We start from the raw sequence: 144179 nt of genomic DNA on the forward strand, positions 1-144179 counted from the left end.
TATAGTTAGCAGACGTCCGCTAAGAACGGACTTTACGATATTCCACCGCTAAGGGGTTAATTGCTGTGTGGCTACGGCACTAAAGAATTTAGCCACCCCCTCTCTTCCCGTGGGTGTCGTAAGAGGCGACTAAGGGATAAAACAATTCCACTACCACCTTGGAACTTAAGAAGCCGACCGATGGCGGGATAACCATCCAACTGCTGGCTTTGAAATACACAGGCCAAAGACGGGCAGCAGCGTCTTCGGTGCGACAAAGCCAGTACTGCGGTCACCAACCCGCCTGCCCAGCGTGGTGACTATGGGCAAAACACATGAGTTCACGTTATTTTTGGCGTAAACTTGTGGAGGCCTATGTCCAGCAGTGGACTGTTTGGGCTGTAATGATGAAGGGGTTAATTGGGGTTGATAGTTTGTATGAAACATATACAGCCTGAAAATAAAACAAAAAATGTGGTGTATAGAGAGGTTTTATAAAAATAACTATTAAATTATTCTAAATTGTGCCTTTTAAAAAGTTACTCAGTTTGATAAGCATTTCAAGTGACTGAAATATTTTTATGTCACTAGGTCGGCAAACAAGCGTACGGCTCACTTGATGGTAAGCGATTACCGTAGCTTATAGACGCCTGCAACACCAGAAGCATCGGAGGCGCGTTGCCGAACCAATCCCCAACCCTCCCAGGAGCTCTGGTCACCTTACTCACCAACAGGAACACAATACTGCTTGAAAACAGTATTATTTAGCTGTGATCTTCTGTAAGGTCGAGGTACTACGCCAGTCGGGCTGCTCCGTATTTTGAGCAAGATATTCCTGCTGTGCCCTACCTCAGTTAAATAAAAAAATAATTTGCGTTAGACATCTTAATAGTAATGCATATTTTCATAAACACGCGGACGTAGTCGCGGGCAACAGTTAGTGTATTATAAAACAAAGTCCCCAAAAGTGTATGTGATCGAATCGCTCTAAATCTACTGAACGAATTTTCATGCGGTTTTACCATTGGAGAGAGGGCTCCACCATTGGCAAGAGGAAGGTTTACGGAACGGCTAAGCCGATTTTGATGAGAGTTTCACCGGAAGTTTGCCGGGAAAACGTTGTGACACACTAATTTCAACGCGGGCGAAGCCGCGGGCACAGCTAGTATACATATATTTTTGATTGATTTAAATATCATATAGGTATTGGTTAATTAAAGTAGGCCGATTTGGACAATTATTCGAATCCATTTTAGTAGACCAAAATACATTTAGACTTAATTATTTTTTTATCTTTGCCTCATATTCTAATATTCCATTTTCCAAAATACTTTATGACATTCAATTATTTATTTTATTATTTTTTATTATTTATACTTATATAGCTGAAATTTAAACTCCTTATCTATTTATAATATAATTTTAAAAGTAAGCAACTAAAAGGAAAATATTTCGTATCTTTTTATAAACTTAAGCATTAGTTATATTGAAAGTATAACAATCGTCTGTTGAATTAAAAATTCTGTCGGATATCGATCTCACGACCTCCGTTACGCGTATCACATGTCACGGAATTGTACCATCAATAACGTTCTACGTTTACCGGCTTGGATCCATGGAGGGGACTTTCTATGGAAATTTTGATGTTTGATTTTTTATGTTTTGAAATGGTTAAATAAAAATGATAAACTTTTAGTTATATCTTAATATTTTATTTTATTTTTATTTTTTATTTTACTTTATTTATTCAGAAAATCAACAGCTTATAACATACTATTCTTATCATAAAGCATATAACAAATAATATAGCCAATAACAGGTTTCCCTAAAGTTAAAAAATTGGTATTATGGAGATATCGTTAACAAAAAAGAAAACAACAGTCAAAATCAGTACATTCTGATACACAAAAATGCTTGTAAGAGAATTTTGATGTTGAATGTATATAAATTACGCGTTACGTTGTTTGTCCGCGACGGACTCCTTAACTACTAACCGATTTTAATATCAAATTTGCACACCGTGTGCAGTTTGATCCAACTTGAAAGATAGGCTATAATTTATTTCGATATATATAATTATTATATTCAAGAAAAAAAAAAATAAGACAATATGAAGTTTCCAGGTCGGGTAGTTTTTTTATTTTATATATTGTTATTTTTTTATTCCAAGAGTGGCTAAGAAGCGTACGGCTCACCTGATGGAAAGCGCGTTACCGACCTTACCCCCAACTAGGATCTCCTTAGATACCTACTTAAACAATTTATGTAAAGTAGTCTATTTATATACTAGATTTTAATAATAATGTTTATATACCTGTGATGCAAATCTTAATAGTAAAATGAGTATTTTTAAAATTCCTATTACTTGCTTGAATGTAAGTTGGTACATGAAAATATTTTATTGGTATCTTTATTTCATAAATAGGTACATGTGTTTTAGGTGTTATCTGACTTATATTCACAATGAGATGGTTTTATAGCGCATAAAAACTAGTTGATAAATATACTGGTAGTCGCAAATTCAATCCCCGCACGAGAAAAATGTTTTTATGCCATACGGATAGTTGTCGTTTTCTGGGTGTGTGTGATAGTGTGGATTTTCAGACCTCTGACATAGGGCTCTTACCCTATTGGTGGCTAGCTTGAAGCGTTCATTTGTTATTTATCTATTTTCTAATAAATAAAATGAATTTCTAGAAATTTAGTAAATACACATTTCTTGATATTGAAAACTTTAAAAACCTTCTCCATACTAACGAGCCGTAACCCTTCTTCCGAAAATGATTAAAAATAGGTTGCGGTGCGTGAGCGCGGCGTCATTAGCCCTCTTCCGAATAACTTGTTTATCGTTCGAACACCGGCCCCAGCGGCTTATTGAAACTATTACTTATTTCCTTTATTTTATTTTATACAACTTATAAAGTAATATTTAAAATCTATGTTTTAGAAAAAAAATGTATTTATTTGTAATCAAATACATGTATGTACATATTACTCGAGCCCTTACTAATTCTGGTATAATAATTCAGTGTCAAAATTAGTCCAACGCTGTTGCTATTTTCAGATAGTCACATGACATTTAACAATAGCTAATAGATAAAAGTTTCTTATGTATATTTAGTTCACTATCATACTACACTAGCTTGTTAGATATCCCCATACTGTTTTGGAATAATGCATGATGGGTGTTATTATGATAGTGTAGAGGTTGATAATCTGAGCACGGTTTTTTACTTATTTTATGAAAAAATAAAAAAAGTTTATTTCGTATTTTACAGCATTTAATTTTGTTAGGTTTGTATCTCCTTAAACTTTTAAAATTAGAATTGTGTTGATATGTAAATTGTATGTTTTTTTTGTTAATTTTTAGAGTTTATGTTACTTTTAATACCTCTAAAAATGTATATACAAAGTTTCATGATGATCGGTTAAGTAATTTTCGCGTGAAAGCGTAACAAACAAACTTACATTCACATTTATAATATTAGTAGATATTAGGGATGTACGAGATGATAAATGACATTCGGTAAAAAGCTAAATTAACATACTGTAGGTAAATACCTATTTACTAAGTATTTTTAAATATCCTTATTCCAAATCTCGTTATTTCTAAGCTTTTATTGCATTTTATTAGATTTTTAGCATTATTACAGGTAGGTGTTTAATTTTATCTGTATCAGTAATATAAAGCTGAAGGTTTGTTTTTTGAATGTACTAATAACAGGAATTACCTACTTTGGTTTGAATCGCAAAATTATTTTTGTATGGGATAGTCTATTACCAAGGAAGGCTATAGTATCTATATATGTATATTTTTTCCTCAAATTAACGCGAGTAAAACCGCGAAGCAGCGTTAATTTATTATAAAATGTTTTAAAACAAAATAATCAATTGTAATATAAAAATATACTGTTGCCATGAGAAAAATATCACTCAGGCATACAGACAGATAAACTGTAAAACTATTACGTAAAAATACAATTAATACTATTAGTTAAAGAAAACTTTTATACAATGTTTTATCTTTATCTATCTGCGGAACGTTCTCACGTTACAAACAGCAAAAACATATCAAAATTCAATCAAACAAAACATCTTTTATCAACAATCTTCGTTCTCATACCCAACAAAAAGACAATCCCATCTAAACAATACCGGTAAGAACTGGTAAGAACCAGTTTGAACCGGTGTTGAGTAGAAACAAAAAAAAATTAGCGCCCTTGTAAAGATATTTGAGACTTCATTTGCATACTGTCAAGGGTCAAACGATTATTTTATTTTTTTTTTCGAACTGATTCTGTAATGAAAACTCTTTCATGTTTTATTTTTATTGTTTTTTTTTAATCTGTGCTTTAACTCGATGATTGATATATTCTATTATGGCTGCTAGTAAAGGGACCGCTTGCATGTAAGCAGTTATAAGCCTGCATTTAATAAAGCTTGATGTTTGTGATTATATTTGATATTTAAGACTTACCTATACCTACTGCCTATTATATCCACTAATTTAAAATATGTCGAAATGAAAAAAATAATCGCTAGTTACGTTTAGTTTATTTTTACAATGGGTAACTAAATAATTAAAAACATAACTTTTTTAGTGAACTGAAAACGCTAAATAAATACCCATTTCTACTTATGATAGTTTTAACTTTATAGTCAGATGTGGAATAATGGTTTTACTAAAACATTTTGTGCAGAATTTTCAAGTACCTATTGTCCTACACAAACCCATACCTATACCGTTGTAATAGATATATACAAGAATAGCGGAGTCAGAAGTTGGATTTAAATGGCGTCTTCTTTGGCATTAAATTATAAAAATATTTAGTATATTGTACAAAAATCTCATGTTACGATGTTTATGATTGCATTTCTCCGACAAGTTACAATCGATTTTTATTATTATTTGTTTTTTTTTTTTTTTTGTGTTTCATAGGTATGAGAATAGGTCGTACAGGAAATTTTCTACTACTAGGTGATTAGGGTGTCTCTAACCAGAAATATTTTTGTTCTTTTTAAGCTTTACGCATTTGGATAGAGGTAGGACGTCTATAGGCTAACCTGTCTAATGTCTATACTTAATATTATAAATCTGAAAAGATTGTTTGTTTGTTTAAACGCACTAATTTCAGGAACTTCTGGTCTGAATAGAATTTTTTTTTGTTGTTGTTGGATAGTATATTTACTAAAGGCTATGTTTCTTTATTCGAGTAAAATCGTGTGAAACCGTCGTATGTAACTAGTTTCGATATTCGCGTAGATCACAATTTATGCATGTAATTTATTATATAACTAATATATAAAATTCTCGAATCGCGGGGTTTGTAGTTAAACTCCTTCGAAACGGCTTGACCGATTCTCATAAGATTTTGTGTGCATATCGTGTAGGTCTGAGAATCGAACAACATCTATTTTTCACCCCCCCTAAATCTTAAGGGTAGTCCGCCACTATTTTTTTTAATTTTTGTTAAATTATTTATTTTTATTTTATTATGATTTGGCGTTGAAAAATACATACGACCCTAAATTTTCACCCTTCCACCACCAACCCCTATTTTTAAATAGCGTTTAGCGGCAAGACAACGCCTGCCGAGTCAGCTAGAGGTATACAATATTTTATTTTAAAAAAGTCAATGAAGACGCGTATATTTTATATTTACATACGAAGTCATAACTTTCCACGATGACTTTATTTTATACGAGCGTACAAACAAACGTTAAAATATTATTAATGAATATAAAAGTGTAACAATGCTTAACAGCTGTCGGTCTGTTCCACAGTGGACGCGGTTTTAATCGTCCGTTACTGACCAAGACTTAAGTGTGGTAATATTTATGAAGTAAATCTTCATTACACGTGTTGGAATTGGGGAGAGATGAGTGACAAGAGCGTTACGAAAAGTATGATTAGGCGAGGCGAACGGAAATTAAGAGGGAGATATTAGTGATGATAGAAAGAGAAAGAGAGTTACGTTTTGTATATTAGTGTAATGGCAACTAAAAAAAAAATCCTTCAGTCGTTTTGTCGTAGTTTTTTTTTTAAGAATTATTTGTGTACGTATAAAAAATTAAATAAATAACTACAATAGGTAATATGGGGTTTTTCTTTTGTCGATTTTTTTTCTAAAATATAATATGTTCATGTGATCGATGAAAAATTATAGTATTCAATTACAAGTTCAGCTTTGAAAATACATTAAATGTATTCATTTTAAAAGCAAACTTGAACACATTGATACGTGTCGATAAAAAAAAACTGAATATTACTTTTTAAATGAAGCGTGAATTCGTAGTTGCACTTAATTTTTTATTTTTTATTTATTTATTTATTTATTGTCATAAATATAACTACCCTTACAGGTTTATTACCTAATGCGATAGTACATACTAAAATATTTTAACAAAACAACCACTAACCATAACATATACGTAATAATAATCTTAGTTATTGTTATGCTACGTTTTGGAATCATTGTAGCACGTCCAGTGTGTAGGGTCAAGTAAGATCCACACTTTATGTAGCCGGATATTCATTTAACATAAACGTGTGTTCCTGTTTCATATTTACGAATATCATAAACAATATGCAGATGCAATTTGATGAAAAACTATTTCTTTTTTTATTCATACAATAAATTTAAATTCATTCAAAGTAAAAGATTAAAATAGAAAAAGGATATTTACTTATTTCTTAAAATTTACAAATGTTTCTATACGAATTAAGTTATAAGCTCCTGAGGGGATTGGGGGGGGGTAGAGGCAGCAACGCGCTTGCGATGTTTCTGGTGTTGAGACGTCTATAAGCTACGGTAATCGCTTACCATCAGGTGAGCCGTGGGTTCGCTTGTTTACCTTCCTTGTTTTATTTAAAAAAATGACAGATGTATACTATATTGCTATAATCTAATAATAGAATAATTACCGATAATTAACTGTCATGTGAAAATACAACAAATACCTCTAAAAAATTTAAAAGTCCTGAATGTATTTCTATCACATAGTTATATATATCATAGTGTTAGTTACAATACGTTTTCAAAACGGCTGGGCCGATTTTTATGAAATATTTGTGCATGTAGGGTAGGTCTGAGAATCGGCCAACATCTATTTTCCATAGCCCTTAGTTATAAAGGGGGCTAATAACATATATGGCAAAAGAACATTTGCAGAGTCAGCTAGTTTGTTTATAAAATATTATAATAATAAACTTATGATGTATATATATTATCGCTTAGTCGCCTCTTACGACACCTACCAGAAGAGAGGGGGTGACTATATTCTAACTGCCGTAACAACACCAGCAAACACCTATTCTACTCTATTTCAGATATTTTTTTCTTTTCTATTGTTTAAAACAATTTAAGAAGTAGATAGAGCTGCATGAAAATATGTTAAGTAAGGATTATCATTCGTCCACACTCTCGTTCTTATGAAGTTCTTGATTTCACCTTTGATTCGGTCATTTTCATCCGGTTTAATACGTTTGTAAGCTATAAGCTGAGTCTACGACCTTTACACCAGCATTTTTTTATAAAATCTCTGTAAATTATACTAAGAAATCTTTTGTTTTTTTTTTAATGCTTGGTGAATAAACGTCTTTATATACGTATATATTATACTACTACTTTATAACGTATATATTATTATAACTATATTCTTATAACTTTTAATTATTTAAAAATATCACAATAAATTAAATCCAAATCGAACGCTTTTAATACTACAACATTTTATTAGAATAATTTTAACGTGACGTAAAATAATTTACATCAAACTTTTTTTTTTTCATTGTTGTATGTTTAAGTAGTAAAAAGTATTAGTGAAATATAATGAATATATAAGCTTGTGTACATCTGTTACGTCACACATTCTTAATGTCATCGTACGATTCTTTAAAGAAGGTGGTGCAAGGTAGCAAAGGGTTAACATGTCGTTGACAACTTGTCGGCGCCGATATCCTTGCATACTGTAGTGTATTGAAAAAAAATATCTAAATAACCATACATTTAGATATTTTACGGTATCATTGAGACTGTACTGAACACGATTTATCGTTAATTGAAAAAAACCTGTAGTAAAAATGTTTTGTCGCTATTTTTTTCGAAAACCAATTCCTATTGTATCTAAAATAAGAACAAATGATGGACATTAAATTTAATATTTATGGGAAAGAAATCATCTGACTTATACATTTGTTCATTTTAAATATCCTTTGTTTAATTAAGCCGACTTAAGAAAATGGTTGGTTTCAAAATGGGGTTCGTTTACAAATATAAAGGGGTAAATTTTTTGCTTAGATGCGAACCCTTTACTTCGATGGTTCTTTAACAAGTAAGGGTATGTTTATTTGTTGCAAAATGAAAAGTATGGAAAATTGAAAAAAAAAATTTTATTTTACATTATTATTAAACAATAGGTACACGTTAACACTTTATTTGTTTTATGGTTTTCTTTTAGTTAAGTTAGGCGTAACAAAGCTTTATTAGGATTTAAGTATATGATTTAACTTAGATAAGAACCACATTTTATGGTTCACATAAAACTTCGATATGAACCAGAGTTCAGTTTCCAAAACCATTTGTTTATTTTTCGAAATTTCGATTTACAAGAAATATTTATTCAATAATAATAATAATATTCTTTATTGGACACCATTAAAATATACAAACAAAAGTATTACAATTAAAGGAACAGGTACAAAGGTAAAAGAGCGATTAGTTCCAGAGAACCTTTGAGTATAGGACAGGGCATTCAAATATTTTTTCCGTCACTGCAGCGTGTAGGTATACCCTCATTTCATATTCCTAGACAAAAAAAATATCTTTGTAAGTTTAATTGTAAACTGTAGGTAAGCATATAAACCAAACATTATTTTTCAGGAAATATTAACAAATGAAAACTTAACTAATTTCCTAACCTGTCTTTATTTATCAAAAATAATTTAGATATAAGTACTTAATAAATTAAGATGCGATAGATTTCAAAAAGAACACGGACGCAGTCACAGTCGTTAGTATATAATTGACGAACCCAGCTCATTACAACATTAATATGCACATACAGACAATAGCTACATAATGATAGGCGTGGTCACAATGTATGGGAGTGACTTTTTTTTTCACGGTTCGTAAACACGATTGTTTTAAAACGAGTTTAACGACGTGATTGTAATGATTTTGTAACGTATGTTCATTTTTTTATTCATAACTTTTAATTAGTTACATAGTTACTGGAAATAAACTTTCAAAATTAAAGTTCTGAAGGACTTTTTATAATAAGTGCGTCGAGGTTCATTTCTAGCCTTTATACGAACCTTTGTTTAAAAAAGTTAAACGCGGCTGTATTTAAATTTTACAAAATACCACGAATAGATCAAAAAACGTATTAAATTTTAGAAAAATTAATGATGTGATTGATAAACATAATGACTAATAGGAATGTTTAAGCATATTGTGTTTGAATTCAGTTTTTATGATAAACTATTCTGAAAGGTACTGTAAAATTATTTATATTTTATATCAAGTTCAATTCTTCACGTTCTTAAAAAAATAAAGAAGACAATTCAAGTTTAATTAATAGTATTAAGTAAACCATAAAATATTTTTATATATTCAGCCTGTAATATCCTGGGCATAGGCCTCTTTTCCCATGTAGGAGAAGGATCAGAGCTTAATCCACCACGCTGCTCCAATGCGGGTTGGCGGATATATTCCTACTATGAGTAACGATCGCTATCAGGTGTATATGATAACAACCGGGACCGACGGCTTAACGTGCTCTCCGAGGCACGGTGGGGAGACCCACGAGGACTGCACAAACGCCCAGACCATGGCAAACACCTGTATTGCCAATACAAATGTTTGTCATGTGTGGGGATCGACCCCGCAACCGCCAGCGCAACAGGTACAATCCATGGCTGTGACCGTTGCGCCAACGCGGGGTCAAAAAAATATTTTTATAATTTTATTTATTTCAACATTTTTTAAACTATTATTACAATATAAACAACGTGTTAATTAGTTTATATATTACTCGTGAATTTATTTACATTGCAGTAAGTACTTATTTCTGATCAATTCGTTTATAATATGATTATACATAATTATAGATTATGCGTATAGTTATAATAATAAATTATTATTTGCATAGCATTTCTATCAATATCCATATTTTATACAAATTGATAGTTAACATCAAAACGCGTTTGATGTTCGCTATGATTGATACAAGTCGCTCCGAGTCTATGTTACGTCTTACGGCGTAGGCACTTCGTAGCGAGCTACGCCATCTCGCGAGGGGTAGCGCGGTGAAAAGTTTCCCTTTAGAAAATTCAAGATAGGTTCGTTACATCAGCAACATTTTAGATAGGAACCAGGGGTCATTAACTTAGTTTCTTTAGAAAATATTGCTTGGACATGTCAGAAACTTTGACATTATCAGCAACATTATACACGACATTGAGTTAAAGTAAAAGTTTGATTCAGTTTACTTAGTGGAGTCCAATGCCTAATCCTGATTTACTGTACATTAAGAATAAGGGTGCGAAGTATAAAAGTTCCGACTTTAGGTAAAATAAGGAAAAAATGGCATAATTAAAGGCCGTTGGCTAAAACCCCATAAGCTAAGCTCCGCCTGAATATGGAAAAAAATTCAATAGTAAAGGAGGCGGAACGGAAAGAAATACTTAAAAATTCGACCCGAGACACTGCTATACGATTTCCCCTTGAGCGAGCGAGACAGAGCAATAAGAAAAAAATCACAAAGAACCGATTCTTTTCTATTTCCTCCCTTATCCCTCGCTATTAGTATAGCGGCTTAGAAAAAAATCGTGAGCGATACCCGTCCCGTTCTAACACAGGGGTGGGAAACGGTCGGGGTCCGCCGAGCGAGAGGGGCGACCCTCGCTTCGCGCCCTTTTTAATAGTTCTTATTTCGGCCGTGGTCCGAGCGGCGGGTCTCCGTGACCGGCCGGTTCGACGTCGCTGCTCGCCGCGGCTGACCGTCTTTTCCTTGACCGGACACATTTTTCCGCGGAAAAAACGCGGGGCGCGTGCGCCCGGCCTCGGTGGGGATGTTCTTCGCGGCGTCTAAGGCGGCGGGGGCGGCGCCGCGTCTTGCTAGTTGGAGCGGCGTCTTCGGCTGGCGCGCGCGTCCGCCCCACCCCGCAAGAAAGCGTCGCGGCGCTCAAGTTTTCCACCAAGAAGTTAGTCGTCGCCCGCCCGCGCCTCGAGGAGGTCTCGCTTCCGCTTTCCCTCCGATTCCTCCGCGTAAATAGACCGCTCCTCGTGAAGTTAAAGATAACCGCGCGCGAAGACTAAACGCTACGTTCTTTGCAGATCCGTCGTGTAGCGGCGCGCGACATCGCATGAATTCGTTGTGACCATACGCCCGAAACTGGAATTAATGTTGAAGTACTTCAATGAGAACATATCCCTAGCGCTCCAGGAGAGGTACAGGGACCTCCATGAGTATCGGAAGGCGGAAGTAGAGGACTCACCGAGGGAGGCGAAAGTACCGAAAATAGCGGAGGAAGGCGAGGCGGTCGGCGGCGAGGGCGCGTTCGAGCCGGGCGCCGCGCCGCCGTTTCCCCGGCTCCTGGAGGCGCCCAAGGAGGAGGAGAGCTTTGTGGCCAGCTGGCTGCACAACTCGTTCAAGATGACGGCGGCTGAGGGTAACGAAGCGGCCGCTGGGGGTAGTGCACTAGACCTTCGCGCTGCACCTCTCTCACTGCACATACCAGCATTACAGACCGATGCTCAGCGGTTCAAGATGCAGGACTTCTGGAACAGAAGCCGACCAGGGTCCCCAACTCAGGAGTCCGTGGAGCACACCCAGCCCGGTCCAGCGCCCCCCACACCACAGCCCTCCGCCACACCTGACCACAAGATCATGACGGAGAAACTCGTTAGTGAAATTCAGGTGAGTGGAGAAAATTTTGTCTACGTTAGGTTAAGTTGATGAATGAAGTTAAGTTGAAGTTAGTTGAAAATTTAGGTAAGATGCTTTTGATTATGATTTGGAGAAGACATGCATTGTAAGCCAAAAATATATTAATGATAACAAAGTCCAGTTAAAAATTATTTTTAAAAATAAAATAATTCGTAGCAAGTTCTAACCATAAAAGTTGTGGCGGATGTTTGCTAAGTTACTGACGCATGCCGCCGGCAACCTTACAACTGATAGTATAAATAAACAAAATGATTAGTTTTCTAAAAATAAAAAAAAAAATATTGAAAAATAAATTAAATAATAATTTTTTAGCGTAAATAATTATCCATTGGTTACTTACTATTGTAGTTGATGTCCATTTTTCTCACATAGCTTTTGAATCTTAGCAAACAATCACTTCCATTTAAAAAAATTATTAGTATTTTAAAAATTCTTGAGAATTTTTATCTTTAAAGACTTAAAGTGAACGTCTATCTTCTCCAAAACATATCGATAGACTGACCTCAGAGATCACACGAAACTCGTTCCAAATTTGAATGATCCCTACTTCCTCAAAAAAAGATACAAGACGCAAGGCAACATATTGTAAAGCTTTTGTTAAGAAAGGGTTAAGGGCCGCGCGTCAAACTTATTATTAAATCGTTTTTGTCCTTATGTCGCATCCGGTCTTACAAAGGATATGTAAATTACGATAATCAGTGATAATTCTATTACTTCGATATTAGCTTCTGATCAACATGTCGACAACGGAATTTCACTTTTTTCTAAAATTTTGCTTTATCCGCCCAAACAAATGTTTGTTTTGAACACATGTCTCATAATTTCATTGGCGTTTAGGCTCCTCATTTCCTTACGTAATATTTGTTTACGGCTCTATAATTTGTGGAAAAAAAGGAATCCAAAAAAATGTCAATTTCGAAGCGTAATGAATGCTAACTGCAGTGCATGTGTTTTTAAATTAAAATTTGAAAATGGAAGACAAAAGAATATTACTTTTTAAATTAGTTTCGGATTCGCTTACCTTGCATTTGTTGGGTTCCCACGGCTCGGATTAGGGGCTCATTGTGATTTTATTTTTTTTAATTTTTTCGCGGTGCTTTGTTTCACGGAAGGGGTGTTGACAGTTATTTGTTACTGCGAATCTGTTCCCGTTTCAATTTTTTTTTGTTTTAAACATTGTTTGGATTTGGAACCGGTTTTCGATATTCATATTTCGTATTCATCGGCTTTTTTTTACGTAAATAGAGATTTAACGGTTCGACGCGGCGGAGTTGCACTTTTGTGGTTAGTTTTTTTTAATCAACGGTTAATTAAAACTTGTTTTATTAATATTTTACGGCCCTTGTTGGCGTTTGAAGTGTTTGTATTAATAAGATCTATACGAATTATTTATGTGTGAATTTAAAATAATTTTAAACAGTACAAGATATTTTTTTACGCAGTCTTAAATGCAAATTTTAGGATGTAAATCAATTACAAATACAATACAATTTTTGAATTGATGACTTTGGTCATTTAGGTCTTTAAAAATTATATTTTTGTCTCTTTCTTGCACGCTATTTTCTACTGGATGGAACAGCAACAACAGCAATCACCATCCGCAGATTCAACGATGAGCGAGCGATCCCTTGTGCCTTTCGCGCTGGTAAATTTACTATCATCACTCAATAATGTCGATGTAAATAATATTTTCTTTATAATAAGTGTGATTTTCGTTTTGAGTTATGTTATCTGTTGCCATTTTGTATTATTCGCTTGTGTCGGTTTATTTTGCATGTATGTGTGTTTGTGTCTCAATTTTGATTTTTTTTATATAGAAATGTTTATATAAAAAAAGTTTGTTTAGAAATAATATTCAATGAAATATTTATTATTTGGCCTCAAAACTTTATTTTTCTGCATATACCTATTTAGCATTTTATTAAGAATTAGGTACTTTCAAACACTATTTCTCGAAGTTTCGTCTGCTTTTTCTACATATTTTATTTCTATACTAAAAAATTAATAATTTTGTTTGTTTGAACGCTAAAAAACCAACGAATTTGTATAACTATTTCATATATGTATATACGTTGAGGCTTCAGTTTGGATTTTAAGTCTATAGTTAATATTATCATAGCGAGATACAGTGCATTTTTTCAAAACAGTATAGAATAGGTTATAATAGAAGAGTTTTATCAAAATCGATATAGTTTTATATACCTACTAGATTATTGGTAGGGTAACTGTTTACATCCGCATTTATGTTAATTATTTTAAATGAACTATCAAAAGTAAACATCAATAAGATAAAACTATAACGTTATATATCTTTATCTACATACCAAATTTCATCATAATAGCTTCAGTAGCTTTTCTTTTATAACAATAACAAGCATCTAACAACCATCATAACATCCATCCATCCATCCATACTTATTAACGCGCTTATAATTAAACAGAGTACGTAGAATAAAAGAATCGTTTTGTCAAACAGTTCTTCTAATATAATGTTTGTTTAAATTGCATCTATATTCCAATGCGTTCAAGCAATCAAACAAAATATCGCTATAAAGAAGTTATATAAATGTACAAGCAAGCTTGGTAAATGGTAACTAAAGTATTTTCCAACATTCTAGCTAAATCAACCCATATCCCTGGGTCAAATGACGTGAAATCAAAATATATACCTACAGTTTTTTCTTTCTGAACTTTTATGATAACTGTGTATCTACCGCGTTCATCTACCCACTGTCATGGTACTTGCAATAGTGCCGAAATGTTAGGAACTCAGTCAGTCAGTCAGTTCAGCCTATTGCAGTCCACTGCTGGACATAGTCCTCCTCAAGTTCATACCAGACAGCCCAGGAAGTTCAGTTCACATCTTGTGAACTCAAAAGTCTCAAAACTACTGAAAACGAAATCTGTAAAATAACGATTTAAAAATATTTTTGAAGCCTACCTGAACCCCTGTACCTTTTATTCAAATATAATACATAAGTATATAGTATGTTTGTTATAAAACCACTGTAATTTTAATTTAGTGACTTAATACCTATTTTATGTTTTAAACTGATGTAAAGCTAAACGCCAAGGTATGCATCTCTCTACTTGAGTTAATAAAAATTATTTGTGACAATTTTCTGTCAGTCTTGGCTAGTTTTGATTTGGCTAGATTTGGACAGTTTGCTGGAATATACATAAATCGAAATTTGAAAAAATTTAATATTGCATGTTAGTATAAGTGTTTTCATCCGTCCGCATGAACAGAATTATTAATTACATTTCTTAAAATAAAATATCAATATACCCTTAAAATATGTAATACATTTGTCACTTGTGTTACATTTTCCACATCCTCATTTTCAATACATGAAAACTAATAAGTAGTATATATTTTTCAAGTACATAAAAACTTCGTGCCTAGGACAAAACTGACGTATGTTTGTTTGTTGATTCTTATTACACATTTCAGGTTGATTAGAATAAATATTATTTCTCATATGCCCTTAACACTACCCAATGTATAACATATTGAATAAACGATCTTATTGACCTTTTAACATCACGCTATGACACACTATATGACTTCAAAAATTCTATTCGGCTATATTTTATTCAAGCGTTAATAATTAGCGTGATAAATATTTTTGAGATATTTTTCTTGTATAGTATTTCCTTGCCCAATTAACGTAATAAGTGATAACAAAAACTACTATATTTAATTCTAATTATCATGACATACTAAGTGATTATAATAGTTATTCTATTATATTTTTGTTAATAAGCGTGCTATAATGTAACCTCCTTGCTTCAGCCGCATCAGTCTCCGTCCGGGGACGCCCCGCTGGGCGACCGCAACGTGCTTCCCTTCGCTTTGGTAAATTTCCTGAATAGCCTGAATATCGATGTAATTATTTATATTTCTTTCTTCCTTCTCAGTGTCTGCTTAACGGAAGTTCATTCGATTTCTTTAATTTTTCTGGTATTTTATGAGGGTAGTCTAGCTTTTCAATACGTACTGAGCTCAAAGTCAATTCAATTAAGGGCATGTTTCACCAGTTGCAGATGGCACTATTTGACGGATAACTGTATCAAACAGATAAATATTTATGATATGTCATTTATAATATATTTATCACCACCGAATTCCATTACATTTATTAGACTTTTCTATTCCCAATTGTAAATATAAAATTTGTAGTTTATTAATTGAGGAGAAGGTCCCAATGATCTATTCAACCTCCTGCTGTTAAATTCTATCCGTAACTTATATGCAGGATAAGCTTCATCCACAACTGGTGGAACCGGCTCTTAAACTATTAACTAGTTTATACCGAAACAACTACTTAGAATCACCAATTAAAGAACGTCTGCATTTTTATTCATAGCAAAAAAAAATATTTTGCGGAATTTAATTTTACATTTATACGTTATAAACGTTGATGTTTTCAGATAAAAAAGATTTTGAAATTGATATCACATGAAGCCTTATAACAAAACATTATGTCTAACTTGCTTCATCTTGTGGTTGTAACTCCCGTAACTTTGGGATGCAATTTAGTGCTGTCAACATACCACATTCAGATCCATTTTAATGTACCTACTGTGATTAAGTAACTAACATCCAACGAAACATTAGCGCTTATATTAATTTTTTTTTTTCATAAAATAAACAAACAATGACAACAAGGCAAACGATAAAAAAAAATTATTAGAATTTTTGTCATATGTCAGTCTTATTATTATTACTAGCCCATTACCGCAGTTTGTAGTCACTCTGCGTTCTGTTACGCGGGTTACGGGTTCGATTCCCGCTGAGTCTGGGTGTAATATTTGTATTTATATATGTATTATTTCTGTATACTACAGTCAGCTGTTATCTATAAAACAAACGTTAAGTTACTTACCTCAGGAACAGACGACCGTGTGTGTATGTTAAAGATATTTATTATACCTACCTATATATTACATACTCGCTTATTATTAAATAATATTACATTTACTGCAATGTAACTTTAATTTTACGTTTAAAAAACAATTCATCAAGATTATTGTAATGATAGCTTTGTCCTAGAATGACACATCACGAAGTATGTATTATTATTTATATATTATAGTCACATACTTTGTTACATCTCTATTAATAATATAAAGCTGAGGTGTGTCTGTTTGTTTGGTTTGAATTAAAAAAAAAATTGTGTTGGATAGTCCGTTTACCGAGGAAATTTATAGGCTATGTAACATTTTTATGTACGCATTTTCGCATTTTCTTCAAATTAAAGCCGGTGAAATCGCGGGCACTGGGCACAGCTAGTACTGTCATATATGTTTTTTACATAGTAGGTACACTTAGGATACTAATAAATAATAATAATTCTGAAATTTTTTTTTATTACGACGATAAAATTCGGCCTATGACATGATGTAGCTTTCTACTGTTGATGTTGGTAGAATTTTCAAAATCGGTTCTGTAGTTCCGTAAATTAGTAATAAGCCTCAAATTTTTCCTTTTTCTTACATTCGTATTTTATTTACTTTTTAGTTTCAAATAGAAACAAAGGCATTTATTCAATCCCCTACTTATTTAAGTACCAAATTAGTAATCATTGTAATCACTAATTAAAACTAAAACAATTAATCGTTAAATTAGATAACTTTAATGTTAAGGCAATTACACATCGAATGAATTTCCGTTCCTTTCCTTCGCTCTGTAGCGAGCCTTATCCTATAAAGAGATTATTGTTTTCGATACTTTTATAATTTTTAACTTTTTATAAATTGATATAGCTCGCTACTAAAATGGTTTTAACGTTCCTTACGCTTATAGTATTAACTTGGAATTTGTGTTGTATGAAGCGCTTTTATTATTATTTTGTATTAATTGTAAGAGGTTAATCTTATCAAGTATCGAGTTATACGTTTAATAATATTAGCCATACGTAACAGTTGTCACTTTACCGCTATCCCTACTACTGTTTCGAAACTCACTCTTTATTATTGGCTGTTAAATTATGTTAATGTTTGTCGAAGTCAGTGTTGTATACTTTTTAAATGGTTTTTTTTTATAAACAGCAGCAAGCGAGATCCGGCCAGAGTATAAGCGAGAGAACGCTCGAAGAATGCTGGTCGACACTTCAGCGAGTGAGTTGGCACCTGTTTCAATGCGTATTGTTATCTTCCAAGAGTAGGGGACTTGCGGCGGCGGCTCTGCGCCTGACGTGTTCGATATTTCAATTAATTTAGAATTCGAATTATAAATAAACGTGTTATTTTTTCAATTCCACCATCACTGTTTATATATTGTCACGTCGACAAATAGTCGCCAAAACACAGCTCCCTCTAACATGGGGTATTGGTTTTTTAAACCAATTACTCGTATTAATTAGTTTTAAGTAATAATATTATTAGAATTATCGATCCCTGCACACATTGATAGGAAGCATAACTGCACTTTCGAATAATACAAGCCTTGAAAAGATTTATCGTTAAGATTTTATCCTTGCTAGCAGTGGGTGGCAGGGGAAGGATTTTTTCACAGGAACTATAAAATATCTAGAGCTATTTATCTTGAATATTCATTAGCAACATATTCGCATAGAATCGATCAAGATAAAAAATACTGGCCGCGATAAAACACCCCGGGCGTGTTTACAATTTATTTAAATCGAGATTCGCGCGCGATTTATTTTTTTTCTTTTTCTTACGTCGGAGGCAGCGCCATCTGCGTAAAAGGTGGTTTGTATCCCAGGAAGTACTTGAACTTACGCAACATCTGTATTATACTGAGTTATTGCGATAAAAAATAAAATTGAACGTTCGCTTCGAAACGGTGTAATAAAACTTGAAATATATCCGCTGTTTCTTACATTATACTTGTCTTGTTACGTATATAGGTCGGTCATTCTCCAATTCGGCGTTCTTTGCCTAATTACCGTGACGTTTTTTATTTTTCACTGATTTGACTTAAACACATTAAAATATGAAACAAATCAAAAATACGAATTCAATAATTAATTTGGCATGTAACAGTTAATTGTGGTTTTCTAGATAATGAGACTTAAAAAATTTATGAATACGGTAATTAGAAAATTTTTATATTTAATGTAACGGTAATTAGAAAATATGCTGTGTGGTTACGGCAATAAGAATATAGCAACTCCCTCTCTTCCCGTGAGTGTCGTAAGAGGCGACTAAGGGATTACACAGTTCCACTACCACCCTGGAACTTGAAAGTGCCGACCGATGGTGGGATAATCATCCAACTACTGCTTTTGAAATACACAGGCCGAAGACGGGCAGCAGCGTCTTAGGTGCAACAAAGCCAGCCCTGCGGTCTCCAACCCGCCTGCCCAGCGTGGTGACTATGGGCAAGACAATACAAGACACATGAGTTCACGCCACGTTTTTCTTGAAATATATTCTCTCTTGCCAGGACAAATGCGACTGATCTCATCTTGCTCTACAAAAATTTGGGCGTCTTGTTTGGTTATCTCTACAGTAGTCCCTATATTATTATTATGTAAATACTTTGGTTCTATTTCTTTATCATGACTTTGTTTTGGTTTTGGATGTAGCGTGTTTTATATTTCAGTCTTAATGCTTGCTTCCTGTACTTTTCTTTTGCTCTTCTTAGCTCTATTGTTTTGTCTCAAATATGACATTTCTTTATTTGTTTTCTATACATGCCTTCTAAATAACAATAAGAGTGAGATTTTTTTACGTATCGGTTTCTCGACAGTTATCTTTGAAGATGGTGAAGTTGGTGTTGAACACAAGGAAGACGCTCGTTCGTTTATTTTCGGTCAAATGCTCATTATTGATTAATAATAAAATAACATACTTTCAGTAGAAGATGATGACAGAGCACTAGATGGACGCGGCGTTGATGTGATTAAAGAAGGTTTAAAATTTGGTGTCTTTTTCAAGGGAACTAATTCTTTTTCAAAAGAACTCGACTGCAGAAAAATTTCGTCTTGCTGATTATCTTATTTTTTTTTGATTTGGGATTTTCGGGACAATTTTGTACTCTTTTAGTGTACTTTTTAGCGCAGCGAATATGATAAATCATTGAGATGTGGTGTGACAGAGTTTCAAGAGGATCTGTTATATTGTTATCAAGCACCTCTATATCTAAGGTCCCTTCTTCCTCGATTGTTTTCAATTTTCCCTTTTCCTTTTGTCTTTCATAGTAAGTTCTGAAATTTTCTCTACTTCTTTTTTGAGTTTTCTTCCGGCTTTTGGTGATATTTCGCAGATAGGCAGTATTTTTTTATTTTTTTATTGTACCCTTCTTTCTCCTTTATTTTTTCTTTGATTGCTAATACAAAAAGGGGCATTTTTAATTCGTTCTCGGCGTTGTCGCGCGGCAAGACTTCTATTTTCTTTAACTTCCTCTTTGGTCTTTTTGGGTTTTCCTATCCTATAAATTAAATAATTTGATGAATGGTCAGCATATAATATAGACATATTTACGGACCGCGGTAAACAAGTATTACTTTTACATACAACGGTAATTATAAACATATGGTAATTGGTATACGGTAATTAGAAAACGATACATTTTCACAAAAATGTTTAAAACCGACGCAGTATACAAATTCTAGCTTATTACAACGTACGGAGGCCAAAGTACTGTCTCCATTTACATGATCAACTTGGGTCTATCTTAAAAATCTAGTATTAAAATAAGAACAACGGTAATTAGAAAAGTTTTTAACCAAGGCTACGGTAATTATATACTCACGTGCTTCATTGGTGGTACACTAACATGAGAGTCATACAACTGCTGATGGACCTCGGCACACACTGAGGAGACGCGATGCGTACGGTAGTGATGTGCCAAATACTTTTATTTAGGGATGTGCACTCGAGAACAGCAGATGTTACGGTAATTAGAAGTTTCCATTGGACATACGATTACTTCATAATAATTATTAGTAGACTGGTTCTATTGAGTTGATATTTTGTTATGCGATACACGCTGCTTAATATCGTTTAAAACGTTGAATGGATCAAAGTAAATCTATACGCTATAAAAATTACAAGCAAGTTTTAAGATTAATTTGGTGTGCGGACACGTCACGGTAATTAGAGAACAGAGGTTTTTTGAACATAAGTTAAATTAATTTAGTCTTAATTACTTAAAACAGAAGCCAATATTTTTTTTACAGCTAGGTACGGATGCTATCTAAAATATATAAAAAAGTGCATGATTGAATATGATGATATAACGGTTTAAACAAGCCCGGACACGAAAAATTTGCTAATCGGAGAATGGCCGAGGTACAACACGCGTCCGATTTTAAGCATCATATCAATAGGTCTTTTAAAGTTTTTTTTTTAAATCAATAATGGATAAATATAGGTTATACCTACTTTTTTACTAGTTCATTAATTAGATTCTAGGTTTTCAATTAAGTTGTTAAACCTAAGCCTTTTTTGTAGTCAGATTGAAAAATAACATAAAACCTTATACTAAGTTATCGAAGTAAGCTCGTAATACCTTGTGGGGTATTAAAAAAGAAGGTAGACGTAAGCAAGGTCCCAGTACAGTACTTTACATACCAACTACGTTCCGACTTATCGGCGGAATAGATCTTATAGCGACAAAAACTATTCCGGGCCGAAATCTCCGAAATAAAACACCGAACATACATTTGCATGTTATATGCGAATAGCAGGAAAAAACGTCAAGAAGTATTTCAACTGATTTTTGGTTCCTACGTTTCGAGTCGTAACTATATTTACTTAGATATTCTTTTTTTTTATATTTCACAAGTCACTTGTTATGCAGCCTACTTTATTGCCAGATAGTTTTAATTTATTTCATTATAATAAGCAAAAATTCGTGTTTTGCGTTAAGCTTAATATTACTAGAAAATTATCTTAACACATCAAATATTCATCAAGGCTACAAATTAAATCTTTTTATAGGATACAATTTCTTTTTTTCACTAATCAATACCAAGAGTAATGCAAATAGCGAATAGTGATTGTTTCAAGTAAAAAGTATCGCCAGTAAATTAGCTATCGGCTCGACGTACCAACAAAAAGTACACATGCATTCGCGGAAAAAATCTACATTTGCATGTCGATCAATGAATTTATCGTTATTGCTTCGAGATTTATTACCGCTTAAAAAAAATTCTTAAGAAAATGACCGCGTTCCAAATTTGAAATTCAAATCCGCGATTGTTTTTCGTTCGAAATTGAGACGATTTTGACGTCCGTTCAGTCGACGAGTCGACATGTGTTTGTTACTTTTTATATCTTTTAAACACACGGATAGTTCTTTTTTATTTTATTTTTTTAAATACGTTTTTTCGAAACACCATAGTAAATCAATTTGGTTTTAGTTTTTTACTGTCGGCCAGTCTTGTGAATATTGGTTTTAAAAGTTCTTTATTGATTTGTATCGAAAGCGTAGGCTCTTTGATGGTCTGTTCTTAATGTTGCTACAATGTATCTGGTTGTTATGTATGACTTTTTTATATGAGTATACATTCTTTTTATACCCATTTCTACTTCAAAAAGTTGTCTATATTTTCTATAATGAAAACTAAAATAATATTTATACGTTGTCAAATTTTAAATTTCATAAATCTTTTTAAACAACAAAATTGTCTAATAATTATCATCAAAAATGATGAAACAAAGTCACCACAAACAAACATCTATTTTTAATATTTTTTTTTAAATTACCTTTTTAAACGTCAACGATCGTAATTTATAAAAAAGAAGCGAAATTGTATTCTCAAACGGGTTGAGTGTAACATCTTGTAACAAGAAGCGAACCGGGGTGGGTTGGTAATTATGAAAAGTGTCTGAGGGAGGAAAAATTGTCTCCGCGAACGTTTAAAAAAACCAGCTCTAATGACCGAACGGCTTTTAAACTTAATAGGGTTTGAAAGATTCTCCATGACCACTTTTTATAACTCGTCGTGTATAATGGCAGTAAGTTTTTTATTTTTATTTCACACAGATTCAACACGTGAAAGATAAAAACAAATCTATCACGAATAGAATCTTTATGTGAGTTTTATTTTTAATAATAGATTAACATTTTTGATGATAATCAGTATTAAAATTATGATAATTTGTGCGTAATTGATTAAAAAAAATTATGTTCACAAAAAAGCCTAAGTCAAAAAGATTTGAAAGCTATTGCAAATTAAAATATAGGTATAAGTAATACAATATACAGACGAAAATTTTATATTTTTAAAAGAGAAATATCTGTATATCAATCTCTATAATTAAAATAATTTTTAGTCCCGTGAAAACCGGGCAACTCATTTTCATAGAGTTTATCTTTTTTTTACGGTGTCATAACTCACGCCAAGGAAAACCGTTTTTTGACCAAACTTGAAAATTTATTTCGCAATTAGCGGTGAGACACTCTTAACTTGTCGAGACATTATTAGAAAACTTTCTTATTGCTCGTAAAAATACGTTTTTTCGGACACCTGCTTAGTAGCCATGAATTTTTAATATGTATTAATGACTGTAATTACTCAACAGAACACGCCGATGTAAATTAAAATATCTATAAAAAATAGTGTATTAAAACATATTTTTTTAATAATAGATAACGAATTGTTCTTTTTTTTTAATTCTAGTTACATTTCTGGCTGAATATAATGAAAATAAAAATAAAAATAAATACTATTCAAGTCGGCTTCAAAAACACTATTGAACCATCATAAATATAACAAAACAAAACAATAAAACAAACTACATATTAAAAAAAAAAAACAGCGGAAAAATAAAAAGTGATTTGCACTTACAAAACGTTTGACTTGTAAAAATGGCGTCGACATGACCGTTTAACGTGAAAATTTTCACAAACACTACAAATTGGCGGGAAACGTCGCCCCGGGAGCGACGAAGTAAGAGAAAAACTGAACAAAAATTAGATTTATACCTTGTATGCAACTGCGATCTTGATACTTGATCTTATTTTTTATAATGTTTTGGGAATCGCAGTAATCTTAATATTTCTCAAATATTATGTTTTAATCTATTTGTTTTATCGCTGAATAGATTTTATCAATCATATCGGCTTTAGATAAATAGACAAAAATAAACAGACATAGTTACAATAATCAACCAATTCGCGTCAATAAACATCAAAATTATTTATTTAACCAAAAACAAATACAATTCACGAAATAAAAATATATAAAAATATATATATTTAGAAATTTAAATATTTTAAAATATAAAATCAAATATCAAAACGAACTGCAGCGAAGTAGTCCGCTGCTAATGGCGCGTACTCAAGAAAAAAGACTGCGAAAGATAAAAATTAGCTGAAATTAAAAGAGGCTAACGAAGGCTATTCTGTTCCTTGCCTCTCCACCTAATTCCTGCCTCGTTTCCACCAAGTACGATGTTTTCTTAGTAAATATTTATGTAATTGGGTTAGTCTTGTTTAACTTCAATATGATTTTCTTTTATATCGAAAGTTTTACGGTAATTACGAAGAATTACAATCAGAATATACTTATGTATATACTCTTATTATAATAACAGATTTCTTTGTTATTTGTAATGGATAAACTACAAAAATATTGGACCGATTTTGAAAATTCCTTTACTTAAATACGTAATGCTACGTTATCACTGCGATATAGGCTATATTTTAATGGGAGGAAATGGGACAGTCAAAAAGTATATTATACATAAACGAAACTGCGAAAGCTAAGTTAAGCTTATCTTTTGCCAGTACTTTGGCATAATAACGTAGATATAAATCCTTTTTAAGTTATTTTCATAAATATGTCATGTCCACGACGTCGTTACGTGATATTATTTTGTATAAAAATTAGTTATTTTAAACTTGAAAGCTTATAAAAGTAAAGCGTTGAAATTTCAGCGACACGATCCTTTTGTGGCTAATATTTCTGACACAGATCTTTAAAGGTTGAGGTTAAGATAAAAATAATATGCTGGTGAGTCTAAAGTATATGTATATTATGTTTATATCATTTTTAAATAACACACAAAGTATCATTAGAATCAAACTACATACGTATTTAAATCGAAACTAGCTTTAAGGATTTTGAAGAGAAACGGGCCCAAAAATTTATCTAATTCATTTTCTTCTTCTTCTTACTCTAGCTGAACTAGGTCTTCCAATTAGTATATTTAACAGGTAAAAAAGCTTTATGTAAAGACTAAGTTGCATCAATTGTATATAAATGAACTCTGATATTAGTATTACATCGCAATATAAATATTACGCAATACGCTTCCCCAAATTTATTGTCTGTACATTCATTCAAGAGATTTATAAATTTTAAACTTTCACAATAATATGGATACTGTTAACTAAACTTATTTTGAGATTTATAAATACTACCGCACACCTCGAACCTTCTCAGTAACTATACCCACTTTAAAATTTAATTCGGAATTACTCAAAAACCTTCAAAGTAATCTCAACAAAAATCTATCCCACAACAAAGTTTGAAAGGATAACATAAATATTGACAAATCTGCTAAAGTTAAATATATAACAAATAGGTCAATTTTCGTAAATTACAACAATCCATACATCGAAGCACATATCGACAACAAAGTTTAGATTCATCGTATAATCTCGTAAGTTGTCATTACACCTAATTTCAGGTATTTACCGGTCGGTTGAGTCCTAAGTACTAAGAGTTGTGTACTAAGAACTAGGTATGGGGCTATTTTTATGGCGATACATCGACGACATCGTTAACTTTTACGGTGTTATTAAATCATTTCATGGTGTATTGTTACTAATTATATGTTGAAAATGTGCTTTATAGAAATATGGTAAAAAAGTAAAATAAATAAAAAAAATTGGCTCTCAAAAGAAAACTTTGATTTATTTATATATTATATAAGAAGTGATGCATGAAATTACGTTTTTACGCTTCAGCCTATAATATTTCACAGATGGGCATATGCCTCCTTCCCCATGTAGGAGAAGGATCAGAGCTTAATCCAATCAAGTAATATTTAATTATTATAGATTTATTGTTGACATAGTCACAGGTCGGAGGTTTTAGGGTACTGAATTTATTATTTATAATTTATCGTTTGCTAATTTTGCCAAATATTTAAGTATAAAAGTAACTATTCTTCGGCCTAGTTATTATTATTATTAATTTCTGGAACATCTGGACTGAATTGATTGATACGATAAATAACCTTCAAAATGAATCAAAACGGTATCTTTTTTATATTAAACAATTCATATTTTGATCATATTCCTTATCAACTATATAACAGTAAATAAAAATGGACCAGTGTATTTTTTCATACTTTTTTATGTATTTTATGTCATTGTCACGTCGGTTAGATCAATTTACCGTTAATTCGATTATTATTATCTAATAAAGAAAACAACTTAACGTTAAATATATATGAAAGAAGAGGATTTATATTATTTCGATCAGACCACCTAGAAGTACCATAAAAAATGTCAAAGAGTTCGAATAAGAAGTTATAAAAACGAAACGCGGGAAAAAACAAGAAGACTGAGAGAGAGCTATGAAAAACTGCACTATCGCTGTTTCGCTCTCGCGCCCCGTCGTGATGGAGTCATCTTGATACATTCGTTTTAGTTTTTGTTGCTCATTATTATCTATTTTCATTGCACAATAAGAAATTCTTTTTCGTAATTAGAGCAATTGTTGCTTACGTTCTTTTTAAAATATAAGGCTTATAAGATATAATATTAGACACGTTTATGGCTCATTAGTTTTGAATCAGAGATTTTAGGAATATTTTTATCACTAACCCATTCAAAAAAATCTCGATATTGAATACATAGGTCATACGACGTCTGTACCTGTAATTTATAATGCTTATCTATTTTGTTGTTATAGTCTATTACCATGTTATTGTAATACCATACTTATTTTGAATTAAAAAGATGAAAGTTGTACTAAATTTCTTTAAAAGAACATTAATAAACAGCTTTTCAGAGTTACGTAATAAAACGTTCAAGAAGTATCAATCCGGCAACATCGTCCAAGCCTCAAACTAAGGAACCGCGTGGATATAACTGACTATAATAAAAAACTTAGCGAGTACCTACACATAAGTGCATTACGATGCCATACTACAAGTATAGTACTTATAAACACAACGCCTACGGGCCACGAACGGAGCACAGCGATTTTTTGCCGTATACTGACATTTGAAAAATACTATTTGACGATAACAGACATATTACTGGCTGGAACGATTAAAAAAAGTTTTGCTTATAATCTATGATGATACATTCTCGCGTTTCTGAAGTGTCGTAATAGTTGACTGTTTTTTTTTTTCTATGTGCTAGTGTTGTGCTTCGCGGTTTTGTGTGCGATGCGTGACTATTGTCTCGATATATTTGTGACAGATAATCGATGCAGGTAAATTTTTATTATAATCGATGATTATTATATAAAATTATAATTGCAAAGGAAAGCTGGTTAAGTAGGACATGTTTATTTCGATGACATATTTTTCTAAGTTACAAGTTAAATTTAACCCGTCGTGTGCAAGCCGAGCTTGCGGTTAGGGAAAGTAACCTAACTTGGAAAAGTTCAACGCGGTAAATGTCAATCGACGACATTTACATTTTTTATAAAAAAAAAATATTCAAGGCTGGATAAAGATTAGCTTATAGTTAGTACTATATATTAGTTTTTTTTTTTTTAATTTTGCGAAAGCTTTTTATGAGAATAATATTGAATAACTTTTTTTTAAATATTATAATTTATTAATTGATATTTTTTATTTTTATTTTTAAAGTAACAATATGTTAACATACTACACCAGTTATCCTAATAAATGCAGTAACAATAAAATGATATAAGTTTGCTTATTCCTAAAAAAACTGAATAGTATTTGTTTTTTTTTTGTCTTTAAGAGCCAAATATAACTCAAAGAAAGGTCATAAAATTAAAACCTTGACATGCTTGCATTTTTAAAAGATTGCTTTTAAGATAAAAAAAAAATATAAAAAATTATATACTCGTATACGAAAAGTTTAGTGAGTTATTTCTAACACTTAAACTGTCTCTAAAAAGAAGATTTTTTTTTCAATACGCTCACACTCAATTTTTTTTTTATTTTTTTTTATTTATTGTACACCACAATATGAAAATATAAAATAATAATAATACAGACAACTTAAGAATGTGTAGATAGTACAAGTGGCGGTACGTATTTTTAATATACTTCTCAAATGTTACAGATTTTTTAGTGATATGGTTCTGTGTGTTATTAATTAATTTAACTCATTTATTATGATAGTTATATAGTAGCAACATACACACAAACACACACACACGCACGCACACACACACACACACACACACATGGAAATATTAGTAACCAAGGCAATTAAGCTCTTTTACAGTGAAAATAGCTAAAACGAATTTTACATTGCTATTTTTTTTTGCCATCGTAAATCCCTCTATTCTAAAATGATACTAGTAATACTCGTAATTGTTAGAGCCATTTTCATCAACCTAGTTACAATGTATGTAGGTGTACGTATAATTTTTTAATAGTATTTGATGATCTTCTTGGTACAACCATAAAACCCAAGTATTTGCTAACTTAAACTAATTAATAAAAATAGATCAAAATAGTAATTAAAACAAGGATATATGTTATCTTTGCTACGTTTCATAGAAAAATAACGGTTTATTTATCTGTTAGTTCTATTTTTGAATTATCAATTTTATAATTTTTTCGTTAATTAACGGCCTGTGGTCGGGTGCGATGTAATGTAAAATTACGTTTTCCTGTTTTGATGCTAATTGTAAAAATATAATTGATTTTTTTAATAATAATTGTGGCATATGTCCCAACTATTATCAACAGTGTAGAGGAGCTTGTTGTAACAATTTTTGGTATTTTGGCTATGAATACTGGTACATTTATCTTTTGCTACTAAAATACATTTATTAAAGAATGCCAATATCAAAAAAGGTAATGATGCTTCAAATAGAAATAGTTTACAAATGCTTATCTATACTTTAATATTATAAAGAGGAAAGATTTGATTGTTTGTTTGTTTGCATTGAATAGGCTCCGAAACTACTGACCGATTTGAAAGATTCTTTCACGGTTGGTAACCCGCGGGTGACATGGATTATATTATATTTTCATAAAAATTGGGGAAAAAATATTTTGAAATTTTTGTTAAATACCCGTGCGAAGCCGGGGCGAGATCCAAGTCTATTATATTTTAGATTACTTATTTTTGTTAAATAATATTTTGATCTTAAATTATATGCTTTGAATACTAATTTAAATGAAGAACTAAATTAAATAAAGTATTTTGGAACATTATCGATCTCTTCCAAACTAATTATCGGCCTAGTTTTTTTTATAAGTAAATAAATACAAGAGAGTATTAAAACATATTTCGAGATTATTATTTTTGCTTTGAACGTTATATCTGTAAAACAGGTAGATACTATATCTACTTATTTTAACGTTATCTGCTACTTTGATTGTTAATAACGCGTGAAGGATTCTGCCCTATAAATATAAAACATTTAAAACTAAACAAGTAATGTAGTTGTTTATTTTCTATTTTAATATTAAAAACCGAAAAAAATGCAATTTTTGTAATGTTGCAACTAATTTAATTATAACTGTCTCTGTTAGGGACATATTTTGTGGTAATTTCAATTGCACACCCATTGCAACAACCCAGTAGTAAACAGACGTACAGATACAATCCAGAGTTTTTAACATAGCTTAGAAATAAGTTTTCGTCTGTTACACTTTAAATTTGAAATTCTTATATGACAAATCAAACATTAAAGTAAAAAATTTCATTAAGCGGTACTCACTTTGAATGATTTGTTTAAAAAACTACTATTCAAGATTATTTCATCATCATCATTTCAGCCTATTGCAGTCCACTTCTGGACATAGGCTTCGCGCCAAAATGGCGTGAACTCATGTGTTTTGCCCATAGTCATCACGCTGGGCAGGCGGGTTGCTGACCGCGTTTATTTCAAACTAACAATTTTTACATGCACATGCTATATGCAAAAGTAGTTACGTCATAGGGTATAGAGGGTACGTATCTATATCTCCATACAATGTTAGAACTACGCTTGTCAGGAAGGAAAAACTGTGTTTTTTTTTCGAACAGTCATTAAAATAACAATTATTTTAATTATTAAAAAATACAACAAACTAGACACAGCCTCGGGGAAGTCAATGACAAACTAGCGTTGCAGGCAACAGAACTTAGCTGTTGCACTAACGTTCGCGGGTTCGATCCTCGCTCATGACTAGAATTTATAGCCTTACAAACGATTATCGTGTTCTCGATATTTCTGGTTGTAATGTGTATACACTCGACATACATATACACAGCATATAGTATAAAGCATGATTGTTATAATTACGGCCAGTTTCAACGATACATTTTTGACACAACTTGTATGGAACCTACACCAAAGTTCTATCTCTAGTAAGCAAATTCAGATATTGAAACAGACCTTTAGTAACTGAATAACAGCTACTGATTGATCCAGGCTGTAACATACCACTGCTGGGGTAGGCCTCTTTCCCCATTTCGGAGAAGAGTTACACTCCTAAAAGTCTGTTAAATCAAAGCGAGTGAAACCGGTAGAGTAGCTATAAAAAAAAAAACAACCAATTATAAATTTCTAAATAAATTCCCTCGTTATAAGTTCAAGTATTTATATCAAACTAACTGCGCACTTTGCTCTGATAAAAATAAATTTCTTTTGTCTGTCCGTGCGTCAAGGTTCCCTTCGCGATGTTGAGATATTTCCGAGACAGAAATAAAACATAAAACGCATTGATAATATATTTTTGTATACATTTTTTAATTTCCATTTAATAAATAGTTCGATATACATACAGACATCATACGATTACGATCACGATTCAGCCTATAACATCCCACTGCTGGGCAAAAGCCTCTTTCTCCGTGTAGGAAAAAAGGATTTGAGCTTAATCAGACATATTTGAGTTGTAATGACTAATCGTTTCCCGTAGTTTTGTATGTCTTGACAGTTTTGAATTTTAAATAATATAATATAAATAAAACAGTGTTCTGCGTATTACATTGGCTTTCCAATAAAAAAATAGCTATCACTTTAGTTGTATTAACAGTTACGCTTCTACGAGTCATTTTGTGATATTTTATATATTATGTCATTTAGTAAATAGACCTTCGAATAAAAATAAAACTTACAGTTAGATTAGATTAGCACAATATAAGTATATAAATATTTATTTATGGATTTTTTTATAAATTTAAGCATTTGTGAAGCTGTAACAATAACTAAAATGCTAATCAAGGTAATTATACTATATATAATAAATAAATAAAAAACACAAAATTCCCAAACATTTATTTTTTAAAATTTAAATAAAAATTTTCAAACTTATCTAAATTAAAAATCACGTAAGCATTCGTGAACAAAAAAATAAAAAAGTGAAAAAAAGTCTCAAAGCGCAAACGTCAAAGCTTGCAACAACAAAAAAGAAAAAAAAAGAATTACGTAAGCATCACACAGACGTTGTCGTAGGTCAAGACGCACACATACAAAGGCCGGAGCAATGCACGCAAACGGTATCGCATTTTGTAAATATAAAGATTTTTATAACACAACTGGACGCACACTGCTGACTTACTATTAAATATAGTTATCAAAACATATTAGATAAATTAAATTTAGTATTTAATGTGCGCTGTCTGTAATACGAATCTTGATTTCCTTTCTCCCTCTAAATGGATCATCGTACTGCTTAGTTAACTTACTTGGAATGTTTGGTAAAATCGTTGGCTATTTGTTTTAATAACAAATTATTATATGCCTATTTTTAATTGATATTCGACGCTTTACATTCGACTGTAATATAACACGAATCTGTTTACAATTTTATTGTTCATTTTAAAACGTTTATCAACTGTAAAATTTTCTATTGAAATATTTTAATTATTTCTAAGTTAGAAAACTAAGAATAGAGTTCGCGAAAGCCGTGCCTAAAAAGAGAAATAATATTTCTTCCGTTTGTCTAAACTCGTTCGGCGCACGCGCTGCTTTTGTATGTGTATGTGTGTGTGTCTTCCTGAGTGTGTGATACAATGCTGTGTGCGTGTTGCGTAGCTCTTGTCTTAGGTTAGGGAGGTGAGCGACCTCTCTCGTTTCGCAGACTCCCATTTATTTTTATTATGGCAACACGTGGACCACGGTACCGAGCTTTTATTACGTTATCTTCCTCTTCTCAGTGCATTATTTCTTATTTTGCCATTAAAAATTCTTTGTATAAAACCAGTATTTCGATAACAAATATACCTACACTTTATATTACGCTTTCAGTATTTATAGAATCGAAAGTATATTAAAAGGTTATAATTAATATATTAACATACAATAAACTTTACGAATACAATATGGTTTTTGAAGGAAATAAGTTTAAAAACGATCGCGTATCGCATTGTGCGGTAATCGATGTAAAAATGCGAGTCTTTGATCGTGACCTGCGCAAGCGCATGAATACTGTATGAACGTTGCCCGTTTTGAAATTGTAATCGAGTTCGGGTATTTGGTAAAAGGGATAGCCACGCTGGGTGGCAAAAGAGTTATTATATATATTTTTTCATAGTTTTTGTTAATTTAAAATACAAAAAAATTTAAATTAGAATAGCTATTATGTATAATAGGTATAGAAGCTATAGATAAAAAAATAAAACGTTGCAAGAATTATGCGTTAAAGAATACTCTGTCCAGTAACATGTAGCTTCTTAAAACGCAGGGCTAATGCACCTTCAGGGCTATTGATAAGAATAACAAAGATATCACTAGGTACTATACTGAGGTCACTGCACCGGCCATACTTGATTTTTTATGTTTATTTATTCAATATATTTAACTAAAGGGCGTTTTTTTTTAATTATTTGAATGATTTACACATTTATGGAATTGTTATATTTTATTTTTGAAATAATTTTTTTATCAATCTAGTAACTATTTGATGCAAAGTTTTAAACAAAATATTTAATTAGATTGTATAATACTTATTTGTCTAGTACTTCTGAAATTATTTCATCTTTCATTCATCTTTCATATGCTGTAATTTCACAATTAATTTAGAATATGATGGGTAGTTTATTTTCTATAATAAGAAGAATTTCCTCAATAATATTTTAATACTCATACGAATACTGTTCAAATGTTTCATTGTATTACAAGATAAAAATGCTAGACGCATCACATTTCTCCGATAAACACTGTTAGATATTGCATCATCGTTCAATACCCATCGTCGATACCCGTGGGGATAATATCTGCACTCAAATACCACCCTAATCCCATTAAAATAACGATCAAAATCACATGATATAATAAACGCAAAATGTCACATCTCCGTTGCACAACACGTTCGCGGATATTGCCAATTCTTTCGCTATTCATAAATATTTCAAGCAATTATGGCTTCAATACTACTAGGAATAGACAACATTTTGGCGTGAAATGAATTGGCCGGCTAGTTAGTGGACTGCGACGCGGGTACATTTTTATTGTGTTAGGCTTGTTAGATGGTACGGTGGCCATAAAATTTGAAAGCTTTTACTATTTTCGGTTTTAATTTTAGTATCGTTATCAATTTATTACGTTTTAATGGAATGTTTTATGCCGTGGTACAAAGCGCCACAGTATTTTACGAGTAATACTTTTTTGTTTGTATTGAAAAAAATTTAAACTTTATATTTTTCTTAGAATTTGTAATTAAAAAAAATATTTATTTAAAAAAATACTTATCCTAGAAAACATTACTTTTGTGGTGACACGATACTTTCAACAGTGTGTGTAAGTTTTTATACGATCGCGTCCGTGTGAGTGCTATCGCGGAAAGAAATGAGGTTATCTGAATGCGTTGTCATTGTTTGTACAAGTGTGATACGTTGAACACAAACAGACACACAGACGAAACGCAGTCTTAAAAATATCTAGACTACACGCGGATATCTTGGCCTCTATCGCGACAATGATTTTAACTTTCGTTCATGTCTATATATTGCTGTGTCTGCGTTTGTATGATAAATGCAATTTCGCGGCCTAGATTTACGAGAATCTTATTAATGGACCAATCAATATTCCGTCTAGTACTTAATGAACGATTCCGTGAGAACGCGAAACGTTGTAAACTATTTTAAAATCAATTTTACATGCACAAACATTTATTTTTTTATGTTTGTACATAAATAATAACTAATAAGGCTTATTCATACAATATTGAATATTGTAACTTGTAGATAAATGATGTAAAACTGATCGTAAACCGCAAATAAATAAAATAAAAATGGGCAAATCCACGAGAAAAAGTAGTCTTAAAATAAAATTCAATAAAATTCGACCTCGTGCTTACAATGAAAATAGTTTTCCACTTTCGAAAATAATAAATCCTTACATATTAACATTCACGCACACATACACAGTATTGACATAGGTCAGTGTGCAGATATACCTACTTTTACTGCTGTCATGTCACTGACTATCTATATTTAAAAATTGACGTCTGTTTGACTTTCTTTATTAATTTATCTATATGTTAAAAAAGTATGAAAACTATTTTTCCATTGTGCTATGTTTCATGGTAACGTTTCTCAAAGAATCTGATAGGAAATCCAATGATTAATGGTACGTCAAAATCAAGTCACTACGTATTAAATTTAGAACTATGTATGTACAACATTTTTATCATTAATTCATATCATTTAAGTTATGGTTTTATTGATGGAGTTCCTCCCTATTCGACCTCCGTTTTTTTTTAAGACTAGCAATATCTTTTCTCTCCTAAACTCTTCTTCAATTACTTTTTTATTAGTTGCTTGAATCTCATAAAGGGTCTAAATATCTCTCTTTTTTTCATGTTTCTGTTTTTTTTAACTTTTTTTTCCACTTGTTTTAATACTTTACTTTTTGCTCTTATTTCCGTTACTTCTAATCTTTTTTCAACTTACTTTAATATCGTATCTTACATTTCTTAAGACTTTGTTCATCTATTTGTGTTGTAGTCTATTTTCCACCTACATAATCGTATAAGGCAGTACACTAGATATTATTGGTATTTTAATTGGTTACTTTTTACCGAAGGAATTATCTTTTAAGGAATTTCAGGGGTCGGTTTTATATTCAAGATTACGCCTTAAATATTTAAGATTTTATATATATTGTGAAGATATGTCTGTAAAAATAAAAAAATTTAAAGGTTTGTCTGAATTTGATCTAAAACAAGATGACGAAGAATAGAAACACAAGTTTGTTTGAATTTACGGTTTCTGATTTAAAAATGTGATAAAACTCTATTTCATGTTTACTCTTGCTTTATACAGATTACCACCGCGAGGTTTCTCTGTATTTTTTTCAATATTTTGCATATTATAGGTACATACATCAGTTCCATTCTATTTCCATGATTCATGTAGCGAAGGATTACTGCCATAACCTTACTAATGTTATTGGAAATTTTGTAATCAAAAGTTGCGTTAGAGAGATGACTTAACATAAAATTGTACTATTTAGATTTTCCATAAAAATAACAAAAACGATAATTTAAGAATGCGACCTAGCGGTAATGCGAGAGTGCTAGAAACACACTTACGGACATGTTTAATAATACATTAAATAAAAAATATAATCAACAAAGATAGCACCTATACACACATATAATCCTGTCGGCACGCACACGATTACACTCCATCTGTTGACATAGGTCGGATGTTTTTTTTTCTTGATGTATCGTCATATTACGTTTGTAATTATTTTATAATGCACTTGAGGTGTAATTCGATCGATTTTCAAGTAATTGTCGGAAAGGATTTATATTGACGTCTTGTTGTCGCCTTTTTTGGGTCACTTCTTGGGTTCGCTTACAATTTTTTCAAATATTATTAATTAGAGTATGTAAGTACGTAATGAATTTTACAATATTTTGTATGTGGGTGACAAATCCAAACTTGAATTATGATTGTTAAGATAGTAACGTTACAATTTCAAAATGTATCTATTTTCTCAAAACAAGAAAAATTAAAAAAAAATGAAACAGAGTAACTTTACAAAATATGAATGATTTTTGGATATTTCTTGTACCTATTAAACCTATTAAATAATTTTTATTCGTATGTAATTTTGTAGATACGCATGAACTAAATATAAAAATACATCGCAATAATTAAAAATATGATTTTTACAAGACATATACAAGACATATCAAATTATGTTTACTATCGTAAAATATTTAGCTGATGATAGAATTTACTCTGTAGTATTTATATAGTAAAGTTCTATGACTAACTCATCCTCGCCGTGCAAGCTAGACACGTGAAATACACAGGAATTTGTAAAAATGTGTGTATGTAAAACTCATTAAGAACTAAATTTCGCAAAATTGAAGGTAAAAAATGACGATATAAGATTAATTGAGTTATATAATTAATAAAATTATGTTGAATGAAACACCTGAATCCTGTTGAAACTTATCTGTTCTCTTGTTTTCTTAAAATTTGAATTTTATACTATGTTTACATTATTCAACGTCATCGCAATTAAATACATAAAAAATAACTAATTGATTTTAATGCAGTACACAAATCACTTATTTCAATATAAAAATTTGGTACTAATTGTCCAAAACGACAGATCGATTGAACAGAATTGAACGGAAGGTTAAAGAAAGAATCCTAACTTTGTAAACAATATTCATTCATTCAATTCGATGATACAAAACAGCCGTATGTTTCGTAATAATCACAACCGTTTAAGACCAATGAACAAAAGCCATAACCATTCAATACTATCGACCAATTAAAAAAGATAATGCGCTCTACAACTAGCGTTATTCTTTTAACCACAAACTTTCTATGCTAAAAGGGCGTAACTCAAAAATCATTGCAAGTTAATTTCAAGTCTGTATTATTAAATGTAAGGCTTAAATTAGATTGTATAGCGTCGTTTAAGTGTGTACAACATGTGCTTGTACCACAGTAGGAAGTACGAAATATCGTGGGCGTTGAATCGAGATTGCGCTATCTTAACAGTCATCTGACCAGACTATGAGTGTCTCTCTCTAACATAGCATAGCCTACATACCAGGAATCGGGACGAATCATTTAGTAATCCTATGTCCATTCACTTGTAACTTTTCTACGTCTTAAATCAAATATAGTACACAATTATACAAATGTATATGTGACGTTATTATATGTGCAGTATCATTGACTTTTTTGTTATGACTTTTTTTTTAATTTTGTGTTACAAAAGCAAGGATATCAATTGAAGTATTTTCATTCATTTTTTTATTAAATAGTTTTAAGTTTAAGTTCTAGAAACAATAAAATCTGATAGTCTAATATAGAATAAAATATATAAAGCAGGCTGTTATTATAAAATATTCAAAGTAATCAATATTCAATGTCTCACTAATAATATTTTTATTGCTCTGTTGTTCCTTTTCATTTAATATTCGTTGTTTACACTTTCTTAAGTCAAGGCCGTGTTTTATATAAAGAGTGATACGAATGAGTAACGTCGGCGTCGCCTTGAACCGATAAGTGCTTTGTTTAAAAATGATTTCTTTTTCTCGATACGTCGTATGTCATCGCGTGACATCATAAACATATTTTTATTATCTGCAATATTTTATATGTAAGTAACAAATATTTTATCGATGTATATATAGTTCAGTAACTCACAGGTTTATTCCTAATATACCTATACGATCTCGGATGATTTTTCATAAGATTAACCTTTAAAAAAAAAAAAACAAGATCGTTCGAAATCTAAATTGCATTTCCTGTTCCTTTTTTCCGTTTATTTAATGCTAAAAAACCAAGAGCTCGTATTCACTCTTGTCCGTATACAATAATAACATCTCTATATACAACCTATAATTTAAATTTCGATCCAATAATTGAACATTAAAAAATAAAAACGACTTCAATTGAATATTAAATCAAAAATATCCGAAAAACGTTTAACAGCTAATAAAAGCATTCACCCCTTTTCTGTATCGGCGGTTTTAGTAACGACGAAATTGTATAGTTTACGGGAAGCGACAACTCGTTAATTGTAACTTTGACACCTGTTCTCTATACGTTGACAAATGAACCGCATGGGGTAAGCTCGGTTAGAAAAATTACTAGCTTTTGACGTTTTTTTTGCATGAATTCACATACCTACGTTTTTTTCCATAATTATATATGCGCGTTTCAAATGTAAATATTTGTATTCGTCTATTTTAATGTTTATTAATAATACACTCGTAGTTAAGCTGTGTGGTTACGGCAATAAAGAATATATCCACCACATCTCTTCCCGTGGGTGTCGTAAGAGGCGACTAAGGGATAACACAGTTCCACTACCACCTTAAAAATTAAAAAGCCGACCGATGGCGGGATAAACATTCAACTGCTGGCTTTGAAATACACAGGCCGAAGACGGGCAGCACCGTCTTCGGTGCGACAAAGCCAGCCCTGCGGTCACCAACCCGCCTGCCCGTGGTGACTATGGGTAACACACATGGGTTCGCGCCATTTTTGGTGCGAACTTGTGGAGGCCTATGTCCAGCAGTGGACTGCGATAGACTGAAGAATACTCGTAGTTGAAGGTTTAGTTTATTTAAATACGTCATATCGGGAAATATCTTTTTAAGTAAAAAAGCTTGAGAGTTCTTCAAGAAAGAGTTGTAAGCCAGATTAGGCAAAGATAGACTAAGAAATAAGCAGATACGTAGACTAATAATATTACTGTTACATAATAATATTAAATGCGCAAGTGGTATGTATATAATTAAAGGGATTAACTCTGCAACAACTATATCAAGTATTGTCGATACAAAACGTTAAAGCTTCTACAGTAGAGTCGGTAATCTTAGTTTTCAAAATTTTAAGCTTGATATGAGAAATACTTATCGATATCAAACTAAAGTGTATTAAGATAAGTTATGCTCGTAAAGTATTGAAATAACAAGATTATAAATAATAAATAAAATAATACTTAATTTTACTTATTGCTATTATACTGATAATACTTTATTGCAATGAAATAGGTACTAATAAATCTGTATAATAGTACTACAGATGTCTACGGTAATCACTCACTTAGGCGAACCGTACCTTCGTTTGTTGTTAAAAAAATGAAACTAACGTCTTTTTGGGTATTTCGGATACCACTTTTATTCAAGTTTTAAAAAAGGAGTACTTTCTTGATTCAGCAGTTTGTGTTTTTTTTTTTCAACTAGGTTCTTACATTATATCACACGTCCGCGTCGATGTTAATTCGCTTCAGCCTGTAATATCCCACTGCTGGGCATAGGCCTCTTTTCCCGTGTAAGAGAACGATCAAAGCTTAATCCACAACGCTGCTCTAATGCTGGTTGGCGGATATATTCCCTACTATGAGTAACAATCGCTATTAGGTGTACATGATAACAACCGGGGCCGACGGCTTAACGTGCTCTCCAAGGCACGGTTGGGAGACCCACAAGGACAACATAAACACCTAGACCACGGCAAACATCTGTATGGTCAATACAAATGTTTGTCACGTGCGGGGATCGAACCCGCAACCGCCAGCGAAACAGCCACAAACCAGTGCTGTGACCGTTGTGCCAACGCGTCGTCGATGTAAATAAAAGTTGTTTTTTTTTTCGTTTGCGAGCAATGGCAATTATTGTAAATATTCAAAATTCTTTCGCTTATTCTTTTTTTTTAATTTTTTTTTATTATTTATTATTTCTTGACTCAAAGAACTTTTTAAATTACAAATCTTGACTCACTTACAAGTCTTTCATACTATAGGTACTCGTGCGTGTTATACAAAAGCACTGCACTTTTATTTTTTTCAACGCATGCGCAAGCGAGCACATTTAGATTATATTTAGCCTGACCCGCATGCCTGACACTGAACGAATTTTTCTGAACTTGACTCAATTCTTTTCGACGTTTATTTTTAAACGCGTTTAATCTGATCGCTATCGGGTATGAGGCCTACGAATGCATTTTTCATTTTGAAATTATCTCGCCGTCTTTTTATTTATAACTTTGAGATAAAGTGGATGTCTATTTATTTTGTATTAAGTGAAATAGCAATGTATTTCGAACTTAACATGTTTAAGAATTTATATGTATGCGACTTTGATAAAAAGTATATTTTTGCGGTTTAAAATGTATTTTTATATTACTTTTGAACTGAAAGCCGAGCTATATGTAGGTATGTAGGTACACAAGTTGTGCAAACCTTTAATTTAAGTGCATATTGTATAACTTGGTGTTATTGTTTTAATGTAGAAAGCTTTTTTATGTACTTAGTAAGTATGCCTTTATTAAATAAATAAATAAATTAATTAATTAATTAAATATAAATATAGAATTAAAAACAAAGTAATTTTTTTTAGTGTTTTACGTGCTCTTATATCTAAGGGTTTAACAATTTGTTCATAATATTACATGTTTCACTTTGATGTTTAATTTTAATTTAAAATGATAGTTAATATTTTAATATCCGCCAACTTACATTGGAACTGCGTGGTGGATAAAGCTCTGATCCTTCTCCTACATGGGGAAAGAGGTCTATGCTAAATCGTATTTAATTAATATGGATTATATCGTTATAGTCGAGTGTAGGTTCACTTGTATTGCGAATTGTACCTTAATATATTGTTTTGGGCCTTTCTCAGTAAACAGTTTTTTCACTTACACAGTTCATTCAGTTACATAGATATTTTAATGTTTAAGTCGTTGCTATTTCAACAACTAAACAACAAATTCGATGTTGTTTTTGTACGGATTATCGAACAACTAATTCCTAATACAAAACACATCTGACATCTCACGGTTGATTGAACAATGTCAATGTCGTGAGCTTAGGAAGTGTAGATAGGTGTTGCCAATATGTGTAATGTTATCAAGATATTATCACAAAATTTCGAAGTATATAACATGGACTATTAATTTTGTTGCCGAATATGTATATTCTGTAATTATTGATAGACAAAAAGTAACACTATACAATAGATACATGCGAAATGAGTTTATTCTATATTTTCAGTTGCACAAATCAAGTGGCGATGTACCTAACTACTCGTATAGGTTTTACATGTATTAAAAATAAAATAAGTCGCTATTAAAACTCAATACCTAGATATCATCACCCTAAGACGAAGATGATGAGACAAACGTGAAGTCACATAAATTAAGACATGTGCGGTGTATTAAACATTTTTTGGTCCTATATAATAGTCTGTTTTGAAATAATGTAAGATTTAGCTAGATATAAGTATAGTATTATAAGGAAATAATAATAATACAAAAAAAAAAAAAAAAAAAAATTGTACCATACATTAGATTAAGAACCGGTCGGTGGACTCACGTCTCTTTTGGAGACATTAAAAACAAACATAGTCTGACTTGAACAGTGATGTTGCTGAGTACCGCCTACCTTGAAATAGAAAAAATAAAAATAAAAATTTGCATGTATTTAGAGTAAAAAAGGACATGGGTTCATAAGCCCGTGGATGTATATGACTTGTTAAAAATAAAAATAAAAAAAATAGTCTGTTTTGGCAAAAATGCATTTGTAGATCCATTGCCACTTTTTATTTGAACATGACAAATTTTTCATTCAATTTCTTTCATGGACATCATATCCTGAAAATAAATAAACAAAGAAAAACTGTAAGATTTAGTGCACTTCATCGGAAGTTACGCCCGTACATACATTTCGACAATTCATTTTATTTATAGGTATATCTAACTCGAACTTTTTCATCAACAAAGTAGGTAAAGTAAAAAAATTTAAATAAATTCAGTTATCATGGCTCGAATCTCGTTAAAAATACCATCGGAAGGGGTAGCCCTTAATAGAGACTTAATTCCGCCGCCGGAACGATTTACGGTGAAATTATGAACTTTGCATTTTTCATGGGTTTTTATGTCGATTCTTACGTCGCTAATTACCGCGGGAGGACTGAGCACGTCCGATATTACTGTGATAACTTACTTTGATGATGTATTAAAAATATAACTATTTTTATACTTTATTTTATTAAAATTTATGAAAGCATAGTACAACTACTTTACTGCGGTAGTACCTCGACCTTACAGAAGATCACAGCAAAATAATACTGTTTTCAAGCAGTATTGTGTTCCTGTTGGTGAGCAAGGTGACCAGAGCTCCTGGGGGGATTGGGGATTGGGTGGGCAACGCGCTTGCGATGCTTCTGGTGTTGCAGGCGTCTATAGGCTACGGTAATCACTTACTATCGGGTGAGCCGTACGATTGTTTGCCGACTTAGTGACATAAAAAAAAAAACTACTGGCGATCTTAAAGCGGTATAAGAAAATAGTTTTCATTTTTGTTGCTATTATTTAACACTACAGTTCTAAATACTTTTGTGTACTGCGTACTACTAAATGAGGAGAGAAGTCTTCGCCTGGATGTTCTATCATTTAATATTTATCATAGCAAAAGCAGAACGGTAAAACGTATATAAGCTTAATCACGCAGTGCATTTAAAATGACATTTTTAATTAAAATTCAACCCTGCTTTTTGCCCCGTTGGTTGTGGGTTCGATTCCCACCCCGAGTCTGGGTGTAATATAAATATTTATTTATATATGTATTATTTATCTATCTATTTCTCTATCGAAAAAAAATATATGTAGCTATATACCAGTCGGCTGTTACCTATAACACAAGCGTTAAGTTGCTTACTTTAGGAACAGACGACCGTGTGTGTACTGTGTAGATATTTATTTATTATTATTATTTATTATTTATTTATTTATTCATAACTTTAGATAATTAATTATTATTAAACTAAAAGAAGCACTGACCTCATCAAAAAAAAATATATTTATTCATATATATTAATGGAAACAAACAGTATAATATAATAATATTTTTTTTATAAATACCGTATATTTCGAAAATCATCACCAGAACAGCTTCCAACAAACTAACATTATTATTTTTATTTATTAATAATTTCCGTCCAATTAAACCACTACACATGACATAGGCATTATAGATACGATTGCCTTATAATATATATAAAAATGCTTACCAGGAAATATGTTTCAACAAATAAGTCGAACCCAAATAACAATTACAATCGAAGGAAACAAAACGCCAACCGTTAACCGTTATTATCTTTTTATTCTAAATGAGAATTTTTTTCTAAAAAGAATTATCTTTTTATTCTAAATGAGATTTTTTTTCTAAAAAGATAAACAGTAACATAAAACGGTTTTATATAAAAGGTATTATCATAAAATAATATAACAGTAAAGTCGATAGTGATATCGTTATAAATCTAAGAGTATATCTCACGTTGCGCCTTCCGGGAATAGAACCTTAGACCCCGGCATCATAGCGTATCAAAAGCATAAATTCTTTGCAATTTCTTCGTTGCGTGATCAAAACCTCTAGTTCCACTTTCTAACACGCGTGAAAGGGCTGCACTGCCGGCCAGTTTTAGTAAACGCTACATTTATTATTATTTTTCTTTTTATATTTTATAAGACTAAACAAAATATTATTAAATTATTTCTACTATTTATTGGACGAGAATAACCGCATTGTCTTTTTGAACTACCTATAATATTTCGGCAACGTTGCAGATGACATAGTAACGTTATTATTTTATTTATCTCAGTAAATTGCACCATAACTTGTTCGCCGAATATTTCAATTAAAATTATATATCGATATTTTCAAACTTCTTTTTAAATTATACACAACAAAAATAGCATATAAATTATTTGATTTCATTAATTTCTTTATAACTTACATATGGATTTAAAAATATATTAATATACATATTAATGTGTTTTGTATTTATTATTATTTGAAATAAATGTAAAAATTATAAAGCCGAAGCCGACTCATAGCTTTATACATATACAGACAAATCACTAGTCTTTTCCTGTTGTCTACTGAAAAATAGCCATTTATTACAGGAAGGAGATAAGAAATTAAAAATATTTCATGTAATATAACTTATTTAAATGTTTATAATATATTTTCCTCAATCTGGGCACGATTGTGGGAGTGTGTATAATTTTACGCTATTGCAAATGAGTATTCTTTTAGTATGCACGCGTACTATTGTGATGAAATGTCTTGTGACCTGTGGATGAACTATAAATTCGAAAATGCAGCATTTTTATCACAGGTAAAGAATATGAAATTAATATCACCTTAAGTTTTATATGAAATAAATTTTTCGAATTTTATCGCGGTTTATTAAGTCTTTTGGGTTGTCTGAAAGACATTGCTAAATAGCCATAAGTCCGCCCATTGTACTTCACAGTCTGTAAACATTTTTTAAATGTGTTTATTGCTTAAAATGTAGTTGTGGTGTACAATAAAGTATAAATAAATAAATAAATAAGTTTTTTTAGTCCTCCCGTGACCATGGTTGCTGTAAAGTAGCCGAAACGTCGGGCATCTAAAAAACTTAGTAAACTACGATAAAATCCGAAAAAGTTGTTTCATTATAATGAATGAAATTCGCGTAAACTTTAGAAAAGCTTAACGTTTACCAACTAACAAAAATCAGCTTTTATTAAGGAACGTAAACATTACAAAAATATTAATCTAGTAATAAAGTGCATCCGTACAAATATTAAAAGCATTTTAATTCATTTTTACAGCATTAATCTTTCAGATCAATTAATAGAGAAAGCTTATTGGACAGTTCACTTGAATTGTGTACAGTGTGAAGGCATAATATAAATATCTTTCATTTAAAACTTATATCAAAGGATTGAGGTGAAGATAATATATCGTGTTCTAATAGCAATAATGTTTATTCGTGTATACGTTTTCTTGGCCTACATTGTACATTTGCGTGTCTAAAGTCGTTTCTTTGCAATCGCATAGAAGTAAGGCTTCGATAAATATACCTACGTATATAACTAAGATTAAGCTGATTGCATTATTTGCAAACGACAATTGTTTATTTTAATTAATTAATTAATATTTTTGTATACTTATTTTATTTAGACTTTCAATTAAATTTAGTAAATAAATTAATACTAATATTTTTTATAAAATGTTTTTTTTTTTTAATGATAATACGCTAAACAAAAATGTTTATGATTTAAAATATTTAATGAGTCAATGTAAAGAAAAAATAATAAAAATAGTTTAAGTAAATAAAATACAATTAGATAATTATTTCGTAAATTATTTTACCATTTATTTCAATTTTATTAATTAATTATTTTTCAAACACTTTCAACACAAAATAATCAAGGTAACTTACCCAAATTCTTAAAGAAGTCACTTTCAAAAATATAACAAACAAATTCTTTAAATCATACATCCAATTTAAATTTCTAAGACAAGAAGCAAATAATTTAAATTAAATACCATCTGAATTCGATTTGAAAAAGGTCGAGCATCGCATATCAAAATACTAGCGGTCTATATCGACGCGATAAATAATTTTAAGTCCCTATAATTCCCTCTTATCTGCCTCAGTGGTAGAAAGCAATTTCTTTACCATGGCAAAATTATAGGAGCCAGCGCGAAACCTAACACCGTGCACGTAATGTGGACTGTACACGAGGATATAATACCCCTTGACTTATAACATAACACGTCATAACTTTGTGATATAGCAAAATATTATAATTTACTTAACTCGTCATAAATATCGTGGATTTATCTCGATGTCGGGTGTTTTGCGTATTTATTAAAGTTTCATAGGAGTTTATTAATCTGTGGATTTTTTTTGGTTAAGAAAATTGTTTAGATGAATAAAATTATTATTAAATAAACAAATTGAAATTGCAAAACAAAAATAATAATAATGTAATGAGTCAATTATGAATTCTTTCTGATAAAACCTCACAGAAGTTAGACAAAATGTAAGAAGGCAAACAGTCAAATCAATATTAACGAGTAACAGTACTATAAATATACAGTTACTTGAATAAAAAAATATATTTTAATATTTATTAAATGCTTTATTAAATGCTAATTTCTTTACCTTTTTTTCTTTCACACTTTACATTTAGTCTTACAGACAAACAAAGTTCGACGATCGCTAAATCACCCTATTTAGGTTGTTAACGGGTAGTCATTCCTAAATGTACGTGTAAAATATATTTGTAAAATATAAAGAATTTGTATGCTATAATTATTTCCATTTAAATATATCTGTAAATAATTTTTATTTAAATATATATGTAATCTTAATTACACAGAAATACGAAATGGCCCTTAACCGGCTTTCCTAGTTGAAGGGTCAGGAGTCCAATGAGTTTTGTTTTAAAATGATTTATAAGTTAAGATTTCTATATAATATGTTTCTTATTTCTCACAATCAAATGTAGCATTTCTTATCTGAACAAGTGTCTAAATACTATGTTTGATATGTCTTCTCGGCATCCTGTCTCGATACAAGCAACATTTATATTAACATTTCCAATAAATATTTATTTTTTATCAACAATTATACAATAATAATAAACATACAAAACCATTTAACTTCTGTATATTATATTATTGTATTCCGTTTTTCCGTTTTCTTGGTAACATATAGCCTACGCCGATCAACGTAACATTATAATCGTAAAAGAATTTTTAAAATCGATTTTGTAATTTTCGAGATTATCCATTACGAAAAATCAAATCTTTTCTGTACAAAATTAAAATATAATTATAATAAACACAAAAAATGTGTAACAAACAGACACAATCTATTAAGTATACGTACAAGTTCCATCCTAAGAGAAAGCTATACAATTATCTCCGCGCTGTCTTACCTTGTAATATATATCGCTTATCTAGATTAATTTAACAAAGAGAGACTATACTTTGCCTTATTTATATTTAATATTGATACTACTTTACTGATTTTCAAATTAAATGAATATTGACTAAAAATAGAGGAAATAGAGAAAATAGAGGAAAATATTTGCTATAACTAGTTATGAACTAATTCATGTCTAAATGTGAAAGACTTTTGGTTTCATTGAAATCAAATAAATATTGAAACTATTTTTTTTAAATAAATAATCAGTTAAACAGTTTGCATATATAAGTAACGCATAGGTATTGCCAGGATTGCCCATCTAAATTTAGAACTGTCACTAATATTAAAACCCAAATCCCTAAACATAAATTAAAAACCATCTATCAAGCCATCGAACCATTTAGTCATAAGACACCCACAAAATGACCTAATAAATCAGCCAACCACCCGTTTCCAGATCTTCATGCACAAGAACGCAATGCAGATGCACGCGAGAGAGCTCCAACGAGGGCTCGGGGGAGAGGTGAAGCCTCACCAATGCCAGCAGTGTTTGAAATCGTTTAGCTCCAATCACCAGCTCGTCCAGCATATCAGGGTCCATACGGGAGAGAAACCTTATAAGTGCTCGTATTGTGATCGACGGTTCAAGCAGCTTAGCCACGTCCAACAGCACACCAGGTTACATACAGGTCAGTTTAGTTTTTCTTCTTCACTTAGTTCAATCTTTCGCTCTATACTTGAAACGGATAGGATGTTAACTACGTAATACGACTGAGTACGTATTTTTCTTAATTCGAAGTTTCTTACCGATTCTTATTAAAAATATAAATCTGATTATTTTTTCGATAATAAATCGAAAAACAGTTAATGTAAGTTATGGGTTGAATCGATACAATCATATTATTTGTCTATTTATGATATAACTAGATGTTGACCTTTACAGCTCTGCTCTTGATCCCATTGAGGTTAATTTGTAGACTATAATAAATAATTAATCTACTTTAATAAATATATTTAAAAATGAACGACATTAAAATTATAAGAGTGGTTATCTATATTTCTAACAGATACATACCATAGCGCATTAACCAAAAGACATTTTTCTATTTTACTTTAGCATTAAAATACGCATCGAATTGACAGCCAATATTTAAAAAAAAAACCAACTATGATTTTTAAAGCATGTTATGAAAATTTAACGAATATTACATTTGATATCGGTTTCATTTAATTACGAATAACAGGATTCAAGGATTCTCGAATTGAAATTAAATGCAAACCATTAAAGGTTTCGTAACAATCTGTCGAAGCGACCACATTCAAAACGTGATCTGAAGCTAGTGTAAATAAACAAATATAATAAAACGCAAGCGCATACATCACGGCATACGGGATGTGTCTACAGAATTCCAAATTTAAACCGGTCCGCCATTATAAAACAGATCTCATCGTGAGCTATTTTGCGCTTAAAAACGTTTTCTGTAATACTAAATTACAGATTAAATAGATATTTTACTGGATATTATTTCAATCGTTAAAGCTTTAGCTAATTAATGAATTGAACGCATTCCTAATAGAAGTAATTACATCGATAAAAAATAAGTTCTTTAACATGTCGACGTCGAAAGTAACTAAAAACTAAAATCCGATTTCCGTGGTTAAAACAGTAGTGCCCCTATAAAATACCTATAGCGCTCATGCAACTCGTTATTCTGCTTCCATATACGCGCCGCAAAAACAATCCGAGACTAGAACAACTTTTATAATTAAAACTACGTTCGTTCCATTGGCCGGAGTTTCCGTGAAAAAAATATTACGAGCGCCGTATACGTGAAAAGCGGGAAAAAAATATTGTCCAATGGTCTGCTATGGCTGGCCGGCTGGCCAATCAGAAGGCGGCTACGCAACGTACATTCTACGTGGATTAGAAAAAAAAATATTCACGTGTTTTTCCATGTTCGAACTAGCCAATGGCGGCTTTTCGAGCTATGCTATGCGCGATATAATTAAATTAATTATTCGGTGGGATCTTTTTTCAATGTCGACTTTTATTGATATGTAGATTTGAACGATTATTAATCTGTTTTATGGTTTCTTGTTATTAACAATTTATAGTTTATGAATATCTAATAAAAAATTCATTAAGGTTAACTTGTATACTTAGAACTTTTTATTATTTATTTTTCTTTTATGGTATCAGAACATCTTAACATTTAAAATTCATGTTTGTTAATAATATATTTTAAACAGGTTAAAACTTAAAATAATATTGTACCAATATTTCATCTATAATTAAATTTAAAAAAATTAAGTCATAATAGCGCAAATACACACTAAGCTCAGAAACATTACTGTGGTGTAGATTAAAAAAAAAACATTTACAAAAATAGAACAAAGTATTGTCAAGGTTCCCACACTTTTTCACACAATAGTCACTAGCAGTGTTGCCAGTAGTAATTAAATATTTATTCACGGTTCACGATGATTGTTGGCTGCCAGTGCGTAATGAGTTTTTTAATTGTCGTAATTACAGCACTGTCCACACATGACGGCCAGTCAAAGTGTGACTTCGGAATTTAACATGTTGACTTTGTTCATTTAAAATAAGGAAAAAAATTGACGTTTCGATTTCTGATAATTTTGATATTTAAAAAAGTTTTTATTTATTTAAATAAAAGTCAATAAAATTGGGCGGTATAAAATTTCGTTCTTAAATTTTTCCGTTCAATTTATTCGAAGGGGAGATATTTTAAAAGTTTTTCAAGTAAACAGAACGGAACAGTAAAAACTCCGCCTTTCATGTCAATTACTTTGATTTAACATGACAATGGAACCTTGAGTCCATCTTTTTATTTAAAATACGAAGTTAAACAAGGAAACACAGCATTAGGTACATTTTTAGCAACAGATAATAAATATAATGCTGTACTGCCTTGTTTTCATAATTATCGTAAATTAATTTCATTCAATTGAATATAATCTTAATGTTAAATCTAATCAACGTTGATTAAAAATTAATTTTTAAGTACATTGCTATTAGAAATAATTAATTTTAAAAAGTTGTGATTGTAAAAATAATGGAATAAGCCGTAGAATAAGCTTAAAAAGAATTATTGATGTCAAAATCTATTCAATAATTCGTGGTCTCTTTTTATTTCATATTTGTAAACTGTATTGCAATATTATACAAATTCAATTACTTACGCCCGGTTTCCGAAAGGCTGATCAACGCAGAAATTAACAAATCATCTGTCAAATCTCTTGTTAAGCATGAAATGAGTTGCTAAAAGCATGGTTAACTACTTAATTTAATCATACTGTCACTTGACATAACTGTCAAATTTGACTCTGGAATCGTATGTTAACCGCCATTTTGGGTTTCTGAAACGCGAATTAAGCTATAATCATTGATCAAACGTCTGTCAAATACTCGGTCCACTAATCGGTGTATATCGGCGAATTAACTTAAGGAAAACAATTATTTTCTACGTGAAACTACGTTTTGGTTCTTTAAAGGTATGTAAAACATATTTATAACCAAGTTTTATATATGTAATGTATGTTTTATCTTATAATAGTCTACATTTTGGTCTTGATAAACTAAAATTTTTTGTTCTTTGTTGTAGCTTACACAGATGTCTATTATTATTACGAAGAAGATACTGGTCAAAGTTCAATAATAAATAAAAACACTTCAGTTCGGTCATCTCTATTATTGACACATTTTAATTGTTAAGTTTTAAATTTGATTACTAACAATATATAAATAATAGGGAATTTAAAAGAAAAGGTCATAAAAATATATATCTAAATATACATTTATAGGAACTATTAAAAAAATACTTATAATTACTTAATAACTAAAATTTGAAACAAGCTATTATAATTATAATTACTTTATCATATTTTCATCTTACTATTTTCTACTAATGTTTTTTTTTTAAATCAGTCTACAATATTCTGATAATTTTTTTTCTAAAGATGCTCTTTGTCTTATTTTCATGATATTGTTTTTTTTTTTTATAATAATAAATAAATAAATATCTTATATCATACATTTTTTATAAATATACAAAGAAATAATAGATATATAAATATATAAATACAAATATTACACCCAGACGGGAATCGAACCCGCAACCCGCGGAACAGAAAGCAGGGCCACTACAAACTGTGCCAACGGGCTAGTCAGTTATTGTTTTTAGGAACTATTTCCTTTTATTGTATCTTCCTTAGATGTTTATATGATGCTTTATTAGATGTTTGAGTATTATCATATGTATTAAATAACATCACAACTAACAATTTCTGTAGGTTTTGATACATCACAAATATATAAAATAATATTTAATTATGTTACATGACCACATGTTACAAACCGAATGTCAAATCAAACTAATCGAGGACTAGCTAATTTTGCTGTGAATGACGTTTCAGCAACTCCAATTGATTTGACATCCGTTTTAAATCTAACAGCCGATTAGTAGACCTATACTTTGACAAACGTTTCAGAATTATTATATGATGTATAGTCTAGTCAACAAGTTCAAAAACGTGTTAAATAGAGAGAAAGCTAAAAAATATGAGCCACAGCTCATTCGATCCGGAACGACGTCTAGAAAAATGGGTTGGAAGGATTTTCTATAATTATTTATTGATTTTAAAATATTAGACAACGCATTTCATAACGTTCATTATAGAATATTTAGAGCATTTTTTATCAGTTGCTGATAAAATATACCTAGTACATTAACTTCTGATAGACTGAAGTAAAACATACTCTTGGACTTGTTTAACCTTAACTAATAGTAATCTGCAACTTTTACTTTCATAATCTGTGAATAGATTATCTGATTGATAAAGAGGCGTTTGATAAAGAACATGTTATAATACACGTTATACACTTTTATCTGGTGGATACTGTTGTCAGATAGTTTTATCAGCAATCACCGTGTTACACCACATTAATTAGTCATTGTGTATATCCCGATTTACGTTTAAATAGTTATCAATAAGTGTTAACTATGTTTGTGAAATTAGTCACAGAAATCAACATGTATTTATCTCCAGGACCACCGTGCCTCTAAAAAAATATGAGAAAATAGTAAAAAAATTAAATTTAAAAAGTTATAAATATAAAACCTCATTAAACAGCAACTTCATCATAGGTCCAGATAAAAAAGCGCAGGTGTCCTGACAAGTTACTGAGATCTTACGCTCGAGAGCGCGAAAACTCGATATTAAACTGTAAAGACGAAGCGAGGTGAAATCGTCAAGTGCGAGCCGGTTATATAATACTTAAGTATATTTACTTTACTTTCGATTGTTATATATTAATGTAAGAAATTGTAATTCTAGTTGCTTGTAATAAAATGATAAATTATAAATTAACTTGGATTATTATAAAGCTGATAATAATGCAACAATCCAATGGATATGTTAATGTAGTAAACAGGATATCTAATAAAGGTTATTTTTAAATCGCACTACTATCTATCAGTAAATATTTTGTTTATACGTCGATAGATTCGTTTTTACTTATTACGTAGTAATTTTTCAGAAGATTAAGATTATTTTTTTTTTTACTTTTTTTAGATATTGTCATTACATTTTTTTAAACTAAATAAGTTCTAGAGCAGATATATCATTTTGATAGAAATGACTTCTTTTTGTAAAAGACATTGTATAACATTAGGTAATTGTTAGCAAAGTTTATTTATATGCAAAATTTATTTAAAATCTATAATATTATAAAGAGGTAAAGTTTGTAACTTTGTTTGTTTATAGGAGGTAATCTTCGCAAATACTGATCCGATCATGAAAATTCTTTCACTAACAGAAAGCTGCACTATTCAGGAGTGATATAGGCTATAATAATAGCATGTTCAATAGAACGAAAATTCAGTGAAAATAATAGTATATGTAAATCAAGTCGGAAAATGCGAATGAGATGAATTATTTACTGTATATTTCCATCACAAAAATAATAATTAATATAACGCCCAACGAAGTGGGCATGGGTCGGCTAGTTTTTATATAAAGAGGCATCTCTTAACACTATATATTATTATATAAAACATATGTTTCGATATATGGTCGTTACATTTCTCTGTTCCGTAAACAATAATTTAAATATAGTTAATAAACTAATTAATTTATAGATTAGGTCTGTCACATATTACAGATTATAATAAAAGTTATCTTAACCAGTATCACGTTAAAGAAAATTTCCTTACGTAACCCTAAAAATTGGACCCATCCAACAAAGACTGTCCGAGTGAAAAGTATTTTACTAATTTAAAGAGTTTTCATCCCTTTTGAAACAGTTGAGAAGTTTTTTTTTATTAACATTTTCTGATATCACTTTTGATTCTTTGCCAAAAAGGTGATTTTAAATCTCGAGTTTTATCTACAAATTTATGTTATTTTAGAAATTGAATATCGTTAAAAGAAAACCATACTTTTGATTTAAACTTTAAATTCTCCTTAAGGCTGTCTAAAATGGACGTGATAAATAAATAAGATTTCTATTCAAAACATTTATGTACTGGTTTATATAACACTAGCTTCCACCCCGGCTTTGCACGGCTATTTAACAAAAATTACAAAATATTTTTTTCTCTAATTTTTGTTAAAATACCCTATGTCACCGGATAGCTTTCCAACAGCGAAAGAATTTTTCAAATCGGTTCAGTAGTTTCGGAACCTATTCAATGCAAACAAATAAAACAATCAAATCTTTCCTCTTTATTCGTATAGATTAAGGTCGTAAGTTTTATAGGCATAGATATTTTGTTTTTTGTCTTTACGTCAATTCTAATTATAATTCCTTACGTCAATTTTAATTATACTTTCTTCAATTTATTTCCAATAAATTCTATTTCTAAACATTTTTTTTAATACCATAGACGGCGCCACGGTCGCTTAGACCGAATATAAAATCATCATATCAAAAATATCGTTCCATAGCTTAATTGGCTAAAGCACCGACACGGTCAGTCGGAGATGCAGGTTCGATCCCCGCTGGAGCGGTCGATTTTTGATATGATATTAAAAAATTGTTTAGAATTTCCTAACGTATGGGTAACACAAAAATAAATCGTAGGAATTCTATTTCTATTAGATTTTTATCAAACATTGTGAAATATTTGAAAATCGTAATAGATTGAGCTAAATCTGTGACAGACGCTCCAAATTTCATTTGATATCGTGGTAAGCCTTTTAATACAGAACTGATGTCATTGACCTGAAGAATATAAAGTGTAGATGTAGACACGTGTAGAAGTACCCACTAGATACAATCTTCATGTCAAAAATAATCTTGTCAGTTGACTTCTTACGTCGCATGGAATATACCTACTTGTCTAACTTCTGTTTTTATATCAAATAAAAGTAAGACCCCAAGTGACGCTAAAACACGTGGCTCTTAACTAAGACGTCGACGGGTTAAATGTTCAGAATATTTTACGATAATTTCCGATTTTAGACAAGAAGAAAATATCTGTAGCGTTTATGTCTTAAGAAACATTCGCTGATTTATCACTAACCCGCAACGTATTTTATATATATGCAGCTCCAATACAAGACTGTTTTATCGAACTAATCTTCCATACGAATTCTGGCATATACCATTTCTTCTCGCATTCATTCTCAGTCTCACACGGTTGGGTTAGGTTCCTATTTACCTCTTGATTCTTTAAATAGGAAAAAGGCAAGATTCGCTTTACCCTCATAATATCACTACTAATCTAAACACTTTATAATACGCATACAAATAATTTACATCACAGGAATTCATTAAAATGTATATTTCACGTAAAACATAGCAAATGAACAGCGGAAACCGAACTTACGAGATCGCTGTCATATTTAACGGAACCGATACGAAATTGTGCATTTGGGGGGGTGTTGTGTCAACTATCACTTATATACGTGTGGGGGGAAAGAGGGAGAAATCAATACAGTCATTGCGTCGCGATGACGGTGACCCCGCGGCACAAAACTTCAAGCTATTTTAGTATTTATTTAAAACAAAATACAGTTCAATTTTCCATGAACGTAACTTACAATGATTTTCACGAATATGATCGTGTATATCAAATAATCTGACGCTGAAATTCTCTTTTATGTATCACTTCATTACATTAAATATAATATGCATTGTATGTCCGGATTAGGTGAATACGTATCGATAAGTACTCGATAAAATATTTAATGGATTGGTTTTGTTGTAAGTCATTTTGTGCTGTTATATATACTTATAATGAATTTAAATTATGGATTATTTATTTTGAGTTAAAAATATTATAAAAAAATGTAAGATACAAATAAAATTGTATTTTGAGTAGATTTTTCTGATTTTGTATTTTCCGATTATGAGCATTGTTGTCTATTGGTAATATTATTAATAGAATGCTTTATTAACCACTCAGGATAACGTAAGGAAAGGTTTATACCAATAAGATTTAAATTCAGTAAGACATTTAGAATCTATAATGACATATTAGCAAAAGCATATTTTTAACTTTAAGCTAAATCATACTGTTTATAACGAAATGAACTGAGGCGATTAGAGAACAGACCAACAAACCACAGTATAATAATATCGATAACAAATATCTTGACATCACAAGGTAGTCTTCACAAAAAGGCACGATTTAGCACTTTTATTTCATTATGTACAGGTGCTCGACTCCTAACTGCATTCCTTCAAATGGTGGGTTCTATGAGTGTAAAAGATAGCGTTCCACGTGCAAAATTATTCTTAGCCCATTTTTAAATTTGACCTTGTTTAAATAGTCGAGCTACTTTGATAAACTCGTTCCGCATGATACCTTCCGTGAGCGCGTAACCACGGCTATTATTTTACAATAAAAACATTCTACGAGAAAAATAATTCGTTTCCATATGCAGTTCTTTAGTTGTATGTAGTGGTTGGTATTCATATTAGACTTTATCGACATTTTTAAGACTACGAAAAATAGTACCTATTGGACTGTTATTCCCTAAATATTTTACGAACTAGCCCTGCAGCGTTGCTAGGTTTTTTTTTTTGTTTTTTTTTTTTTTTTTTCGTACCAATTAAAAACCTTTGTGGGCTCATCCACAACACTTTGCTGAAGATCATGAAATTATCAAATAATAACGAAATTATTGACGATTCTATAAAGGACATACAGATAAACATTTATTTTTATATATAAAGATTGTACCATTATAGCTGAGCTCCTAAATTTAGGTCATCTAAACACAGTTTCAAATATTGTAATGAAACAACTTCTTTCAGATTTTATCGCGGTTTACTATGTATTTTTAAATGCCCGACATTTCGGATACTTCACAGCAACCATGTGCACGGGAACCACGAATGTATCCAAAACTTCGGGCATTTAAAAAACTTAATAATCCGCGATAAAATCCGAAAAAGTTGTTTAATTATAAGTAAGTTTAGTAAAATTTCGTAAAAATTAGAAAACAGTTTACCATTATCATATATATTATTAGCCACAGAAACTCTTCTGACATATCGCTAGTACTAAAATGATGGTAGGAATACCAAAATTGTGAACCACAATGCGGTCGTGGCTAATGCATTTCCTTTAAATCAAACTATATTGTATAGATAAATAATTTATACGATAATATTCAGCGTATGTTCGATTTTGTTTTCGTGTAATTAGATAGGATTTAGAGTTTAGTTTTAGGCGTGCTTCATTTATTTCAGATAATATAAACATTTGTTTCGGACGCACAAAGGGTTTATGTAAACGAAACGCATTAGAGATTATGTAATAGGTGTGGTTTGGTGTATGTATGTAACGTTTGTTATAGTTTTAACGTAATGAATTTCGGATTTATTTAACATTTGAAGGTTGGCTGATGGTTATCAATACTATATACATCGTATCATTTTAGTAAAAGTAAGTAAGTTTTAGTAATTTTAGAAAAAAGTAAAAAGAACTGTTGATATCAGTGCCTTCAAACAATACAATTGCAAATAATACAGTAAACTATAGGTGTTTCTTGGTGTCACGATTGACATTTAATGATTTTATTCGGCCTCTAATCAACGTTGCATGACATTTTAGAGCCTTCGTTATAAGTAGGCTGTTTAAAAGTAAAAAGTGATATTAGTAGCTTCGAACACATGAAAATTTACACGATTGCCGATAGTACAGTAAACTATACGTGTTACTTCACGGAGTAGTATTTCTATGGCCTGTGTGTTACTTGGTGCCTCACGGTAAAATTTAGTTGCCATTTATAGTCACTCGGATTTTATGAGCCGCTTGACATTATATGATAGTACAATATTCCTCATTAAAAACTATTTAAATGTTTTCTTTTTGACATTTTGTTAGCTGTTATAATAACATCATTGAATGTAGAAGATAGTTTGTTTTCTTTCTTTTTTCTTCTTTGGGATATTAAAGAAAAATAAAAAATATATATATTAAGAAAAACGTTTACATTACATGTTTTTGATTAATGACTCAAGTTTTTTTAATATATATATTTTTTTTTTTTTTTTTTTTTTTTTTAACAAGTCTTATACATCCACGGGCTTATGAACCCATGTCCTTTTTTACTCTAATACATGCAAATTTTTATTTTTATTTTTTTCTCTATTTCAAGGTAGGCGTTAGTCAACAACATCGCTGTTCAAGTCAGACTATGTTTGTTTTTAATGTCTCCAAAAGAGACGTGAGTCCACCGACCGGTTCTTAATCTAATCTATGGTACAATTTTTTTTTTTTTTTTTTTTTTTTTTTTTTTTTGTATTATTATTATTTCCTTATAATACTATACTTATATCTAGCTAAATCTTACATTATTTACATGCGTAATAATCGTTTTCTTAGAAATATATTTTTTAATATTGTCTATATTACTACCAAACTTACTCCTCCCAAGCAAAGCAACCTATTCGAATTTTATTTTGACATCTCGAGAATACTCTCAACGACGGCGGTGTCTCTATTATGAATCGCCATCTTGAGACTATGCTCGAGGATGTCTTTTTCCGTAGCCTCCGCCGCCCTCCCGACGAAACGACAGATCGCGTCATCTCTGTAGTCGGTGTAGTAGACACAGGCCTTGGTGTGTCTAGTCACCGCGACTATCGCGTGCGAAACGCTGTCATGTATTCGCAGCCTCCCACTCCTCGTCTGGATGACGATGACACTCTCACTCGTCTGGCCCTGCGCATCGTGGATAGTCAAGACACGCGACCCCTCCCCTTTCCCGTATCCCCGGTCCACCAGCAACTTCTTCTCTTCCTGCGTGAAGACCAGGTATAGGGTCCAGTTCTGTTTTGCAGAGATTTGCGCGCCCGTGAAGCTTTCCACGCGCAGGGAATATTTAATATATATTAGAAGTACCCTTTTCTTGTTAGATTAGGTAGTTATAAGGATGTCATTTCATACTTGTCATGTTGTATTTCAATACGATAGACAAGAAAATATAAATAATTTTTAATGGACCAAGTTCCAAAAAAGGAGGATGGTCTCAATGCGGTTCTATTTTTTTATGTATGTTACTTCAGAACTTTTGACTGTGTGGACCGATTTCGATGATTTTAATTTTAATCGAAATGTGCTGCGTTTCATATGGTATCATTTAAATTTAATTGTGATTTAACAAGTACTTTGCGGGTTATATCTAATAATGCGTATTTACTTGACTATTTTTTCAGCTACTTACGTTGTTTTACATGTCGATGTAATTGAAGTCGGTTTTTTTTTGTTTGCTTGTAAACACAATTACGCTGTACATTATTAACTATTAAATTTACCTAAATCTTTACTTGCAGGTATTACAAAAAGTCGGCCATGTTTTTTTTGCCTATCCATTTGCTAGTACCGCGAAAGTAGGGGGACGTTAGACCATTACCGCTGGGAATTGTGGTAACTTGAGCACGTAATCCATCTTATAATTTTCGAAAAAATTTTAATGGAAAAATTTGTCTGGTAGAAAGAAATCCGGCCTACAGGGACCGGGGGTTTATAAGTGTGTTCTTGACGGAAGGTTAATTTAAATATTAAATATGTTAGTATTTAACTAAATAAGTACATAATATATAAGTATATAATATTATGTTTTATTAAACTTTGTTAAACAAAACTGGTTTTGTGAATTTTAACAAAAAATAATTGTGTTTGCTCGCAAACGAAAAAAAAACCGACTTCAATTACATCGACGAGTAGTACAACGTAGATCGACGAAAAAATAGTTTAGTAACTGCGTGTTATCAGAGATTACTCAAAAAGTAGTTATCAGATCTCAATAAAGTTAATATGTGACCACATGACAAACATCAGCTTTCGATTAAATTAAAAATTATTAAAATCGGTACACCCAGTAAAAAGTTATTGCGGATTTTCAAGAAGTTCCCTCGGATTTCTCTGGGATCCCATCATCAGATCCTGGTTTCCTTATCATGGTACTAAACTAGGGATATCTCCTCTCCAACAAAAAAAGAATTATCAAAATCGGTACACCCAGTAGAAAGTTATGTGGTATAATACAACGTAGGTCGACGAAAAAAGCGTCAAGTAAAAACGCATTATTAGATATAGCTCGAAAAGTAGTTATTAGATCTCAAATAAATTTAAATGGGACCAATTGGCACACACCACCTTTCGATTAAAAGAAAATTTGTCGAAATCGCTCCACCCAGTCAAAAGTTCTGATGTAACATACTTAAAAAAAAATACAGTCGAATTGAGAACCTCCTCCTTTTTGGAAGTCGGTTAAAAAAATGAAAAGGCAAATGAATTAAGTAATTTTAAGTCACACTTTTATATCTACTATCAATAAATTACAACAAAATGAATAACTAAAAAATTATGACTTCAAAATTAAAACAATTACCTACCTACTACAAAAAGAAAAAAGCGTATTATTTTCTCCACAAAGAGTTATTAATACGTTTTTTCCTAAATATTTGTTATAACAAAAAGTTTCTAAACGTAAAATTATGAAAATTTCACAAATCGAAAAGTTTCACAAAAACAAAGTATTTTACAAACTGTATTCTGTCAGTAGTATACACGTGGGAGAACGTTGTAACAGTTGAAAATTTTAAAACTTTCCACGTCGAAAAACCATTTCGGACTTATTTTTAGAGTTTTATTGTGTTCAAAAATTATTGTTGACTTTTTAATTTCATTTTAATTGACCGGTAAATTGTATGCAAGGATAAAAATGAAACAAGTTTGAGCGTCACTTCACTTTTGAAGATATTGGATACTTTTCGAGTTTACCAAGTGCATTATTAAATAATACTTGTGCTTTATTTTAATATAATTTTAAAAAACGTATTGGGACTAGTATTTCAAAATATATTTTTCAAATAAAAAATAGAAAAGTAAAAAATACCTATCGTATTTTTGACAAGCCTCCTAATATTAATGTTAAAGAATCAAACATTATAATAATCCCATCAATTTAATTGTGATATAAGACATTTCAAACGAAAAAAGGAACATTTCAAAAATATCACAAAACAAACAGAATCCTAAAGAAATATCGTAATTTCCATGATTGGTCGGGAGTCCCTCGCTTATCTTTTTTTCTGACATTTTTTTTGTTCATTGCGTCTTTATTCCACCCTCCAGAAAAGAGGGCAGGTTGTAATCCGCATGCCCAGTCTCGATACTTGAACATTTTTATTCATTTAAAAATATCGACTTCGTAAATATATAAATAAATTCAGAAATATTTACTTCGTGGTTTGTCAGATTTGTAGATATTTAAGGCTAAAGCCACCTCAAGCATCTTGTGAGCCATAGGGAGATGAATTATTATATATTTTTTTAAATAGATAAAAAATATTTATATCCACTAATTTCATATTTTAATGACAGGATAAGTGATTGTTGTTTTTCATTATTATAACCTTTTTATAGTTAATTAGTGGAACCTAATACATTTCGGATTATATTTTGATAGTTAACAATAGTAATATTAACGGTTATTTTACTAAACTAAAAATATAGACCTTAATTTTTATTAATATAAGTTTCATCTTGTTTATGTATTCCATGATACTTATGTGCCTCAATCAAATTATTTAATAGTAACTTTCCTAGTGACGTGTACGCCATTACAGATTATACGCCTATTACATAAATATAAGCGTATAAAATTATTAATATCAGATTTTGTCATAATTTGGTTTTTTCATACACATAAAAATATTTACTTATTTTTTATATTATAAATAAATATACTTTATTGTACATCACAAATATTTTATTAAATATAGTTTGAAGTTAGATACATCTAGTTAATGAAATGGATGGACTTATGGCTAAGCAGCAATTTCTACCAGACAACCCAAAAATTTTTTTCAAGTATCGAGACGTCACGGTCGTGGTGTAAAGGCCTATTTACAGAAGGCGAGATGGAAAAAAGGTTGTTTTCGCGTGATCGGTTTTTATTTGATTTCAGTCTTGTTTGCGTACAAATTAGCGACGCTACCTTAACGTTTTTATCTCTCCGTGCCTTGTCTCTTATTTTCATATTTTTTTGTTATACAAATTTAATTGCTATCTAAAAGGCTTTTAAAATATTAGAATTATTAATTTGGAATTATTTTTTCTTTGAGATATTCAGAATTCTTAACAAAAGCGTATGCTAAATGCTAAGTATACGATTCGTAAACAAAAGTCGTTAAATTTTTCATACACACACAGTTAGTTATATTATTTATTGTCAAGTTATTGTATTTTACGAAAATAAAATGTCTACCTATAAAATCAAATACGTACATACACACACACATTTACATTTTTTTTCTTTACACTAACACTATATAGAATTGATTTTTTGAGGCTATAAAACGTCAAACTATGATTCATAAAGATATAACCATCAATGTAGGTATTTGTCATGGAGTTGTCAGACTCCTCAAATATAAAAAATTCAGTTCTCAATCGAGGTGAAACTGTTACAGCTAGTACACACAATATTCTTAACTGGATTAATTATTTCGTAATTAAAAATATAACTAAATGTAAAATGAAAAGTAAACGAAAACTCTTTTAACCCTTGCTTTTTTAGAAAAGTACCGCCTTTCTTTCGAGTTGTCTTTTCATTAAATCTAAGTGTTATTCTTGCGTATAAAAATTCGCTTGAAATCTCCAATAACGTTCGGATAAAACGGAATGTTATTATATTTTAATTTCATTAAGTTCTTTCACAAATTTTAAGGCTTCGTATATATGTGATATCTTCCCTTCCTTCTATCACACTATCTTTTAAAGATAAATTAATAAATTCTAAAATCTATACAAATAAATAAAATTGGGGTGTTTGTTTGTAATATTAAAATAACTACTTTTTATTAAATGCGTGTGAATGAATACACGGTTGATAGACCAAAATAACATTTTTTTACAATTTTTGTGTCTGTTTGTGCAACAGACAGCTGTTTGTTCCGGCTAATCTCTGAAAAGGCTAAACCGATTTTTATGCGACTTTCACTGGCAGATAGCTGATATAGTAAGGAGTAACTTCGGCTACTTTTATTTTAGAAATTTATTTATTTTATAACTCTGCCAACTGAACACTAACTTTTTAGTTAAATTCCACGCGGGTGAAGTCGTGGGCACAATTAACTGGTGAATAAAATTAATACCAAAAAATTAACTTTTATTATTTTTTAAATTCTATAATGGAACTGCTAAGCTCAGTAAACCTCAAACTATACTCGTATATTAAATATTCGTTAGTGATAATTATTTCGTATATTAAAGAAATACGAAGCCAATCATTCAATGAACCAATATTCCATTTACCTGTTTCAAACATCTAAAATTTACAAATACCGTCATAAATAATACACAGATATATAAATAGAAGAATTTAAATAAACATTGGCCAAAATAGATAGATAGATATAGGACTCACAATTAATATGAAGAACACTCAACACTCGAACTGCAACCCCGTCGCTGCGGGCCGCAGATGTCGAGATTTTGAGACGAAATGAGTTTCGCCTAATTTATTTTTTGTCGCCTTCTTTCACTGAGTAAATATTGACGTGAACCGTTTGAAAATTGTGGAAGTGTATTTATACATAAAAATAATTTGCCGAAATGTATGTATGCGCATAACTTCGAAATGACTGCACCCAATTGAATAATACTTTTGTTTGTTGTGTTCATTATGGTTAGGACCAATTTAAAAATCGAATATTCACGATTAAAAAAATTACAGTTACTTAGTCTTTTTTAATACGAACTCTTTATTTATCGCTATCTATGTGCTTGTGTTGATACACACATTGATAGGTTTAATGTAAGCGAATGTACACATGTGTTTGTTTGTCGTATTTAAATTAATTACAGTCAAAAATAATATTTAGTGATAGTTTTAAGTGATAGGTACTTACTTAAATTAAAATATTTATTTAACATTTATTGTTTCATTGTAATAATTCGTATATAATCTGTACAATAAGTTTCATCACTAAGGTCTTAACAATACAAAATACTTTTAACTTCGAATTGCGGTTTTGACAGAAGATACTTATGTAGTTGAATTTTCTTAGTAATTTTATAATTTTCTTAGTCTTATGTGGAAGATCCTTTTGTTTTATTTCGTAATGTTAATAAATTTTATTTTATTTTTCGTTGTCTGCAGATTTTTGTATTTTTCGTTCCATACATAACACGTTCTCATGTGGTTTATGTCACACCATCATCATCATCATCATCATCATCACTTCAGCCTAATATGGTCACATAAGTTCACGCCACTTTTGGCGCGAACTTGTGGCAGCCTATGTCCAGTAGTGGACTGCGATAGGCTGAAATGATCAATGATGAAATCAACATAAATTCCGTTACACTGAAAAAAAATACTTGTTATATTTAAAAATACTGTCACATCCATCCAAATCGAATCTCGTCAGAAGCGACGAATCTAAGAGATTTTTTCGTCGGAAACGGACGTTCGGCTCGGTGATTAGGAAATTATATTGGGGGTGGGAGATTCTTCAGTCTTTTTTCTCAAGGTGTCGGGGCTCGATTGGTTATTAAATCAGACTTACGACTTCGCCCTCCTTTTTAATTGTCGTATCTTTTTTACTTTTAATTTTTACTCGATTTTGTACCTACACTTTTTTTAATGTTTCATTTTTATTAAATTTAGGAATCTCTTAAATTTGCTTTTTATTAACGACGGTAATAGCACTGGCTGTTTCGCTGGCGATCGCGGGTTCGATTCCCGCTCACAACAGACATTTGAATCGATCATATAGATGTTAGTCGTGGTCTGGGCATTGTGTTTGTGTATTGTTTGTGTTTCCGGACCCCCAACACCGGAGAAAATCCTCTTGTGGGATCCGTTGAGTGTGAAGCGTTTTATTATTATTATTATTTATTACTATTTCAATAATTATTGCTTTTGATGCAATTTTTAATAAACTTAAACACAAATAAATACATATGCACCTACGTAGGAATAAATTTATTAATTACTTACGCTTTCAACTTCTATCTTTTCGTAATAAAAAATAAACTGTTACCATACGCTAATTCCTTAATCAGTCCATTAACAAAGGGACTATTAAAATGTATTAAAACAATATAATCATAAAACAATAGTAACAAAAAATTAAAAACAAAATATCAAACGAACCGCGAAGAAGGAGTTGAAACAATTTAATCAAAGAAACAAAAAAAAAAACAAAAGAAAACAAGTAATAAGTAAAAACAGTTGGATCCTAAACTTATTACAAAGAGTTATTAATAGCTGATATTAATTATATAGTGCATTGTTTTTATTCCTTGCCCGGGTCCAAAAGACCCTTTTGTTGCCATATGCTTCGTGTTAGTAGGGTTGAGATGGCTTTTTGTGATTTTTCATTTGCTGTCATTTTAAAATCATAATTATTACCAACGATTTTTGATTATTTTAAAATATAGTCAGAAAATAAAGAAAAATGGAGACAATTGGAATATTTTAGAACCAACATTTAAATAACACAGATATATTTACAGAAACTTTTTATTTAAATTGCGTTCAATGTGAAGAAATGAAGAAAACTTAAATATATCAAAAAGATCGTGATAGTTGTAAAAACAACAAAATTATTATGAAGTAGAAACTATTTCATTTAAATACAGATAAAAACTCTTTTTTAGTCCGTCATAGTGTAACAAATCGTACACATTTCTGTAAAACAAAGATGTCGGATTTTGCATTACAATTAACACGACATACATAATGACGCTAGGAACAATATCGTAACAGAAAAACAGGTTTCCTGCTTTTAAAATACATGTACATTTTCTAGAATGCATTTTTTAGTCATTGTTTAAATTTCCTTCAAGATTTACTATTGTTTTAAGAAAACTTGTTTCTTGAACCTCAAATTAAAAAAAAAATAACTATTTAACTTTTTCTTAATTGAAAGTAAACGTCAAATAAATTTTCTGTTTTTTTTTTTTATTTGACATAAATGAACAATGTATTTAGAATTTAAATCCAAATTCGAATTCGATTCAAAAACCCGTAACAGATGGTCAAATTCGATCCGCTCAATAAAAATCTTATTTTAATGAAATCACCAAAAAACCGGAACTGACCCATCAATATCGGCGTAGTGATTTTTTACCGGATTTCGGGAACATCTGAATGTAACAGGTGCGGTGCGTGAGATTTTTAAACTTTATTTACGAAAAAAAAGTAACCGATACACTTACTTTAAAATCCAAACGTTCGAAATTTAAAAGTTCAATTTACGTTCCAGATTTAAAATTACAAACGAAATTAAAAATAAATTGTTAACTGATGCGAACATGCAAACTCTTTTGTTTCTTTTGTTTTTTTTTTACTAACTCCCAACTTGCTACTTAAGCGTCTCTCATTCTTCTAAAGCCGTTTCTTTAATTAACAAAGAATGGGATTGCGTGTTGCTTTTACTTTTTTAATTTAATTACCTCTCTTGAAAAGACAATGGGAATAATGTGTTCAGCCATTACAAATTTCTTATGACATGCTAATTCTTTTCCTGTTGTAATTAAAATAAGATTTTATACTGAATTTAAAAAATATATTTTTTGAATAAAATATTATATTAGGATATATATATATATATATTATAATAAAGATTTCATGTATCGATTTTCGTCGGTCGGATAAGTGCACTATTATGTTATTATAGGCATCAAAAGTTGCATCACTAGCTAACGGTACTGTGCAATACCGTCTTACCGGTTTTCAGACATGCAGACATAATACGGTCTATGGTCGATGTACAATAGAAACTCTATTTTATTTAACAAATAATATATAGCGGTTGTCTTATATATTTTTAATATGCTTTACGTTAATATAAATGTACAAGGTTTGTTTAAAATTGTCTAAATTGACAGATGAACACAGACAACATTCAGAGAGATAATATCAATTTTAAAGGAACGAAATAAAAGGAAAACGATGATTTAAAATATATATATATATATATATATATATATATATATATATATATATATATATAACACTAGTTTCTATCAAACTAAACTTATTTGAAAATTCAAATAATAATTATTCCGATTGCAATTTAGTTTTTGTTTAAGAATTTATCTCAAGATTTTAGTTTTCATTGCGTGCGGCCTTTTTGACCTTTCAAGCGAGGAAGGGTTAAGTTGTTTATCGCATACACTGGGACTTAACCGATCGTTTGGACACACCTTAATTAAAACAGTGATTTGTATCAAATAACTAGTATTACTAAATTATTGAAGCAATAAAAGAAAATTATAGTCGTTTGAAGCTAGCCAATACATTTATTATACTTTCTACAGAAATATATATTTATCGTTTTATAATTGATATTTAAAACCGATCAAAATGTAACCTTTGCCCTGACGATTAAAAAAACTTTGCTAAGTTTTTTCACTTAATTTAAACTCAAAAGATGCTCGAGATAATTGCTCTCAGCTTCCCCGATGCCAGATAAAATCGAATCCATTTCTTAAAGGCGTTTTCAACAATTTTCTCCATTTTCCCTATTTTTTGGCATTCTTCGCGGGACCATTGTAAGTAAAGAATCGGTGATTAAAATTCAATTTTGAACAATCGAACGGGATAAGACGCGGTGCATTCTAATTGGATGAATAATTATGGCGGCAATTATTTTCTTTGGATCAATTCGAAATTCAAAATCCTTGACATTGACATAAACGTTTGATTATTTACGTTCTCTAAATGTTTTGACTGGAACATTTTTTTTAAATAAAAAAATTAGTTAAAGGCGTTAAAACAAAATTAAACTTTCCTTTTTTTCTGTATGTTTGTTAAAGAAAGTTATTTAACAAAGTCGAACAAATTTATTTATGACAAAATATATGCAATCTTATATACTACACTATTTTAACATTCATCTGTTCTCATTATAAGTAACTCATAATTTAGAAAAAATATACTATTATTTTACACACATCAATCAAATTACACACACGGTCAAAGCGTAAAACTTAACCCGTCGTCCGCAAACAGAAATTCGGACACAAAAGGGCCAAAGATACCCCTTATACCTGTGAAATAATGGCTTCGCACTATATTAGCATAATAATAGCTTTAAACTATTATTTTCGGCATATTGGCTGGACAGCTGCAGGCCACTTTTTTCCTAAGGTCATTGTCCACCGGAATTCGTCAAAGGTCACCCTTTTTGATATCTTGAACGAAACAATAGATAAATAACCCTTTTTTATTTTTTTAAAAACACAATATTGAATTATTGTTAAATTTATATTTTTATTATTAATAATAATTATTATATATAAGCGGTAATATTAAGCAGCGAATATAAATAACTAATAATAGGACCTTATCTTACTCTAATTTTAAAATTGAATTGAAAATTTATTTTTTTAGCCTACTTCAAAAAAGGAGGAGGTTACTCAATTCGATCGTATATATATATATATTATGTATGTTCGGGAATAACTCCGTCGTTTATGAACCGATTTTGATAATTATTTTTTTTTGTTGAAAAGGAGATATCCTTAGTTTGGTACCATGATAAGGAAACCAGGGTCTGATGATGGGATCATTGAGAAATCGAGGAAAACTCACGAAAATCCGCATAACTTTTTACTGGGTGTATCGATTTTGATGATTTTTAATTTAATCGAAAGCCTATGTTTATCATGTGGACACATTTAAATTTCATCGAGATCTGATTACAACTTTTTGAGTAATCTTTGATAATACGTATTTACTTGACTATATTTTCGTCTACCTACGTTGTATTACTTGTCGATATAATTGAAGTCGGGTTTTCTTCGTTTGCCTGCAAACACAATTATTTCTTGAAATCATTTAAAAAAAATCGATTTTCTTTTTACTGTTGACCAAAGTATTAGGTACAACATTAAATTCAAATTACAAATCTAATATTAGTGAATTGTATTCAAATGTAATAAAACTACGGATCAGTCCGACCCCAGCCAGGACGACAGGTAATCAAAGGGTTAACAATAGTTTACGAAGACACAAAAACACAAGGGGTCGATTAGAATGGAAGATTTATAGAAATATTACGTTACGGTTTTTTGGGCAGTAACGGTCAATATTTAGAAATTATTATTATTTTTTACTATTCGAACTGGTTAGTACCTATGACGATTTAAATTCTGAGTTATAATATAATTCAGCCTCCGAAAAGAATAATGTACAGAGATGGGTAATATCAACATTTATACTTTTCTTAGATCAAACTGCTACTATGGACTAGAGCAGCAACAAAAGTACGGCTCATCTGATGTACCTAATGATTATCATAGCTCATAGACGCCTGCAACAACAGAAGTATTGCCAGCGCGTTGCTGACCCTACCTCCAATCCCCCAGGAGCTGTGGCCACCTTACTCACCAAAAGGCTATCTACTGGAGAACAGTATTATTTTTGCTGTATTTGAAGATTTTAATTAAAAAAAAATCTTATTTAAAATATTACAATAATTATTAATTAGGGTGTAATATTCTTACGTAAGACGGCATAATGTACGTAAAATTTACTTATATCTGCAAATCTAGTGCCGATAAAATCATCGCGAAACATGTTTCAAAGCGTTTCATCATACATTCTAGATTATTCTTATTAAATTCGAAATATACTTAAATTATTTACCACTAGACTTGTAATATTTGAGTGAATATATTTGTAGTTAGCGAAAACGGCTCCAACGATTTTGATGAATACATTTTTATATAAAGGAAATTTATAATATCAATATGATTTATATATGTTTGAGTAACACTTGGTCAACGCGGTAATATTTTTATAAAATTGTAAAATAAATGAGTATAGGTAATATTTGTTTATTAAGAAACTAGCTGTGGCCGCGACTTCGTCATCGTGGAATAATGACTTTGGAGACCATTTTTGGCTATATCTTTTGTTTTATTTTGAATTATAAATAATAGTATTTATAATTTTACACGGTTGTTTAAATTTGCATAACTTTTTATTTGTGAACCGATTGTCATGACGAAAACACTAAATGTTAATCATAGTTCATCATATTAGTGGAAACCACATCTAAATCGGATAAGCTGTTTCTGAGATTAACGTGCACAAACGCATAGAGAAACAGGCAAACAGACAAAAATTCTGATAATCATTGTTTTCGTTGATAAAAGTCCTAATAGAATTTTTTCTCATATATCTTCCTGTACAAACAGCGACCCGTTATATTTTTATTATATGTACTTTAAGAAATAAACAAAAAGCTTAAACAATCAAAGTTTCATTAGATGTATTGATTTACATTTAAGTCCTGTCTCATTTAAATCCATGTACTAAGGTCATAAAATATTTGAAATATTGGGACAATACCAACTTAGTAGCTTTAGTAACTTAGCAGAGAGAAAAAATATTTGTAGTTTTTAATTACTAATACGATCACAATGTTTCAAAATCATAATGTTTTAAAACTTAAAACAGATGGTCAGTTAATGACAATTTTTATCGTTTGACAATGACATCAATCTACTTAAATAGTCAAGATTAAACGCATAAAAAAAATTCGTTTACAAACAAATCAATTAATGTGACTTTAATATTTAATAAGTCGATATGATTATTCATCTTGTTTATCTTTTTAAAGACCTGTTTCTAATACTTACTTTACCGTTTACTTGAAATGAACTTATAAGATATATAATAAAGACAAGTTTTTAATACCCCTACGGCAGGTAAAGTGTTAAGTAAGTTAGTAATGCACTAGTTGATTAGTTAGGCTTCAACTGAGATTTGTATTTTGTATCATATAAGATATCTAAACGAAAGCTAATAAATAAAAAAATTTTACCAAAAAGAATTGTTTTACATGGTCTCCGAAATAGGGTGAAGGAACTATTATGCATTTGTATAAATGCAAAAATCTACCTCAGAACAGTAATCAGAACAAAGAAGATGCATCTATTTAAAGTTAATACATAAAACTTATATCATATCAAAATTAATCTTTCAGAGTGAAACAATCCAAATCGAGTTTAATTTTTAAATCGCTGTAAGATGCAAAAGTCTCCCGAATAAAACTACGTCCCGTACCATGAATAAAAATAATCGTCGCGAGACTGACGTTCGCCGACTCTATTCTGGCCTGTTCACACGATTTCACGTAGGGCTGACACTTAGAAATGGTGTTAATATATTTATTTACATACATCATACATATTGGTAATGATTGATTGATACAGACTGTAATATTTTGTTTCTCTGTGTAGGAGGATAGACATTGTAGTGAAGGGGAATTAAGAATTAAGCTAAAAGCTTTTTTATACGATTAGGTGGGCAAACGGCTCACCTGTTGGTAAAAATACCGTAGTCTATAAATAAAATTTTAAATAAAAAATAAATAATAAAAACAACACCAGAAACATAGTAAGCGCGTTGCCATCTACACTTCCAACCCCACCACAGGAACATAACATAACTTGAAAGAAATATAATTTAGCTGTCATCATCGGGTTGCTCCAGATCTCGAGCAGGATATGTCCGGCCGTGCCCTACTCGGAGATAGAGGCTTTTGCCCAGCAGTAATACGGGCTGAATCAGAAATATGCATTAAAACTCAATTTGTGAAAATAGAATAGGTATACCTAAACAAAATCTAAATTAAAATGTAACAACATTATTACAGAAACTTATATATTTACTATAAGCACAAAAAACACACACAAAACATCGTTAAGATAACACTAATTAGGTAAGTCGTTAGCGGCAGCCCTAGCGTAAACTGAGACGCTTTCCTCGAACTTAAGGAAAACTCGCCAACTATAGTTTTTTTGTACTTTTTTCATTTTTACTCGGAAAAGCGGTTATTTCTTTTTTCTTTTTCTTTCATTCTGTCCGCCCGCTTGAATCTTTTTACTTCTCTCGAAACGTGTACCCTTTTCAGGAGTTGGCTATCTTTCCTTAAGTTGACTGTTCGGAACATAGGAATCATGTAGTAGATATTTCTTGTTTTTTTTTTTTTTAAATGTTGCTTTTTGGTAATGATATTGGAAGTAGGTATATGTTAGTTGTTTCGATTTTACTTAACTTCTTGTTTTTTGTCAATTTTGGGACAAAAAGGCCTATAAAACATTATTTAAAAACTTATATAGACAAACCTAGCCTTTAGTAACCTATTAAATATATGTAAAGTTTCACTCAAATCCGTTTAGCCCTTCTAAGAAACATTCATCTAACCAAACTTATGCGTTATAATGTTACGCAAGACAGTTATTTTGTATGACTTTGTTTTAGTTGATACCTTTTGGCCCAGTTAGTGAACTCGTAATATTTTGATTTCAAGCGTGATGTTATTTAATAAGAAGCATTTTGGTTTTGATTCGCTTCCGATTATTTTATAGACTAATAAAATGACTTTTAAGAGTATTATGTTACGATTTTGTTAAAAACAAAACTTATGTCTGTTCTCTAAATGGAAATAGAATGGATGGAAACTCCATGCATTTTCCTGTTCTTTTAAAACTCCTTAAGTTTTTATTTGACCACTGAAGCATTCGTAAGATAGCGCCGCGGTGAAAATTAAAAAAAAAGTCGAAAAAACGTAGGAATCCAGTAGGATGAAACTTTCAAACGTGGGCACGGGCTCAAACTTTTATTGCTTTTACAGAACTTACTAATACTTTAAACAATTCGTAATTTAATATCAACACAAAATGGCGTTTTATTATTAAACAAAATGGCGGCTATGCATACACGAGCCGATAGCGCATTTGCCCGCCCGACGCAGGTGGAATACTATTATATTTTTTTCATGCCCGCTGGCCACCCCAAAATAGTTGGGGGAGATAGTTGGGGTGGTGCGTGACCCCCCGACACCCCCCGCCCACCGGGGGAAGCCGGGGTGTCGGGGGCGACGGGTGGCGGGTGGGGGCGCACTTACCGTGTGTGCACGCAAATTCATGCCCAATAATTTAAATTTCCGATAGGTACCCGTGATTAATACAAAATTAATGTTATGTATTTCGCATCGACGATGCATTATGTAAGTAGAAATATTTTATCGGAGTCCGATTTATTTGAGGATTAACGGAAAATGTTTTATTGCTCAACGATTAATGATTCGCGATTATCTTTTACGCGTTGCTTTTATATTGAATTTGACGTTCGGTTTAAATGCGTTACCTATATGTTATGTTTAAGTTATCGAACAAACAATCTACAATACATTTCTTAAGAAATAAAAAATCTAACGAGATGAAACCTCCTTGACACGAAATCAAAATCATACTTTTTACAGATTATCTGTGGTAAAATCTTTTATACTAAAATGTCTCTACGAATATCTAGATATCTCTAGCACAAAGTCTTAACCAAAACGTTACATTGAGATAATAATCTATCTGTCGAAAACTAACTAAAATATTGTATGAGAAAACATGCAAGAATTATTCGTATACAAGTCAAAATGGCGCGTAAGATTGCGTTCCAAATTCAAAAATAAATTCGCTACACACGCGCGCCGTCGGCCGTGTGTTTTAAAATCGACACGGAATGTTCTACGTTTGAATTTCTTCTTTTTCTCTAATTTTTACTATTCAAGAAAAAAAAGTACTTTTACTATCATCAACAAGTGACGACTTTCATCAGTGAGTCCTTATTTTTTGACTTAAAACATTTTGATTATTAAAATTTAGTGAATTGATTAATGCTTATTATATTTTGATTATTAATTTTTTTTTTTTTATTATTTATGAAAAAGTAAATTATAAAAAAATTTACTTCTTGATAGTCTAAAACGAGACTTACGTTTGATAGTTTTTAAACAAAATTTTATTTTCCATTACATTTTTAAAATGTCATTTGATTAGACTATACTATACCATCTTTGAATAAACTATTTTCTCTAGTATTTTTTCTATTTTCTAAAAACAAGATTTATGCATAAGAATGTCAGTCCTACGCGTAGTCAAGAGGTAATGCTTGTATTGCTGGCAAGTACTTTTGTATGTAAATTGAATGCGTAGGCTTAGGCCGCCTAGGTCTCTGAGAGCCTAGATTTCGATATCTACACGATTGTTGCTTGAAAGTAATTACCATTTTGTCTATTTATTTTCTATGTTAAATTTTATCACCAATTAGAGAGAAATTAACTATAATTTATTTTATTATATTTTACTTTAAGGTAACTTTACTTGTTACTTACGTAACAGTTTACGTAAAATATGTTTTAAAAATAATAGTTTTATTTTTCTTATGATAGAGGTTCCTTTTTTTGTTTTTTCAGTGAAGTCGAAATGTCTGTAGCCTTTTTGTCTATACCATAAATTCTAAAAAGAAAAAATAATTAGAACTTGTCACGATCAAGTAAAAAATTTTGGTCTAAGTCAATGGTTCAATATTTTAATTATCTATAACACTTTTTGCCCTGTAAAAAAAACGAAAAATAGTAAAACAAACTTAACTAAAAATCCAAACAAAATTATTAGCAATAAATACAATCTAACAAGATACCATCCTTTCCGAACATCGTTCAAACTGTGCTAAGGCGAACGCCTTTCCCTTTGCATTTATTCATAGAGAAATAACAAAAATATACGTATACAATACCGACCGGCGTACAAGAACCCCCTCTCCTCTCCCCTGGCACTTCACACCAAAGGCACTCGTATATAGGGATGTGATATTTCGTAAAAAAAATAATTTTACAAACAAATAATAATCGTCTAACAAAATAATCAATTAAAACGACCCGGAATGTTTCAGCTAATTTTTTTTAGGTCGCTTTTTTAACTCAGCATATTTATTTTAATATGTGTATTATTTATATGTGCTTATCAAAAAAAAAAACATTTGGCTGTTACCTATAATACTAGCATTAAATTCCTTAACTTAGCGACATATGACACAGACGACCGTGTGTGTAGGTATTTTAAAGACATTATTTTTTAAAAATCGATTATTAATATTTATTTTCAACATCCCTGCTCTTATAAGAAATGAGAGGTCAACTTGTGTTGGCCGCATTCACGCGTAGGCAGTACAGTTGAAAAACGGGCGACCAGCTACAATAGTACCTATAGGGAACGGCGAACCCGGAAGATTTAGCTTAGACAAGATTTAATCTGTACACAGCTAGTTTTTAGATAATCTGTGCGACTAATGCCCGCGAACTTTTGTTATCTGTAGACAAATATGGCTGTCATAAAAAAAACTGAAATAAAAAAATCTTAAGTAATTTTAATTGCTTTAATTATTTTTTTTTAACTAGCTGCGAGGGCTAACTTCAAACTGTCCGCCAGTATATTTATCTATAATTAACTAGTGGTCGCCCAGTGGTCGAAATTCGACCATTATCTTTAACAACAAACAAAAGAGTATATATAAAAATATGTATATGCGTGTGTGTGTCAAATACATGGTAGTATGTGTAATGTTTTTTTTTTTTTTTTAATTTAATGTACCTATTTTTTATGCATAATTTTAATTTTTTTTAGCTACTGCTCTCCTATATGCAACAGTGTGACAAGTTTACGAAATATTATACTTCTCCCGCGGAATTTTCATAATAAGGGGTACAAAGTTTTTTTTTTTTTTTGTTTTTGTAACATTTCTTTAATTTTGCCCTGACGAAAAAAAATGTCCAACTTGGAGCAGTTGTTTCGAAGTTAATCCCCTTCCGCAGTTATTGCAGTACATTTTCGTTTCTATAGTTCAAATTAATACTTTTAGTCAGTAACAAAAGATAATGCCTAAAAAATGTCTTTCTGGACTCATAAAATCTCCCACGAGCTAAAGTAAAGTTTAATTAATACTTTACTTAAAACTAATGATCTAATGAGTCGCCCTTATAAAATTTACTATCACTAAAAGTACCGTTGTAAAATACAGTATATTATTCATGTAATAAATTTCTTATGTATTTATATAGACTATATAAACCATATAATTTACGATATTGACATGAAAAGAGTTTCAATATATTTTATATCATTTTACTTTAATTTTTTATTATAAGGAAGAATATGGTTGTTCCTTTATCGAAAATAAGACGTTTCATAATTGTTTAATAAAATACTACTACTTTTTTGCTATTTTATTAAATAAATCTAGCAATAACCTAGGCCATAAAATAGCACTCTATAATTTTTAATAACGGAGGAGATACAAAATTGAGAAATTATAAATGGTAATTTGTCTGAAACACGGAAGTGTACTAACAACTTATTTTATAAAATTGTATAAAATTTTAAAAGACTGAAATTGTTCTAATTTGTTGTCTACTAAAAGTGCATTTCTTGGATAAGCTCGCAATTAAATGCTTTGTGTTTTTTTAACTGCCTAGTTTTTAAAAAATAACTCATTAATAGTCACTGTCATGATAATTAGAAAAATCATATCTTTAAAAGTGTTCAAAAAACATTGTGTCATTTTTATGACACAATTATATATTTATTTTTCCGAACATACTTTATATCAGATTGACTACCTCATAAATTTTACACTAAAAACAGTATGACAAATGTCAATACTTTTATACAATTCAGTGGCTCATGACCATACATTTTATATCAAATACCAATACCAAAAATTGTATGACAAATGACAATATTACACAATTCATAAATTCAATATTCAAGCTTTCAAACTGAATCGTTCCGTTAGTAACGAGATTTATAGCAACACGTACGTCATATTATATCGTACCATCTAGGAAATAATTCCACAATATCTTTCTTAAATGCATGTGTGTACGCGCATTCTTCTCAGACATGCAAAAATACGCACACATAGATACAGCTGCGCAGAAAACGGCCTGTATACGAGAGTTGTGTGTGTGCGTGCGTGCATTGACCTATGCATTTGCTTGGAGTACGGCTAAAAGTATGCGCCGGTTTTATTATGGTCTTATTTTAAAAATGAACGCGGTCATCTTGGGTTAGGTCGAGAGAGGTTTTAGGTTGTGGGGGCAATGACCTGTCGTCACTGACACATTTCTTTGACCCAAATTCGGATGAATAACAATCAAATATGAAATGCTGAGTTACTGTTTGATGGAAATGTTTATTTATTAGATGTTGTACTGCTATGATATATGACCCTAGTGCTTGACAAAGGAAATAGAAAAGATTTAAAAAAGGGGGTTAAAAAATTTAGTCACAAATATTGATCAATCTTACATGGTTAGTAATCATTTGTACTTCATAAAAAGGGATATTAGTGTAAGATAGAACAACATATACAGCAAGGAATAAGATTCGAACGTGCGTTTGATGCCTAGTTGAACAAATAAGTTTTTATTTAGAGCTATTTCCTACATGTAAGCAATAAAATTAATATTATAACACTAATTACGTTTTTCTTAAACAAGCTCGAATATCTACTAAATTATCTTAACTAAATTTATAAAAACAATATATTTATAAAACATGAAAAATAAACATAAATGACATAAGAATTTATTCAAAATAATGAAGTAAATCTACTAAAATATACAGAATGTTACAAAAAAGTACGCGCTTACGCTTCAGCCTGTAATATGCCACTACTGGGCATAGGCCTCTTTCCCCATGTAGAAAAAGGATCAGAGCTTAATCCACCAAAAAAAGTACAGCATTAACATAATAACTGCAACTTAGTCGCTATAAAACCTAGGGACAGTAGGAAATAGCAAGTTAAAAAACCTAGGCAAACTAGGTGCTTATAACACCATTAGTCAAGTATCATTCGCCATAAAACAACCATCGACGACGAACGACTGATTCACGGGTTATTTAATATGTATTTTTTGCTGACAGTAATACTAGTTAGTATAAACAAGTTAATAGATTATACATATCCCTTAAGCATGTACATGTCTCAAAGACATGTAGGTACATGGCTACATATGATGTTATTATTTTTATTAAAAATTTAAAGATATAATATGTATCTATATGTACACTTTTTATGTTACGTAAGCATAAATTTTTGTTATTATGTATTACTACACAATATAAGACTTTAATTCGTTTGTTTGTTAATAGTTTATTATCTGTTATAAAGTACATTTATTGAGGTAGGTTATAGGCCATAAAACCTTTCGATATGACTTATAAAAGTGCGACACAAGCTATAACCATAAATATGTAAAAATGCGAATCGTTTACTTACAGTCAAAATACATTACTTGTTGATTATAAAGTTATAATACCTATTTGGACAAACGGACAGTACATATAGTATTACATTTTTTTTATAAATAGAAACCAGTTTTGTCAAAAGCACAAATTCAAATTTTATAGAATTACTCTATTATGAAAATTCAATTAAACAATCAATTAAAAGTTAAGAATTCAAATTTTACAAAATAAGTCAAAGTTAGTTGCAACTAACGCCATCTAACAACGAAATAGAGAAGAATTGACTAGCCCGTTGGTGCAGTTTGTAGTGACCTTGCTTTCTGCTCCGGGGGTTGTGGGTTCGATTCCCACCCCGAGTCTGGGTGTAATATATATATATATATATATATATATATATTTATTTATTTATTTATATATGTATTATTAGTATGCTTATCGAAAAAAAAAAATGTAGCTATACCAGTCGGCTGTTACCTATAACACAAGCATTTAGTTGCTTACTTTAGGAACAGACGACCGTGTGTGTACAATACACATACACACACATAGATATTTATTTATATTAATATTAATAGAGAAAATTAAAAGCAAATTCATAACCACTCTAAAATGGTCTACGTTTCCAGGTGAACGACCGTACAAATGCCACCTACCAGACTGTGGTAGAGCCTTCATCCAGCTGTCCAACCTCCAGCAGCATCTGAGGAACCATGACGCTCAAGTGGAAAGGGCTAAAAACAGACCCTTTCATTGCAATATATGTGGCAAGGGCTTTGCTACAGAGAGCAGTCTTAGAACACATACCGCAAAGGTTTGTATTGATGTGAGTTTTAACTTTTGAAAAGTATTATTAGTAATGATATCTAAGTAATTATTTTTCAATTTTAGATATATAATTATCAATATCTAATTTTACATTTAATATTAATAAAAGGGTAAATTTTCGTATCTTAATATTTGTTTCAAAACATTGAAAATTTCTCTAAATATAATACTTTGTATGTTAACTTAACAATTTTTTTATACATGTCTTTTGGTCATATTTAATGACCAATTATTTTCAACAATATTGTACAAATCTTTTAAATTTTTCTTTTTCTATTTATATAAAATAAAGTATAACTAATTTTTATTTCCTTTATTTTCATTTAAAAAAAATATCAAAATTCACTTTTGGCTGTTATTATTAAGTTCAAACGTTATATTAATTTCAAAATTCCCTTTAACGTGTGTGTTTTATTTATTCGACGATGCTAATATTTGCACTATGCCCTCATCGCCACCGTGGGGTGGATAGGAGCTTCAGCTGCACCTTGGTGTTTTGCAGCAACACGCGGCACTAATGATAGGTGGCGCCACCGCTACACCATGCCCAATATGCCACAAAGTCGTTTTCGGGGGCGAAGCCCTAGTCGAACATATGAAGAACACGCATAAGGACCCGAACGCGTCCGGCGTTGCGAGTAAGTTTCCGGCTCGGTTTTACTTCGACGTCTAAAGGAATTCCATCTATTTTCATAGATATGGTTTCTTTATTAGGTGACGGCGATGGTCCTAGCTCTAAGTATAGATTAAGTAATCTCTTTTGTCGAGTGTCTTATCTCTTTATATTGCTTACATGGAAATTTCAAGCAGTAATCAAAAATGGCCATTAGCCATATTTTCAAGACATGTTAGACAGAAGAGACGTTTAGGTGTAAGTTGCGTTACTGGAAGCTTATAAAGATCATTGATATATTTTTAAAATAGTTATAAATATTTTTGTGATTTTTGAGCTGAAAAGCTTCCAGCTGGCGCGAAGCCATGAGGGGTGTTGGTTTTAAAAATCAACGGTATAACATAAAAACGTATCGTTTCCATAATCTTAGTCGTAACTATAGTTGAAGGCGCACCATCTGAGGTATCGTCTGTTATTGTTTCTGCTTTATTGGAAGGGTAGACTGTTTTGCAAACATTTCTTGCATCAAACGATTCCTCGGATGGTTTGCGAACTTTATTATCATAACATGTTTTGTTTATATATCTTATAGCTTTGTTTTCTGCATTACCAACAGGCACCGCTTCGATGCCAACAATTGAGTTTATTGTATTTAATTTTCCGTCATTTCGAAATTGTTTATTTATTATTTTAAGTAACGATGACTTTTCTTAAAAGCCTACTCGAATTACTTCTATACCGACCACTGATTGAACACGCACATTCTTGAAGACTACAAAATTAATAAAAAAAAGTAAAAAGAAGTACAACAACCAGCGATTAGAAAAAGTTGTCGTTTGTCGATTACGACTAACATGGAACTAACCGGGTTTTTTTTTCTTTCCCTCCTCTAACCCACTAACCTACCCAATCCTGGTGGTGATGGTAGGTCCGCCCGCCACATCACCGTACCCGGCGCAAGCTAAACCTGTTGATCCTTATGTAGCGAAGCGGCGAACTGCGAACCATCCGTGTCCAGTGTGTGGGAAGCATTATGTTAACGAGGGTTCCTTGAGGAAGCACCTTGCCTGCCATCCAGAGACCCAACTCACCAGCGGTTTGAGAATGTGGCCCTGTTCCGTCTGCCAGGCCGTGTTTACACATGAAAGCGGTAAGTTTTATGTAGTTTTAGACGTGGAACTGGAAATCAAAGCCACGACTGTAGGTCGTAAGAAATTGTTTTTCTTTCTTAATTCATGTTTGTTATAAGTCTTATGAACTTCAATTTAAAATGTTAATGTTTGAAGAATTTTTATATCATACACATTGTTTACACAATACATCGTTTGATTAATTAATTTTTCAATTATTTTATCTAAAATGAATTCTTGTAATAATGCATTGCAGGTCTTCTCTCTCACATGGAGCATATGAGAATGGAACCTAAACATCAGTTCGCTGCTCAGTATGTCCTATCACGAGCAGCGGCAGAGAGACGAGAGAGAGACATCATCGCAGCGGTCTCAGCCTCCGCAGGAGGGTCCGGTCTTCTAAACTTAGCTCCCCCATCACCAGCTCACTCCGACTCATCATCAAACGGCCGCCTATCATCGTCAGCGGGATCCGAAGCTGGAGCTGCGGTAAATAAACTTTCTGATTTATTACGTTCAGCAAACAACGGTCACCAGGCGTACGGTGATGAGAGAGTGGCGGCAATCGCTGCTGCTGCCGCTAATATGATGGCTCAACCCGGTGAAGGAGCGAATGCGGTACAAGTAGCCGCCGCTAATTTAGTTACAGCGATGCGTCAACAGTTAGCCAGAGAACCAGTACCACCCCCAGAAACACCGCCCGCTCCTACAGAAGCAGCCCTTAGAATCCAACAAGCTGAAGCATTGTTACGAAGTCAGGCTGAAGCGTTAAGACTAGCGGTATCTCAAGCTGCGGCCGCACATAACAATGAAAGTCCGAGTCCTCTAAGACACAACGGTGGCTTCCCTCCTACGAACGACGCGAGTGGGCAATTATCTCCTGAACTGGTTGAAGCTTTTCGAATCGCTCAAGAGGAGAGATTGCAACAAGCTCTACGGTTACATGACCCGAGGATGTTGGGCTTTAATCTTCCATCTCCGGTGCAAGCGGCTCAACAAGCGGCTCAGCAGGCTGTCGCAGCTCAGCAAGTGGCTCAGGCTCAGGCTCAAGCTCAGGCTCAGGCTCAGGCGGCGCAAGCGGCTCAGGCAGCTCAGGCAGCTCAAGCCGCCCAGCAAGTTGTACAACAACAGCAGCAAATGCAGCAAGCGGCTCAAGCGGCTCAAGCTGCTCAGGCAGCTCAAGCGGCTCAGGCGGCTCAGGCGGCTCAAGCGGCTCAAGCGGCTCAGCAAGCCGCCCAACAAGCTGTCCACCTCCAACAAAATCCTCAGCCATGAAAATTCAGCTATTACTAATCCGATGCGATTTCGGTAGGACACACCTTATCGCAAAATATTTATACGAAATAAAAAAAATTAAGTTTTCACGTTATTAGGGATACGGAACGAGAAATTTATTTTGAACGGAGCGTGAAATGAAATCGCCTCTGATTAGTAATTTTGTTCGTTTTATTACAACAGTGCCGTTTATTCTCTTCGAACTGAACCGACTCGTTTTCTATACCGAATGAAATTATATAATGAATGATAATACTAAAAACTTAGATAGAACTAACTGTTGTAAATATGAGCGTTTAGCGGAAACAATATTTGTGTAAATATAAAAATTACGTAATAAAATAGTCGAATGAACAAAGTGGAACGGAAACTCGCCCGAACAAATAATTAGGTGTAGAATAACGGATAATCAGTGCAATCTTCATTAAATATTTGTTTGGTTGTTTGAGTGATTTTATTATATTTATTTTTTAATAGCTTTATAACAGAACGATGTATTTTTTAGCTTAGTACAAACTTTTGGATGTGCCAAACTGTTTTAAGCACGTTTTTATCGCATTTAGCGAGTCTCTGCAATATTTAGTTGCGTTAAGTTCTCCAAATAATATTTTTTATTCAATTATGTTTATACTTTTTCACGCAATAACACGTCTCATGCTAGTCAAGTTTTGAACGCACAAAATGTTCTATTTGCAAATTATTATCGAAATTTTTAACTTTTTTTTTCATATATCTGTTTTTTTTCTTGGCTTATAATTTTATTTAAATGCCATATTAGTGATAATTGTAAATACGTAGGCTGTTTAGACAATGTTGAAGCTTCTGTTTTTTTTTTTTTATAAAATTAAAAATAACAATTTATTTTATTATATTATACGGTTATTATTTTTGACGAAAAAAAAAAATATCAAATATCAATAATTATTTACAAATTTATTATTTTTATTTTGTATAGTTGTAAATAAATATATTGAATATTATGTTCTTTTTAATAAGACTGCTGTTATATTTTTCATTTCTTTATGTAAATACGATTGTTCATGAAATAATAATAATAAAAAATAGCGATTATTCACTGAACCGACGAACTCGTCGCCCGACGACAGCCGAATTGGAACCTCGTCGAAAACTAAAACCAATTTCGACGAAATACAGTCTTGCATGGACTTACAAACACGAGACATTCTTCACGGACTCAGACACAGCCCAATAGATATATTTATTTTAATTTTTACACTAAACAAATAAATAAATAAAAAACACAATAGCCCGAAACATTTTTAAATGTTAACGAAGCGAACGCTTCACACAATACAAATGGTATACAGTTGCCCGAACAGTAGTTTAATAGATCACGAAAGGTCGCGTGGTCGTCCTATATCGGCATCTCGAATGATCCAGAATGTTCCAGAATGTTCTAGAACGGTCTAGAACGACCCCGCAATCGTATAAGAATGTCAAGTGTTGCCGAATATTCTTTTAATATTATCATCGTGTATTATAATTAAGTGTCGGCGCATGCGCACATCCGCGTTGCGACGTGTCTGTGCGTACGCGTCGAGTATACTATAATCGTAACATAGGTAAAGTTATATAAGCTGATTTAACGTATATGATTATTTCATTCTTGAATTGATATTGAAACCCCGTGAAACAGTAACGTCGACATTTTATATGACATGTGACGTCACTGCTCTGGGGTCTCAATGTATGTAATAAAAACAAACCACATGCAATAGCCCGAAACTCGTTTTTTCGTTCAAGTGACATTTTGGTTATGAGAATGATATTTTCGATGATTGTTTTCGATTAAGAGTATCTTTGTTTGTTGAATACAAAACTTTTAGGCCGATTTTTCTATTTGATTTGGTTTGGAAGGGAAGGTTGACGCGATGGGTTACCCAATGATGATTATGTTTTCGAGGAAACGATATTAACTCACGTTTGGACTCAAAAACTGAAATATTTCGACTGTTATACAAAATAAAGCACAAAACATATATACGGAAAAATTCCTACAATCGCAATAAAAGAAAAAAAAATTAAGTGAACGGATCGCTATTTATGTAAAAATTTTCACATAAATTTAATATATAAATAAATTTAATATAACAACAGAAAAAAAGTTCCTATGAATATTGTATAAATGGTATTGTTTTAAATTTAGGACGTAGTAGATGGAAATAAAAAAAATAATAATAAAAATTTATGGACGTTTGGTATTTTTAAAGTTATAAATAATCCATCGTTTTAAGGAACTGACTCGCTGTCGAGTTGTACAAAAGTAAATAAAAAAGCACGGATCATGTATCCTAAATTTAGATATTTAGAGAAAAAGTTACGTTTCCAAGAAAGTGTTCAAGTCCCACCCGCCTGCACTCGAGAGGGCGCGAGATATTTGTAAAAAAAACTGTATTTTCGAGATAATAAAATTTTAAATATTAGATAAGGACTTTTTGAGTAAATAAAAAAAGTTATTAGGTACCCGCGCGCGCCCTCGCGCGTGCACGGCGGAACGTATTTTCTGTGATCATCGTAATGGAATTGTAATTATCGAACAGATCGTGTCCGCGAGTTGTCAGAGATTACGTTTAAGTTTTTGAAGGTTACATTTTTTAATGTTACAAAAAAATAAGGGAGGTGACAAAAAAGTATATTATAATAAAACAATTTTTTCTACATTTTATTTTACGATGACAAATTCCATAGTTAAGCTGTGTACATTTAATGATAAAATAAAGCCTAATTAACAGTAAAGGGCCTCCGGGCCGCTTCCGACGGACGAGAGAAAGCAACTGAGTATCATGTAACAGTTGTATTTTTCTCATCCGTTACTTAGTATCAATAGTACTGGTTTCTGTTCATGTCACTGTATGAGATCACTAGGTCTCCGATGTGCTGTTGGTTGCAATCGATGGATATGACACGGTCTAATTGTTGTAGTTTAATTGGCATTTAATGTGTTTACGATGATTGTTTTACTGTTTTTGTTACTAGGAAAATAAGTTGATTTATCAAAACTAACATCATTTCATACTGATGAGATGACAGCAAGAGAAACGTTCGCCGCAAACTAAATTTTTTAAAATGATATTGAAATTAAGAAAAAAAATATTGCCCGGAATTTTAAATGACTGTTACATTTTGAAAAAAGAGTTTATTGACTTTTAAATATAATTAAAGGAGGTCTCTCTTGCTTTCGTCTAAATAAAATGTATGACGATAATTGAAAGGCCACGGTATCGTTCAAAAACAGAATGGAACAGAAAACAACTACGTGGTAAAACAACGCTAACGATCTTGCGGTAATTATTGCTGAAAACAGCCGCTAAAAACAAAACAAAAAATACCTGAAAATAATTTGACAATAAAAATTTCAGCTATCATTACCGCAACTATCAAAAAATTCGCGTTATCAACTTGCGATTACATTACATTTTTTATTTCAAGTTAAAATTACATTCCGCATCGTTCACGGTCTTTCACGATCGTGGACGACCGTGAAAGATGCGAAACGTATGAAAATTGTTAAGTTTTTAAATATAAATTGCTGTTGATTTGAATTAATCATCCTTATTGAATGTTAAAGTTTTTTATTTGACGCTTCATAGTTTTCTGTTGTTTAACGCTTGTTTTATAATAATCTTTAGTCAAATATACACAATTATTAATCGTAATTTAAGCTTATAATTAGACAGGATAGCCAGGTTTTCAATTCATAACTCACATAGTAGTAACTTCATGTATTTTATATTGTAAGTTAGTAATTAATGTAATGTAATTCAGGACTCAATTATAAAACCGTGTATTGTGAGGTATTTATAAATGGGTCCAAAGATGGCACGTACTGAGCATCAAGTTGCTTATTCCGTGTTGTCTCTGTAGTAACAACGAATAAAAAAAAAATGAAATAAATACAAAAAAAAAATACCCGTGTACTTTAAAGTACTTATAATAGTTAATGAATCTCCGTATTGATGTTTAAAGGATAATAATTATTCAACATGGTAGGTGTCATATCCATTGAAAATTTTTCGCAATCTGAAATGACTTTATGGAACTCGATTTTCTTGTATTTTTATATTGAATATTGATATTTTAAGAGTTGTATAATACTTTTTGCTATTTGTAACAACATTGTTGAGTAAAACTATCAAACATTTTGTTACTGTGAAACTAATATTCCATGTTTCTCTAACAACAAAATATGTATGCACTTTGAAATTTATATTAATTTTTATTACTCATTGTGTTGATAAGTAGCTGTACTTGCACTTAAAAATTCGCATTTAAAATTAGTTAGAAATTCAGAAAACCTTTTAAAAGTTAAAATGTATGTTTTTAAAAGTCATCAAAATTAAGCCAACAGCACACTAAAAACATTTAACGCATAGCCTCATAATGTCACGTGGGCATTGACGTTGTTCTTATCGCACAGATAAAAGAAATTAATACAAAAAAATATTTACAATCTGTGCTCGCTTTTCATAAAAAAATGTTTTTTTCCAATTGGTGTATTTCTAGTCTTATTTTTATACAATTTCTACCCTTTTAATGTCGTGTATTTGAAAATACGAAAATTGGAACACTTTTTGGATGTTTTAAATTACGATTAAAAAATAATGTAAATTGAGAAAAATTCAAAATTAATTAATCTATTCGGCGTAAACTGTAAAATTGTTTAGACGTTAGAAATTTAAAATTAAAATTTAGGTAGAAGTCAAAATTCGTGTTTGGCATTTATGTAATGGTAAAAAATTGTAAATACATTTTCGGCTTGTGGCGCGACCCACAACGTACCTACGTCGAGGCGAATACTACAAAAAAGTTACTCCTTAATCACGACAAGAAACAATTCTTAATTGTATGTTTATTTGTATAGTTAACGTATAATTATGTCTTAGTTACGTTAATCATTTTCGATGCCATGTTTTTGTAGAATAAGCCGCAATGTGTTTATTAATTATTATATTTTTATAGAGGTTATTTTTTTTGTACTGTAATCGTAATTACGAAATGCTATGTATTTAATAGTTAAGTTTTAGTGTTGAATTATGTTACGCAATATTTTTAATTTACTTATAATTATACTTGAACAAAACGATTTAACACATATTAATTTTTATGTTAAAACGTATTTTTTAACAACGGAAAATGCTTACTGTGTCATTAAAATGAGAATAGTAACTATTATTGCCGGAACGGTTAGCTATAATTATTTTAAAAAATAAAAAGGATGATTCATACGTGTGTTTTTCTTTTAATCCCGATATTTGAAAGTTAAAAGCTTTAATTTTTCTCCCGTTTAACTAAATACTTCAAAACTTTTAGAGTAAATCTTAATCTTATAATAAAGCTTAATTAAAGTGTTTATTTTATTATTGAAAAAAATCTTTTAAATAGTTTTATCTATCAGTTATAATACCACTTCCTTGTTTACCTCCTTATATATAAATTACGCGTCACGTTGTTTGTCCGCGATGGACTCCTAAACTACTTAACCAATTTTAACCGAATTAGTACACCGTGTGCAGTTTGATCCAATTTGAAAGATAGGCTATATTTTATATGTATATAATTATTTAATTTGAGGTCACAAAAATAAAAACTTGGTGGGTCTGCCTTGTAACAAAAAGTCCATTTCAAACTCTGCTCAGTTTTAAAATAGAGTATTACTTTTTTTTAAATCTAAAGTACCTTTTAATCTTTTTTCGCTTTGGATATTGTTTGATCTTTAAATTGTTTTTTGCCTTTTTCCTACTATCAATGTAGTGAAATGGAACAAACGTATAAATAAATTTCATTCACCAGTATCTTAGTGCACATATCTTTATGATTTAATATAATTATACTTCCTTATATCTTTATACATAGGCCCTAATGGTTATATTGCTCTCCTCAATACATTCAATGAAGAAGTCGCTTTAGAAGTTGTTTATGTAGCGCCATCTATCAGTGAATAGTCAAACTATATTTTAACTAACATTTTCTTTTGTACCAAATTAGAGTACAATACAAACAGTGTAAAATTAATAATGGTGATATTTAACGTTAAAAAATAAATATTATTTATTGATTACATGTTTTCAATCCTATAATATTTTAAAAAAGTAAAACTGCGATAGCTTTTTTTAAAAAGTTTCTTCGTAAACTGTAAAAAATAGTAAATAATTCAGGAGGTTGTGTTTGTAGCAGAGTTTTTTTTTAATATAATTAAGAAGTTTATGTTTTTTATATTTAATTTGCAATTAAAAGTTTTTAATGAAGGTTACCTATTACCGACATCTAGTGAACATAGGTAACATTATTCCGTACTTGGTATTAGTTTGAAATATAAAAAGTACTCAACAGGTGGCAGCACTAGTATTGCATCTATTGAATAGAACAGCAGATGGCGTTAATAGGTTCTTTTTAGGTTCTTATCAAAAATTTGCCGTAGGAACTTCACTAATTACGTCATTTTAGATAAAATTACTAGATGGCGCAATTAAGCAAGTTTTCTTGTTTAACGTATTAGGTACCTAATGCCTTATTCAATTGTATCTTACTGATTTATATATATTTGTTCATTATTAATTTTAAGCACAAGGTGAGAGTATTCACAGTAACAAAGTTCCTGTTTAGAGCTTACGTGGCTTAATAAATAAGAACACACATGGCTACCTGGTTTTAGGCTTTATACCATTATTATCTTTCAAGTGAAAATGTTTAAAATCTTTTTAGTAATCGATTCAAATTAATCATTTGACAAAAAAGCAAGTTTCGAAATAAAAGAAGGGTTGAATGATTAGGATTTTTTGGTACGTGTTCCTGTTTACCTAGCAGAAAGCTTGTACCGTAGCCTATGGATGCTCGCTACAGTAGAAGCATTACAAACCAAAACCTAAAAATTGCTGATCCTAATCCCGCTTTCAATACAGCTCATTATTAGAAGCTCTGGCTACCTTACTTATCACAGGAAACATCCCTACTAGAGAATAGTATTATTTGAATCATAACTTCCGTAAGTTTTCTATAGGTACCTAATATATTCCTACCTACTATAGTATAGTATCTCATTCTACTGTAAGTGACTTGCCTCAATGTGTTTCTCGTATAAATGGTGATCTACTTGCCATTACCACATGGAGTAAAGCTTACGGATTAGTAGTAAATCCAACCAAAACTAAGACTATAATTATAGGAAGTTCTAAATTAATTAGCCGTATAAATCGATCTCAACTACCTCCTGTAATTTTTAATGGTATTGTAATTCCATATAGTGAAAGTGTGAAGAATCTTGGCGTTATTTTTGATCAACATCTATCATGGGGCCCACAGATTTGTGAAGTCAGTCGTAAAGTTTTTGCTTCGGCTGGATCTCTTCGCAGGCTGCGTAATCTACTTCCAATTCCCACCAAAATTGCTCTTGCAAATAGTCTTCTATTACCAATTCTGGACTACGCAGACACATGTTATCTTGACATTACTGAAGAGCAGATTAATAAACTTGAGCGAATCCAGAATTTATGTATACGATTCGTATTTGGACTTCGTAAATATGATCATATCTCTGAATTCCGTAAAAAACTTAAGTGGCTCCCTATTCGCTTTCGCAGGAATACGCATATTCTTAACTTACTTTACTCTATTCTATTTAACCCTGTTGCACCTGCTTATCTAAAGCAACGATCTAAATTTCTTAGTGATATCCATGAACGCAGTCTTCGTTCTGAGAATACCTTACTTCTTGAAATTCCCCCTCACTCCTCTTCCTTTTATTCTAAATCTTTCACTGTTCAAGCTTCTCGACTTTGGAATTCTTTACCCTTGCATATTAGACGTGTACAATCGCTTTCTATTTTTAAAAAGGCTGTCAAGAAGCATTATCTTGATATTCAACGTGAATAAAATTATATATATATATACATATGTATGTATGTTTGTATGTATGTGTTTGTGTATGTATATGTTTATGTATATATGTATGTATATGTGTATGTATGTATGTATGTATGTACGTATGTATGTATTTATGTATATGTCTATGTATGTATGTATGTAAATAAGTAAATATATTCAAACGTTTATGTCTCAATTTGTACACCTACACTGACACAATACCATCTCCTCTGCCCCTAGGTTGCCTGGAAGAGATCGCTTTTTAGCGATAAGGCCGCCCTTTGTGCCTGATGATACTCTGTTTAAGTTCATAATATGTATTATTTCTGTTTTGGTGTACAATAAAGTGTATTGTTATGTTATGTTATGTTATGTTATAGTATACCTACTGTTGCCAGGGACGGACTGTGAATTTGTGGGAGCCCTGGCTAATACTACTCGGGAGCTTATTAATTATCATTATTCAAGTCCATTATTGTCATTTTGTCACGGAACTAGTTTCTATAGTCATTTAGGTATCTATAAATAACAGGAAAACATTAACGAAAATGGTTTATTGATGTACAATACTATAATACATCGTCACCCTCACCGTCACATTTGAAGGCCTTGACAAGCTAATTTGATAGACTCGTTTCGCATGGTACCTTTCGTTTCGCATGGTACCTTTCGTTAACGCATAATCCTAGCTATAATTTACAATATAAAACAATTTACGAGAAAAGGAATTCGTTTCCATATACGGTTCTTCAGTTGTATGCGGCAGTTACTACTAATATTTCACTTTATCGTCCTTTGTTAGGGCTAAGAAAAATAGCATTGGAAGATTATGCAGAAGTACGTTGCCAGATCAGCTCGAATTATACGACAAAGTAAAATTTAAAAAGTGCTAGGAATATTTTTGTCATGTTGAACATCACCTATAACATCTACAGAACCCCCATGTGAAGAAACGCAGATAGAAAGCGAAGAACCTTTACATATATATACCGTAAACAAATTCAAATGTCAATTTTAACGTACTTCTCCTACCTTTTCAAGTATTTCTTTCATACTTTATGAATAAATTATTTAAAAAAAAATTGCCACGCTTGCTTTTTTCTTATAATATGACTTACTCGTGTGTAATTAATAAGAGTCGATTGTATTATTGTCTTATTACCAGACACAATCTAAGGTCACTATTTATGACTAAATTAATAGTGTTAAAAGAATATCTGCAAGGACATAAGTTCACGTGCATCATAAATAAATGCTAGTAAATATACATTTTATATATCTCGGTTTCTTGGCTTAGCGTCTGGCTGCAGTCAGGTGTGTAAACTTATCCGTCAGTCGATGTACTCGTAAAATGCTTTGCTTATTACTGCCAGATTTTATTTTGTATGATTGTCAGATAGATACACATATTTAATAAACCATTTCTAGTATAAATAAAAGGCATTTTGAATACAAATCTACATATATTACCAATGCTAAAACTTAACGCACGCAGCACAATGATACAAACAATAAATGAAAATAAATAATTGTAAAATAAAATCGCGTTAACTGATTCCAAGTAGCGATCATAGATGCCGATTATCTCCCTCTCGAGTGTTCCCAGCGGAGCGTAATAATTAATATTATATTAAAATAAATCGGCGTTGAAAAAACGCTGATACGGACGTCGAACGGGCGACCGGCGCTGCTCGAAGACGCGAGGCTACGGTGGAGAAGGCTTCTTTACTTTTATATACTTAATTTTTATTTCGAATTTTACAATATTATACATAATTACAATTCCTGCTTCAGCCTGTAGTATCCCACTACTGCCTATACTACTATAGGCCTCTTTCCCCATGTAGGAGAAGGATTAGAGCTTAATCCACCACGCTGCTCCAATGCGGGTTGGCGGATTTATTGCCTACTACTAACGGGGACCGACGGCATTACGTGCTCTCCAAGGCATGGTGAGGAGACCCACAAAGACTGCACAAACACCCAGACCACGGCAAATACCTGTATGGTCAATAAAAATGTTTGTCATATGTGGGGATAAAACCCGCAACCGCTAGCGCAACATGTGCAAACCATGGGTGTGACCATTGCGCCAACGCGGCGTCAATTACAATTTACAACTTAAGAACTAAATATTTACAAATAGTTAAGATATAAATCATGACCTCGTTGAATGAAAATTTTTGGCGCGAACTCATGTATTTTGCCCATAGTCACCACGCTGGGCAGGCGGGTTGGCGACCGCAGGGCTGGCTTTGTCGCACCGAAGACGCTGCTGCCCGTCTTCGGCCTGTGTATTTCAAAGCCAGCAGTTGGATGGTTATCCCGCCAGCGGTCGGCTTTATAAGTTCCAAGGTGGTAGTGGAACTGTGTTATCCCTTAGTCGCCTCTTACGTCACCCACAGGAAGAGAGGGGGTGGCTATATTCTTTACTACCGTAGCCACACAGGGAATGAGGGAAATATATATTATATTTATACTATTTTATCTTTTATATAATTATTAACCCTAGGATGGTAACAGGGGTGCTCCGACACCCCAGGCGAGCAATCACGCGCCGATTCGTTGAAAATTATTTGCTGTCTCACTTTAGCATTTTGTGTATTCTTTTGTCTTACCATGAGTTATCAGGAGCCGTTGCGCGGTAGGAGCGGCAACGCGTCAATTTCGTTCTGCAGGTATGTGTGGGGTGTTGCGTCACCCCTGTTACTATTTACGTAACTATTTACATAGGTATTTTCTTTTGTTACTGTATTTTTTATATGCTATTTTCAGTTCATTATGGCGTTTCGTAATAATGAGGAGCTTGAGCGGTACTTAAATAATATTGCTGAGGATGATGAGAGTGAAACAGAACCAATAGAGGCGGAGAAGGCTTCTGAAATTGAAGATAACATCTCCGTGCATTCCGAACAAGACGACATCATTTCCGGCTAAGACGAAGATGATGTTCCTTTGTCACAGCTTCAAGGGAGTGTTTTGAGAGGTAAAAATGGTCATGTTTGGTCAAACCAAGAAATTGACTGACGTGCTCCCAAATACAAAAACCAACGTTTTACTCATAAAACAGACGGGAACGTCGGGAAATATAAGGGCCATTCTAAATATCCCCGAAGAATTTCCAGCGAGTGAACCCCCCGCCAAATTACAAAAACAAGCTCGATGTGCATTGTGTCCTCGAAAGAAGAACAAAAAAGTAAAGATTTTTTGTTCAAAATGCAAAACACCTGTGTGCCCTGAACATCGTGTGGAAATTTGTATCAATTGTGTTTAAGTGCCCATAAAACATTTTCGTTTAAATCTAATCCCATTTAGTTACTTATTGATCCCAAAAAGAGTGTTCTTTTAGTTTATTTAAAGAATAAAAAGTTTTATTTTTCATTAAACAAAAGTTTTTTATTCATTTTATTATCATGGGGTGATGAAGTACCCCTGTTACTATGCGTGTTCATTTAAATTATGTTACCATCGTGGGGTTAATAATAATAACTACAATTATAGGAGTCCGTCTCCACAGCAATGCAGCGGCGTGATCGCGTGCAACGCTTATCACTAAGAATACGTTAACTGAGTTTTTTCTTAACTTTTTCACATCGGCGATGTGTAATTTTCATTCCAAGTAACTTTTTCACGAGGCAGGGGCGCTACACGTTGGCTTTTTTTGTATTTTTTTTCTTACTTTTTGTTTTCGTACGTATCGCTCAAAACCCGGTTTTTGTGTGTTTTTGTCAATGTTTATGTTTCTTTTTTGATTAAACACGCATTTGTTTGCGGACTAACTGTTTAGTTTGTACGTTGCGTACTTTACGGTTTAACTAAAGCTGTGAATTAAATATTTAGTAGTAGTGTAGTAGGTAGAATATTAAAATTACTAACTTTTTTTCAATTTTATACAGATTAATGATACTAAAAACAAACCGTTTATTTTATTCTCAGATGAGTGATATTAGATAATTAAGAAATACCTTTCCTTAGAGATTTTAAGCAGTCGTTTTATTTTAAATTGTTTTATTTTAATACATTTCATTTTTATTTATTCATCCAATTTAAAATATTTAATAAATAAATACAATAACTATCTTAAATATAGAAAATAATAAGAGTAGAAAAAAATAAAATGACATAAAAAATAAAAACAGTTTACAACCCCTGTAAATTTCCCGCGTCCAAAGAGACACGGTCGATGATTTCCTAACAAATATGTCTATGGCCATATAAATTGCCATAGAATATAAAACCATCCTAGCTAATTAAAAACGTTGAAAAAAAGCGTGCGCACACACACAAATGCATAAAGAATAAGGTATTTTTAAAAATCGTGTGAAAATAACTGTCATTTCAAAAGGTTACTAAAGAAGTTAAAATGATATCTTATTAAGTCTAATAATAATAAATCCGAAGTTATTATTATTATGTTGTTTAAGTATAAATATGTCGATTTGTCGGTACTTTCGTGAATTGAATTCACATTTAATACTTCACATTGAAGGAACTAGTTAGGGAGGAAACTTAAATGTGTCCTTAAAACAAACAGACAAAAATGAAAAGGAAATTAGGCTTCAGTATCGTTTTTAAATGGCTTCAATATAAATTATAAAACAATTTTAATTAGACCTGTCACAAAACATTTTTGAATATCATATCAAAAATTGACCACTCCAGCGGGATTCGAACCCGCGTCTCCGACTGACCGTGTCGGCGCTCTAGCCTCTCTCTAGGGTTCGAATCCCGCTGGAGCGGTCAATTTTTGATATGATATTCAAAAATGTTTAGAATTCCTAATGTGTGGGTAACACAAAAATAAAATCGTGCATATTAGGCCTGTCACAGTTTTATTGGAAGCGTTGATAGCAAACTTTTAACATTTTTCAAAAATGTTACAAAAATGACAAGCAATTGAGAAGCACAGCTGTAACTTTGAACAATTACTTTCAAACTAAGAATATTTATTTGAGAACATTGTAACATTTGCAATGAAATATAATAACAACTTTTAATTAAAGGAAAAAAACTAGTATGACCCCACATAACCTATTGTTTATCAGCGGAGCAAGCAAGCGTATCCAGGGGTAACATCTAGTGCATAGATTATCAATAATTCATCCTATATCCTTCTGATAGTGGAAAACGACACGCAAACGTTGTTATAACATACATATTAATGTTTAATTAAACTCTATTGTTATATTTTTAATGAGTAAGGAATTATATTTTATTTAATTACTTGTTATCAATTTCTTTTGCTCTTTCGATATCTTTATTTCCACTTTCTAATGTAGATTATTTTGAGAAGAATCTATAAGAACCTCAAGAGTAAGATACTTTTTTGATACATATTTTTTTTTGCAGACAACTAGGTCGACAAACAAGTGTACGGCCTGATGGTAAGCGATTACCGTAGCTTTTAGACGTCTGCAACATTACAAGCATCGCAAGTACGTTGCCGACCCTACTCCCCCCCCCCTCCCCCCGAAGAGCTCTGGTCACCTTACTCACCACAGGAACACAATACTGCTTGAAAGTAGTATTATTTAGCTGTGATTTTCTGTAAGGTCGAGGTACTTCCCCAGTCAGGCTGCTCCAGATTCTGAACTGGATATGTCCTACTGTGCCCTGCCAATCAAAACACATTTAACTTTCGTAAGAAAGTTTAACATGTTTTAGTAAAAATTAATAAAAGAATAATTGACGAAATAATTGCGCCTTGACGTATATTTAAAAAAAAAAGATTAATTTTATATTTACAAAAGATAAATTAGGTTTTTTGCAGATTTACAAAAATAACATTCACAAAAAATTGTTAGTTTAAAATTAATAATCTTTCCAAGTAGAGTCATGAAAAAGTTCTTTTATATAATTAAAATACTAAAAATTACTCCATTGCATCCTTACAACATTACCTTACCTTGAGATAACAGGCAACTTTTCAGTGCAATATTACAAAACCATGAATAGTTCATTACCTATATCTGCCTCCTTAACAAACTGGAAATTGTATTTATATTACAAATATTTTAAATACATTTTAGTGTTACCAATATGGCGTCATTACGACACCATGAAGCGGATTCGAGCAGATTTTTTAAAAAAATATGGAACGTCATAAAATTTCTACACAATATCTGGAGCAACGTGACTGAGGAAGTACCTCAACCAATAATTATACACACATCACAATCACAGTCAAATAATATTGGTTTCAAGTAGTTTTTTTTCCTACGGTAAGTAGTCTAATCCAGAGAAGGCGCTGTATTGACTACCCGCGGGTCGTCAATGCTCCTAGTATTGCAAATGGCCTTAGACCACGATTACCATTTACCAACAGACATACCTTACGCTTGTACTGTGTGGCTACGGTACTCAGGAATATAGCCACCCCCTCTCTTTTCGTGGGTGTCGTAAGAGGCGACTAAGGGATAACACAGTTCCGCTACCACCTTGGAACTTAAAAAGCCGACCGGTGGCGGGATAACCATCCAACTGCTGGCTTTGAAATACACAGGCTTAAGACGGGCAGCAGCGTCTTCGCTGCGACAAAGCCAGTACTGCGGTCACCGACCCGCCTGCCCAGCGTGGTGACTATGGGCAAAGCATATGAGTTCACGTTATTTTTGGCGTAAACTTGTGGAGGCCTATGTCCAGCAGTGGACTGTATAAGCTGTAGTGATACCTTACGCTTAATTTCCATCCTTGTGGTAATAAAGAACCCTGTCTATAGTCCGCACAGAACAACAAAAAAATTTTGTTGTTGAGTCTAACAACAATAACAAGAAACAAAAAAATACGCTGCGTATAAAAATAAATTGAGCAGTAGAAAGTAATTAGTGTAAGTGAAGTTAACAATGTATATAACAATCACAATCTGAGTGTCCGTCGTGTCGTTGTATCGAATAATTGTAGCTAATTGTGAGGCGCCCGCGTCCGTTACGCTACTTACCATACGCTGGCATTTATTGCGATCCTTTTACTCGTATTAATAAATTAATATCTTCTATATAAATAGGAATGAATGCCAAAAACAAGACAAGAGCCGAAAACTGCTGGACTAAATCGTTTTTTGTTTCAACTTTTCTAATATTTTGGAGTAAAACTTCTTTACCCCCGCTTAACTTGGGAAGTAATAAGCTGGTGAATACGTGACGAGAGCGTTACGAAAAGTGTGATCAAATGAGGCGAATGAAGTTGAGAGGGAGATATTAATTAGTGTATATGGAATAGAGTTACGTTTCGTAAGTTTTACCTCAGTCGTGTAGTCTAGCACATTCGTTTTTTGTAGAATGTGATTTAAAACAGCCTGGTTATATTATTAGGTACTGCATTACGACTCTCCAAGGTTCAATAATTCCAGGGCGAATTAGGGTACGCAACAAAAATTATTTACATATATATTTGTCAAAAAAAAAATGGTTATGTCAGCCGTTGTTACCTGAAACACGGTCAAGTTGAGAGTCAATCGTGTAGATTCTATGCATTTAAGTTTGCTTTCTCTCACTTCTACCACAGTTCGTGGACGTAAGGTATTTATTGTAAAAATTAGAATAGAGTAGAACATACAATATTGCCACCACTTTGAAAGGATTAACACCAAACGGACATTTAAACATACTGGTAGTAACTTACAAGGGCGGTCTTATCTCTAAATAACGATATCTTCCAGAAATCCTTTAGATAGAGGAAAATATGAGAGGAAAAGAAATGAAATGCAACAATTACAATAAACACTTTTTACTCAACGGCCCTCACTAGGATTTGGTTCTGTATCAGCGGGCCGGAAACAAGCAATACACGAGCACAAACGCTTCATCTGTATGGCCAATACAATTGTTTGATTTGTCATGAGCGGGGTTAGAGCCCGCGACTGCAAGCGCAACAGCCAGTGCTGTGACAGCTGCCGAACCAACGCGTCGTCAGAATAAAAAAAAAAATCTCAAAAAATTCCTTCTTAACTATATTTTTTTTGTGTAGGATTAGAGCCTATTTACCAAAGAATGCAATTTTTTATTACGTTTTGTCCTGAATACACGTGCGAAAACACAGAGAACGTTTAGTAGTAAAACTATATTTTTATAGCTAATTTTTATTTCGCTATCTTACACGTAATTATATGAAACGAAACAGGTGAAGCTAGATTGTTAGACACTAGAAATAGATTCTCATAATTTAATTCAGCGCGTCCACTGGCCTTTGAAGCTAAATGGAGTATAGACATTAGTTTTTTTTCTTAGTGCCTTGTTTTATCCACAATACGTTCCGCTAGCTTGGAATTGACGGATTGGAGCGGTGGTTTTATAGACATATTTACTAGGGGGCATTCATAAAATACGTGAGATGTTTAAGGGGGGGGTCAAGTCAAATCTCATCTAATCGTACGTTGGAGAGAGGGGGGACCTCGGCAAATACCACGCAATTTTTTTCCTGATTGAAACAAAAATATATACTATTTTGGTCCATTTAATTCAGATTGTACATGCTTAAGATTTAATCTTAAGCGTAATCGTAATACGATTAAGATCATTCACTAATTCGTTCGAAAGAGAATAATTTCATTCATACTTCGACGTTATACATCTATTGACTGTCTGGTTTGTTGATTGTGTCTGATTATACTAGTCGTAAATAAAAGCACGAAGCATTTTTTTTTCTTTTTACAATAACAATCCAACGCGTTTACGTAAGAAACCCACATTTCGAAAAATCTCACGTGAGATTGGGGGATGGGGGAGGGGGTTGAATAAAATCTCACGACATCTCACCAGGGGGGGAGGGAGGGACAGAAAATTTAAAAAAAACACCTCATATAATTTATGGACGCCCCGCTAGCTGTGACCAAGGTTTCATCCACGTTAATTTGAGCCACAAACGCACTAAAATATTATATAGCCTATTGCCTTTTTCGGTAAATGGACTACCCTATAAAGTAGTTGCTGAGATTAGCACATCCAAACAAAGAAAAAAACCTTTTCTTTGTTTGGACATGTTTGTTTAAACCGACCTATGGCCGCTGCGCCAAGGCGTTGCCAATCGTTCTTTAAGGTATTATGATTCAGCCAGCGAATCCCACAACTGGGCAGAGGGCTCTTTCTCCATGTGGAAAAAAGATCGGATCCTAATCTATCAAATATATATTACAGAAAGATATTTTATTAGATTATTATTAAATTATTATTTAATTGCACCTGTTTTCAGCGTATAAGTAATAACACATGCGAGTAAATAATAATTTGAATGCGCAGGAGTGGAATTAGCATAACAGTGTTACGTGCTATCAATGTTATCATTTAGCAGATATTTTACGTTTATATCACGTTCTTCCCATAAGATTACTGTTCGTGATTGTTTTGTTGACTGATTACGAATAAAAGTAGCGTTTTGAGTTTTAAAATGATGTGTTTCTTCAAGTATATTTTTTTAATAAATTTGTATTGTTTTGTAACGTGATGTTTCAAATGAGTTTTGAAGCTTGTATGGACAAATTTAAGTTAAGTTTTGATTTCACTTATCTAAGCTAATTTTTTTTTTTTGTATTTATTTTTGTTTGTTAAACTTTTGTGATGTATTTTCCTTTGTTGTTGTTTAACCATTTGTATTGGGCCATACAGATGTTTGCCGTGGTCTGGGTGTTTTTGCAGTCCTTGTGGGTCAACACCGTGCCTCGGAGAGCACGTTAAGTGGTCGGTTCCGGTTGTTATCATGTATACCTCATGGCGATCGTTACTCATAGTAGGGAATATTTTCGCCAACCCGCATTGGGGCAGCGTGATGGATTAAGCTCTGATCCTTCTCCTACATGGGTAAAGAGGCCTATGCCCAGTAGTGGGATATTACAGGCTAAAGCGTATGAATCAAAACCTAAACTAATATAACATTGAAAACCAATTACAGTTAGAAGTAATTAACAAATGTAAACTCCTTTTATTTATAAACAAACTTATTATTTACAACAGATTAAGCTCTCATCCTTCTTCTACATAGGGAAAAAGGCCTATGCCCAGCAGTGGGATATTACAGGCTGAAGCTTCCTTTGTTATTTTGCTTGAAAACTTTTCGACATTTTGTGTAACTAAAGCGTTATTATAAATCTTAATGTAATGTTATATAGCCTACATCATTTAGTTTTTGATATTATAACAATAAAATGAACAAACCTTCATGATTAATTATAGTAATACAAATACTAATTTTTTGCTTTAAAAGTATGTATGAAGCAACTACAAGTATAGCTCTGTTAATTCGCTCGTTCCAAGTAACAATCTAACAATAGACACGTAGAAATTAAAGTATGGGAAAATCGACTTTCCAAGAATTATAACTGCACGTCGAGACGCGGATTAATTAGTGCTATTAGAAGTGACTGATTACTGTTTCTCAATTTCATTGACTAATCATCACATGCGTGGGTTATGATTTGTTAAATATTTTATAATTTATTTGTCAATTATAATTAAAAACGCTATTAAATAATTTTTATAATTAAAAAATATAATTCATAAAATAGCATACATGCATTTTACTATAATTTATTAATTTTGATTTAAATTGAATTACAAGCATTACATTAAATAAATATTTTAAAATTGTTCCATATAAAATATTCTTACACAATTATAACAAAAGTAACCGACATAGCCCACAGAATTAGCAAGTTGAAGTGGTAATGGGCTGGTGGGATGATCGTTGGAGGAGACGGGTCCTGGAGTGGAAATCACGTCTTGGAAAACGCAGTGTAGGACGTCCTCCAGCCCGTTGGATCGACGACCTATGTAAGTTTGCCGGTGTAGGCTGGATGAGGATTGCGGTAAACCGGGATGTCTGACGCGAACTTGGGGACGACTATGTCCAGCAGTGGACTGCATCAGGCTGAATTGACTGACTGTAATGAAACAACTTTATCAGATTTTATCGAGGTTTATTAGTTTATTTACAAATTATTTTATTATAATGAATGAAATTCGCGTAAAAATTAGAAAACAATATTTTTACGCAATACAAATGGGTCATGTAAATACGAAAATGAATGTACAATAAATTTTGTTTATTTAGGAATGTACCTACAATAAATTTTGTGTATTTAGTTAAAATAGTTACTGCATTATAACCAGTTAATAAACTAAACACAACTAATAAATATAATTACAATATAAATAAAATCGATAAAAATATACTTAATTCTTTAAACACTAGTACTTTAGTACATGTACTAAATTTTTTTTAAATAATTTTGTAGTTAAATTACGATTTTTTATATATTACCAATCAAATTTATTATTTATTAATAATTTTTACACTCGAACACAAAATAAAAACAAAACATAAAAATTAAAACAATCAATTCGCGTCAGATGCATCGGACGACCTTATCGGTAACGATCTCATTCCATATTATCCTTTAGTTTAGGTGTGCCCCGCGATTTTACACGTGCAATTTGAAGAAAAAACATACTTACAAATGATATAGCCTATAGTCTTCCTCGGTAAATAGACTGAATAACATAAAAAAGAATTTTCAATTCGAACTACATACATATAATATCAATATAGATTTATACTTCTTAAAACTACCGAGATCGACACTTATTTAAAATAGTTAAATATTTACACGGTATTTAACTATTGAATGGCCGTTTAACTTTATCTTAAATCGGAAATTAAACTAACAACGTATACTTAGATCATTTAAAGCGCTAGATAATATCTTAACTACTAATAAAACTGTCCGTCTATTCGCTCAGGAGAGAATGGGTGTTGCTTGTGAAGTTTTTATCGTAATTTTAATCAAGCTAAATAAAACATTAAATTAATTTATTTAGTAAGCGTTAAAGTCGTAAATTTATTTGTGATATTAATAAAACACTATGTAGAAATGTTCGGAAAATCGCCAGCCATCTTTGAACGCTTGATAATGATCGTCTGTTACTACGAGTATAAGTGCTGTGTCAGCCCCTACTTCCGATGACGCCAAAGCAATTTGTATTATATGACGTCTTTTAACTAATGATTTTAAATAGTTTTGATGTAAAATACAAAATATGTAAGATAGCTTAAGATACGTTGAGTTTGAAATTCCAGAAATTTAAAAACTCTTCAAAAATAATATAAAATAACAAAAAAATTAAAGGTAAAAACCCTTTTCAAAATACCGAGCTGTTATTTGAATGCGCTAAAACGAAAAAAATAAATTTTTACTTTAAAACTTTTACTATCTACTCATAAAGTATTACATAATATTAATGATAGAAAAGCTTATATTTTTTATATATTTTTTTATCAAATTGAAAGGTGACATTTCACCAATAAAATACATCAGTATCACAGGCGTATAGAGGTATTAAAGGCACATTGTTTTTAAGTAATGTAGGCTATAAAACGTTTCACCATTTTTCATAACTGAACAAATGCCTCCAACGTTGATGAATGACATATGAGTAATAATTGTTTGTTTACTTAAACGTATATCAATTATGTATATTTATTAAGAAAATTGCTATACAATCAATTCAGTATTATCATTATTATTCAATTTGTTTTGCATTATTGTGTCAATTAATCAAATCTTAAACAACAAACATGTTATGGTGTAAATTGATTAGAAACCCTGCTTTTGCGACATAGGAGACTTAAATATATTATTATATTTCATGTTTTACAACCTGTAAACTGTTTTTTTGTTGGCTTGAACTTATAAAAGTAATGAGCGCCTTTGAAAGAATAAAGTCTTTAGCTTAAGTAGATTGAAATGATCTATTTGTATTTGAGAATAAATTTTGCTTTATTTTGTTCATTGTACATCCGTTTTGTTACCTTAATCTATACATCTATACAAATAAATAAAATTAGAGTGTCTGTTTGTAATATTAAAATAACCGCTTTTTACTGAATTCACATGTATGTATACACGATACATATACTAAAATAGTATTTTATATAATTTTTGTCTGTCTCTCTGTCTGTTTCGGCTAATCTCTGAAACAGCTGAACCCAATTTGACGGGACTTTCACTGGCAGATAGCCGATGTAATAAGGAGTAACTTCGGTCACTTTTATTTTAGATTTTTTTTTATTTCATAACTGCAAATTAAACAATATCTATTCTGTTAAATTCCACGAGAACGAAGTCGCGAGCACAACTAGTATCTAATATGCAATAACAAAGTATTATATAGTTATAGTTAAAAAATCTGGTTACTAGTATACAAAGATATAGGCACTATTCATGAATTTAAACTTGTTTGGGTTGTTACAAGAAATGGCTAGTTAGCCATAAGTCATGCCATTGTACCACACAATTCGTACCTATCTTAAAACTATGATTAATAATGTATCTGTTGTCAACAAAGCATAAATAAATAAATGGAATCAATCACACATTAATTATTATTTAAGTTTAAAAACTTAAATAATAATTAATATTATTACAATTTTTTTTATGAATTTAACTATCGTAAGTCTGCATATGCAACTCTACACAGATTAAAAAGTACTAGAATTCTCTCTCAGAAGGATGGTATCTGCAGTTTCAATAGAAAAAAAAAATTACACTTTGTCTTAAGCTTAGATATGTTATGATATGCTAACATTGCTGCCCCCATAAAGGCTAAAGTGCTAATACTAGAGTTAGCTATAGCAAGACTCAGCTTCTTACTGTCTTTAAGTTAAGCTGAAAAAAACATATAAAAAAAAATATAGAGCTCATTTTGCTAAATACTTTCTTAGCTGACGTCTCGTACTGATAATCCACCTCATGCCAAATTTAACGTCATTGAGTTCTACTAGTATTCGCTGCTTTCGCTTTTATTTTTTTAAGCGAATTCAAAAAAGGTTCTAAGTTGGACTATGTGTGTTCCATCTCGCCCTACGCAGACGGACGACTGCTCACACGTGGTGGTTTTTTAGTCAGTAGGAGTCTGACATAACCTTCTGGCGCCGGAGGGTATCCACGATGGATTTTCCACACGTAAAAAAAATGTATGTTACCTTATAACTTATCTATTTTTGATAATTTTTTTAAATTTAAACTGGTGCTTATTGTATCGTCTCATTTATTGCTCAAATTCTATCGAGATTAGACTATTTTTCGAGTTATCCTTATTTTTTGAGTTATATCTATAAATGTGTGTTGTAAATACTTATTATCAATGTAAATTGAAGTTGTTTTTTTTTTTGTCATTACACAATTATTATACTTTTAATCATTGAAAAGTTCAAACAAATTAAAAGTAAAATAATTTTCTTAAGTTCTTTTTAATCACACTCATTAACTTTATGACGTCTAGAATAAAAGTGATTACACAATAAGAGAATACAGTGGCGTGTACTTATGACGTGCAGAGCGGGCGGGGTCCGGTGTGCATGTATGTATATGTATGAGTCGTCAGTAATCTTCAAATAGCGTGCTGTAACGTAATGTAATATGATGCGTGAAAGAACAGTGTACGAAGTAGCTTTTATTTTGATATACAAGCATTTCGACTAAAATCCCATAACATGAATTTAATATTTGATTTAAATAGATGAAAAAATTAATGGAAAATATATTTAACGCGTATAATTTCCAACTAAATGCGATATTTAATAATTATATTATTTACACTTCTAAAAAATTAATTATTAAAAAAATTAATTAATGAAATTGATCATAATTTGTAAAAAAAAATATATGTGTGTTCTAAGAATCTCCACGCCGTTATTATCAGACTAAAAAGTCGAACGGAAATGTTGACATTTTGTAGTTGTGTATAAGTTATTCACTTTTATTCCGTTTATTGAACGAATGGGTAAAAAACAGGTGTCCGGTAAAGGTCAGATGTGGTCGACCGGCGCGCGCGCACGCCACTACTGCTTTAACGGACGAAATAGAACATTTACTTAATAGTAAATTACATAATCAACTTTGAATTAAGTTAACACTTTGATTTATACGGAACATTTTGCAAAGGACTATCTGTCGCGTGTTTGAACTTTTTGTTTCTATTATATTTTTAGAATTAAAAGATTGATAGACGATTTGTTGTTCAGTTAACATGATTTGTTGTTTTCACTACTGAAAAGGATTTTGTTGTTAGATTTACAGCTAATATATAAATTAAGAAAGTACTTACGAGAAGCATTAATCAATATTGATAGTCAATTAATTCAACATATAAATACTTGACTACTGATATTTTAAAGGTTTAATCTTAGGGAAAATGTCTAAAATTGATCATCAGCGATCAGTGCGATCAGTATGCTAAGTGGTCCGGGGTGGTGCGACACTGATGACCTTTAATATTCATAGACATCAGACTCACATCAACATTGACAAGGATCGATTTTAGGTAAACGATGACTATTCTTGACGAACGTTTTTTTTTTTTTAATATATAACTAGGTCGGCAAACAAGCATACGGCTCACCTGATGGTTAGAGATTACCGTAGTTTATAGACGCCTGCAACATCAGAAGCATCGCAAGCGAGTTGCCGACTCAATCCCCAATCCCCCCCCCGCTCCAGGAACTCTGGTCATCTTACTCACAAACAGGAACACAATACTGCTTGAAAACAGTATTATTTAGCTGTGGTCTTCTGTAAGGTCGAGGTACTACCCCAGTCGGGCTGCTCAATATTTTGAGCAGGAAATTCCTGCTGTGCGTGAACGTATAGAGTGTATACACTTTTAATTGTAAATTTAAATGAATAAAGAACCTGTACAATAAAACTGTAAACTTGTGCTTTGCTATAACTGTAAAATTGTTATATTCTGTTTAATGCTTTGTAAATAAAATAAAAATAAATAAATTAATTGATAGTCGGTTTTCGATGTAGAGTTCAAAACAATACAAGCAATTTCACACGATAAAATTTAAGCTGTAATTCTTGTTGTCGCTTAATTAACAATAAATACTAACAATATTAATATTTATATTGAATTTATTCGTAAAATGGATCAGTCCATTGCCTTGCTAATTACGTATTTATTTTTTCTGTTTTATTTTACTTTACAAATTTTCTCACATTTTTGATTACTTAAGTTTTCTCCAAGGAATATTACACTCACTAAATTTTATGTATTAACAATTTTTATGTTGAAACAACCCGTACGTGACTTAATTTTTTCTTTCTATTACTACTATGAAAGCTATAATTTGTAGTAAAACTTTTCAGTAATGTCATAATCATCGAAATTTTTTCTTTAGAAAATTTATTTCGCATAGTATCGTATAGAGGTGTCAAAATAATAATGAATGTAGAATCCTATTGGTATCTATCTACATGAGATCCTATTCTCCGATTTGTGTTTATTTTATATTGAAACGCAATCAGATATAATAAACATAAAAACCGTAACATAGTACGAAAGATACTTTTTTAACTAAATTCTTTGCCTTACCGTGCTCTGAACTGGATATTACCAAACTTGTCTGTCGTTTCGTTTCCGCCATCATTACCTTAGACGAACAAATTATGTTTACGATTTACGCATTAAAATATTAGGCGAAACTGCATTTCACGCGTTATTTGTTACATAAGAAATTTAAACTCAGATAACAGTTTGTAACAACGTAACAACTGTTTTGGCATAGTGGTGCATGTTGTCGTTTAAAAGCCAGTTGCGGGTTCAATTCTCGCTCGGGGCAGATATTTGCATTTGTACAAATATTTGTTTCTATTCTGGGTGGAAGTATGGTGTTCTCCACCAAGCCTTAGAGAGAACGTAAGGGTGGTTTTCATAAAGCTTGATAGCGATACTCTTGATAGGAAAACTATTCCCCAACTCACAGTGTCTCTACCGGACTACAGAAGTGTAGTGGATTAAGAACATCTAATAATCAACGTGATTCAATAGTTTGCATCACATATACTTGTTTGATAATCGTACATAGACACTTATTTTTTATTGTTTTTACGTTTTGGCCTCTATCATTATGATAAGACTCAACAGGAAACATCTGTCTCAAAGTCTGGAGCAGCCGACTGGGAAAGTACCTCAATCTTACAGAAAATCACAGCTAACACTGCTTCCAAGCGTTGTTGTTTCCCAGTGATGAATAAGATAAGACAGTTGACAACGTGCTTGCTCCTGGTATTGAAGGCGTTCCTAAGCTATGGTATCCACTTACCATAAGGCGGAACTAACGCTTACTTGCCAACCTAGTAGTGCAAAAAAAAACTACAAACATCTTCAAAAATCCACCATAAAAATCGTCTTTACTAATTGACGTTGTCATGGAACCCATTAACCTTTCCTTGCATCGCCGAATCGACATCTATGATATCTAAATTGTTTTCCCTTGCCATAATTACGTTAAGCAACTCTCCCTTCTTACTTTTTTTCTTTAACTATAGCTTAGCAAAAAAATAATTAATTAAATAGCTTAGTAACGGTCACAGAACAAGTTTGTGATTGTTGCGCTGGCAGTTGCGAGTTTGATACCCGCACATGACAAACATTTGTATTGGCCACACAGATGTTTGCCGTGGTCTGGGTCTTGTACGTCCTTGTGGATCACTCCACCGTGCCTCGGAGAGCACGTTAAGCCGTCGGTAAAGTGTAATCATGTACACCTGATAGCGATCATCATCATTATCATCATCATCATCATTCCAGCCTATTACAGTCCACTGCTGGATATAGGCCTCCACAAGTTCGTGTCACCACGCTGGGCAGGCGGGTTGGTGACCGTTACTCATCAATTGTTAAAGAAGGTTCAAAGCTTATTAACGCTGTTTCTCTGATTGTGCTCTCTATGACAAATGTGTATACTTTCTTGCTCATACCGTGAAGTGTGAATGTCGAAATCTAAGAAAAGTTCGTAGACATTTTTTGATTCATTCTAAGTAAATAAATGGTATTTCAATTTTAATACAGGCTTAATAAAATATATTGATTAATACATTTTACAATATTTATTCTAAAAGAAATGAAATAACGACCTAAGTAAGGCAAGTTACGTATTACGACAAAAGGTAAATGTAACATTGTATACCAGAAAATTATATATTTAAAAAATAACTATCATCTAGAGCAGGGGTGTCAAACTCGATTTTGCAGAGGGCCATATATTAAATTTTGAAAGTGTAGGCGAGTCAGGTCAAATAAAAAAAAAAAAAAAATAGGGTGCGCACTTTAAAACTTCCGTAGAGGAATCGAGTGAAGGCATGATTTTTATTTCTGTGACACATTGCGATACAGCCCGCGGGCCGTATCTTTAACATCCCTGATCTAGGTAATAACATGTATTATAATATAACTAATAACAGTACGATTTTCTTCTGTTTCGGGGGTTTCGGAAACACACGCACAATACTGATTAGTGTCATCATAAAACTGTCACATCCTGATAAGATTAAATATATAAAAAACAGCCTGTACCATCGCACTGCATCTAGGTAACGCATATTACAGAAAGAAATGAAATTATCACATGCATTATATAAATTAATATATTAAGAGTCATATAAATATAACAGTGCGAGAGAAAACGTAAGATGCGATAATTACAAAGCATCATATTCCCACGCGACCACAATGATGCAAAAACCATCGATTCCCATACACCGACTTTCTCCGATACAATCGAAGCGCGTTTATATAACAACGTCTTGCATTTTCCTATTGTTTTTTGTTGAAAAGAGCTCGTATTGATTGCTTAATTGCAAAATAAACTTTTTTAATCAAATTGATATATTTTTAAAGATTGTTGATGTTATATAACTAGAGTAATAAGTTCAAATTCTGTTTCTTAACTTCAACAAATAACGAATATTATATTTTAAACTGAAGTAAGGTACAGTAGAAAATTTCCTACTCAAAATATCGAGGCACTACTGGGGTAGAGCCTTGACCTTTCAGAAGAACACAGCTAAGTAATCGACCGTTCCAGCGGGGTTCGAACCTGCATCTCCGACTGACCGTGTCGGTGCTCTAGCACTAGATATGATATTAAAAAATGTTTAGAATTTTCTAATGTGTGGGTAACACAAAAATAAAATCGTACAAATAGCTTAATAATATTGTTTTCAAGCAGTGTTGTATTCCTGTTGGTGAGTAAGGTGACTAGAACTCGTGGAGGGAATTGGAATTAGGGTCTACATCGCGCTTGCAATGCATCTGGAGTTGCAGGCATAAGCTACGGTATTACTTACCATCAAATGAGCCGTACGCTCGTTTATCGACTTAGTTATATAAAAAAAAAAAAAAAAAAAAAATATGTTTAACATACACACACAAAGTCGTCTTATTTTTTTTTATTTTTTATTCTTAATGTACACCAAAATACAGACACATATAAAGAAAAATACAATACAAGATGTACAAAGGCGATCTTATCGCTAAATAACGATTCGTCGTCTTGTTTCATTGGGGAGAAAACCAATGCCTGTGTTTTAAGTAACAATTGATTGATAGACACTTTTAATAGGCACATATAAATATAAACAATACGTATACCTACATATTAATTAATTAATCTTGCTTTTTGAAATCCTGCTTTTTAAATTTAATATCTCATAACATACACACTGTCGTCTGTTCCTACGGTAAGCAACTTAAAGCTTGTGTGTTGTAGGTAACAGCTGACTGTTGAAGCTATTTTTTGTTTGATAAATGTACAAAGAGATAATGAACATATAAATAGACACACATTTCACAGCCAGATTCAAGCGGGAGTCAAAAAAAGCAGGGCCAGTATAAACTTCGCTACAACGGGCTACATATATTACACCTAAACTCGAAGTGAATCGAAACCTAAACTTTGTAGCAGAAAACTTACTACCGAAAAACTCCTATTTCTACTATCGGAATCAAAAAGCTTAACGAGTGCTTATTAGTCGAATTAAGTCACCTTTTAATCGATTGTCTATTAGAGTCAAATCTAAAATATATTAAATTTGCAATAAGTAATGAAAGTAATCCCAAAAAATTATTAATTTAGTTTTGTTAGAATCTATACCTACTGGTGTATCGTGGAAGATTATTTTACCATAACGCTTCTGTTGTACGTTTTAAAGAATAATCCTTGGCTTAGCAATGAAACTTTTGCAGGCTTTTATAGCAGGAATATACCGTTGGTAGTTCTTCTAATCTCTGTAAAACTAATTTAGGCCTTATCTATCTAAAAATAGTTTATAATGTTTGAAATGAGCTGAGACCTCTGAGCAGACCTTTTATTGAGATTAAATAAAAGAAGTTATACAGGGTTTCTTTTAATAATTTAATTTATAAAGAAATAATATTTGTTGCTGAATTGTACATAAAAAGATAATAATTAATGACTTTCTCTTTTTCTTTACTTGCCTTGCCTTGCTTTTAGCTGTACGTTTTTATAACGTCTAATAGTGGATTATATTCACTTCAACCTATCGCAGTCCAATGCTGGACATAGACCTCCTCAAGTTCGCACCAGACATTATGGCGCGAACTCGTGTGTTTTGCCCATAGTCACGCTAGGCAGGCGGGTTAGTGACCGCAGGACTGGCTTTGTCGCATCGAAGACGCTACTGCCCGTCTTCGGCCTGTGTGTTTCAAAGCAAGCAGTTAGATGGTTATCCCGCCATCGGTCGGTTTCTTAAGTTACAAGGTGGTAGTGGAACTGTGCTATCCGTTAGTCGTCTCTTACGACAGCCACGGGAAGAGAGGGGGGTGGCTATATTCTTTACTGGCATAGCAACACAGCTTGGATTATATTATCAAGATATAATATTTATAATTTATACACAAAATCATCGTTTTAAAGTGAGACATTCTGTAATTTAAATTACATAATCTAATTTAGTAGCTAATTCTATGGAGCTACGTTTTCAAAATCCAGCGGGCAATTATCTAACTAGCAGAAGCAAAAATTGGAATGCATAGCTATAATTGCTGCTGTCGAATTGAAACTTGATGATCTAAAATATAAATATTGACTGATTAAAAATTATCTTGTAACATTACTAATGAGTATATACGTAAGAAAATGTGACAACTAGCTGACCCAGCAAATGTTGTTTTGCCATATATATTATTAACCCCTTAATTACCCCCCCCCTGTAACTTAGGGGTATGAAAAATAGATGTTGTTCGATTCTCAGACCTACCCATAACTCAATATGCACACAAAGTTTCATGAGAATCGGTCAAGCCGTTTTGGAGGAGTTTAAGTACAAACACCGCGACACCTGAATTTTATATATTAGATTAGCAATCGATAAGAAATTGCTTTTGTTATTTTTACTAGGACTACATTAGTACATTAGTACATTACTAGGACTACATTAGTACATTGCATTAGTAGTCCTAGTAAAAATAACAAAATTTAAATGTAGATGTAATTTATTTTATTTAAATTATAAATATGAAATACAACATTCATTAAATATATCTACCTATAAATAAAATATTAATAGTAACTAAAAAAGTAGATAATAATAAACTAACGTTCGGATTTATTACGTAGAGGGGGCGTTCAAGTATTACGTAACGCAAATTTTGAAGTTTTTTGACCCCCCCCTCCCCCCATGTAACGCGCCGTAACGTTTTCCTGTACCCTCCCCCCCCCCCCATAAACGTTACGTAACACCCAACTGACCATTTTTATCCAAATGTCACAACTTTTTTGAACAAACTACCGGAAAGTCGCTAAATTACTTTTGTTATTGTTCTAATCGCGTTTGCGGTAGTAATTAATGAATAAAACATTAGATTTTTAATTCGCAATTGATGCGTATTTTATTTATTCATATATTTATTTAATAAATAATCGCACATAATTTAATAAACATTTACTTAAGTTTCAAATATATTAAATTGGTTCAAAGTCCTAATAAACTTTTTTCTTAAGATTCGTAAATCTAACATTTAATCACGCCGTTTTTCTGACTTTGCCCTGTAATTTTTTGGTTTCATCCACCAATATAGTTGCATTTTTCTATTTTAGTTTTTTTTTACTTATAATCTCTTTCAATAAAATATCATGTTTAATTTAAACTTTGGCAATGCAATTAGAATCAGAAACTTAACTGAAATTTAATAGTATTCTTAACAAAAACAAAAATAATTGTATTTGCTCGCAAACGAAAAAAAAAAAACGAATTCAATTACATCGACAAGTAATACAACGTAGATCGACGATAAAATAGTCAAGCAACTACGCGTTATCAAATATTACTCAAAAAGTACTTATTAGGTCTCGATAAAATTTATATGTGACCACATGATAAACATCAGCTTTCGATTAAATCAAAAATTATCAAAATCGGTACACAAAGTAAAAAGTTATTGCGGATTTTCAAGAGTTTCCCTCGATTTCTCTGGGATCCCATCATCAGATCCTGGTTTCCTTATCATGGTACCAAAAGTAGGGATATCCCCTTTCCAACAAAAAAAGAATTATCAAAATCGGTACATCCAGTAGAAAGTTACGCGGTATAATACAACGTAGGTCGACGAAAAAAGCGTCAAGTAAAAACGCATTATTAGATATAACTCGAAAAGTAGTTGTTAGATCTCAAATAAAGGGGTTGTTTCATTTTGGGCCAGGTCTTTGTACAGTATTCGAAAAAATAGTATAAAATCATAGAAATTAAAATAAAATATGCATTGAAGTAGTTTTACAGTGATTTAGAGGTAGTTTATAAAATTGATAATTGGGTACATACGTAGAATGGTAACTCTCGAAGTGCATCCACGCCATCTATCTATGTATTTTTGTTATCTATGTTAGATGAAATGTCACTATTTAAATAAATAAGACATTGAAATATCCGTCTCAGCCCCTTTTCACAACCCATTACTAGACACAGGTCTCCTCAGAATCGACTTGTTGTTGGATGCGTAGGTACCAATTGTTTTAGTTATTTATAATTATGTAAAATGTCATCATGACATTTGTGTACATGTCATTGTCAAAAAGGATGCCAAGTGGTTGCGATTTTAATTCTTAAAATAAAAACTACCTCGTAAAAAAGGCCTTTTAATGAGAAATAATGAAGAAATAATTACTATTTCATGAACCTGAACATTTTAAAATACTGTACAAATACCTAGCCCAGGCTCCATATAAATTTGAAACAACCCCTTTAAATGGGACCAATTGACACACACCACCTTTCGATTAAAACAAAATTTGTCGAAATCGGTCTACCCGGTCAAAGTTCTGATGTAACATACATAAAAAAAAATACAGTCGAATTGAGAACCTCCTCCTTTTTTGGAAGTCGGTTAAAAAATCGTCTATATTATTTATTTTAATAAGCAGGTACTTTATGTAAAAAAAAAAAAAAAAACTAATCAATTGGAATTATTGCTCCTCTGTCCGCGGGTTTGCCAGCCACTCAGACTCTTTCATTACTGGTATCCGGAGAGAAGACAAAGAGGGTTCGGGAATTATTAAGCCACTTGCATCAACTTCGTCTTCGTTGAGCCAATCAGCATCCTCAGACGATGTTTCACAGCAGCGCACAATGCAGAGAAACTCATTTGCCCTTCTGACAGCAAGTCGCTGTGGCCGTATTCTACTTTCACGAGGGTCTTGGGCAGTCTTGCTATGCACGTAACGACTGTGTAGTTGCACACTCTTGTGGGATGTGAAATAGATCCCACAGGTTGCACATATTCTGTTCTTGAGTTCGGATTGTATTGATGGGCAATAGAAATCATGTGGCATCTGCTGAAACCCTTCTAGAGGAGGCGACAGATCTACGGACAACCTCACAAGAAGTGGTGAAAACTTGCATGATCCTTTGTCCTGCTGAGTGGGTACCACGAGCTTGCTTGGGGTTTGAAGGATTGGACAGGGTGGCGGCAGGAAATCGAGAAAAATAGATTTTAATGCACTCCTCGAGCGGGAACAGCAGGATTCATCTGTGCATTTAATCAATTGCAAGAAATATTGCGATTCACGGACGTGAGCGCTATACTACGCCAGATTAGTTTTGGCTGGATCCTGCAAGCTATCTTCGGGCTTTTTATATTCCGCCGAAACATCGCAGTTGTCAATTTTCATTTCACTCCAGATCTTAAGCAAGTGTCTCGCCAGCGTGCTGAAAATTGCGTTTTTCTAAATCATCATCAACAGTAATTCCTTTGTTGTCGAGGTGAGAACCAAAATGCGTCCATGCGGGCCATGCGTCGCTCAACTCGGTTGTATGCGCTCCGCCCAGGAGCATTAGTCGCTATGAACAGAGCGTCAAGGTTGTATTTTTTGAAGTGTTGAATGGCAAAGTTCTTGACTTTCCGATAACGCGGGTTTTCGTCCGGCCCACCATATACAAAGATGATAATCACTAGCTTCACTGTGTTCGATTCTGTCATCATTAAGGGTTTAAATGCTGATAAAAGTGTTTCGAAATCATAGGCATGGGAGTTCGCTGTGGAGGATGCGTGTTTCCCACTCTTTATGGATATGTGTGTCGGCCCGCTGTAACCAACAGCTTCTTCCTTGCCGAAACCGTCAGGATCCACGTTGATGCCGGCGTATACAGAAGGAATAAGTTAGTAGCGTTCTGCCACGACCCAGTCATGGTCGGGTAAAAGTACTCTGTATTCCATGTGCATTAAAAGGGGACTTTGACTTTTTACTGCCGGTAAACCTATTGGTACACGGGCCTTATCCTCTTGAGAGAGAACAAATACTTGCTGCGGTCCCAGAAGCGATGTGAGTGATTCCAAGGACCTAATTACAGTTTAGCAGTACAGAGTTCCCAATCCTCATGCTTTTTGTGCATCTCGGTCTGTGGTCTTGCTAACTTCACGGGTACGGTGCGTACGTGCCTCCTTCCCTCTTGAGTGTTAGAAACGTGTGGAAGTAAATGAACATATGTGCCGCTTCGAGAAATTTGGAATCCCATCAACAACAGCCTCTCATGCAGGTCGGATAGAGTGTGACAACACCTAATCATCTCTGTTCTGCGGCGCTCATCAGCAGCGCTGCCATGGATAGCAATATGAATTATAGTCTCCAGGAGAGCAGGTTGCGAGTCAACCAAAGGGGGCTGCCCAGAGCCAGATCGAGGTTTTACTGCATCATTTTTTTATTTCTGACGTTCATCTTTTTCAAGTTTTTCTTTGGTTCTAAATTTTTTGCACGGTTGGCATTACTCTTTTTTTCTTTAAGCATTTTTCATCTTCTTTTAATACTTTACGTAGTTTTTTTATTTCCTCTTCAACACTATCCTTGGCTATGCCAGTGTCTCTTGCTTCGGTAAGAAGATTTATTTTTTGTTGAAGAAGGCCAATTTTCTTCATAAGAGTTTACGAAAAGGATTGCCAACTTGGGAGATTTTAATACCCTAGTTTTTTTTTTTTATTTAAATAAAATACAGTGTTACGTAACGCGTTGTTCAAACCCCCCTCCCGCCCCTGTAACGCATCGTAACGTTTTACAAGACCCCCCCCCCTCCCCCCAAATTGCGTTACGTAATACTTGAACGCCCTCAGATTAGTGAAAACAAACGACAGAAAAGCAATAAGCAATTTTTAATAAATTTATTTGCTACAATTGCAATAAACATTAAATAAAAAAAAAAAACAATTAGCTTCGTTTGGTAACTTAATATGGTTCCCAGGTAATAACGATTATGAAGAAAGTCAATACTTATGAGGTTTTCGATAAAAAATACAAATTAAGTCCGTCCGTGTCAGTATTTAAGATATTTCTCACATCGCAACTAACCTTATTAACTAAGTAATTGTTTTGCATCTGCGAAATATGTGTATCTCATTTCCGTCTTTATATCATTGTATTAGGATATATTTTTGTTTGTATAAGTTATCTTTCCTAGTTTGTAAATTATGGGAAATTAATAAGGTATTGAAATTATAAAAAAGCTAAATAGCTAATGATGTTGTTTGTTTGTTTATGTGTAGTAATATAGTATAAGGGTAGTGAAAAGAAATAAATATCTTTTAATAATCATTTTAAAACTAAAATGGCAAATTTTTTACATATTTTTTACACAAATAGCGTAAACATTTTTTTTAAATATTTTTCAGTCTTGGGTACATACACATTGTATCTGCATTCTATAATTGTCAGTCTACATTTCAATTATTTTTTTATTACTGTAATTGCAAACAAGCATAAAGGACTACCTTCATGATGACATGCAATACCAGAAGCACGCAAGCGCAATATTGACCCAAGACAGGATCCTCAAAATTTGTAGCTACCTCACACATTTAAGAACTTAACTATTTGAGTTTAGTGTTATGTGATAAGACTGTGGTCCAACGTGCTCCAGATTTTCATCAAATTATTAACTTTTCCCTACATCAGTAAATTAATATCAAAAATAATTTTAACTAAGATAAAATTAATTCTTTGAACTCAACTTATGAGAGCCTTTTCTTTCGCCATTTTAATTTTCTGTGTCTGTCACGTGAATAAATATAATTTTACACATAATTACATTTACATTACATTATAATTTTACATCAAAAGTATAAAACGAAATGTAAAAACAAGTAAAACATTACAATAATAGTTATTTCTTCACTCTGTACAAATAAATTATTTGCTAAATAATCTATACACATAACAAAATTATAACTAGCTAGGGGTTCTTGAACTCTTTATAAGAACAGAAGTCAAACCGATATTTTTCAAATTTTAATAAGTCAATATATTTTTTTCTTTTTTTATTATTATCTATGGAACTGTAAGATGCCATAATTATGCTAGTTTTATAATTTTTGTCAGATCTATCTGTCTGTATTTATTCGGGCAAGTAGTTTAATTTGTGGTATTTGGAATTTGGTGCGGTTTTCATTATTGTTCTTGGAGGTCTAAACATAAAATCTGGAATTTTCATGCTAAGACGCCATCTAGAAGTGTAGTTACTCTACTAACAATTGTAGTGTAATCGTAGCAAAGTTCCACGCGTGCGATGTCGGGGGTAAAAAAAAAATCTACACAATACACACACGGTCGTCTGTTCCTATGGTAAGCAACTTAATGCTTGTGTTATAGGTAACAGCCGACTGGTATATAGCTACATTTTTTTTTTCGATAAACATACTTATAAATAATACATATATAAATATATAAATAAATATTTATATTACACCCAGACTCGGGGTGGGAATCGAACCCATAACCCTCGGAGCAGAAAGCAAGGTCACTACAAACTGCGCCAACGGGTTGGTCATAAATAAATAATATATCAAATGATTTTACCTAAATATACATTATAATAATAATTATAATTGTATATAATAATAATAAATAAGTAATAATAAATAATTGTATATAATAATTGTTTTCGTCTCATATACCGTACTATTATTTTCAATAATTATTAAATGCATTTAACAGCCATCATTAGCAATTCTCGATCAATTTGAAAGATAACGCAGGAAAAATTATTCTCACAGCCAACCGTAACGATAGCCGTTTAAATTAAAAACGCGAAAATAAAATAAATAAATAAAAAGAACGCATATAAAAAAGAAAAAAAAAAACACAATGAAAATATAGTTATTTATTTCGTACAGATAATATATCAACAATCACGTTCGTCCAGAAATTATTCGAGTCTGTGCATAAATATACTGTCATTAGCCGGATATCGCTGTCTCGTTCGCACGCGATAATAATAAACAAAGACGGATTGCTTTTTGTAATCCTTTCTTAAATCTTGACCAGATTAATTTGAGCTCTAAAGGTGGTTAGGATGGGTGTCACTTCATCGATTTTTCCGAAGCGCGCGGGTGTCGAGGGGTCTTCGTTGGATGTTCGTTGTCTTGCGTCTCTTTCGCTCTCGGAACGTATGTGATAAAACGGTGAAGACCTTTTTGCGCATAGTCTGCTCGGCTAGGCGGCATATTTACGAAGAATATGGAATTAAATGGATTCGCCTAACTCAATTTTTAATTATTTATTTTAATAAAAAGAAACTATTACTAGCACATATTAAAAAGCTTATTTTTACAAAATAGTACTACATACTTCTATTATAAATGCGAGAATTCAGATGGATGTTTTTAATTTAAGTATACCAGAAAAGCTGAAAGGATTTCAATGGAACATGGCCTTAAGTATACAATTATACATATATGGATTATAGTCTAGAACAGTATAAGACTGCTTTTATTCTAGATGAAAACTATGTTTCCTATGGGATAGGTTTACAGACAACGTTGTAGGAAAATCGCTAGTTTTTGTTTAATGATATGAGATATATGTTTTATGTATTCATTTGTTAGTTTAATTTCTTAATCTCTTCATAATCGTTATCTCTGCGAATGCAGTGTTGCTTGTAAATAGAACAGCAAGTTACTGTTAAAACTATGTTAACAAACTGTATTTTATAAATAATAATAGTTATTACTCAACGGACTTTAAAAAAGTCAATGTATTTTTTTTATGTTTACTACCTCATAACTTTTTGCTTTTTTTTCAAAAGCTATGAAATTATATGAGATATGGAGAGTGGTTTTTGAGAAACCTCTAATAAAGAGTATTTATAAACATATATTATATAGTATGTACAAAAATAATATTAAAAACAGTTATCTACTCAATGCCAGTCACTGTTCCGCGCAGATGACGGGCGGCATTGCGTGGTCAGTTTTTGTCCGTCATCCAAACTGGACGTTCCAAGTTCAAATTTGAAAATTGGAACTCGAAACGTTCGATATTTGAAATTTCAAATTTAGCATAAAATTCCTGCGCTCGGAAATTCCAAGACGTTTTGATTGTTTGTTAATTTAATTTAGAAAAAAGGCAATTTTTTTGTTGTATTTAATTACAGTCGCATCTTAAGTAATAAAATAACTTTTTTAAGGGATAAAATAATTAGATTTAAATATTTTAGGAGTATTTTTTTATTAGACGTTCCAAGTTCCAGTTTGATATTTCTAGTGTTCGGTTTTTGAAAATTTAATTTAGCACAAAGCTTCATTCAACTATAAATTACATCTATGGTCTTCATAGTCAACTACTTATATTAAGAAAAAACTTTCGTTTTTTGAAGTAAATCTTCTCTACGCACGCTTGACTTGGGGAGTGTGGAGCGTTACGAAAAGTATGACTGGGCGAAGCGAACGATAGTTAAGAGGGAGATATAAGTTAGAGCTAAAGAAGTTTCACTTCAGTCGTGTGGTCTAAAGCACACTCGTTTTTTACATGTAGCATTTAGAAGATATATTATCTACTAAACTTTTTTCTTTTTTAGTAGTAATCTAATTACGTAATGTGCTGCCCATACTTTTTCTGCGTACCTATTGGACGACGCCTTGGTGCAGAAATCACAGCACTGGCTGTTACGCTGGTGATTGCAGGTTAGATGTATTGAACATTTAGATGTTTTTCGTGTCTGGGTTTGTGCTTGTGTATTGTGTGTTTCTGAACCCCCAACACAATAGAAAATTCTACTGGGGTCGTTAAATGTAAATAGTTATATTTAATATTATGTAAATATCTACAACTCTGTCAATTAGGTATTGGTGATTTCTATTAAAGTTTGTAAGAAACTAGGGGTTTGAACTAAATTGAACTAAATCGGCCTGTAAACGTTTCCTTCCTGAGCATAGTCCGTTTCTATAAAAAAAAAAGAACTCAATAATGTAATGCACCAGACCGCTCCACTGGGGCTTGGTGGATATTTTTCACGCCATAAGTAACAATCGGTATCAGGTGTCTATGATATAAACTGGTATCCTTAACTTAACGTGCTCTCCGAGGCACGGTGTCCACTAGGAAACACTAATTGACTTTGTCCTGGAACACATCAAGTATTAAGAGCATGCAAGCTCTGTACGATGTAGCATCCCATAGTAACATACAAACAGACTAAAAACAAATGTGAATGAAAAAATGATGTTGAACCCACAACCACCGTTATTAAGAATATGTTTTAATGATTATGTAAAAATCGATAGCAAAAATATTATTTTTTCTTTTTGGTGTCACCCAAGCCGTAGTCATCCAAATGCTTTTCAAAATTGATCCCCTAATTATTATTTTTTTTTTTACGTAATTTAACGTGTTAGCGCAAATGTCAAAGCACTGTCTTATGGCTATTGCTTTGGCGGTTGCGGCTGTGGTACTTGCATATGACATACATTTGTATTGGCCATACTGTTGTTTGTAAGCTGACTGTAATTGAGACTGTAATTCAGACACATTATCATTACAGACATCAGACATTACAGAGACTGTAATTTCATTTTTAGCCAGTTCAAAAAAGGAGGTTCTCATAAACTGTATTTTTTTCTGTTTCCTTCTGTTCTGACAAAGCAAGCCCTGCGGTCACCAACCCGCCTGCCCAGCGTGGTGACTATGGACAACACACATTGGTTCACGCCATTTTTGGCCCGAACTTGTGGAGGCCTATGTCCAGCAGTGGACTGCAATAGGCTGTAGTGATGTTTTTTTTTTGTGTGATACCTAATAACTTTTTACTCGGTATACCGATTTTAATAATTATTATTTTTTAATCGAAAGCTGGTGCTTGTCAAGTAATTCCATATGACGCATATTTGCATGACAAGTAATATGTCGAAAATTAATGAATCTTAATGTTAATTAGTTTATTTCTTTACCACTTTGCGTTAGCGAATTGTAGTTATTCCGCAATGATTAAGCCATCGATATATCCATAGGTGCTTTCAAAGCTTACAAATGCTTTAGAAATGTAAGAAATTATTGATCGGAGTTCGATTTGTTCTAAACATCATTATTAGTGTCATATTAAATTGTATTGAGATTCATGAAGTAATACGTTCAATAAAGTTTACCAGAGGCAGACGCAACGGATCCTAGTATATGAATTCTGTACCAGGAATCCCGAAAACTACCACACGCTCATCAAAATATGACAAACATAATGGTTTAATAATCAATATTTGACAGAATTTATTTTCTTCTTAATATAATTATATTTTGAATAAGTTAAAATCGCAGAGGGCTGGTCACGTGTGTCGTAGGACTGCTGGCCGCTGGAGCAGAAGCGTCAATGGAATGGAGACCGCGTGTTAGCAAACGCAATGTGAGACAACTTCGCTGGTCTGACGATCTACGTAAGATTACCAGTGGAGGCTGGATGCGGGTTGTGCAATACCAGAATGTTTAGCGAGAACTTGGTGACGTCTATGTCCAGTAATAGATGATAATATTTTGCTAAGTGCCATCGATTACTATAGGTATTGTAAGTCGATTTAATCCTGTTACGTAACGTATTGATAAGGGTATATAGTATAGTTTCTAGATTATTTCATGAGCTGTAATCGGCTTAGGGTTAATAATTGCTCGCTACTAGCCATTGTTCGCTTAACAGTCGCTTGTAAATTGCAATTACAAATGCAAAAAATGAACAACGGTCGTTTATCTTAGTAACGTCAAAACGTGGCTGAAATTTGATCAAGTAGGTAAGTATAAGTGTGGAAAAAAATTATGCAAAAAGTACTTAATGCGATGTTTGTTTAACTAGTTTATTACTACGATTTATATTTTGACTTTATTTATTATATTCCATACTTTAATAATTGTCAACCTTTTTTGTTTTCAAATTCTGCATTTATAATTTTCATGTCATCCTTGCCTACAGTTTCATTTATGTTTTCGCTATCTTAACGCAAAGTCTGATTATGTAACAATAAACTAATATTTGGGGAAGACACAGGTCGCAGGGCTTCTAAATAATGTAAACCACATAATTTGAGCAAATAAAATTATTTTATTATTATTATTATTTTATTTATTATTAACATCAAAAAAAATATATGGTGAATTCTCGAAATTTACCTGTGTTCTGTTATACCTTTGACTAATTTAACGTTAGCTAATTACGCAAGCCACACAGCTTACAAAAGCTGTTGTATTATAAATATAAGACGAATATTGTATATACTCTGATCCTTCTACTACATGGAGAAAGAGGCTTATGCCCAGCAGTGGGATATTACAGTCTGAAGCGCGATAATAGTTTATAGTCCAATCTAGATGTGCTATCACAGTTAACTTAGTTTGTAAATTTTCTTATAAAAGTTAATTAGCATATATTATTGTTGCTATTATCTCAAATGAGTTTTGCCTGAGGTTGTCGTTTTGTCTTAAAGCATCGTTTAAGCAGATAAAACAATTTAATATATGTGTAGCTTAAAATTTTATAAGAACATAATTAAATTAAACTTTTAAAGCACTTTTAATAAATGTTTTAAAAAATTAAATGGAAAATTCGAAGCATAATCTATATCGTCAGCAAAGTGTTGTGCATGCACCCACAAAGTTTTCTACATTGGTACGACCAAAGAAAAGCGTAGCAACGCGCGCAGAGCACTGCTAGTATTTTATAAAAACAATGAAATTTAAAAAATGAAAATGAAAGAATAAAAAATAGATAACCATTATAAACAAGTTTTATTCTCGTATGCGCATGTTGTGTGATTGCAAAATATTAAATAATACAAAACTCAAATCAAATATGGTTTTATTCATTTTATACATAGGTATGGTACAGCTAATTATGTATATTAGTGTGACTAAGGAAATATCTCAACGTTACAGACGATCACAGCTAAACAGTAGGAACCTGTCATAAAGATAATTGTGTTTGCAGGCAAACGAAGAAAAACCGACCTCAATTATATTGACAAGTAATACAACGTAGGTAGACGAACATATTAGTCAAGTAAATACGCATTATTAAAGATTACTCCAAAAGTTGTAATCAGATCTCGGTGAAATTTAAATGTGACCACATGATAAACATCGGCTTTCGATTAAATTAAAAATCATCAAAATCGGTTTCCCTCGATTCCTCCGGGACCCCATCATCAGATCCTGCTTTCCTTATCATGGTACCAAACTAGGAATATCTCCTTTTCAACAATAAAAGAATTATCAAAATTGGTTCATAAACGACGGAGTTTTTTCCCCGAACATACATTAAAAAAAATATATACGGTCGAATTGAGTAACTTCCTCCTTTTTTTGAAGTCGGTTAAAAATAGGTTTAATATAAGTATTATTAGTACAAAAAGAATTATTGAAAATACACCGTTTGTCCTAAAAACCATTTTTATTACATTTCATTCGCTATAAATAAAAACTTGTTAAGACATTTACGACTTTTATTTTATTGTTTACAAACATTTAAAATTGGTAGGAGATCCGAACTATGGAAGAACTTCTTCCATTTTGCTTAATGGATGAAAATTATTTTATATTTATTTTAGTATATTTGAAAAAAATCGCGTAAGAGTTAGCTGAAAAGTTCTTAGCCACGCTATATTTAATTCAAAATTGACTATTTTTTTAATAATAATAATATTGGCTTTATGTCAAATAAACACTCGTAACAAATGACATCAATTACAAAAATTTACTTATACAATGGGTTAATTACACAAAAAAAAATTTGAGTTCAGACTAATCACCTATATGGATTATAGGTATAATCTATGTTAAGGATGATCAGCCAATTATTATTTACAAATGTACCTACGAGTTTAAATAATAAATTTAATACCTACCTACAGTATGAACCCTGTAGAGAATGCAAACGATGGGTTGTCTATTACTTTCCTGGCATAACTATATTAATATATATTGATACTAGTTACTTTCACCCACGTGTTTAATAAATTAATCTTACATCAAAATGAGCGCTGCTTCATTGCGAATACGATGACACACTCGTAGTATCCGATGCCTGCTAAAAGTCTGGTTTGAATAGTGGTTACCGAATATAATATAGCCTGGCCAGGAATTTTTCAGCCAACCCTTTCACGATTTATCTTTTACACACTATTGAAATTAATTATTTAATTTTTATCCATTAAACAGGTAGGTCAAGATTGGGTCTAGTTCAGATCATCTGCAGGGGTTTTGGTCGGTAGTGCACTCCCAAGTGCTAAGCCGACATACGGTCTAGGAATGCCTACCCGGGCATCCTGGATATCACCCGTAAATGGGTTACCCTGCGATATCAAAAAAAAAAATAGTTCAGATCATAGACTAACTCTAATTCAATACGAACTTAGTATTAAATACGTACATTAATACCTTACCTTACCTTATTAATACCTTACCTAATATAACTTTATTCATTTAATATGTAAAATTAAATACATAAAAAATGAGTTATCGTGCAAAATTATAAAAAAATAAATAGACAATATATATATAAGTATAGTATTAGGTATCAGCTACACAACACATTACAACACATGTTTGTCACATGCATGACCAATTATTTACCTTTGAAATTACTATATAATATTCATCATTAAATTTTCATACATTTTGTTACAATTTTCCGTTTAACATTCTCACACAGTCGTCTTTTCATAAGTTCTGTTCTCTAGAAATTTCGGATTACAAGTATCCAGTCTTTGATCTTCATGCATGGACTTCAGCCAGTCAGTCAGTTCAGCTTATTGCAGTCCACTGCTGGACGTAGGCCTCCCCAAGTTCGAGCCAGACATCCCAGTTTTCCGCAATCCTCATCCAGCCTACACCGGCAATCTTACGTAGATCGTCGGTCCAACGGGCCGGAGGACGTCCCACACTGCGTTTGCCAAAATGCAAGTATGGACTTAAGTAGTGTTTAGTTTTCCTGATTTTATTTTTTATTTTTTATATAAGTTTTCCTGAAATCGATCCAGTAGTTGCGCGTGATGTGCGATCAAGGTTTACAGTTTTGGCTTCAGCATTGATTTTGAATGCCCGCCGAAGATTTTCATGATATCTTCAATACCAATAAACATATTATTTAAACAATTTATCAAAATATTTAATTTCAGTTTACTTTGACTTGACACGATACAAAAACTACAAAAGCTGAATTTTTTTTTCTTATTAGTCTCAATTTTTAATATATGACAAGAATTAATAAAGAACTTTGTTGATAGGTATTGCTATATGCTTACGAGCTTCTGCTGAGACCATTAAGTTTCTACTCTATATTGTAAAATTGTCATTTAATTGATTTTCAGCTTCTTTTTTATATTTGCTGTGTGGCTACGGCACTAAAGAATTTAGCCACCCCCTCTCTTCCCGTGGGTGTCGTAAGAGGCGACTAAGTGATAACAAGGTTCCACAACCGCCTTGGAACTTAAGAAGCCGACCGATGGCAGGATAACCATCCAACTGCTGGCTTTGAAATACACAGGCCGAAGACGAGCAGCAGCGTCTTCGGTGCGACAAAGCCAGTACTGCGGTCACCAACCCGCCTGCCCAGCGTGGTGATTATGGGCAAAACACATGAGTTCACGTTATTTTTGGCGTAAACTTGTGGATGCCTATGTCCAGCAGTGGACTGTATAGGCAGTAATGATTCTTTTTTAAATACTTTTTCTAATAAATTTTTGCTACTAATAATTAATTATATTAGTGATCGCCCAGAGGTCGAAATTCGACCATAATTAAAAATTTAAATTAAAGAAAACCATAAAATTACGAAAATAAAGAACTAAAAATAAAAAAAAAAACAATTTGACTACATGTAGCAGACTTTAACAATCAACAAACGAGTATAATATGCGTATGTGTGTCAAATACATGGTAGTGTGTGTAATGTTTATTTTTTATTGTTTTAATACATTAATTTGCATAATTAAAAAAATATATATATTAGCATTCTGCACTCCTTCTTTATATAAACTATAAGTGGACGAAATTTCATACTATTCCGTCCGAGCAATTTTCTTAAAAAGGGTACAAAGTATTTGCTTCACGTATTAATATATATATAAGTATTGTTTGAGCGTTATTATGTGACTGTAATTGAAATTTTTTTGTTAGAGAATTTGCTTATTATATGAGATATTTATTAATATAAAACTGTTTTTGTCAACTGTTTCCTGTTTGCTTTTCTGATTTAGTGACGTGTAGTTAGTTTAAGAGATGCATTGTAATCGTTCAAATTAACAATAAATAAATAAACACAATAAAAAAATATACGCTTGTTATAGGGCTTTATATTCATCATCATCATCATCATCATCATTCCAGCCTATTGCAGTCCACTGCTGGAGATTGGCCTCCACAAGGTCGTGCCAAAAATTCCTGAACTCATGTGTGTTGCCCATAGTCACCACGCTGGGAAGGCGGGTTGGTGACCGCAGGGCTGGCTTTGTCACTTTGGGTTTTATATTACATATATTTTAATATGGCCTGTATATTAAGGTAATCTTCGAACCGTGAGGTAGCCAGAGTTCCTTGGAGTGTGATGAGCAGCGGTGGAGAGGCGTCACGCTTGAGATGTTAATATTGTTGCAAGCGTACTTAGAATACCGTAGCCCGTAGGCTAGGTCTGTGCGCTTATTAATCTAGTTGTATAAAAAAGAAAAAAAATCCTGTAATATTTTCATTATTTATCTACTAAGTTCACTAATAAATATAAAGCAATAAAAATGAATATTTAGTAAGTAGTTTACCTCTTGGAGTATATTGTAAATTATCTACAGTAATATTATAAAGAAGAAAGATTTGTTTGTTTGTTTGCATTAAATGGCCTCCGAAACTACTAAACTGATTTAAAAAATTTTTTCACTGTCGGGAATCAACACTATCCGTGGATGACATAGGCTATAGTATATTTTGAAAAAAAATTGGAATTTTTGTTAAATCCCGTGCGAAGCCGGAGCGGAGTAGTAATAAATAATTAGCAAGTAAAAAATAATATCAATAAGTAGCAAATAGAATGTCTTGACCTTTAGCTGATAATTATAACTAGGCTTAATTTAGAAATTTAATTGAATATTCACATTCAAAAATTGAGGAAGGCTTTTTATCATTACACCGACACCTTTCGTGAACAATTTCATATTTTTTTTAATTGCAGCCCTAATTAAGTGTCGTATTTATTTTGAATTGTTTAAATAGTTTATTAAAATAGTTTTAATTATCATTAAACGACATACTTGACTGTTAAGGCTCTGAAGTTTCGTTTTTTTTTTTTTTTTTATTACCACTAGGTCGGCAGACTAGCATACAGCCAACTTGATGGTATGTGATTATCATAGCTTATGGACACCTGCAACATCAGAAGCATTGCTAAAGCGTTGCCAGGCGTTAACCCCCCCTTCCAGGAGCTCTCGCTACCTTACTCACCACAGTAACACAACAGTAGTTGGAAACAGCTTTATTTAGCTGTGATCTTCTGCAAGGTTGTAAGTACTTTCCCAGTTGAGCTGCTCCAGATTTTGAGCAGGATATTTCCTTATTTGCCCTACTTCGATAAGTTAGGTTTTTTGAAAAGTTCGCATTCACTGTTTTTTTTTGTATTCCAAAAAAAACTTTTACAAAGTTTAAGAGATCTTAACAACAAGTTACACGAATTGGTAAAGCCGTTCTCCGATTTTAGCACTTAACAAACTTAGGCATTTATTATTGTTTAGATATCACTCGGTTTCCGATAGGGTATTTTAATTGAATAAAAAATTACCCTACTAATAACAGACCGCGCTAATTTAAATATATGTATATAATTTGAATTTTGAGTTCTTTTACCATAATTATAACATAAAAAACAATAGACGATTAATAAGTAAATCGTATATGTACCTATATAAAACTAATTAATATTTACTTATGTATAATTATTTCCTTTTAATAAAAAATATGATATTAACATTCCTTATATAATTTCAAAAGGCCTACTTTGGAAACAAGTCACCCCATAAGTAATAAAAAGACGGAGAGTGAAAAAATAAAATGAAAACGCAGGTGAAAAGCAATCACTAGTATCCGAGAAAGTACATAGATTGACAAACGATCTGGTGTGGTGATGCAACAAATATGTACATATTCCCGACTAGAAAAAAGGTCAGGCTCAACCAGATCATGTATCTGGACCGGATCAGGATAGAATGAGGCATGTCAGATCCGGCAAGCTTTATCAGAACCAGGTCTGGTCCAGACAAGTATAGCCTAATGTAAAATATAATTAAGTATGGTAAGGCATACTGGATCAGGACCCGGTCCGGTTCAGATCAGGATAGCCTGATGTAAAATATAATCAAGTATGGTAAGGCATACTGGATCAGGACCCGGTCCGGTCCAGATCAGCAGGCCTAGCATGCACGCCACGACAAAATTTTGTCGACCCCTTTTCTCGTATTATCTCTCTATGTCTACAGTAGCTAACATGCGTGCACGCGATACTCTTCTCGTTACGTCAAGAAGAGATAATCATTAAATTTTAGTGATCTGTGATATTTATCTCTACGGAAGCTAACATGACATCGTAATTTTGTCGAATTTTGTCGTTTTAGGAAGAGAAACTTCTCGTCTTCAATATTATCGACGAGAAAGACGATAAATAAAAAATAAATAAAACCGGGTGCCTATTTTTTTATACCATGGCGTTTCCCTATTATAATTATATAATTTCGGTATACGAAGAGCGGGAAATGCGAAAAGTCGAGTGAAGTGTGCCATATAATGACACAAAAAACGTATTTGCGCCCTGTTGCTTCTTATTCTAAATAATAATAATAATAATAATACTTTATTTTAGACCAAAGTATAGGTCCATATTGGGTTAGTACAACAAGACAAGACAACATTCAGAATAAAAAACAAAACAAAATTATATTAATAAAATCAATAACTAAAAATAAAATTAAAATCAATAATCAAAAAAAAAATTCAAAAATTCAAAAAATTTTAAAAATGAAAAAAAAAAAAAAAAAAAAACAAACAAACAATGCGTGATAGAATTACAATTATCTAATGTGCGACAAGATATAAAGCACAACACGAGCTTATTGTTTTACATATATAATTAAATTCATTTACTTACGCCGTTTTATTTTCCATATTAGAGTTTTTTAAATTAGATATACACTTTTTATCTTAGCCAAAAGGCCGAGAACATTTTTAAATAAAACATGTGTCACTCGTTTGAAATTGGTCAATAACCTTGTAAATTCAACTTTACGACATAAGAAATAAGAATGATATTCAGTTGTGATTATGGTTGATAATGTTTCTCTACTCGACAAGGCGAAGTCTTCGGAAGAGAATTTTGTCTCTCGTAGTGCGCATGTTAGGGTAATCGAGAAAATACTCGATGTAGACATTATCTTTCTCTCTCGTCAAGAGATATCTCGTTGTATGCATGCTAGGCCGGCAGGATAGCCTGAAAGAAATTACGCGAACTGAGCCTGAATCGCGCTATTAATGTTTTTAAGCGCACTTAGTATATATACAGTTATCAGGACAGTCTAGCAGGGAGTCCATTTCTACACAGTGGAGCAGTCGTAAGTAATAGGAAATAGTTAATTAGTAGTTAATTATTAGAAGTAAATAAATAAAATTTAATTAATAATAATAATTAATTAATAACATAAAAATAATTAAAATTTAAAGTAAAAACAAATAAATAATATATTGGAAAAAAAACGGAAATAAATATCATAATAATTATGTAAAATAACATATTTATAATATCAATTCGCTTTTTTTTTTGTTAAAGAATCTTTTCAAGAATATTCATTCGCGTTTTTTAAAAGGACCGGACCGAACCGGCTGATCAGGAAGAGATGAGATTTTTTGATCTGGACCCGATCAGGAAATCTCATCTCATCCTGATCAGGTCCAGACCAATCATGTCCAGACCAATCATCTGCGTTACATGCCTTATCTAGTCCTGATCAGGCATGCCTGGTCCGGTCTTTCTAAGGAAGACGAAAACATTTCTACTCGGGTTTATCTAAACACCGGCGGTTGTGAATTCGATTTACACTCAAAGTAAATATTTGTAGCTGTACCTTTATGTGCGCGTTTTTGATAGTTATCATACATACCTTAAAGCCATAGGTAGGTAATATTTGTAGTGAAACTATCCGCTGTCACACAGTGGATTAGTGTGATAAAGCCCTGACTCCTCTTATATACAGGGAAATAGGTCTTTGCCCAGCAATAGGACGTTACAGGCTGATTCAGTTCAATTACACATAGACTATACATAGATGTATGTACGTGTAGGTTCGTATCTACTGAGGTAAGACACAAAAGGAATATATGATAATATAATATCATGGCCCAAATTGAGAGCAGCCCACTTCAAGTCCAGTTCCTGTCAAGTATCGGCAAAGCGCTTGTAATACTCCTGGTATTACAGACTTTCATAGATTCCATACCCACTTACCATCAGATGTCGAAACACATTCCTTTTCACCTTAGAAGTATGAAAAAAATAACCTATTTACCTACAAGTACTCCTTTCTTGTTACTGCTTTGCTTCTAAAGATCGTAAAGTCACTAAAAAGCCGTTTACAAAAAAAAAATGCAATTTTTTTTTTTTTTTTTTATTATTGTATTCGTGCTACACTGGTGAAAAAAAAACCAATGGCAAAATAATTGCAATAAGCCTACTTATTGCAATTATTTTGCCATTGGTTTTTTTTTATAATAATTTAAAATAATTTTTGAATTAAAATAACGTACGAATTTAAAACTACGGAATATAAATTCTTATGAGCAGAATTGGCTGTAAATATAACATTTATCTCCTCAACCTCAAAGAACAGAAGCCTCAACTATAATACCTTCACACTGTACCATCACACTCTGCTTTACCTACTGAGTATAGAATGTTACTTAGTGAACTTAAAAAGGTATTAATTTGTATAAATGATAAAAACTATTTACTTGTATATTTATTTATAATCTACATCTATTGTTTCAAAAAGGAATTGATAGATAAAGCGTATTATTCGGTGCAGGATTACATATTTGATAAAGATGTGTGGACTTAGTGACGCTGTATTTCATGCAAGATATTATCAATTTTGTACTAAAGCACAGTTTATATATTATTTTCAAAAGAGTAACTGCGGAGTTTTTTGCTGATCATTATCTGCAGAATCTACATTCGCAATTGGTGGTAGCTTAACTATTAATAATAATATTCATTTTAAAATTTCAATTTGTGAATTGACGATTCGAAAGTGCCTTTGAAGCCTATTGAAATAAAGTTGTTTTTGATTTTGATTTCAATTATATATCTAGTATATCAAATTCAGTAGTTTCTTAATGCCCTTGTTTTAAATAACATCTGATTTGTATTCATATTTTTTCATAAGTCATGTGCTTGAAATATATTTATGTACAATACATTATACTCATACTTACAAACCTGAAGCAGAGAGTAGCGTCACTGGCTCCGTCACGCCAACGGACTCGTTATATGACTCATAAAAAGATATCAAAGTCAAAAATAACTTTATTCAATTAGGTCCCAAGAGCACTTCCGAATCGTCATTTCACAAATCAAATATTATTAAAATAATATAATTTTTTTTTAAAGTTTAATGTAAGGAAGATTAGGGACGATCCCGTTTAGGAGTGTAGTGGTAAAGTACCTTTAGTGGTAACAGTAATAATAGGTATATATATATATATATATATATATATATATATATATATATATATATATATTATACAGTGATTATTTTCAACAAGAGCTACTGTTTTGAATTGAAAAATTCATCTTGTTTCGGACAGTATATTTGGAGACAAAGGCTATAATAAGCTATGTAATATTTCAGTATGTTTTTCCTCTAGTGGATAAAATACGGGGCACAGCTAGTTATTATTTAAACTATGTCTAAAATTATTCAAAAACGGGACATTTACCATGTTCTTTTTTTTCGGAGCTTGATATTTCGACATAAGCTACGAATGTCTTGTTCTCGAGAATAAGGTAATTTTAGCAATAAAAATAACCATGTTACTTTAAAAAAAAAAAATTAATTTTATTTTTATATAGGTATGACAAATTAATTTTTATTTTGTAAGAAAAATCTTGTTTAACTGGTATGAAAATTTAATTTGATATCGTAGAGAAAATGGCGCAATTGATAAATCGCATATTGTATTATTTAAAAACATACATACAAAATAACAACTAGCTGCCTATTGAAATTATTGGCGCCTGTTAGATTCAACGAATATTCATATATTGATGATGATATGAGGTAGGGCACAGCAGGAATTTCCTGCTCAAAATATGGAGCAGCCCGACTGGGGTAGTACCTCGACCTTACAGAAGATCACAGCTAAATAATACTGTTTTCAAGCAGTATTGTGTTCCTGTTGGTGAGTAAGGTGACCAGAGCTCCTGGGGGGATTGGGGATTGGGTCGGCAACGCGCTTGCGATGCTTCTGGTGTTGCTGGCGTCTATAAGCTACGGTAATCGCTTACCATCAGGTGAGCCGTACGCTTGTTTGCCGACCTAGTGACATAAAAAAAAAATTAAAAGACAGTAACCGTCTGATATTAAGGCCAGTGTTCCTCATTCAAAGAGAGGGTACAGCAGGAGATATCCTGCTCAAAATCTGGAGTAGCCCGACTGGGGATGTACCCCGATCTTACAGAAGATCACAGCTAAATAATACTACTGTCAGGCATTTTGTGTTCTTGTGGTAAATAAGGTGACCAGAGCTCCTGGAGAAGGTCGTAGGTAGGGTCGGCGACACAGTTGCTGTTTCGGGTGTTGCAGGCGTGTATAATACATATACATATTTTTTACTGAGCGCTGACAGCATTTTAACATTGGAACTTGTTATGTTATAGGCAAAAAATATATTTTTTTTCATCATTAAAATTAATTATAAATTGATTTTTATTGCATACTTATTTATAGTTTTTTTTTTGTTTCGTAATTTACAAATAACACTTTAAAAATATACAAAAGTTAAAGAAAAATTTTCAAAAACTTAAGTGATGACATAAACGGAAAAATTGTTAAATTAAGAAAAAGAAATTCTACACATACATAAAATTGAGCAATACAATTTTAACACATAAAATTCAAACGATATTGATACATTTCGTTCTAAATTCAAACAGTACAGATCACACAAACGTGTAGACGCGACGAAAAAACTAAAGACAATGCACCCAACAAAAAACACACCGCATAAAATATCGCCTCGTACGACGCAACGAATAAAGCCTTATGCAAACTTAGGCCACTCCCCCAAGGCCACGCCTACAGCACCATAGCCTGTCCCACTTCCACACCACCATCCCCATATCTCTCTCTCACACGAATGCATAACGCCTACGCGTTTTCAGCGCACAGTTTTTAGTTGTCGTAAAGACATCGCGCAGATCCGTCGCCTCCAGAAAACGCCGACAAAAAAAAAACGTCGCAAAAAAAAGCCCGGCACTTTTTTTACGTGTTTTTTTATTATCGATAACGCTATCAATGATAACGCGTTACAGTGACGTGGGAGCTGTCTCGCTCCCTCGAAGCTTTTTTTGACTGCTGTGTTTTTTAGTGATGTGCGTGCAGTGATCGTGTTTGTTTTATATAGTGAAGGTAATTATCGATAATCGATACGGTAATGAATCGTAAGTCTGTAGGTGTATCTTGTGCGTGTGATTTAGATTACGATCTTAGGTTATTTTAGAATGGTATTATGCTAGTGTTGAACCTTGGACATTCGGTATGCCTATTTTAACGGTAGAATGAATATTTATTGATCTTTCAAATACAATTGAATCGGTTTTATTTTATTTGCAACGCTTTAATTGTGTTACAGTACAATGCCTACTACAGTGAGGTGCAGTATTAGATAACTAAAGTAGAGTCACTCCTGTTCTTAAATACCATATTTGGTGGATACTTATTGGTACATCCGCTGTAAAAGTTGTTGTCGCTTAATGAAACATGTCATTTTATATACATTACATACATTAGGAGAGTATCCATTAATGGATAAATTTGAAATTAGCTCTAACAAGGACTCTACTTCTCTCTTTCTCTCTTTTATATTCTAGATTAGAAAGAAGTAGAAAAACAATTTGACACAGGAGTACCGTAAATAATATTTGGAAATAATAAATAGATGTATGTCATGGTTTGGGTGTTTGTGCTTGTGTTTTGTTTGTGTTCCCGAATCCTCTACATAAGAGAAAATTCTACTAGAGCCGTTAAGTATGAAGCGTTTATTATTATTATTAACTCTGAAACACCTCACTACCTAAAGGTCAAATTTAACGACACAGAAGCTTGTGAAACTTATAATCAAAAAACAAACAAAATATGTGTAAATATATGCGTCGTAACTATTAATTATTATTCACAGAATATTATTTACATGTTGTTAAAACAATATACATAATTATACATATCGACGTAGAAAATATAGTAATCAGGCAAGGTCTAATCAGAATTGGTACATTTCTAAATAAGTTATTTTATAAGTATTTCCAATCTTTACTGTTATCGTAAAAAACAAATATATGATAGTTGCATATCATAGCAATGGGAAAGGTTCAAAATAAAATATACAATAACTCAATAACATTATATTTTTGGATAGAATTTTAAAATTGGAAAATGTAAAATATTAATTATTGCTAAAAAAATTCTCTGTCTCTACCAAGCTCTACATTTTCTAAAATAGTGTTTTTATATATATAACAATTATAGTTAATATATATGTGCTGTGTGGCTACGGCACCAAAGAATATAGCCACCCTCTCTCTTCCCATGGGTGTTGTAAGAGGCGACTAAGGGATAACAAGGTTCCACTACCACCTTGGAACTTAAGAAGCCGACCGATGGCGGCATAACCATCTAACCGCTGGCTTTGAAACACACAGGCCGAAGACGGGCAGCAGCATCTTAGGTGCGACAAAGCCAGTCCTGCGGTCACCAACCCGCCTGCCCAGCGTGGTGACTATGGGCAACACACATGAGTTCACGCATTTTTGGCGTGAATTTGTGGAGGCCTATGTCCATCAGTGGACTGCAATAGGCTGGAATGATAATAGTTAATATGATTTTCAAAATTGTCAAAATAGTATCACTACAAGTGATTAATAGAAACGTAAAGTAACAGATATTTGTTGAAAATATAATAATTGTAAACATTTAGGAACTTACTCTGAAGCTTCAAGCACTAACTAATAGCCGATGGTTAAAATATAATGTTATGCCAAAACTCATTTTGCGATCGCAAATAATTGATTTACGAAAAATTGTAATAAAATATACCTTAGAACAACAACCCTTTTAGGAATTAAACTAGTAAATGTACTAACTTCACTTGACTATTTGTTATTTTTTTTTCTCCTTATTATTTTCCTTCTGAAACAACTTAACTATAGGTACCCTAATATTCAATTAACGCTTACTGTAAAATATTTTTTGGGAATGGTTATTTATTTATTTATTTATTTACTCTTTATTGTACACCACAATATGCAAATACAAAATAATAATAATACAGACAACTTAAGAATGTGTAGTACAAGAGGCGGTCTTATGGCTAGTTAGCCATTTCTTCCAGACAACCCGAAATAGGATTGAATACTATTTATTTGAGGATCGGGTAGGTGGTGCAGTTATATTGTAATAAACTTACATACAAATATCTACACATTAATACTTATAAGCAATACATATATATACATTTGATTAATATAATATAATAAACTAATAAATATAACAACAGTATCTCATAGCAGTTACAATCAATTTCGCCATAAATAAATAAATAAAAAAAAAAATATTTATGTATGGTTTTAAAAGTTTATTTCGTTCGTTATTATAATTTCTCGATGATCGTTTGTATACATATATAAAAAGAAAATACTTCTAAAACTTTACTACTTACTAGAACCATCGGAAAATTAATAAATGTCTTATACCATTCACACACGGTTGTCTGTTCCAAAGGTAAACTTGTTGGTGTGTTATGGGCAACAGCCGTCTAATATATAACTAATTTGTTTTTGATAAATATACAATGAAATAATACATATATAAATACAAACATTACACTTAGACTCAGGCGGGAATTGAACCCCCAACCCCTGGAGCAGAAAGCACTACAAACTGTTCCAACGGGCGAGTCAAAATATTTTCTTTTAAACACATTGAAACATTCAAAATACACCAATTTAATATATAATTGCTACATTACTAAAGCGATTTTAATAAAATTTCCCGGTTTTGGTAGCTCATGGCTGAAGTAGTAACATAACTACACAATTCATAAATGCATTTGTGAGTGCTTTTCTCTTATAAACGAAACGTACCTAATATTCTGTTAGCGTCATATTTTTTGAGGATATTAACATGGATAATACAATAAAAATATCTTAACTAAGGTTTCAAATGTTTTGAAATTTCCTATTCTATAAATAAAGAGTCATGAATAAAAATATACGTACAAAAATGATAAAATATAACCCTTTTGTCTTTAAACACACTTTTATATATTGTTCGAAGTTTAATGAACTTTAACAATAAAAAAAAAAAAAACATTAATTTTCCCTCTCAAAAGAGTTGTAAAGAAAATAAAATAAGTAATGTCCACATCATTTTTATTCTTTTTCTTTACAACTTTTCATACTAATACGCACATACAGACTACATTGTTTAAATTTATAATGTAGATAATTTACCGATCTTATAGAGAAATGAATTCCTAAAAGCAGTAATCACTACTAGTAATACTAGATAAGGAACTAGAAATACATTGTATGTGATATTCTTAGATTTAATTTCGTTAATTTCGTTTTTTTTTTTTTCATTAATGTTCTTTCGTAGCAATGGCGGTCATTTTGATGTAGGCACAGATAAATTAATATTTTCAAATTTTAGTCTAGCGAATGTAGTTTATTTTAAACCTTAGTTCAAAAACGGAGGAGGTCACTCAATTCGGCCGTATATATTTTTTATATTGAAATGAAACAACTTTTTCGGATTTTATCGCGGTTTATTATGTTTTTTTAAAAGCCCGACGTTTCGGATACTTTACAGCAACCATGGTCACGAGAGGACTGAGGTGTCAGATGTCCTAACGTTACAAAGTTATTCGGGTTAGTCGGGTAGTTTCGAAAAAGTTGTTTCATTTCAATGAGTGAAATTCGCGTAAGCATTAGAAAACAATATATATTTTTTTTATTTATGTTCGGGGATAACTCCGTCGTTTATGAACCGATTTTGATAATTCTTTTTTTGTTGGAAAGAAGATATCCTAAAAATAGTACCATAATAAGGAAACCAGGATCTGATGATGGAATCCCAGAGAAATCGAGGGCTACCCTCGATCTGATAATGGAATCACAGAGGGCTACCCTCGAAAATTGTAGTGACTATTAGGGCGTTTGGTAATTTTTTCGTCTACTTATGTTATATTACTTGTCGCTGTTATTGAAGTTGGTTTCTTTCGTTCGCTAGCAAACACAATTAAATGTATGTTTCCCCATAACTTTTGACTGGGTAATTTTTTTTAATCGAAAGGTGATGCGAATCATATGGTTGGGACTAATTTATATTTGAGTAATTTTCAAGTACAATCAAATAATGCGTATTTACTTGACTATTTTTTCGTCGACCTACGTTGTATTATACAGCATATATTTTCACGTGGTGTACCGATTTAAATGACTCTTATTTTAATCCAAAGTTGATACTTGTCGCCATTAAAATTTTATAAATATCTAATACTTTTTGAGTAATCTTTGATAACGCGTATTTACTTGACTATTTTATGTACCTACGTTGTATTACACGTAGATGTAATTAAATATCGTTTTCTTTTCGTTTGCATGCAAACACATTTAGGTTTGTTAACTTTCGTCACGGCTCCGTACAAGTGCAACATTAGTACAAATATACCTAACACAATACAACAATAATGAATTGCTCAGCAACAAAAATAGCAAACAAATTGGTCTTATTGTTATTAAGATTTTCATATTTATTTATTTATTTCTTTAAGCATACTAACAGTATACATATTTTTACATTTTTATAAACACATTAGGTATACAATAAGGTCCTTAATACATATATCAATAACTAGCATGCATAACATTCAATTTTTTTTTTCAGCTTGCATAACACAAAATAAAACTATTAATTACTTAAAAAAGGATTACAAACGAGAATATTTAAAAAGAAAGAAAAATAGACTATATTAACATTTGTTAATAACAACATTACAGCCTATACAGTCCACTGCTGGACATAGGCCTCCATAAGTTTACGCCAAAAATAACGTGAACTCATGTGTTTTGCCCATAGTCACCACGCTGGGCAGGCGGGTTGGTGACCGCAGTACTGGCTTTGTCGCACCAAAGACGCTGCTGCCCGTCTTCGGCCTGTGTATTTCAAAGCCAGCAGTTCGATGGTTATCCCGCCACCGGTCGGCTTTTTAAGTTCCAAGGTGATAGCGAAACTGTGTTATCCCTTAGTCGCCTCTTACGACACCCACGGGAAGAGAGGGGGTGGCTAAATTCTTTAGTACCGTAGCCACACAGTACAGTTGTTAATAACAAATTTAGTAACTTTTCCCCGGATTATTCAAAAAGTAGCGCTTTTATTTTAATTCATATAAAAACTAAGACACTTTGCCAATCTTTGTGTCAAAATTAACTGAAAATGTAACTTTTCGCCGGATTATTTAAAAAGTAGCGCTTTAATTTTAATTCATATAAAAACCAAGACACTGCCAATCTTTGTGTCAAAAGTATGAAATCTTACGCGATATCCGCCAGTAATTTTTTTACTACTCTGAGTGCTCACTATATCGCGAGAAAGTGTATTTCACTATGAAAATTTCGGAGCCTAATCCGCGCTCTTCTATGGCGGTGTAGTGGGTGTTAGGAGTTTTAAAAGATACAGTCTCAAGGCTTTCGTCAAGATGAAGGCGTCTTAATGTTTGCAATTGATTATGTTTCTATTTTATTTTATACTTTTAGGGATTTTTATGATTTTTTTTTTATATCAATATCAATATATTTATAACTTAAGGATTACTAGTTGTACCAGTCGGCTGTTACCTATAACACAAGCATTAAGTTGCTTACTTTAGGAACAGACGACCGTGTGTGTATTGTGTAGATATTTATAAAATAAAAAAAAAACTAGTAATATATTTACAACCTTTTTCTATTCCGTTTCCATTACCAATTGATAATGAAAAAATTGAGATTAGGGTTCGATATATATGATTATTAAGGAGCGTGAACTGACTGAACAAAGTGAGTGAAATATAAATACAATAATTTTGTATTGTTGGCTATTTATTTAGTTAATATATCAAACACTCTTTAAAAGCACATAACAGAAAATAACAATATGTTCAGTATGTTCACACTGTTCACATAGGTTTTACGACAAATATATTAGATGCTAGCGGCTCGCGCCAGCTTCACGCGGGTATTTAAATAAAATTAAAATTAATTCATAAAAATATATAATATAGCCTATGTCACCCGGGGATAGTGTAGTTTCCCAACAGTGAAAGAATTTTTCAAATCGGTTCAGTAGTTTCAGAGCTTTTCAATGCAAACAAACAATCAAATCTTTCCTCTTTATAATATTAGTATAGACAAATAACATTATTGTGTAACACAATCACTAAGGCTTTAGTTAGTAGACGTTGGTTTCTATACGAGGCAGCAACAGCGAGAGTATTTCAAAATCTTAGCAGCTTAACTGATTTATTTTAATTTTAGAGAAGAACATAGGTAGGTAAATAATATTACTTTCAGAGTGATGTACACATACATATAACATACACATACATATAACATACACATACATATAATATACAGTAACAGTTTACTGTAGTAGATGGTAAACTTTTTTTTTAAAAGTTCAAACATTGAATTACAATGTTGCCAGTAGGTATAAATTAAAACATTGTATTGAAATTATAAACAAGAGAATGGTGATAGGAAAATGAGTGATTTGGATACTATCTAATGTGACAGTTCAAAAGTATTTTCTTAGGTTCGATCCCCGCACACGGCAAACATTTGTATTGGTCATACAGATATTTATCGTTGTCTGAGCGTTTGTGCTTGTATATCGTGAGTTTTCCTGACCCCAAATACAGGAGACTATTTTACAGGGGTCCGTTGAGTGTGATTTGTTTATTATTGGTTATATGAAAAACGTTCCCCAACAAAGGCCATTTCAATTTTGTATTTTAGTAACAAATTACGCACTGTATATTATGTATCGGGTAGGTACTCGAGTTATTACTGTATTGACCTTGTAAATATAGAACGGTACTACTAAGAACGCTAAAATACTCTATTTGTATATATTTTACAAATATTTTTGTTAATAATTTATTATTCAATATTCTTAAAAATATCATTTGTGCACTTGAGTTTTTATGATATTAAATTGAGATATATAATTGTAGGGGTTTATCCCTGAGATTACTGAACCGATTTTAAAATTTCATTTACGATATAATGACAAAAACTCTGAATTTACGGTAAAAATTTTGACACCTAGCAAAGTAGGCACAGGTTAGTATCATAAATAATCAAGCTACTGTGAACTAAATTAATTTAATTTTGTCCAGAGTTTTTAGGCATAAAAATATACAATATGAGTCTCTCCATCATGCCTCGGATAGCACGCCCAGCTGTCGATCCCGTTGGCATATCATACACACCTAATGGCGATCGTTACTCATATCAATGATGTATGTGTGGAATATATCCGTCAACCCGTCGTGGAGCAGCTTGCTAACAGCTCAGACCATTTTTCTACATGGACAAAGCGGCCAATACCCTTCAGACTGAACTGACTTTTAACTGAGGTAGGGCAGAGCAGGAATTTCCTGCTCAAAATATGGAGTAGCCCGACTGGGGTAGTACCTCGACCTTACAGAAGATCACAGCAAAATAATACTGTTTTCAAGCAGTATTGTGTTCCTGTTGGTGAGTTAGGTGACCAGAGCTCCTGGGGGATTGGGGATTGGGTCGGCAACGCGCTTGCGCTTGCTTGCAATGCTTCTGGTATTGCAGGTGTCTATAAGCTACGGTAATCGCTTACCATCAGGTGAGCCGTACGCTTGCTTGTCGACCTAGTGATATTAAAAAAAAAAAGATATTACAGGCTGAATGACACAAAAAAATATTATAGCTTTATAAATGTTCTTCTAAGTAAAATTATCACTAAACATTTATTAAATTACATCTGAATTGGATAGTTTAAAAGTATTTTTATGACTTTGTTACGTTAAGCGTAATTGGTATTTCCAACATAAAATATAATAAAAATAATTCCAAACAACATAGCATTAAACTCGAACTATTAACGACTTCTCAAAAGTTTTTTTTTAACGAATTGTTAATAAATGTTGGTATGAAAGTTATATTTTATATCTGTGTTTATTTTATTTATTAATTTATGTTTCATTATTCATATTGTGAAACTTACTACAGATTAAGTAGATCTACACTTACCAATATTAAAACTGTGACGAGTCTGATTAATATCTATATTATTAGCATTTAAATTTATAATTCTAACAATTTTTAAAATATTAGATTTTGTATCGATATTATTCTTATAGTTTATTTGTTTAATGTCAGAATAGTACAAAGATGTCTACACCGTGTTCCGAATGGTTAATAATAATTTACGATTAGCTAGTCTCCATCTTTATTATCTGTTTTGTAGGGTAGTTACCCAATATATTAGTAACTAGTTACTAGTAGTATTAGTAGTAGTTAGTATATATTAGTAACAGAATACTGTGATCGTTTAAATTCATGCTTCTAATAATTTTATAAAATTGTACTAATTGTATTTTGATTTGATTGTATTGTCTTACTGTAATTGTTATTAGTTGAAGTACCGGAAGATCATAAAGATGGTGATGCCATCTTCCGAATAGTTAGTACTAATTTTCTGATTAGTCAGTCGCCATTTTTAACCGACTTCCAAAAAAGGGGGAGGTTCTCAATTCGACTATTTTTTTTATGTATGTTACATCAGAAATTTTGACCGTGTGGACCGATTTCGACAATTTTTTTTTTACTCGAAAGGTGGTGTGTGTCAATTGGTCCCATTTAAATTTATTTGAGATCTAACAACTACTTTTCGAGTTATATCTAATAATGCGTTTTTACTTGACCCTTTTTTCGTCGACCTACGTTGTATTATACCGCATAACTTTCTACTAGATGTACCGATTTTGATAACTTTTAATTTAATCGAAAGCTGATATTTATCATGTGGTCACATATAAATTTTATCGAGATCTGTTAACTACTTTTTGAGTAATCTTTGATAACGCGTAGTTGCTTGACTATCTTTTCGTCGATCTACGTTGTGTTACTTGTCGATGTAATTGAAGTCGGTTTTTTTCGTTTGCGAGCAAACACAATTATGTAATCTATTGACGCCATTGTTGTCCTATAAATATGATAATTTATAAGTAAAGAGGCAGTTATTGTTCAATTATTGTGCGGCTAGCGTAGCTGCTCGATAAGTGGCGTATAAGTGGCGGTTAGTGTGATAACGTATTCGATGTAGTTAAAAGTGTGTATTGTTAATGAATGAAACTATAAAACTATACGAAATTCTCGTTAAGCGAATATAATATAATTGTGTTTGCTAGCAAACGAAAAAAAAACGAATTCAATTACATCAACAAGTAATACAACGTGAGTAGACGAAAAAAATTAACAAATACACTAGTCGTCACTACGATTTACGAGGGTTCCTCTTAATTTCTCTAGGATTCTATTTTATTCTATATCCTAGTTTCCTTATACGTACTACTCTTGGGATATTTTCTTTCCAACAAAAAAAGAATTATCAAAATCGGTTCATAAACGACTAAATTGTTCCCGAACATACATTAAAAAAAAAATATATATATATATATATATATATACATATATATCGTCGAATTAAGTATCCTCCTCCTTTTCTGAAGTTAATGAATAGGTACATTTTTCTAAAAAAAAAAAAATTGCGCCACTCATCGTTATAAATGAAGCTAAAATATATGCAATGCATTTAATTTTGTAAGTTTTTGTTTGTGTGTCTGTAAATTGGTCGTGCGTTATATCAAACTACCGACTGGATCTCTCTACCCCAAACTGGCTGGCTGGATACAAATTAAAACGTATAAACACGAATGAAGTCAGCTATTATACCTAAATGATTAATTAATGTATTTATTTTAAAAGTTATTAGATCAATTTGTAGAATTTTATCTATCCGATAAAAGTCTTTTCCGAAGGCTATATATTAAATTATGACCTACAGGAACGGTCATATTATCTTATATATAAAATTTTCGTGTCACAATGTTAGTTAACATGCTCCTCCGAAACGGCTGGACCGATTTTTTATGAAATTTTGTATACATATCGGGTAGGTCTGAGAATGGGCCAACATCCATTTTTCATACCCCTAGGGGAGGGGGGTTGGGGGATTAAAGGGGCTTATAACATGTATGGCAAAACAACGTTTGCGTGGTCAGCCAGTAATTTATAATTCTCACAAATAAAATTATAAAGGTGAAATTACAACTATTCATGCTTTTTGTTCACCAGTCGAAAACGATCAACTATTTGACGGCTCGTAATCGATAGATTGTAAATTAACGATGTTCACAATCTACGGCATCTTCCATGCCATTGTTGGCCATGGCATTTGACATTTATTTGAAAAACAAAAACCTCTTTGGAAGATAATATTCAAGATGACCTGAAAAATACTGTTAGTGAGATAAGTTTTAATGTTATCTGATTCTGAGAATGAATTAAATAATATAAACATAACAGAATCACGTTGGCGCATTAGTTACAACAACTGGTAATGTGTTAGTGCTTACGAGTTCGACTCGCTCACGTGACACCTGCCAGTATATTCCTTATAGATATTTGTCTTTATCTGAGTGGGTGTGTTGTATGTATTTTCAGATTCAGAACACAAGAATTCGTTATTTAAAAAAAATGAATAACTTTTTTTTTCGATTGTTCTCTGCAGAATCGACAATCTTTTAACGATAAATAAAAGTTTAATTTTCCGATTCGCAGGTGCAATTGAAGCTTATTTGGATAAAGTTTTTTTTTGGTTTTGATTTTGAAAGACTACACTGTTGACGGTAAGGCGTTTGTAACATTAATGTTGGAGGTTCTACTCCTCGCTCCTTGATGTTTTCGCGTCGTTTCGCGTCTAGTAACTTCGCACACGGTTACCATACTTATCACTCATTTCGACCATGATTCATTGAATGTACATGATTCCTATATCATCGTAATAATTCATGTCACTCCTGCATTTGCGCAATGCGAAATTTTAAAAACAGTATAATGAATGAACAGTTTAACCAGAATCTTGGCATTTGTCCCTACAACTTGGCAAAAGCTAGCCCGATTTTACGCTACATAAGAGAAGGCTTTGAACTTACCCAATGCTGCTCCACAATAAATAAGCCCGATAGTTTCTTGAACATAAATTACAATCGATTTCAAGTACCTATGGTAATAACCGGGACCGAAGGCTTTACGTGTGAATTCACGTACTTAACTATGTTACGTTTCTATATATAATATCCACGAAGGTATGACACCTTGACAGGAACTAAAAATACAATTATTTGCTCCATTCAGGGTTTGAAAGCGCGATTGGAGCAAATATTTGGACCGTTGCTACAGCACTATTCTCACCACAACATCAAAACGGTAGTCAGCATTACATATCACAATTCAATTTAGTTAGCTTATGAGTTTTCAAGTTTAATTTTTTACATAATCTATATATAAATAAAAATATCATAAATATATAAATACCATAGCTTATGCCTGCAACACCAGAAGCAGCAAGCGCGTTGCCGACCCTACCTCCAATGATCCTAGGAGCTCTGATCATCTTACTCACCACAGGAACACAACACTGCTTGATAACATTATTACTTGACTGTGATCTTCTGTATGGTTGAGGTACTTCCCCATTTGGGCTGCTTCAGATTTTGAACACGAAGTATCCGGCTATGACCTACCTTAGTTCAGTTACTATTCCACTGTCTTCTCTAATATTATTTTAAGATAATGTCCACATTAAGCTTGCATTACAATATTAGAAATTTAAATACGTAAAATTAATGTAAAATTTTCTTGTCAAAATCAATGATTACGCGTTACATATGCAAACGATTTCGAACGCAAGAAAAAAACATTGACACTAACATGTAAACACGATTGTACTATTTTTAGCTTGTGTAGTCAAGCGGTTATTAAGTAGACGATAAATCGAATCTATTAGGACAAGAGGAACACGCTACTTTCTATAATTTTTTAAAAGGTGTTAGACTTTGGTAATTCATTTCATGGATAGTTTTTTTATTTATTTAATTAATTTGAAATAGTAATTTTCAAATATTACAATTTTATTTTATTTTTAATGAATGTTAATTATTGTAACAACTGTCCATAGA

At 32.0% G+C, this 144179-nt stretch overlaps 1 protein-coding gene across 1 annotated transcript; it reads left to right on the forward strand.

Annotated features, from left to right (window-relative positions):
- Positions 1-11385: 11385 nt before the first annotated feature.
- On the forward strand, positions 11386-81222 carry LOC123666542 (zinc finger protein 408-like). The gene is made up of 9 exons (XM_045600652.1): positions 11386-11901; positions 13511-13576; positions 15728-15820; positions 17986-18054; positions 47171-47402; positions 77942-78126; positions 78613-78778; positions 79682-79903; positions 80140-81222. The coding sequence occupies exons 1-9, from the start codon at positions 11386-11388 to the stop codon at positions 81156-81158; spliced, it is 2568 nt and encodes an 855-aa protein (XP_045456608.1). The 3' UTR covers positions 81159-81222.
- The last annotated feature ends 62957 nt before the right edge of the window (positions 81223-144179 follow it).

The sequence above is a fragment of the Melitaea cinxia genome, chromosome 26 (assembly GCF_905220565.1).
Source record: "Melitaea cinxia chromosome 26, ilMelCinx1.1, whole genome shotgun sequence".
Classification (NCBI taxonomy): Eukaryota; Metazoa; Arthropoda; class Insecta; order Lepidoptera; family Nymphalidae; genus Melitaea; species Melitaea cinxia.

What these genes read in the sequence shown, in the direction of transcription:
- LOC123666542 (XM_045600652.1), top strand. Translation starts at nt 11,386, where the DNA reads ATGTTGAAGTACTTCAATGAGAACATATCCCTAGCGCTCCAGGAGAGG. An exon ending in GAACGCGTCCGGCGTTGCGA is followed by an intron (nt 78,779 to 79,681) that starts GTAAGTTTCCGG and finishes TGGTGATGGTAG; the next exon opens with GTCCGCCCGCCACATCACCG. An exon ending in CGTGTTTACACATGAAAGCG is followed by an intron (nt 79,904 to 80,139) that starts GTAAGTTTTATG and finishes AATGCATTGCAG; the next exon opens with GTCTTCTCTCTCACATGGAG.